At 43.1% G+C, this 144,179-nt stretch overlaps 1 protein-coding gene across 2 annotated transcripts; it reads left to right on the top strand.

Moving 5' to 3' along the window:
- Window positions 1–70,804: 70,804 nt before the first annotated feature.
- Window positions 70,805–138,558, top strand: SPRED2 (sprouty related EVH1 domain containing 2). 2 transcript variants are annotated; one of them, XM_030447625.1, is made up of 6 exons: window positions 70,805–70,946; window positions 109,176–109,353; window positions 110,728–110,896; window positions 113,678–113,742; window positions 134,488–134,637; window positions 135,060–138,558. In XM_030447625.1, the coding sequence occupies exons 1-6, from the start codon at window positions 70,900–70,902 to the stop codon at window positions 135,708–135,710; spliced, it is 1,260 nt and encodes a 419-aa protein (XP_030303485.1). In that variant the 5' UTR covers window positions 70,805–70,899; the 3' UTR covers window positions 135,711–138,558. The 2 variants fall into 2 exon arrangements, with proteins under 2 accessions (XP_030303485.1, XP_008493207.1); XM_008494985.2 differs by lacking the exon at window positions 70,805–70,946 and adding an exon at window positions 99,333–99,662.
- Window positions 138,559–144,179: the final 5,621 nt, after the last annotated feature.

Raw genomic sequence — 144,179 nt, 5'->3', positions numbered from 1 at the left:
CAGCCCTCTGGTCTTGACATAACCACTTGTAGAGTCATCTCGCTCCTCTTCTGCTCTAGAACACTTAAGGACCTCATGGAGATCCCAGTAACTGGGTGTTGTGGAAAGCATTTTGTCCTGGAACACTATATATGCCACGTAATCTTCAGCATAACTCCACAGTGGACTCCAGTGTTCCCAGCATAGGACCCCGAATGGCACTGGGCAGAGTACCTCAAGGTCTAATGCTTTTTAAAGCATAAAAAACTCTAGGGAGAAAATACTGGATTTACTGTGAATAAGCCAAAACAATCGGGGAGTCATGGATAGCTTAGAGTTTTAATACTTGTAGGTAGAAACTGTGGAAATTAACAATGAAGTTGTGGAAATCAGAGGTTATTATTACAAAGCCTCTATTTAAGGGATAATGTTCTTGGCAGAGAAATATATGAGGCAATAAATTGCATTAGTAGGTGATTATATTCCCAAAGCAGAAACTGCAGTGATGGCTGAGTAAGTAACCACAAACACCATTATACAACAAGGGAAAGGATAAAAGCCATAAGACTGTACCTTCTCAAAATATTTCATACACACACATTATTTTCCTCCATTAATAGTGCATTTAGGAGTCTTGTGCTTCATCCTTAGTGTTTCCATATTTGCCTGAGCAGTGCAGATAAAGTCTAAAGGGGCTGAATTCAGAGGTGGCTCTTGAACACCTGACCCACCTGATATCCATTGTCAAGGATTTACAGATGGTTTGTAGATCAAGTCCATGAATAGGGAACATTTTCAGCTTCTCAGAAGCTCTCCAGTATAGTTCTGCACTTCTACAAGCACAAGAGTATAGTAAGAAATCAAGGGTAAAGGACCACCTTCCCATAAATCTGTGTTCCAACACCCTGGGGGCACTTCCACTTGTACAGATACCTCTGTGACACAGCCCTAGGTCAGCTCCTCAGGCTGACTGGAGTATAGAAAGCAAATCACTTGTCCCCACTATGCTCTATGTTCTCAAAAAAAAAAAAAAAAAAAAAAAAACCAAAAAAACAAAAACACCAAACCAAAACACTGCTCCCTCCCACTTATTCAGGGTGAATTTTTTCCAAAATAAATAACTCTTCCAGCACATGGCCCATATGTTTAGCTGAAGCAAAGTGAACTAAAAAATATAGCAAGGGTTGTATCTCCATCTTTCCTGTACTTTGTACTTTGCAGCCTGGGGCTCTGATGGCTCCTCAGCTATTCGAAATTGGTAACAAGGATTCCTTTTTTTCCCCTCATTGTGTACAGCTGAGAAACTGTAAATGTTTCAGAAGCTATGAGCCTCACTGCCATTATTCCTGCCTCCCTCTGGTCACTATAAGCCTGGTCTATGTGTATGGAGCACACAGCAACCCCACACTACACTTAAAATCACTTGGAAATGGGAGCAGAATGCAACATGTTTTGTTATGTGCAAGTTCCCAAGAAAATAATTCCTTTTATACAAGTTACACTGACTGCCAGTAAGCTTCTGTGAAGGGGAGGTGTAATGGAGCTGGTTTTGCCCTATAAACCAGTGCTTAGTCCATATTTGTGGCTATTACTCAGTTTCCAGAAAAGAAGGAGGTGCTGGAGCCCCTGGAAAGACCAATTTCAAGCACAGAAAGACCAGGTTCCCTGGCCAGCTTCTACAGGCAATGAAGGGACACTGATTCATCCAGTTTTCTGAAGTCAGGTGCCTGGAATAAGGGTCTATCCCAGTCTCCAGAATTCAGGTTCCCTACAGTAGGGTTACCATCTGTGAACACATTTCCCAGTCTGAAACAATGGGAGGCTCATGTGCACAAGAGTGCCCTGACACTATCACAGAGCCCTCTCCATCAAGTTTGTGAGAACGCTAGGAAGTCTCTCTCTTCTAGTATGGTTTTATGGATGCATAAAGGTGTTGCAAGTCTGGCACTTCTTACCTCAAATGGCTTGACTGAGGGGAGATCTGTTATAAAGAAACCTTAAGACTCTGTTTTTCAAGAAGTTCCAAGGCTGGGCCCCTGTTTCAGTAAAGGGAAGCTGCAACACTGACTGCAGAGACAGAAGAAACACAGTGCATCAGGTGATGCGACTACCTGTACCAACTAAAAACTGGATTTGAGGGCCTAGACATTCCTCCTCATACTCATGAGGAGATTTTCAGATTTGTGGGTTTGCAGGTGATCTGAAATGTCTTTTAGAGTCCAATTTAGCTTGAGTGCATTTAATTTTTAAGGGCCTGATTCTGCAGAGTTTTACCAAGTCTGCTGCAAACATTTTGGTATGTGAACTCCTTACTTTTGAAAATGTGCTCTTGAAAGGCCTAATTTCTCATCTTTTATTTATCAGGCTGCTTTCTTACTTTTTAAGGTGAAACAGAAACAGCACTGGCTTTTCTTAGCAGACCAGAACACTTATTTATACCCAAGCACACCACAGTAACTGTTGCACAAGAAAAACAGGCTCTGCTGCTAGCTTGGGTTTTATACCTCCTAGTGGTACCCCCAAAACACTCTACACCAAACCAGAAAAGATGTTGCTACAGAAGGTCAATTGAAACTTTACCATCTGTTCCTCTAGGAGCCCTTCATTCTTTGACCACTCTACTTATTAAAGAAACAACATTAATTGATGCAATTCACCCTGCCATGGACAAGAAATCCCAATGGAAGGCAGTTGCCCAGGAGGGATGAGGGCTATTAAGAGGCTGGAATTGAAGCTCTGGAGATCAGCATTTATTTCCTCATACTGCATACATTTCCTGTGCAGTCTTCAGGCAGTCTCTTGGTCCCTATATGACCTGAGTCTATGACTGTTACAGTAAGGTTTGCATTGCTATATTCTTCCACGTAAGATTTCTGGAGGTGGGAAGAGCAGGGATCAGCAGGTTTTTCATGACAGCACAAACTCTATCAGTTTGCAGGAAGCACCCTCTTCTAGAGCTGGCTTTGTCATCTGGTGACATTGTCTGGTGACATCTGTCACTCACACGCTGGAAGTGAGTCCTACCTCTACACACCCACTGGCAAAAAGGCTCATCATGTAAATTCCCCCCAAATATGTGTCCAGCAAGGTCAAAGTTCTCAACTCAAGTAATCATAGTATTTAAGAGAGTAATATTCATTTTGGCTTCCAGTATCTACCAGTGACAATGTCTGAGCCTTGCCTTCCTGGTCCATTGTGAGTTTAAAACAATTATATCCATCTCTGTTCTCCTTCTTTCTTTCCCTAATATGCAGTTTCTCACATCTGCTGCCAAACCCACCTCACCTCCAGACCCTACCCCCAGTATTAGCACAGAAATGTACATTCAGACTACCCTACTCGACAGCTGCCTCATTCTGCAGTACTTCAAGCCCTGAAAAGAGGCAATCTTTAAAAATCCACCTCACTAGCTCTTTGCCACCCAAAGAGTTCCTGGGCAGAAACAGCCATGAAACTTTCCTCGGCACAAAAGGAGTAAAGACATTAACTGCAGACTGTCTCCTTTCCCAAGGTATTTCTGCGTGTCTTCATGAAATTAGATCACCTTGCATGAAAGTGGCCCACTCAGACACTTTCAGAGAAGAGTTCAGCTTCTTTTCAACCACTGTTTGCTAACCCAATGACCAACAAAATGGTCATTGGTTAACAGTTCTGGTTTAAACCAATCCATCTGGCTCTACCTTTAACAGATCAGGGACAAAACATGTGAACCCTTTCACAGGCTGAGTTATAACACTGGGGGAAAAAATCTGGATTGTTTTCAGCTCTCACAGCTGCTTGCAAAGCCTTGGACACGGCAGCAGCAGTATTAAGTGAGTAACACTCTCACTGCAAGGGCTGGAGTTGGTCCCTATGCAATAACCATGCATTTTTACCTATAAATGGGTTTCCAGGCCTTAGCATCTGATTCAGATATGCCTCCGTTACCTGAGAACTGAAAAGAAGCAAAGACACATCCAGAGCAGACATGCTGAGAGGAACACCTACAGAAACACCTCAAGGAAATATAAGGTTTTAGGACAGTTCTTATATCTTTTTCTTTAGATTTCCTATTTACTAGAAGAGCTTTACTACAAAAAGCAATATCCCCTTGAGAGTAAGTCTAATTGAAGACATTTTTTCCCTACCTTTTTTTTTCTAATATCCAGTACAAGAATAGAATTTTTTTTCCAAAGCCTTTTTTTTTCTCTCCCTTAGTAGAGTCTTCTCTCTCTACCTCCTCACACTTCTAAAGGTGCAAGACAAATACCAGCTGCATTGCCAGATATGCTGCCAGGACTGTGTGCAAGAACAAGAGTCTGGGGATTTCTAGCACGTGCATTCGGTGTGTCAGACACTTCATGGAGATCTGCAGACCCCCAGGAAAGGCTGTGGGTTTGTTTATATTTGCCATAAGCAAATACATTTCTTCTGGATTCCTCCATGTTCACAGGGGCCTTGTGCCATTCACATCTCCCTATAAGCTGAACAAACGGGTTTTCATGCATATGCTCCACCAGGTTATATCCTGGCTGAAAGTCACACCAAGGAAAAATAACTGTGTAGATGTAACAGTTCTTTCTCTCTTTTTTTTTTTTTTTTTTTTTTTTCCCATAATCAGATACATTTGGGACACAAAGGAAGCAGCAAAAAAAGACATAAAACCACACATACTACGTTACGTTGCCCTGAGAGTTGTTGGGAGAATTGCTGCAAATGGTTGCCCTGAGATTCAGAGGGGAAAAAAGCCACTACACCACAACTAACAGGTAAGGTTTTCTATTTCTGCACCTTCAGTAGAGCAATTTGTAGCTGACATGATCTGACAAGCATCCCACTAGAAAAAAATTACTTCCACAGATGAGCTTCAAACCCATGGGATCATCAAGGCAGGGGATGGGGAGAAGTGTGGGGGACTGAGGGGACAGCACGAAGTTCTCTGCTCGTTGAAGTGCAGTCAGATGCAGTAAGTATTATCAACAACTGTGAATTGCCAAACCATCCTGCCAAGGTCTGCAGCTAAGACAAAACAGAGATTAAAGTACGATCTTAATTCAGTATATTCTTAAATTCTGCAAGAGAACTGTGGACTGTCCTGTTCCTTGGCTTACCCCAGGCATACAGCAGTGCTACCAGATCCTGCCATTGGAGTAAACTGAGATCTGGTATAAAACTGGGATCCTGAACTCCATCTAACAGGAGAAAAAAATCTTTCTCAAATCAAAAAGATTCTCATTTACTTCTAGAAAAGCAACTTTCCAGAATTTGCCTCAAATCTTTCTCTTCTGTGTCTCCTCCTGTGTAGGAACCAAAGCTTAGGAAGGTGAGGTCCTCGTAGCCAAGAGGTAGGAAAATGGTCATTCAATAGGAAGGAAAACAAAACACAAAGGACAATTATGAAATTATGTTGGATACAAACAATTGAAAGGCACCCAAGGACCCTGAGGCTGAGATGATTTATTCATGGTTCATGCAAGAATCACAAAATTACCCATAATGCCAAAGGAACTGCTTGTACCATCTTGAACTACAGCACAGAAGCATATCCTGAGCACTTCTGTGGATCTAGGAAAATTCAGATTAGCTTTTCACACTCCAGACTCTACTAATTTGGAGCTACCAAAAAATCTCAAGTGCATGGCTCATAACTAACTTCCCTGAGATGCCTTATCTTCTGACAAACTTCTTGCCAAGACCTAGGTGAAAGACCAACAAGGCTGCAGTCTCAGTTAATACATGGAACTGAGTACCTAAGTAAACTGTTCAGTAAAGTTCATTGCAAATTAAAAGGCCAATAGCCCAGTCTCAACTATAAAATGTACCCAATGGTTTGTGCCACTGTTTGAAATGGAAAATGCTGTATCTGCCTGTAGGTGATAGCTTTTCCTTTGTTGAGTTCAAGGGTCATCAAGTCAGAAAAAAGGCAGGACTCTGTTCCTGTATTACATGGCAGGAAATAGCCTTCCATACTCAGTTCAGGAGAAATTTTTAGCTGTAGAGCATTTGTGGGATGAGCTGTCCCTGAGAGATAAGCAAAGCACCAAGTACAGGAAAAACAGAGTGATCTTGCCAGAAAATCCCATTATGCATTGCTTCCAACAAAGACCTGACCTTTTGGGTAGACTACATCTGTACTCAGGCTCAATGAATCATTTAATCACTATTGCTCACTCAGTCTGATATTAAATCTCACTACAACAAATTCAGCAACTACCTGCTAAAACATTACATGGCACATTCAAAGTCAAACATTCTCAAGCTTCCTTAGAAAAGGAAAACAGTAAAGAAAAAGCTGTTTGTCAGTTTCAGTTTCCTAAGCTGTAGGGGGAACCCATCTTTCTCCTGTGCCCTCCTTTTCTGGCTGTGTATCACACATGAGCTCTGTCTGATGCAACAGAGGCTATGGAAAAGGACTCCTGGTATTGTCCCCTTCAGGGGCTCAGGAGGAAATATAACCCAGAGTATCACAGCAGAGAAGGAAAGAGGTAAGTGGGCAAAAGCAATATAGGGGTTAAGGAGCGGGGAGAAAATGCAAAGAAAAATCTTCCTGCCCCCCCTCAGCTGCAGGGAAGAAGCAGCACAATTTAAGTCCTCTTCTATGGCTACATTTATGTAGATACCTTCAAGGCAGATATGGAAATAACAAAAAGGTGTCTCAGTGGTGCTCTATCTCTTTTTAAATGGTTCCTTAATAGTCAGTAGATGTGTAAGAGAGGAGTTGGCTCAGCTGCCTACAGTAGAAATGTTAATGGTTTTGCAGCACAGTAAAACACACATGGAGCTGAAAGTAAGTTGGAAGACAGAAACCAAAATTTGAGTCAGTAAATAAAAGGGCCTCTGTACCTGGCAGGAAGAAGGGAGCATTAAGCTCAGCCAGGAGCTTGGGAACACCATGAGAGAGCCCATGCTAGAAACGGGCTGTTTTACTGGTGAAATTCTCAGTTGAGAGTCTACCTGATGACTCTGCAAACGCATTAATAAACACAAACCGAGACAATTTAATAAGCTCACTCCTGCTGCCAATTCGTTTTCCTCCTTTAAAAGAAATAACCCATCCCTCTGGTTCCAGTCTACTAACCATCTGGCATAAAGCCCAAGTGGGGCTCAGCTCTCCAGCCCTGAAAGGCAAGAGGTGAAATCCAGTCCTCGCTTAATACCAACAGTGTAAAGCCAATTTAAAAGTCTTTAAAAATCTATCTTTGATCGAAAGGAAGATGTTGTTTAATTGAAAAGTCTCCTTTTCTGGAACAGCTGGATTTTCCTCAAGCTGCAGCCACTTCAAAAGGATTCCCAGTAATGTCAGAGCTTCTTAGGTTTAAACTGTCAGCATCGGAAGGGCTGCTGCAGGCTTTCGTCTCCTGCAGGTTCCTAAAGACCTCTAGTGTATAAAGATCCATTTTAAATAATATAAATGCTTTAAAAATACAGAAGGGGGGAAAAGGCTAAGAAAGAAATTCCCTCCAAATATAAAGTTATCATAGTTTCTGCTTAGGACTGATTTCTGCAGCAGTTGGATATTTTTTCAATAGTCAGACCTCTTTTTCCTTAATTTGCATAACATGTAAACAGTAATGAGGTACCCATTGCTGTATACATACAAAAATATGTTTTGGAATTGCTGCTTTACTTCAAATGCATTGCATTTAAATGCAGATGAAAAATGCATTTAGGCAGGCATTATTATTCAATAAAGTGTGCCCTGTCATGTCTCATCATGCTTATCTAAAACTTTGTAACTGGCATAGCTGGCACAAAAATAGGGATGTGCCGGTATCTGGATGGAGACATAACATTCTCCTCCAGGCAGAGCAGACAGCAGCTTAACAAAATTGATGTCATACCCAAACTCCACTAAGCCTCAAAATAAGATAGAATGGCTTTTTGAAAATTTTCAGAACTGCCCTCTGCACCTTAACTTTCATGACCCATGTAGGGGTTTACCATTTCTGTATATAGAGCTCTAAATTCCTGGCACACACTATCTTTATAGCTCGGCAAAAAACCCAAAGGCAACTGGCTTTAAAAAGAATTCCTCCACTCAGACAAAGCTGAAGTCTCTTCAAAATTAAAAGTAGATGAGCAGAAACTCACCTGAATTCTCAAATCCATGAGCTGCTAAGGTTAAACGTCAAAAGATTCGAGATCACTTCACTGTTGGGCTGGGGAGAGCTGTGCTCTGGAGTCTGCAAAACATCAGGCAGGATGAGTGCCCCTGTTCCCTCTGATCTCTTCCTGCATTCACACAGACCATATTCAGCTGACCTGGATTCTACTACATCTCCATGCCTTGCTTTTCCTGCACATTGGCTCTAAGATACTTTCTGTTCAGCAGCTCATGTAAGCTTTGGGACTTTCGCTCCTTGGACTTAAATCTTTAGGGTGAGGTCCTCTGTGAATCTCACCCTCGTGTTTCTTTGTGCTTGAATTCCTCACTCACACAACAAGAAGCACAGGACTTCAAAGGGTATTGGTGAGGGCAAACAGGGCTGACCAGAGACTTCAGGAATGGAAGTCATGAATTGGGACACTGCAAAACACGTGACGAGGACATCTTCTAAAACATATGCACATATTTAATAACAACTGATTTTTGAGTTCCCCATGCATGCAGATCCATAAAGAATCTTCCATCATGCCACGTTGTATTAGTCATAGCCATTCCATTGTATTCCCTTTACAGCAACGGGTATGGTTTTTTTCCTGACTATTTATGCTTGTTATCAGTAAATTTGAGAATGAGGGACAAGGGGTTACATTATGACAATTAAAAGCTTATTCCATTACCAATTACTTATATTGCTATGCTACCCCTATGCTGTCCCTGGTGTAATTCTATTAAGTTTTTGGAATTGCAACAGGGACAAATTTGGCTCAATGTGCTTAAATACTTTTTTGTATTTGATACTCATGGCTGTATTTATATCCAAAGCAATATGTCTCTTATTACAAACATAAGTCATTGTAATGGCATAAGCCCTGAATGCAAAGGACATTTAGACCATAAAAATAACCAAGGTCTGATCCAATGTCCATTGAAATCATCTACAAAAATCCCATAATTTCTACTGGGAACAGAATCAGGCCTCAGCTTTTCTGCCCTTAGAGGGGATAGTTGCATTAAGAGTTAGTAGTAATATTCCCATATTGATGAGTCACTCGCTCTGCAGTACATAAGGTTTTATGAAGCAGAGAATCGCTTTCCCTAAGCAATTACAATTTTGAGGCAGGATCTTGGGCACTGGCAAGTTCCTTTGTTTCACAGTCCACTCCTGTGTGGCACTACAGCCATTCTTAACATCCCTGCCTGGGTATTTGCTAAGGTAAATAACTTTTTAAATGTTGTTTCTGTGATAAGAAGATATCCCAGAGGGATACTGAAGTATGGGTTAAGATTTTAGTGAGTGAGGATTTCCCTTTAAACTTCTCACCCCATTTCTTCAGCTTCTTGATTAGAGACCTGTCAGTAAGAACAAGAACGTCCACCTCTGAAGCATATAATTATCCCAACTGAAAGGAGTCCCCTTTAACCCTTGTCCAGTATTGAGTGTGAACAACAGAAGTCTATTACGTATGTAATAATTCAAACGAGTGCAACTACAACAGAAATCTTTAAAAACCTTTTCGTGTTACCTGAGGACTGACAGAAATGTAGATATATCTTCCATCACATTCTGGGAATTATTGTAGACCAATAGCAAAATCCTCACACCTCTCCATCAATACTGTTACAATCCAGTGCAAGCTCTGCCCACAGGAACAATGAGCTATACTAAAAGCATTGCCAACAGCTGAAATTTACTGCTCTGTCAGAGGGAACAGTGTGTATTGGTACCATTGGTACCATTGCCCGGTTTTGGTGAGTGAAATAGAAAGATTTAATTATCTGGGGTGAAGCTTCCAAGCCACACCTCTGGACTAAGAAATAAAAAGGATGTATAAACGGTCAGGGCATTAAATGGCATTTGATAGATTGGGCCGGGTAGAGGGGGGTGTGCTCTTTTCAATTCAGAAACTCTTAACAGAACTTAGGCAAGATATTACCTTGGCCACTTGCTCTCCCTAGTGGGCAGTATGAAGAATAACCTAAGTCTTCAACAGGACGTTCGAGGTTTCAAAAGTTACTAACGAAGAAACAGTTCTAGAAAAAGAAAAACAAACTACAAGATATAGACAGAGATCATTAACACTTGATCTGCCAACTCGACTTCAGAGGTGAGAGAGGTGTGACTCAGACACTGAATATCCCAGTTCTGCTTTGCTTTTACATGGTACAGAATTGAATCGGCCCAAAATCCAAGAGCAGCAAAAATGATACTTCTAGAAATTAAATTTCTACGGGCTCTGAAAAAAAACCGATTCTTTTTTGAAAGGTAAACACAATTGTTATAACCCAAGACAGTCTTACACTACAATTTCTGCTCTTACAAACTTCAGATTCCCCAGCCACACAGTAAATCCACTTCTAATATTTTCTGTGGGAGGGCTGTGGATGTTTGAATTCTGTTTTACTAGAACTGGACAAGGAAACTGTGAAAATGTAAGGGAGAAATAACAGATGAGAGTCTAAAGTGGAAAATAGATGTAAATTAAAAAACAGCTTACTGCATTAATGGCAATGGGAAAGACAATGCCAAGGCTTTGGGTTTAAATAGAATACCTGCATTCCATGTAACATTTTTAATCCAGAGGTTGAAGTTACAAGGCACTATCTCAGTCTATTGTTTAATGACATTTATAACTCTATAATAGTGTTTTGCAAAAATTGCTGCTCAGGCTTAACATGTCTGATTATGGAATAGACAACACAGTGACATCATAAATGTAAAGTTAGTGAATTACAATCTCTCATTCGGCTTTAAATAAGTGTATTTCTTGAGACAGTAGGCATGATAAATATAAGCACAAATGAACCATGAATCTTTTCAATTATTCTTATTTAGATTCATTTTCCTATGAATTTTCATTTAATTCCAACCACAATCTCTTTACAATAAATCAAAGGCTGCCATATTTGAAGCAACATGTCTACTTAATATAATGAAGAAACACCTACAGTCATTAAAAATAGAATTTCTGTGATCCAAGGTTCTTTCATAGCAGTACAGTCTTGCATTTGATGCTATGTTCTGGTGTCTGCAATATTGTCTCTTCTTCTCTAGCTTCAGATCATTACTATCAACCATAGCTATTACACAGAAATTATATCAAAAGCCTTTTACATTTAATGCTAAACTTGTGGTAAATAGTAGTATTAGAGCCTCAGCTCATCTACCCACCAGCATTCACCTCTTGTCATAATAGCATGGAAAATGAGCTGGTATTACCAAAATAGCCCATGTTGCCTCACTTGGACTCAGGCCCAAGCCCTGAGAGATTCCAGATCCAGCTTTCCAGTTCAGGCACATCCTCAAGGGCGACAGCAGGGGTCCTAATTTCATCAGTACTAATGAAGATACTTAGCTTTAGCTGTGCCACTCAAGTCCACAGCCTCCCTGACCATGGCAAGCAACTGATCCAAAGTCTCCCTGCCAGAATCCTTGTGCTCCACCTTGTTCATGCTGTCTTTTGAACTGAAAACTGCACATCGGTAACAGGATTCCCATGATGCTTGTGACACTCTGAAATGCTCTTTCTGGATGTCATGGCCTCAGCTGAGGTCATGACCCCTTGTGAGAGAAAGCAAATGCATACTAACTCTCCAAGAGGTTCCAAAAGATTCCTGTCATGCCCTCTGTTGGGAACCACTGATTTGAAATCTCACACAAAGATCCAAGGTCGTAGGGTACAAAAACTGTGCCACAATCCTTTGTGTTGCATTCTCTCTGACCTGTTTGTCTCCTAGTACTGTATCAGGTTTTAATCTCCTGTTTTCCAAACCTTTGTGGCATACAGTTGATCAACTTCAGCCCACTTCTCAAGGTGATCCTATACACCCATGAAGCCTCCTGCTCCTCTCTCCTGACACTCTCTTATTGTAAGCTAGCAGAATAGGCAGAAGGCAAGGAGATAATCAGGCAGCCGATGTGGTCTGAATACAAGTCTCGTTATCTCTTTATGCATTCTCCCCTCAAATTGTATGACCTGCATTTCAGGCACCCTTGGGCTTGGGATTTACATTTTTAATATTGGGGGCTTGTGACACCGTCCTCTTGTTGGTTAATTGGTATCAGAGAGCAAGTGTTTTCCCTTCCACTGAAATAAATCTCCCCTAAAGCTGCAATTGCTCATTCTTTTGTTCCATCCTCATTTGAAATGGGTTCTGCAAAGCCTCCACACCATGCTAAATAATCTTCAACTCTCACTTTTTAAAATCTGTTGGTTTATGCCTTAATGGCTTTGATGGGCTTTGCTATTCAGTCTTGTTACTTAAACCACTTTCCTCATATTCCTAAACTCTGTGTTTTCATTCATCCTTACCACAGTGGACTCTTTGAAGCTGAAAGGATTTATTTATTATCCAGAATACTTTCCCCCCCTGATTTTGGAAACATACCTTTTTAAAAGACAATGTGACACAGTTCAGGGTATTTTCTTAGTCTAGAATACTGAGCCTAAAACAAACACATTTTGTGTTCCGATTTGCTGAAAAATCCATCTGTACCTTGCAGGGAATCATTTTTCCAGTGGATCTTTGTCAGCTCCAAACAATAGAAATGTTGCACTCATCATCAGTTTAATGTGATCTGAAATAACATTCTGTTTGAATTCAGTTGTTAGTGGTGTTAATAAAAACTAATCAGTAGTAATGGTGAATTTCTGGAAGATTACTGAATATGAGCTGTAATTCTCTGTCTTCAATATGCATTGCAATTTTAAATTAAACTAATTTGGACACACATTGGAAATGTCAGTCTGGGTAATGCTGTGTAAACAGACTGAAGTATCACAGAGGAGGACCAGGAACAAATAAAATCATCTGTGTGACTTTTTTCTTAAATCAACGTTGACACTTCTGCTGTTCCTACAACCATAATGTTACTTTCAGCTCTTTCTTCATGTGCTGTCCTTATTGTTCAGCCATGGAAATATTGAAAAGTGTAATCATAATTTTGTCAGTCATTTATTTTAATCTTGTTCTCCAAATATTTGAAAATACCTAAAAACAAGGGCAGAATTTCCAAAGCTCACCTATCGGTCAGAGGCAGTCAGCCCCTCTTTCCAACCCCCACGCACAGCTTCTCCAAAAACTGGAAAGATGTTCAGGTATTTCATATATCGCCAGTTACTTCCAGGTCAGACAGCTGATGTACGCAGATTTCTCTTTTCTCTTGGAAGGGGAGGGGGGGGGGAAATTGCAACCAGGATCAGAATGCTACCAGAAACTTTTATTTTTACATTGCCTCCATAAAGAGATGGTGTCACCAAAACACTTCAGCCAAAAAGTGTTTTAGTAAAGGCTGAAGCTGTGATTCAGCCGCAAAAAACACAGACTGAGAGCCAACCTGAAGACTGAGATTTCACTTCAATGGGCTTCTATGGGAAACACTATGAATCCACACCAAGCCCAGAATTCTTTGTGGATATGGAATAGCACTTAGATTACAGCTGGAGACTTATTATACAGCAGAATACAGTGGGCTTTTACTTCTTCAAAGCAGTTAGTCACCCACACAAGCTTGGCTGCAGATCTTTGCTGTCTGTGACATAAGACACGATGGTATTATTTGATGGGACTGTGATTTTCTTTTATATGGCAAAATGGCCCCTGCAGAGCTTTGACCATCCCTGCATGGTCTCTCATGAAGCACTTCCAGGATCCAGGCTGCAGGCTGATAAATCAGTTTTAAGGGTGTGGTCAAAGACAGGAGCCAAAGTTTGTGTCTGCATTGGGTAGCCTAGGGGTTAGCCCACTGAACTACACCAAGGTCATCTCAGTTTCAAGTTGAGAATAATACCACCTCTTTTAGTACCTCACAACAGGGAGGGCTCTACCAGGACTAGTTGGTGCTTGCAAAGTGCTCTTGAGGTTGTAAAGAATTTTAAGTGCTATTTTGTTAAGTTGTGTGTGTGACACATGACATGCACATGTGAACATGATAATGCAGGCCACTCCTTACCAGGTCTGTTGGTCCAGAAGGATTTCTCCAGCATCAGATTTCCAAGTGGTACATTTCCCTGTTCATATTGTAGCTTAGGTTTCACTAGTGAAGAATTTTGAGGGATCTTGCTCTCAGGCAAAAGGGAAAATTGAAATCACATATGAGAAAAGCTTCCAGCAGCCCTCTTTCCAGGTTAGAAGCAGGTTTCTGCATCATTGGATATGCTGGGGCAGGGGGTGGTAGGTAATTACCAGGACTGTTTATACCCTTGCACAGTGAAGTGTTTAACAAGCACAAGAAGAAATACACCCTTGCTCTGCAAAATGCACCATGGACAAGATGTCATTCATGGCCATGTTCCCCATGCTTCCAGTTGGAACTCTAAAGGAACGCAACATGCTATCTCCCCACTCCAGTATCCACTAGGACTACAGCCTGCTGTTCAGCAAAGCAAAAAGACAGCTTGCCTGTCACAGATATTCCCCATTTTTCCATTATGAGAGTCTGACGCCTCAGACACACTTTCAAGACACTGAACATGAGCTAAGTTGTGGAAGTTATCCCCACGCAGACACAGAGTCTAAGGGAGTATTTTGACTCACCTTCACTTTCAACAACAGAAATTAGTGATGTTCAAAGTACATTACCAGCTCAGGGACTAAGTGCTTGTGCATGCATATTTACTACAGCTCAGACAACACGATGAAATATAAATTATTCCCAAAACCAGTTGACGCTTTTTATCCTAGTTTAATTATTTTAAATGTGGAATTTACTTCATAAACTACCAAAAGTAAATCCATGCACACCCTTAATGCTGCCAATTTTATAGAGATGCCATGGTGTAATTTCTAGTGCTTTCATGTATTCTCTTCTGATCACAGAGGACCTATCTCCAACCAGCCTTCCACTTCTGCTAGAAGATAGCAAAAGTTGGGCAGATCATTCAGTTCTTCTCAGGTAAGTCCTAGTCTGAACAAGTCATGCTAAATAAACCAGCAGCAACTTAGTACAAATGGCCCAAGATAAAAGGGGAAGGCTTGTTAACAATTGCTTCAGTGAGCAATGAAGACTAGTTAACTTAAGACTAGTTAACTGCTTAAATGACATTGCTTAAGCAGGCTTGTTTGGACTTAACACCAGTTCAGGGAGTGACCGCACACCATTCAGACAGTAAATAGTAAGGGAAGGAAAGCAATTAGCTACTCTTATCACTGGGCCCATAGATATTAAATTGATGGGAAGCAGAGAGAGGGGACTCCTTCAGCCAGCACATCTACTGTGGAAAGGAACACATGGGATAGCAGCTTTCCTAAATGAGAGCAGCAGTGGCTCTACCTGGAATCTCCACAGGTCACCTCCTGCAGCCACCTCCCTGCAGTGTTAGGAGGCCAAGTATGGGTAACTGGCTCCTGCCCTGGGCTGTTTTGGCTGCTTCAGCTGCTGGCTCTGATTTTGCTTGCAAGCCTCTTCTGTCTGGAAGTATCAGCCCAGAATTTGCTTCAGGCTGTCTGAACTAAGAAACAAATCTGTACCACCTAAGAGACACTCTCTTTTTGCTCACTGATTAGTACTTTTTAACTGCTTTTACTCCCTCTGAAAACTTATAGTTCAAGAAGTGGATAAAAATAACTATTCTCATTAGTAGTAACGATCATGTGAAGAACATACTTGCCTCACTAATCACAGGCATTGTGTTTGCAGTCCATTTGCTCTTGATCACCACTTCTTTTCAGTTAATCCTTGTACTTCTGCTTCATCTTGCAGCACAAGGGGATCCAGTACCTCTTACTGTAGCAAGACGAACCTCTTTCAGGGTACGGCGCTTCAAGGTCCAACCAGGTGTTCCAGCAGAGACTCACGAACAGTGCTCCGAGCCTATAGCCACAGGGTTGACTAGCCTGGATCGGTGCTGTTGCTCTGAGAGCGACTGATCTCTCTGCTGGCTAGCTCAGGAGTGAGCCCCAGCTGTGTCTCAGGCCTCACCTTTTATTGGCCCCCTGGTCCTGCTCATGCGCAGTGGGGGCCCACCCTAATTGGGCACAGGTGGGCTTGACACAAGCTCATGCTCACTCCCTGGCAATTAGTGGCACCTGGTTGCCTCGTTACACTACGTCTTACTGCTCAGCTACTTCTTTTTTTACATAACGTTAGTGAGGCCTTTTCACCTCTCTGTCAGGGGATAATTAGGTACAGTGAGGGGTAATACAGCAAGTCCTGTGTAATGCTATTCTTTACAAACATAGCATTTCCCAAAACAGGTGAATCAGCAGTATTTTTCTGTGGAGCTTTCTCAGTCCCAAAGAAAAAAGAAATAAGCCAGTTAAGTTAAATCTAGCAAGCCACTTAAACTGATATCATTGCCCTGGTCATCAAAACCAGTGAGCCAGGACAAGATACCTCTGTGCTTAAGAAGATGAAGATGAAATGATCTCAGCATCCAAAACTGGAAAGAAAAAGAATGAAAAACTGACAATTCTAAACTGCTTTCTGTTCATCTTGTTTGCAATCAGACAAACCTAATTAGAGCTGAATTTCTGCAGAGCATCATAGTGACATTCAATGGACCACTTTAAAAAGTATACATTCTCTTCAAGCATCCAGAACAAACTATCTGGAGCTGGGGCCAGCTGTTTGTCAGAAAGCCAAGCTTCAGGCAAGACAGCCTTCCAAGCTTCCATGCTAGCTCCAATTTGCCAATAAACATACAAAGCAAATAATGGAGAAGGGGAAGAAAGAGGGGAGGATCACAGTGCTGCCTTGCCAGAAAATGTGAAAACAAGCCAGAGATAGGAGCCAGTAGAGCTACTTATACCACATTATAATATGGAGAGCATTGCCTGCCTCCTGATCCTGATAGTGATTTGTCAGTATACTAAAGCCTCATTGCATTTGCTTCCTTTAAGGGAGCCAGAAGACTCACACACCACCCCTCATCCTTGAGTGAATGTGGCCAGGCTGCCTATCAAGATATTTCAAGGAAAGGCCTTGGAAAGCCAATAGTTTCTCTGCCCGTGCAGAAGCCTAATGGTCACAAACAGTCTGTCCCAGCAAAGGGCTGAACCTTCTCTGAATCTTCACTGGTACTGTCTGAAAGTAGCAAATGCTCTGGAAGCACAGTGAGATATAGCTCTCAACCAACTCAAGCAATAAGTAAGCACTGCAAAGGATGCCTCAGGATGCCTCTCCAAGTTTCAGTAACTGCCTTCTGCTTGCATGCAGAGGCAGATAACCACACAGCAGGCAGACTAAAGACAGGCCTGTGTAAGACCTTCTATATTAGATTCACTTTGACCTCTGATTTTATTTGTGCCCCACAAACACAGCAACTGGGCACCACTCACAAGTACAATGCTGAAATTCTCTCATTTTATCCATCTCTCTGGTGCTCTGAAGGAAGTTTCTGCCTGGGGACTGTGGCTTACCCAGGCTGAGTGTTAAAGCATACTTACCATGATAGCTCAGATCTCTGTGTAAACTAAACTAACCATAAGGAGAACCCAGCTCTGTATCGCCACCAGAGCTGGCCTGAAACAAGGTTGCCTTCCAAAGCCCTCACTCTCTGCTTCCACTTCTAGCAAATAACTTACCCATCTTGAGCCAAGATCCCAGCAATGTGTGGGTTGTGTCTGTATCATATGACTTAAATTACCTGTATCTTTACATGCAGAACTCAACTCTATCAGCAACCGTGTCTTTCCTTTTTTAAGTTCTCACCCATTAAAAGCACCCAAGTCTGGGGGTAAGATTCCAGAGTAGCTCGAGCTCTAGCCTGATTAGGTCTCATCTTCATCTCAGTAACACAAGTCACATAACCCTGCCTCCTTTCTTGCAACGTTCTTAGTGGTCATACATGTAGACCAGCTTAAAGAGCAGGTACAGCTTGAAATAACCCAAACCTAACAGAAAAAAAGAAGTGATTAAGTTTCAGACAGATCAGTCTCCTGGAAAGATTCACTGCATGTGAATTGACAAGGAGGGAAACCTATTTCCATAGGAAAGATGTAACAAAGAAGTATGGAACTAGTGGAGTAAAACTGTCCCCACAGGCAATGGCCAGGTGAAAAGTGAATCTTGCTGAACCCAGGAAGTCTGACTGTGTCTCAACTGATGTGTCAGAGCTTAATAAGATGGGACAGATGGACAGAAGGAAATGAAGAGAGTCCTAGGGTGGTTCCTGCAAGCTGTGTGTACCTAAGGCCAACTCTGAGCTCTGCACTACACTGTAGCTCTGCAGGACAAACATATTCACTGATCTCAGAGATGGAAAGGAAAACCACCAGCAGTGACTCTGAATCATCTGTAATTTCCCTTTCTGGCTCCAAATGTGCCCCGTGAAACTGTTAAAGAGTCCTTCTTTGTATGAATGACAAAATGCACATACTTTGTTTCATTCATATGTTTCTTCAATTACCAGGCACCCACGTCATAGTAAAAAAGCTTCTGATTGCCCCTAAAATATGATTCATATCTACTGTTTACTATAAGACAAGCAGCAGTACTTAGAAAAGACAAATTATTCAGACCCACCATTCTATTTTACACTGTAGCAATAAAAAAATGTCATTGGTGATTTGAACTATTGTTGAATATGCCAATAGGCTTCCTGTGTACTCTAAAAGGGAAATCAGACAATTGCTTTGGCAAGACAGCATATTGCTTATGGTTAATGGGTATTGCAAAACTTCCAGCAAAGATATATTTTTTTTAAAAATGTTTTCAGAGACTCTAAAGCCTTGTCCCCAGTACCTTCTTTTTGTCCCACCCCTAAAATGTCACAGTGTTACTTTATCCCGGCCTGCAAAATCAGTCTAAAAAGTGTAACCTGACAGAAATTTGGGGAGCAGTTTCTAAGTAAAGGTGAAAAATATCTTAAAAGGATTTTGGTGATTTTTAAATATTTAAAGGCTGCAGCCACAAAATCAAATTTTGTTTTTTAAATACTTTTATGTGCTGGTCTAACAGAAAACAATTTTGTATAAAAATACAGTTTTGCAAGTCAGCCCATTTCCATAAAGAGAACTATCCCCTTAAGCTACTGCTAAAAGGTCATTTGGCCTGCAGGGACCTGCCCTCTTCTCTTCTCTTCTCATTAGCAGAATGGGAATGACCCAGAATCCCATAAATCTCTAAGCCCTTGAAATACCAGAGGTACCCAAGTCAAAGAGTAAGAAAAACCATTAATTTGGCATTCATTTCTCTTTTTAGATACTTGGTGTGAGCCATTTCTGGACCTGGATCCTGCAAAAGCTCAAACACAGGTTTAGCTTTACACACTGCATGGGGTTTCTTTCACTTCAACAACTGCAAACACCAGGAGGCCCAGGGACTAAAGGAAAAACTGGAAATCAGCCTCTGCTACCTCTTTAAAAAGGATCCCACCTATCTGAAAAGCCCACTTGCATCTGGGGGGATTGGGGTTGTTAACCTATTACAGTTACATTACACCATGATTAGTCCAACTGAAAAGAAAACAGCAGGAAGAAAAAAAAAATAGTTCCTACTTCCTCTCCACTCCCAAGTTAGTTTATTATGTGTATTTGATGGCCCTTCACAAAAAGGCAGTAAGACCCTGAACCTGCAATGACCCCTGTTCCTACACAGAACATATGGACTTCAATTGTTTGCCTCGATGGGGATTATTGTCAACCGAGACTCAAACATCCCTGAGCAAACATAAAAACAAAAAAATATTTTAATATTCTCCTTAAGAACAAACAAACAAACAAACAAACAAAAATCCAGCAGATTTTGCATATTCCATTTCTATGGGACATTTCCTATCCTGTTGTTTCACAACTGGACACATCCAAGTAGGTGCTGGATGCTCTGCAGGGTCTGCACTCTGTATGTGTAAGGCACCATTCCGCAGCATCTTGTGCTGTGCTACTCAGCACCTTCAACTCTTTCTGAACCTCGAGGGAGTGGAGTACACTCAGCCTCTCTCCGGATGGGACACAAAACTAGTTTACTTTGATCTCACATGTTGGAATTGTTTCTAATTAAATCTAATTTCATCAATTCCTCAAATTCATCCATTCCTCTAACATTTGCAACCTCATTGAAAACAATATCTGTAGAAATCAGTAGCAACGCAGCTCTTACTGAAGATTAGGTTAATTTACAGGATCTAGCCTTTAAAATACAAGGATTTCACAACAAATGTGTTGCTATAGCAACGGAGTAAGCTTATGTGAACTTCAGGCATTCATATTCATAGAAACTCCTGAAGCAAGACTGACTGTTGGCCATAACATCCCTACTCTTGCCAAGTTTCAAATAGTGCATGAATGATGCCAAAAATAAATGGGTGCGACTAATACAAGCACATACAACGAGGGAAAAAGAAACACCGAAGCTTTTACCTTTAAGACAATATTTGTTGATAGAAAAGATGGGCATTTGGAAAGCATGCCTTTTCCTTCTCTCTATCTTTTTCCTTTACTTGCACTTCATAAAAGCCCCACATGTACATTTGCCTCCCATAAACTGTACAACTGCTAATAATTGCACATCTTTGCAGTCTATAGAACAAATCTTTTTTTAAAGACTTGCTCCCTTTGTACTCCCCTGGTATTTAAGGAGCACTTGTGTGCTGGAGGAGGAAAGTCAATCTGTTTTAACTCCTACCCTTCTCTCTGACAGAGCTGCAAGCAATTCTTTTCACAGCCTCTGCAAAAAGCATGTCCAGCCTTAGCCTGTAACAAGCTCTGCGACATCACATCCATTTCTATCACCTCACTTCCTTCCCATCTCATCTCTGCACCCCAGCCCAGCCTGCCCACTCTCATTTACCAAGGTCAGACTTTTCTAAGGGCCAGCCCTGCATTTGAGCTGCTGTGTCCAGATCCAGAAGCATCCTGCTAATTACTGTGGTCACACTTTCTAATCCAACAAGCATCAAACTGCACAGCAGTCTCTCAAGTGGAACAGGTCACCCAGCTATCTGCTGCAGGTCATTCAGCTGGCAGCTTTTTCTTGATGAAAGATAGTTCTGCAAGGTAGCTGTTCCAACACGAACAGTAATCTAGACTAATTACATGTGATACACCCACTCTGACTCATGAGATAGCAGGGAAGGAAAGGGAGGGAGGAAGGGGAAGGAGGTGAAGAAAAATGGGAAGAGTAAGCACAGTAAGTCCTTCACTCATTTAAGGAGCAGAGCAAAGTTTCACGCTTCCCACTGCTTCCTACAGAATAGAAAGCTTCTGCAAATTTTGGCTTCCAATATCATATTCAAACCAAGATGCTACCCCTCTTTCCATATCTGCCCCAGCTCCTCTTTCTGGGCTGTACACCAGCTCCATTTCCCATTACAATTCAAACAAAATCAATATTTCCTTCTCAGAAGCCAGTAACTGCTCTTGGGTTTGGTGGACTGTATAAACACCAAACAACACATTATTCAAAACAAACATGAAAGCAGTGGAAGCCTCTCTCTGACTCTCATTTCACACCATGTTCACACAAATTATTTTACAGCTTTTCATTCTGCCTGAATCTTGATTTTTGCTCAATGGTGCAATTATCCCAAACACATGTTGAGAAAAGAATGTGAAGACTTACGAGTGTTCAGGAGATCAAGGTAAGACCACTGTGAAGCAGAGGTCTTGCAGTAGGAAAGCATAAGGCCAATAATACTAACTTTACAATAGATCTTGAAGTTCAGTGTAGGTAAGTGGAAGAAGGATTACTTCTTTGCATATATTGCCTTAAAATTCTGTCCACCTGCTCAGATCAAGTGTTAGTTCTTGAACCCAAAATCTTTTCCAGTGCGTTTTGGACTGAATGGTGGCCACTGACGTGCCTCCTGTCAGGTATTATGTCAACATGCTTTCAAGACATCCACAAAACTTCAGCTCAGTAATTAAGTTCAATGTGGAAAGGATTTTATCCAGGTTTTAAGATGGTCAGCTCATATTCCTCTTGAGTTTATTAGCATAGTTATTTTTCATTTATCTTGAGAGTAAATGGATTTTGAGTGATTTGCATGGTTGTTTATTCCAGATTCTGTAGAGAAACTGTTTGATAATAGGCATCCAAGTCAACAACTGAATGCAGGAACATACTGTCTCCTCAGGAATAAGAGTTGGCCCAATGGCATAGATTAAGTAAGATGCAACTTGTTTCAACGTGGCTGCTAAAGGACTGATGCCATTTGGCTGGGTTTCCTTGCACAGGTTCTCTTTTTGGTGGAGGTTGTTCTGATCAAGACACTAGGTTGTCTCTATTGTTTGCTGATGCACCAGGGAGAAAAAGAAGGAAGCCACCTATGCATTGCTTGATAATTATAGTACCTTTCATTAGGGTGGCTACAAACATTCAAGAATGAAAAGGTGGCAAATAAAATAGGTCTTTATGAATAGGGAAGATAAAAATATAACTTGCTGATCCATTTTGACAGTCAATTGACAAGTTCACTTGTGCATGATAGGGACAGCTGTTCCCAGTTTCCAAAAGCTAAGCCTGGAAGCTGTGAGAACTTGTGTGAAGTATCTAAACAACAGAAAAATAAGGAGGAGGGGAAGAAGGTGAGAAATCACAAAACCTACTCATGGTCCATGGACTTGAGAATGCTTGTGTTACCTGAACACTTGACCTTGCTTTGCCCTGGATAATTCATAATGCTGGCATCAAGTCACCAATTGCCAGGAAAATTGTACTGGGTTACTCACCATCACATGAGATGGGCCTGGCTCCAACCTGTGCAAATTCAACCAATGCTGAACACTGCACGTATTCCTAAGCCTTTGCCAATTGACTACCATGAGGTTTTTAGTAGTTTGCCTTCCAGCCCTGCTGCTAAGAGCACTCAACTGAACATAACATCTCTTCTGAGCATGCTGGGGCACTAGCAGAGACTGCAAAGCCAGGTTTGCCCCTGAGGGCTTGCTCAGAGCTCTCTGAAAGGCTTACCTTGGCTAAGGTGCACCTTGGGTCAAGCTCTACTCCCTCATATCAGGTTACAACAGCATCCAGTGGGGCAAGGAACAAAGATGTGGGGTTTTACCTCACTGATCACAGTTGGTTTACCCTTTGTTTATGTTAGAGGTCACTCCAATCTAATTAAACCTTGATATGTTGCCTATGGATTCTGTCTTCTTGTTTCGCTACCACATTTTGGTCTCAATTGATAGGTTCTTGAACTCTCATGGAGTGCTTTCACTCCTGTCTGGTCCATGGTCTGTATAGCACCATACCTTATGAATACATTTTTCAGAAGAGTTTTATTAAAGGATTTCTGCAGGATGCAAACCTACACTACCTTGGGCTTTAAACCATCCATTCTTTCATAATGCCAGCAGTCTGGGATCAATATGCACAGTCTCTGGAAAGGACAAGCAAGAGATCTGTAACTTGATTTCACATTTTTGGGAACCCCTACCCTTTGGCAGAAATACTGAACTACTGAAAGACAGAAGCAAATTCCTACAGCTTCATTCTAATAGCAGCCAAGGCTGTGTTGGCAGGCCAAGTAGTGCCTATTGCCTTTAAATCAATAGATTCTGCTGTTGGGAGAAGCACGCCAAGTCAGCTTTGGCAGAATAGGAATTAAGATTTCAGAGTTTGTCCTCTAATAGTAGTTTATCTTTAAGAATTACAAGGATTCCAGGTGTGGAGCACCATGTTCAAACTGGTATTCTTAATACCAGTTCCCAGAACTGCTAGAGAACCGTAGCTTTATTCAAGAGTTGTGATTAGCTGACTCCGCAGGAAACATGAGCTTTTGTCACAGACAAGCTCCCTTTTCTATTTCTTCCCTCTAGAACATATAAATTAATTTCTACCCATTTTAATCTATTGTACTTCCTACTCTTTTCTCCCAGTAAAAGAAAAGTTGGCTGTTTCTAGCCCACAGTTTTTTGGAGGAAAAGAAATATTACTTGCAGGCCAAGAAAAGCGTGTAAGCCTGTCTGTAGCTATTATAGCCAGGAAGCCACTGTTCTTCTGTGAACAATGAAAGGGCAGTCTCCTCAAAAAAGCAGGATGTTCTTGACACTGTCACCAAACTGTATGATGGTGATGTCACCAAACTGTATGATGGTGATGTCACCAAACTGTGGTTGATTGTATTGGTATTGTCACCAATACAGCTGTGTCAGAGGCAGCCTACCTAAATAATCAGAGTAGTCTTGGCCAGGTGGAGTAGCAAACCCAACTATTAGAGGAGACAGGTTTGGTCTTGAGTGCCTCAAAGCTGCCCATTGCTTGCAATACAGGCAATACCCAAAGGTCCTTTGACACTTTGATTCCAGTTACGTACTTCTAGAAATTGAGAAGTCCTCTGCAAACTTGCAATGTCAGAAGAATGAGTGACAAAGGACATGCTATTGCTCAGGGCTTCCTGGTTTCCAGTTCAAAGGATCCAGAATGCCAGGTGTTTTTAGCAGAGACCATGCCCATCTCACCCTGAACTACTTGGGGCCAATGGAAAAGAATTCCACAAATATTCATGGATGTGAAACAGAACCACTGATAAATGTTCATACATGAGTCCTATTACTCCCACTAAAAGACCTTAACTACTTCTAAAAGAGAGGAAAGAAAATGCACTCCTAAATATTATTTTAAATAACACAAACACTAAATATCTAAAGTGTCAGATTCAACATAACTTTGCTCTAGGTAAACTGAGGCTTCAGTTTTCCTGGTAGCAAGATGGATATCTGGTACATAGAGATGAAAAACATTTCTCTCATTAATTTCAATGGGTCTGCCTGGAAACTCAAATCTTAAGCACATGCTTATGTACTTGATTGAACACAGAAAGGACTTAAGCACATGTTTAAGTGTTTTGATGAGTGTTACCATATGAATTTCAACATGGTTTTACAGATCTATGACTTGACTGACAGATTCAACCCTTTCAAACATAGATTATCTAATTAGTGCCTGAAGGGAAAGGCCTAGATATAGAACATTTGTCTCTTAGCATACAATTCACACAGCATTTCATGACGTCTTGACACTTATTAATTGCATTCAGTTTGAATATAAACACTGTCACATGATCCTTAATCTAGAATTGGCTGAAATACCACAAACAAAGGATTACAAGCAGAGAGTGGGGAGGAGGTGTCTCAGGGGATGCCATGGAGAATTTTGGTTGTGTCCAGTCTTGTCCTGAATTGATAAGGAAAATAGAATTAAAAACAAGCCAGAGTCTGCAGATGGTATAAAAGAGACATGAGAGGAGATAGTTAAAAAAAAAAAAAAAAAAAAAAAAAAAGAGCACCTAGAAGTAGTGGAAATTTGGTGGAAAGAAAGGAAAAGTTATCATGGAAAGGAAGAAAGAAATTTGTCTTCTTCCTCTCAACTGGAACAGAGACAATATTCTTGATACCTTCTGTCCAAAGAGTTAAAAAAACTCTGAGATGATCCAAAATACGCACAAAACAATAGCAGAGACAGTATCACAGCATCTCACAGTGAGACACTGTCTCCGAGATGAAAGCAAAGGAAGAAAGCACCTGTAAAACAACCATGTGTTCTAAAAACACCCTAGCATCAGGAATGGTACCAGTATAAATACCCTTCCTGCCCACTCTCTGATTGCCAACTTGGTTCCCCAGGGTTGTTCTAGCTTTGCCATCTCCAGATCATAGAATCACAGAATTGGCTGGGTTGGAAGGGACCTCAGAGATCATCAAGTCCAATCCTTGATCCACTATCACTGCAGTTACTAGACTATGGCACTGAGTGCCACATCCAGTCTCTTTTTAAATATCTCCAGGGATGGAGAATCCACTACTTCCCTGGGCAGCCCATTCCAATGTCTGATCACCCTCTCAGTAAAGAAATTCTTTCTAATGTCCAACCTAAACCTCCCCCAGCACAACTGGAGACCATGTCCTCTTGTCTTGCTGAGAGCTGCCTGGGAAAAGAGACCGACCCGCCCCTGGCTACACCCTCCTTTCAGGGAGTTGTATAGAGTGATGAGGTCTCCTCTGAGCCTCCTCTTCTCCAGGCTGAACACCCCCAGCTCCCTCAGCCTCTCCTCATAGGATCTGTGCTCGAGTCCTTTCACCAGCCTGGTTGCCCTCCTTTGGACCCGCTCCAGGACCTCAATATCCTTCCTAAACTGAAGGGCCCAGAACTGGACACAGTACTCAAGCTGTGGCCTCACCAGCGCTGAGTACAGGGGCAGAACCCCTTCCCTGGACCTGCTGGCCACGCTGTTCCTGATACAGGCCAGGATGCCATTGGCCTTCTTGGCCACCTGGGCACACTGCTTGCTCATGTTGGGCTACAGAGTTCAGTCCTCCCAGCTCTTGTTACAGGCTGGGACTTGTGATGGACTCAAGATAAACTACTTCTCCTAGCTTCTGTCATGACACCTGAGAAACTCTTTCCTTCCTCAAGCAATCAGAGCCCCGGACCAGGATGTGCCTGTCACCAATAGGCAGTGGAAGACATGGATGACACATAAGCACTCCCGGGCTTTAGAGTCTCCTACAGGCATGTTTTACTTTGCATGTGTTCACAAGACCATGGAAGCTCTTATGGGGTTTCAGAGCAAGAGCCTAAACTTGCATTGGAAACTAAGGGAAAGCTGGCAAACTCTGGTAGCCTCTTTCTGGATGAAATATGCTCTACCCTTCAGCTAAGAGGAAGCAAAATTCTACAGCCTGCATTCTGTATTTGTAAAGCTGCAAGTATTTAGCCCAAAGACATTCTTTCACATTAGCTTGGCATTTGCTAAAAGCCAGTCCAGTTGCATTTATAGCATATCATTTTTCAGATGACCAGAAGACTTATTTTCATCTTCTTGTCAATTAATTCATTTATCATTCACACCTTTCCTATAAGTAAAAGTGTTTTCTCATAACTTTCATACCATTGTAAATCTTTACCATGTGGGGGATCAAGTAAAATTCATCAGAGCTTTCAATCAATGTGAGATACAGAGCAATATATATATAGGGAGAGAGATATGAAGGAAGTGCAGCCATGGTATTAAATTTCAGAGAAAAATCATTTATTCTGCCTAACAATGAAGCTGCTATCTAGAAAGAAGACTGATTATTCCAAATACTACCCACTGCTATTACCAGAACTCTTTACAGCCCCCAATAAGCTTTTATCCAGCATGTTTAACATGTCAAAGTCAATTTGCCTTTCCACATGTATATTTCATAGCATTACTTAAGTATACAGCCAGACACCCAAGTATTAAATAGAGTATACAGTTGTTTGTGTTTATTTAATATTGCCCCAGCCCTTGACAACTTTAAAAGGATACACATCTTAGAAATAACTGAGGTTTCTCTAGGAAAAGGTCTGCCATAAAAAGTTATGTTTTTTTCTAAGCAGCCTAATGGTAGAGGGTAACTATTTTAAATTAGGAAGAAAGACTGTAATTGTATATCTCTATAGTTACATATTTCAATGTTCAATATAATTTACATAGCTAGAGTAACAATGGACAAGGATATCTGCCCTAACAAACATCCAGCAATGGTGAATTCCAGAGAACATGAGAAATAAGACATACAGTGGGGAGCACCCAGTAGACAAACTGACCACACAGATTCAGCTCAGATCCATCAGGATTCCTAATCCTTACCAATGGCACCAATCCCGAGCTAACTCCTGGGAGCATTGACAATGCACTGTCCAGGTGTGGCTGCAATAGCTTAAGTGACAGTCTGTAGACATAGATCAGGTCCAGTACAGTCAGTGTTTAATTTGACTGAAAAGTACCACTGAGGCAGGGGCAAGTTGTCTCTGCCTGTGCTCTGACTTCTAGAGGCACCAGATCTATAACTAACTGCACGAGGGCTGCTTAAGAGCAATGCCACCACTACTCCAGAAAGATATTCTCACTTACTCTTGTACCTGAGTCAATACACCCTACATCTCTGCAGAGAGCAAGCTCAGGTAAACCCACATCCATAGCCCAGATATAGCCCACAAGTCAGACAGACACTCACAGAACCCTGACTGCATCCTGCTTCATATGCCCAAGGACCACCACCCCTTCACTTGGAGCACCTGGTGGGTATAAAACCTACTGCTTCCTCCTCACACCTTCCCTTGTGCACCACCAAGCCCATCCTCATGAGCTAGCAGTATGGCCAGTGGAGTTAACAACAGATCATTCACCTTTCAGGGAGCAGCTGCTGCTTGGTAACCTCAGCACCCTGCTGCACCTCAATATTCAGGGCCCCATCTCCATAACCCTTCTTCCTGCAAGGGCACAGCACACCCACTCCATTCCAACCGAGCATCTTTTTATAGCCCAGACTCCCTATGTTGCATAGGACTCCTAAACTGACTGAGCACCTTTTAATGCTCCTATGCCTGGTGAGAGTGAGAATGTGCCTACACACACACACACACACACAAACACTGAACAACTTCCCATAGCCTCTGGAGGACAGAGAAATTGTCTTGTACCCAGTAAGGAAACCCAGGCAAGCAGCTTGAGCATCACACCTGCTGACTACCAGCACCAAACCTCTAACACTGACAGAGTAAGTCAGGAGTAGCTGTGTAGGCCATAAGCAGATCAGCTCCTCACACACAAAAAGCCTGTCTGAAGTGCCCAGCACCAGTAAGCTCTGAAGCTGATTTCCACACGGTATTAGCAGGGGTCCCATCTGGATGAAGCACCTTCACAGCCAAAAATGAAAGCCTGAGGAAAGCTTATTATCCATGAAACGCAGACTTACCAAAAAAATACAAAACCCCTCTGCATTTTGAATTTAGCTTACCTTTGGGCATCCCTGCTAGTTTAATGGAAAGACACATAAGCAGGCAAACACTGAATTACAGGTTTAGAAAAGCTCACTGAAAGCTAGGGCACAGTTTTCTTCCTGTTCACATTTCTGAAATAAGCCCATCTGGGGCCAGGATGTTCCTCTGATTTCATATCACCAAAATCATGAGCAAAATCTAAACTAGTCTTGGTAAAATACTTCTGGAACATTCAGCTTTAAAACACATGCATTCCTCCGTCACACTGTATACTGTATGTGACTGACTTAAAAAGAGAATGGTTTTCTGCGATCACATGTGTTCTTCTGAATAAATACAGAAAATACTGAAGTTTTTCCCCAAAGTTATTTTGGCAAAGCTCCTGCAGTCATTCTTGCAGTGTACTGAGCAATTTCTCTAATAAATGCAACACCCTGAAAGACTGAATTCATGTCACACAGACACATCTTTATAGCTGAGAATCATTTTCAGGCTTTGAATCCAGCTAAAAAGAGATGCATTAACAAACGCAGATGATGCATTACTGTTTCCTTTTAAAAAAGGTCTGACTAGCACACAAGATGAATTTTGAGATTTTTACATGATATAAAAAATAGTCTTTATCATTATTCTCATCATCACAAGGAAAGCTTTTTCACTTTGATATTTAAACAAAAGAGACCACAATTTTTCCCATTTCCAGAGCATACCTTGGACAGCGCTGACAACAATTAAAATGGGGTAAAAAGGCTTCCCAAGTAGCTTGACATTGTCTAGACAACCTCTGAATTTTAATAAAAATGTCAATTAATTAAGACAGGAAAATACCAGAATCATAAAAAGAGTGCAATTTGATTAGCAGCCTATTGGGAAGGGGGAAAAAGAAAATAAAAAAATTTCATCTGTTGGCCAGCAATAAAAATCAAAATAACTGCAGGTAGCCTCGGGGCTAGATTCTTCTCTTATTTACACCATCCAGGTAATCTATTTATTACAGTGGGATTACTCCAGGCAGATATTATGGTCATGCAGCTGTTCAACACCTCATGCAGAATACAGCCCTCCAAGGAGAATGTGGCTCCATGCATTTACACTTTCTATCAGGCACATACCCCAAAGGGGCTATAATGAAATGATAAATAAATAAAGTAAAATAAAAATAGGAGCTTCTGGTTTAGGCTTTAACTCTGCCCTCCTGCACAAGGTTCCAACTTATTTACTAAGTTAGAATAGTGCCTGGGAGGCACAAGAATGTATGAGGGGTAAATAGCTCACTTCTCCATTACTAATTCCTATTAATGTTAGCTGGAGTCAAGAATAAGGTGATTCAGAGTGAAGATGTCAGAAAAAAAGATCAAATAAATTGAACAGTTAATAACAGCACATTGACTAGTTATAGCAGCTGGACTACAGGTGGTAGCTCTTCCTCTCAAAGAATGGCTGGCACAGGCAGCAATTTTCAGGGTGAAACATGGGATGCTGCTGAGGAGAGCAAGAAAAGATACAGCTTTCAATTCAATTCTCCATCTCAGTAACCTAAAAGTCAAATATCTTCCTAGAAGGATATTTTCTATATTTTCACATACTCTCTTATGATTCCTTATTCTTTCTTAAGTTTCTCAGTCACTGTGGAAGAAGTAGGTGTCAGATGACAATGAATACATCACTGCAAGGTAACTGAGTGATATGGCTGGGGATCTATCCCCTGCAAAGGGTCCAGTGCACCAGGAATGCTTGTGCGTGTCAGTAGTTCAAAACAGTGTGACCAGGAATGACAATAGAAGTTCACTCACTAGCTCAAGCAGCAGAGTCTTCATCTAGGTGGCTTTTTTTTCCTGACCTGTGTCTCTTGAGGCCCACTGGTGGAGCCTACTAAAATAGATGTATTGCCTCCCTTCAGCTCCTAAGTAGGTTCTTCTGATCCCATTGCAGCAAACTATGAAACAAATTATCTGCAATAGAAATCTACTTCCAACCAAGCTGATTCAATTTTACAGGTTTTTAAGGACCAAATGCTTAAGGACATTGTTTTCAAGAGAAAGTATGCAGATGCTTTTAATTGGATTCAGAAAAAAGTGCTTTGCTGAATGGAGAAACTAACATGCAGCTGTGAAAGAGAAAGGATGGCTTGTTAAGTGTAAGATTTCTCACATACCTGGGATAACACACCTGATGAAGTTTGAGAACAGTAACTGGTGTGTACCTACACTTCCCACTGGAGGCCAGAGAACCAAGTATGTCTTTTGTCTGCATTGAACTTGCAGAAAAGTCTCAGGCCAGGCAAACAGCAGAGGGAAGTCAGTGTGTTCCATTGCACAACACGGTTGACACTTTTCTTTACAAAACATTGGAGATTGATGGCAGTGTATCGGCACAGAGGAGTTATCTGTACTTGGTGACTAATTCACCTTTGGAAGATATAGTTCCTACAGCTGATAACAGCCTCAGACAGGAGTCCTGCCCCTGAAATAATTTCCCATCAATCTCAATCACTCTGAAAGGCTCAGCCACCAAATGTTCCCAAGTCAGCTGGCACACAAATGTCCAGACCCTGCCAATATTTTGTGATCCACTTACTGTAAACACATGAATGTTCATTCCCTTGATGATTCTTTTGGAAAGGGGAGATATGTCTAAGAGTGGTTAAGAGGTATGGAGTACTCAAAAAAATTGACAAATATTCTGACACATCCTAAAACAGAGGCACCAATGCCTTTAGCCAAATAAGCAAGGCTAATCTTGTGTAAAGACACGATTTATCTCAGGAGCCTCAACGTATTTATTTCATTATCACTGAAAACTGCAGTTGTTATTCTGACCCCATAGCTTGGGGAAGGACACGAACAAGACTAATGCAGAGGAAATCTGTTAGCTGTTATGGAAACCTCTGCATAATTGTTATGGTGGTTTTGTGTCAGTCTGTGGATTACAAATTTCACCCATCAGCAATGGCCATTGATAACCCTTAATGTCCACCTAGAAGGATTTGAAACTGTGCAGCTCTTCCAGTAAACAGGATGCCCCACACAGCTCTGGTTTGAAATGCTGACATGCAAGTCAAAATGAGAGGTGCCAGGGATGCTGTCCACCTTCCCACTGAGCTAAGCCAGAACTCAGCAATGCAGGACCAATAGCCTACAGGAAGACTTGAATCCCCTTTTTTCTTGATGCCCAGAGCAGCTGCTCTTCTAAATAGCTGGGAAAAAGATAAAATTAGTTGTATACATGCACTCATATGCACAAAGATGTGCATACATTCAAGCAGGAAGTTGAAAATTATGTTTTAACAATATTGTGCTGAGAACTGTCAACAAAAAGAATTCTTTGACTTGAGTTTCTTTTTATTCTAAGTCCCCAAAGGCTGATGATGGAACTAATTTAATACAGTAAGAATTTGGTAATATGAAGTAACTTGTAGATGCTGGCACAGACACAGCACTTCTCCTACAAGGCTGTATTCACCGACTGCCATCTTAGGAAGCTTCGAAGCATCAAGGAAGTTGAACGCAATCTTCCGGCCCTCTCAGTCCTCCCACGGAGTGTGTCTTCCAAGAAAGGGAATAGTAAGCCTGACTGCATGTGATCATGTTGCCATCTAGTGACCGCAACTTAGAGAATACTCAAGCCCTAAACACCTACACAAGCAGAGACAATGCTGTGCGTGAAGCAACAGGGTCTTGTATAACTGAGACCTCAGGGGAAGTCTACGTTGTTGCCAAGATATACAAGATTATTTCTTCTAAGTCACGAGTCTCACTTCAGCAGAAACAGCAAGTTCCTTGAGTAGGGTGATAAGGAACTGAAAGCTCATAGATGTAGCTCTTGCAGTATCACTCCTGTGCCACCCTTCAGCTCTGGGGCCAACACATCTACTCCCTTTCCTGAATTCACACAGAGAGTTGGCAAGACCAGCGACAGTCAATCACAGCCAGCTGGCCTCTGCCATTCCTGTGAGGTTTGCCCAATTTTTCCTGTTAAACACAAAGAATAACAAAATATCTCAGCACAGGTACTCAATAGTGCTAGGCCTCCTTGAGTGCTTGCTGGATTCGACAGGAGGTTTATAACTGCAGTTATTTTCTGCAGTCCAAAAGATATAGGTACTCAGCACTCCTTTTTAAGTAACCAAGAGCTGTAGGCAAATAAAAGTGGGGGTTCCATACACAGGCACTTCTGAAATCCAACCCTCACTGCTCTTTAGGCTTCTTTAACCAATCCTGGCCCAAGACACTCAATCTCCAACAAAGCTGTTTGAGTGTTTTTAAAACTTAAAATTACAGTGGCACACTTTTTTTTTTTTAAATTTGAGAAGGAAAGCTTTCTTTCATAAACATGTATGTGCTCAGCCCATTTCTATATAGATAACTGTACATATATGTGCTTGTGTGAGTGTATGTGTTTGTACATAAATCCATATATAAATATAGGATACACATAGAGCATCCTCTCCCAGGTCCAATCTTTTTATTTTCCTATATACACATTGCTACAAAGTCTGCTCTAGACAAATGGACAAAGATACAGTTATGTGACTTTCTGCTGTATCCCTTGCAAGTTTTTCATGCTGTCTAAGCACCAGATATTACCACCCCAAAGTCTCTGTACCCTGAAAATGACATCTCCCCACAGCACCACGTTTTGTGGAATTTGTCTTTGTTTTTGTTGAAAGAATGCCTTCTGCTTCTGCCTTAAGAGACTCACACCTCAATCTGTATCAGTATCATCAAGTTGGTTCTGTCTATAAACAGACAGAGTAACAAAAACAGCTCATGTATTTTCTTCCTATTATTCTGTCTTGTCTCTTTCTTTTGCTTTGGGACCTGAAAAGCCACTGATTAGTTTTTGCTAAAATATAAATAAATTTTTGACCGTATATTCCCTGATCAAATACAGACAACAAAAGGCTAATTTCAGAATACTTTTCTCCTTAAACTGTTATAGAAGTCTCCGTGTGGTTTCCTGAGAGATATGATACACACAAGATTTGCTACCAGATATAATTTACTGGTTCCAATTTATTAGAGATCAAAGAACAGGGAAAATAGGCCTCATCATTCTTGTACTTCTTGGAAGTGGAACTTTTAGAAAACGAAAAGGCAAAAGAAAAAGAAACAATATGAGTTTCCTCACAGTTGCAGTGAGGAAAAATCATGATCACACTGAAATACCTAAGGAACCAAAGGATGATTTCCAAAAACCTTCATAATAATGAAATGAATAAACCAAGTCAGTTGCAGATTACCAAGCACCATGCCTACTATCCTCAATAAATAAAGCCATAAATCAATCTTGATGTAGCTATGATAGTGTGAAATACCTGAGGAGCTTCTTCAGTTATGTGGAATATGGAGGAGAGCATGCAGACACATAAATTCCTGTCTGGGAAATGAGGGAATCAGATTTCTTGAAACCTTTTCCATCAAAATCCACTAGCTGATGAAGCTAACCTCTGCTACTCCTGTGAGATTTGCTCAGCTTTTCCTGTTAAACACATAGAAGAAGAAGAAGAAAAAAACAACAAAAAAACCAAAAAAACCCCATGAAGCAGACTGATGGATGGCCATGTGCAGTATTGCTATTTTTGCTCTATCGTGCTATACATGGTTATTCAGGTAGACAATTTTTCCCAAAAATATCTCACTAGCTGAGACTAGAGACTGAAATTTTGGTTTATTCTCTCCTATGAGACATATTCTCAGGCAGTTCCTTCAAATCAGGTTTTCTTTTAGTCTTTAGCAAAGTGCTTCCTTTCCAGAGACCACCCAGAAGAAAATAGGAAGTTTCATAAGTTTCATAGTCTTCAAGGAGCAGAATGCTGAGCTCAAGACCCATACTTACACAGCCACCAAGGAGTTAATGTGTTGAGCAGCTACTTCATGTTCTGCAGCTATGTATGTACTGATCAGCAGTGGTTAGAAAAAAAGACTACAGCCCAAGGGAGGCGGAGCATTCTCAGAAGGAGCAGTCTGGCGAGAAGCTGTCAAGGGAATAGATCCAGAACCCCCAAGAAGAATGAGACGGACTGACTGCAAACAATTAGGGAAAATTATTCCATTCTCTATAAAGGGGAGAAACAAGCATCTTTCTGAAGTCGTAGTGTCCTTGGAACACCCCATTAAGATAGAACACAGAAGGGACTAAAAGACCATTAGATTGGACCATTTCTCCTCTCTTGGAGAATAACAGCAATACCCCCCACAAGGAGAGTGGAAAGTCTTACTATCAAATGTGTTAATGTTGGCAACAGTGCTCCTAGAGCAGGTTTCACCCTAGTGCAAACAAGCCCCTGGCCCCTTGTTCTGGGAGTCTTTCACAGTAGTTGTCCATTATATTTTCCAGGTTACATAAAATTTCAAACTTGAGCAAAGCTAAAAGCTCCAGTGCTTGTGACTTGTCTCTCCAGTCAACCCTTACCTGAACAGAAGCTGCACCATGGTACTAGAGCAGGCTATCCAAAAGGCAGGTGTTCAGTCCCAGACCCATTAGTTCTTTCATTACTCCGTTGACAGGAACTTCCTTACTGAATGCCAGCTCAGGAAGCACACAGCAGTAGTCATCTCAGAGCAAGACATGACCTGGAAGATCAACAATAATCTGTTCTTTTATTTGGACTTCACCTTGATTCCATCAGGTTTTGTATCTTTTTCAAAAAAACAAACAAACAAACAAAATACAAAAAACCAAACAAAAACAAAAACAAACAAAAAAACCAACCAAACAAACAAAGAAACAACCCATGAGTTTTGGTCCCAATTAATTTAGCAGCAATGAGTTTTAATTTAGCAGCAATGAGTTTCGCAGAATAATTCTGTTATGTGTATGTATCCTTCCTTCCTTTCTCCCTTCCTTCCTCCCTCCCTCCCTCCCTCCCTTCCTCCTTTACTCTCTTCCTCCCTCTCTTTCTTCCCCTCTTTCTTCCTTCTACAGGACCTCAGAAGACAAGGGCATGTTCCTGGCTGGATCTGTGTCACTGGATGATGATCACAATACAAAAACAGTCCCCCTGCAAAACAGTTCATTAAAACTATTGAACTATCAGCAAGGACCAGGTCTCCTTAAAGATCAGAGACCCAAATAGACCTATGTTTCAAGCTGGAGTGAGGGCAGGTTACAGATCAGTCTAATCAGCACTCTCTCCTACGCAACAGGAGTGAATTAACTGAGTCATTAAAGTGTCAGACAGAGATAAAGGAAAGGAGGACAAAATGTACAGGGACACAACAGAGATGAGTCCCATTGCTACTGCAGAGAATGTGACTGCAAGCTATATTCCACAGATGATGGAACAAGGAGAAAATTCCTGCCATCCTTCCTACACTATTCCTTATTTGGGGAACTTTATCACATCTCATCTCCTTGATCCTTGTAAGGCAAACAAATCCTTTCTTACAGCAGTGGACATCCTTCTGGAACATGGGGACTAGATCAGCTGAATGTATTGCCTGACTTCAACCACTTGTGTCAAGTATTTCTTTGCCTTTCTTCCTCTTTTGGGGATGAAGACAGGAGCAAAGCTTGCAACTTGCATCCTGTCAATCAACAGGTATTCCCAAATTCCCCTGAGCATAATATGCCTGGATAAAGCACAAAATACTCTCCTGTTTCCCCAGGCTAATATTCTCAGCCATGGTCTGGAATAGCCAGACAAATCCACGGCTGTCACAAAATTGTATAATGGTTTAGGTTGGAAGGGACTAATAAAGATCATCTTGACCACCCCCCCTGCTCAAGCAGGGTCACCTAGAGCAGGCTGCCCAGGACCACCAGCCTGGCTCCTCTTTTTTTTCAGAAGGAATAGTACGGGTGCTTATACCAGAGAGAACAATCTCTCTTCTTAGACATGGATTTTATTATCTATCAACATACAGATGAGGAAAGGAAGTGGTAATAGTCCACAGGAAGTAGTGCTGTTTGGAATGGAGATGGACTCCAATAAAAAACACCCCTTGTAAAGCAGCTATTTCTACAATCACAAAGAAAAGCAGAAATGATTATAATATTTATGTGCAGGATTAATTCACAGCCTGAAAAATTCTGACTGCAATCTTATATCAGAATGAGCCATCTGCTTCTTTATCCACCTTAGTAAACCAAAAATATATAGAATAGCAAAACTCCACAAACCACCCCCTCCTCTTTCAGAGAATAGATGTTGCTATCTCAACCCTGAAACAAAAAGGAAAGCAATCATCTTTGCAAATTAATTAATTTACTTAAGTTATTAAAGAACCAATTAGACATAGTTGTGAAAAAAATAAGGTTTCTTAGGCTGAGATTATTCAGTAATGAGAAATCCTATTATTCTCTTCGACAGGTCTGGAAGTGCTTTTTAAGAGACTGCTAATAACTTTACAGATGGGAAAGCCAAGGCCTTTCAAGGTTATATGGTTTATCCAAGGTCATTTTACCACTCAGTGTTGGAAAGAGCATTATAAACAAAGTTTCCTAACCCCCAGCCCACTACCAGCTTCCTGTAGCCTTACATCTATCACAGTTGATAATTAATCTATTTACTCATGGGTCCTCACATCGTAGTTTCATCAGAGTCCATGTGTAAACCTGGTGGGATGTAACAACACTGGAATACACTCTACCACAAAACATTTCTTCCTTATGCATCTGAAGACACAAAGAAGCAACAGAGACCCACTTCTGCCCAAAGGAGAGCTGGTGCACTTTGATATCATACTTAACTGAAATTCTCTTCTCCGGAGACATTCAAAACCCACCTGGATGGGATCCTGTGCAGTGTGCTCTAGGTGAACCTACTTAAGCAGGGAAGTTGGACTAGATAATCTCCAGAGGTCCCTCCCAACCCCTAACGTTCTGTGATTCCATGGGACCTTGCACAGGAAATGCTGGGGGAAGGCTTTAAGCAACTTCCCCCCAGTTGAGTCCATTCAGAGCACTGCTTCTCCTTCCCTAAAAGGAGCCTCATTACAGTCACTTGTTAATTTGCCACCTTTCCTCCTCCTGCATCTTCACAAGTGGAACTAGAACATGCCAGGGCTCCCACCCATGAGGTTGTAGTTCTGCATATCCATGCTGCTGTGCCAATCTCTGTCAGATTCTCTTTACTGGTATTTCCATCTTTAGAACCATTAAATGCTGTCCCAGGCCCTGCACAAGGCCCAGTGAAACACACCAGCTTCCTGGGCCTCTCCTGCGGGCAGGACCAGAGAGGGTTTTGGCCAAAGTATGGCCACCCCTCCAAGTGAGGGTGACCCGGATGAGGAAGTCCATTCATACAATCATAGAATCATCTGGGTTGGAAAGGACCTCTGAGATCATCAAGTCCAACCCTTGATCCACTACCACCGTGGTTACCAGACCATGGCACTGAGTGCCACATCACTCTCTTCTTAAAAATCTCCAGGGACAGAGAATCCACCACCTCTCTGGGCAGCCCATTCCAATGCCTGATCACCCTCTCTGTAAAGAGTTTCTTCCTAATATCCAACCTAAACTTCCCTTGGCAGAACTTAAGTCCATGCCCTCTTGTCTTACTGAGAGCTGCCTGGGAGAAGAGACTGACCCCCCCTGGCTCCAACCTCCTTTCATAGAGTTGTAGAGAGTGATGAGGTCTCCCCTGAGCCTCCTCTTCTCCAGGCTGAACACCCCCAGCTCCCTCAGCCCTTCCTCACAGGACTTGTGCTGGATCCCTTCACAGCTTTCTTGCTCTTCTCTGGACCTGCTTCAGCACCTCAATCTCCTTCCTGAACCGAGGGGCCCAGAACTGGACACAGGACTCAAGCTGTAGCCTCACCAGCGCTGAGTACAGGGGCAGAACCCCTTCCCTGGACCTGCTGGCCACGCTGTTCCTGATACAGGCCAGGATGCCATTGGCCTTCTTGGCCACCTGGGCACACTGCTGGCTCATGTTCAGCTTCCTGTCAATCCAGACTCCCAGGTCCCTTTCTGCCTGGCTGCTCTCCAACCACTCTGTCCCCAGCCTGGAGCTCCCCATGGGGTTGTTGTGGCCAAAGCGCAGGACCCGGCACTTGGTTGTGTTGAACCTTATCCCATTGGAATCAGCCCAACTCTCCAGTCTGTCCAGTCCCTCTGCAGAGCCCTCCTGCCTTCCAGCTGATCCACACTCCCTCCCAGCTTAGTGTCATCTCTGAATTTGCTAATGGTGGACTCAATCCCCTCATCTAAATCGTCAGTGAAGATATTAAACAGAACCAGGCCCAGCACTGATCCCTGGGGGACACCACTTGGATGCAGCACGGTCCAGTACCACCCTTTGGGGGCCTCCAGCAGTTCCTAACCCAGCACAGAGTGCTCCTGTCTGAGCCCTGGTCTGACAGCTTTTCCCGGAGAATGCTACGGGAGACGGTGTCAAAGGCTTTGCTGAAGCCCAAGTAGACTCTATCCACAGCCTTCCCCTCATCCACCAGGCGGGTCACCCGATCATAAAAGGAGATCAGGTTGGTCAGACAGGACCTGCCATTCCTAACCCCGTGCTGGCTGGGTCTGATCCCCTGTCCATCCTGTAGGTGCTGTGTGATTGCCCCCAGGATGATCTGCTCCATAACCCTGCCAGGCACTGAGGTCAGGCTGACAGGCCTGGAGTTCCCTGGGTCATCCTTCCATCCCTTTTTGTGGACTGCCGTGACATTCCCCAACTTCCAGTCACCTGGGATCTCCCCAGTGAGACGGGACTGTTGGTAAATGATGGAGAGCGGTGGCTCAGGATTCCCTTTTCCGTAGGAGCGGAGCGGGAAGCCACTGCAGAGAAACCTTCGAGAAGAGGCAGGGGCGGCAAGAGTCGTGAGGACAGACCCGTGAGGACAGACCCGAGCCCACCCCCCCTGCCCCTCAACTCTCACCCTCAGGGACCCCATTTTAGCTCTGCCCCGACGGACGCCCCGCAGCGCTCCTCCGCCCGGCACGTTCCTCACCACAAGATGTCGCCCGCTCCCCAGGCAGGGCTGGAGCTGGCGGGGAGGCGGGGGACCCCCACTTCCTCGGAGCCAACCCCACCACCTACCCGGCGGGAAGGCGGGGGGAGCTGGCCATGCGAGGGGCTGGCTGGGTTATTGGCTCCTCACCGGAGCCGGCCGATACGTGCCGGCCTCCACCTGACGGCAGGGGCTGCCTGGCGCGGACATGCATCGCTGAGCGAGAGGCCGCCATGTCGCGGAGCCGCCCGAGGGCTGCCCCGCCGCCCCCTTCCAAGGACCGGGGGGAGACGGCTTTCGGGGCCCGCTGGAAGCCCGCCCTCTGCCCCGCAGATCTGACGACTCATTTCTGGCGTCTCCCATGCAGATCAAAGGCCTTCAGTCCCGCTCCGCTCTTAAAGGGAGAGTTTAACGCACTTGGTTTGGGGACCAGATGGGCTTCCTGGGGTGCCAGCGGCCTCCCCTCCGCAGCGCTGTGACCTCCTGCAGAGCCGCCGAGAGCAGGCAGCAACGCTCCCGCCTTTGCACCCTGGACACGGGAGGCTCCAGCTCTGGGAGGCTGCTCAGGGGCCTCACTTCTCTGCTTTGCAAAACTTATTTCCATGAACAGTTTGTTCTGTTCTGCTGCTGCGACGCCACTGCCCTTTAGCCCAGCGCATTTTTCACTGTGTCTTTTGAGAAGTGAATTCCCCCCCCCCCAAATGCAGCAGACTTTAAGAGGATGCCTGATACCTCCTGTTTGCTAGGGGCATGCAGCAGCTTCTTATGGTGACTCAGTGTTAAGGTAAAACTACCATCTTTACTAAATCCCCCCCATCTGGATGGAGCATCCCTCCAAAAATTACTGAATGCAACAATTTGATCCTAGAATGGGTCTCTTGCAAGGCTCAGCAGCCTCCACTTCAGTTGACTCCTGGAAGGCAATTACAAGTTAGGACTAAAAGATCTGGCCAGGATGCAACCAGCTGCTGTGCTGGAAGATGTATCCACCTCGCACTTACATGTCAGCTCCTGTCTGCTAGCGGGTTACCACCTTCCTGACTCTGTAGGTGGGATCACCTTATCTAACTGCTGCCTAATCCACTTCAGGCACAATCAGACGGGCTGTCTCAAACAGTCTGAACTGGGGAGTTGAGCTCAGCCAGCAGATTCTCCTTGAAGCCCATAGTGGGTGCTAGGTGGACACCTTTATCAAATGGAGAAGAAAATGAGAGTCCTTCTGGGCTGTGACTTTGGTGGCTTCCCAAGCTGAATGGCCCTTTGATACATTTGAAAAAATGTACCGCTACCTTATCTCTAAAGATGTTTTAGGGATCCCAGAGGAGGTTTTCTATCCCTGCCAGATATAACACCTAGATCCAGTCTAGACCACAGCCATAAGTAGTCTGATACCAAAGCTCTCACACATATGCCCGGGCAGATGGGAGGAAAGAGGTCCCTCCCTGCAGCCACTGAGCAATCCTGTGACGATGGCATGTATGTAAATGATGTAGGAGGGTTGGGAACAGGAATCTGCTCTCAGAAAATATTTGCCCTCTGTGACACAAGAAGTCCTGCTGATGTCAATGAAACAGGAGTGACAAACCCCGGTGCTCAGTAAGGAGTTAGTGTTCCCTTTTTTTCATATATTCACGGGGTTGTTATGAACATCTGGAAAAAAATTCTTTCTTAACGATTGACAAGATTTTGACCATTTCCTTTCAGACAGCTGGCTTAAAGTAGTAAGACACAGACTCTAGGGCTTAGTTCACTCTTTTTTTTTTTTCATGTGCAGCTTCTTCCACACATGAGCCAAGCAAAGTTTCTGTTTACACATAATTGTATTCACCAGCAAACTGCTGGGGGGAAAGTTTTCCCTAAATCAAAGCATCCCCCATTCTTTTCAAGACCGTGCTCTTTATTACAAGACAGATGCAATGGTATAGTTTTGCAAGATCCAGTGATTTTTTTTTGTACCTCTGGAAAAGAAGATATAACAATCCTAAACTCTGTTCTGGAAGTTAGAGAGGAGTTACACAGCAATTCAGTGAAAAACAAGGAGATCATTAAACCTGGCACACAGGAGAATCCTTTCTAATTGACTCCCTGGATCAGATTTAGCTGGCAACCATTGAAAGTGAAGATTAAAAGAGTAATGGCTTCCACTTTCAAAAAGTGATTTTTAGAGAAAAGTATCACACTTCATTAAGAATTTCATTGGAGCTGCCATGAATTACACTTTATAGAAGACATATTTCCTTGCTGTCTTGTCTTAAATTTGTTCTGTAGATTCATGTGCATTCTAGGAGAGATTATTTTTTGTTACCATGGTAAAAATTATTTTAACTGTATATGATCAGCATTGCCCCCTCTGTTTGCTCATGATCTCTTCTACTCCTCCACCTTCCAAATATATTCACATCAAGAATATTTTCTTCTTCCTTTCATTCACATAGGTAACAGAATAATAATCTCTCAAACATATCCAGTGATGACACCTGTTTATTAACTGGTCTGGATAAAAACCAGCTCTCTTTGTACAGCTAAGTATTCAAGACAAATCCAAATATTTTAATAGCTAGAAGTTAAACTCTCTTTTTTTAGCCTGGCTTCCTAATGAAATGAGGCTTATGTGATCCTGCTGGCTGTTTTCCTCCCCTTTCCCACCCTTCTCCCCCATTCAAATGCTTTTAAACCAGTTGGCCAATTCCAGCCAAAGTTGGCAGAGAGGTAGGAAAGTAATATCTTTGCAGCCTCACTGAGCATAATGAAAATGAGCACTGGGCTGAGAATATATACCAAAATGAATGTCCTTGTTTAAGGAAAGACTATGTAGATCCAGTCCCCCATTGGCTCGTGTAGTTACCCAGCAGAGTTCATACACTGGACAGCCTGTATATACAGTGATTACCTGAGCTCTCCCACAGCAAGTGTCTGCTGCTTGCCTAGCTGTTACTATGGCATAGGAAATCAGGTGGGACTGATAGAATGGCTGGGGGAAACTGGAGGCAGTATGTGGCTGTGCAAGTCATTAGGTGAAGCTGTAGTTGTGTGTACATGGGAAAAAGACAGCTAGAAAGCAGCTTTCACTGCATCAGCTGCTCCCAGAACAACTACTCACAGCAACTGGTATTACCCACTTGGTAGCAGCCATCTGCAAATAGCACAGTAATACAAACCAGCACAATTCTTTTCCCATGATATGTTCTACTGTTCTACATAAGCTGTTTGGGTAGGAGACGTACGAGAAGATTTCTCATACAAAATACTGAACAGGAATATTTCTTATCTTCCATAGCCACTGCTTCCAGACAACCTATATTATGCCCTTTGGATCCTGGGTCTGAGCCAGGACTGCTAGAGTGGTGAATCAATAACATCCATAAGGAAAATGAAACGGAGGAGGCTCTTATTCAGTACATTTCTCTTTTGTTAATTGTTGCTATATTTCATTCCAGCCCCCTATCCTTCCATGCAGCTGAGATGGTGACTCAGCTTCAGCAGTTTACATGCTCAGAAGAGAGAGGAGTCACCCTCGATGATTTCGCTATCGCTTCATAAGCTCTGTCACTTGGCAGGTCTGTCCATTATACAGATCCTTGTGTAGGTCTTACCCATCCCACATCCTGTGGCAGATAGCCACAATGGACACAAGACCACAAGGACAGCTATAACATCAGGGGTCAGTAAAATATTCCTGCTACCAGGACAGCTGCATAGAGAAATGCTGCCTTTGCTCACCTGGTATCATTGTCCTGTCCTCATCAGACGCATAACCTAAGGGACAGAGCATGAACTGGAACTAAATAGAATCATAGAATCATCAAGGTTGAAAAAAACCTTCAAGATCATCAAGCCCAGCTGTCAGTCCTACACCACCATAACCAATAAACCATCTCCTGAAGCACCGCATCTGCCTGGTTTTTGAACACCCACCACCTTTCTGGGCAGCCTGTTCCAATGCTTCACCACCACTCTTTTGGTGAAGAAATTTTTCCTGATATCCAGTCTGAACGTCCTCCAAGGCAACCTGAACTGGTTTCCTCTTGTCCCATCACTAGTTACTAGGGAGTAACTTGTAGAGACCAACACACGGCTCACTACCACCTCCTTTCAGGTACCTGTAGAGAGCAATAAGGTCTCCCCTCAGCCTTCTCTTCTTCAGCAAGACAGAGAGAAGCAAATGAGACTCTCCAGCATTGCTGCAGAAATGGCAGCACCTGATGGACAGGCAATACAGACTAAGAAGGGCAATTATTTCTTTGGCTGTGGCACTTAAATCCAGTAGATTCAGTTTGTTGGTCATGAGTCAGCTCTGAAGCAAGCTTGTGCCTTCAAGGTATGGTATAGATGCTTCACAGTTGACGCCTAGTAAGTCACTCTGGCTGTATGGAAAGCTTAACACTACAGTTCCTAGGTTGCAATTACACTAGACAGTAGGTTGGAAGGAGGGGTTCACATAACTGGTAACCAGAAAGAGTCAGAGTTAATGAGATTTCTTAAGATAACGGCTGTGTTCTCCTCAAAACAGATCAAAGCTTCTTACGTGGAAACTGAGGCAAAGGGATAGTGAAAGCAAACCAAAAATGCAATGAATAGCAACAGGAAAATAAACTGGAAACATATGTAAAACAAAGACAGAGGCAAAACAGTCAGGCTTTTGCAAGCCTTACCCTGTAAGCCCCGGTTCGTGGAGCCAGGAGATTGCACACAATCCCCAGTGTCATTAAGGAAAGTTATTTTCACCATCTTGCTACCCCCTGCAAAGAGGATTTTAAAAATGTAGACACCCAGATCTGGCTAGCAAATATTGACTCTTTAAAAACAGAGTGGCCTGGTAATTCTTTGAGATTTGTCCCTCCAAGTTTTCAACAATGAGAAAGTGTTGAAAATGCTGGTAACACTGCATGGGTTGGATGCATTAATAGTTTGGGCCCAGGAAACACTATATAGCTATGCTGTTTTCTGGACATAATGAGACTGTCTTTATTAAAAAAAAAATGTTTATGTGCAAATATGTAGTTTTCAGGTCAAGGAGCAACCTGGTATCAGAAAGTAAACAACAAAGACAGAGATGGCTAGAGACATGCCGAAGCCTGTAAGTACTGTATTACAAGGCTAATGCTTCCAAGTGCATCTGGAGACTGTACATTTATATTCTTAAAAAGACCCAGGTCACACCACAATGACAATGGGACACTATAATGATATTGGCAGCTGACTGCAAGCCTTCTACTGCTAATGTTTTAGAATAGGTCAGACACCACAACCCATATTTAGAGCCTGCTTTTCGGAGACACTGGCCACCCACAATTCCTACAGGGCTGGGCACAGACATCCAGCCAACAGCTGTAAAGCTCTTATTTCTAATGTTGTGTTTCCAGTAAACACACAAAGCTTAGGTAGGGAACATGTTGTCAGGAATGTCTTCTGGGTTTGCTTCTTTTCCCTTTTTTCTTTTTTTTTTTTTTTTTTCCTTCAGCCTGTTTCCCAGCTAGTCTTACTGAGGAGCAAGAAAATCAAATGACTTGCATGGAGGTCACAGAATGAGTCATCAGTTCAGCCCAGTGACGGTCAAATAATGCTTATTTGTAAAACGATAATTTTATAGTGCATAGCTGCATAGCTTTAAAAATGAATGTATGGGAAAAATACACCCACACATGACAAACGTACTTATACGCTCTCTTCTTTGGGTGGACATTCTGTTAGTCACAGGGAAGCATCTGTGCAAAGCTTTTTTTGTTGCTGCTTTTTGCTTCTCTAGACATTTCATCAAATGGTCCCTGAGTCAGAAGAAGTGGGTTTTGCTATTAAAGTCTGTGTGGAGGCTGAATTCCAAAGCTGTTGAAGGATTCAAAGATAAATAGTCGTACTTTGGGGGAAAAGAAAAAGAAAATCAAACATCTTTAATTTAAAAATGAAAAACATCAAAAACAAGCCAAACTGAATGTAATGTTTACAAAGACAGCAAATAACTAATGGTCCTGCCTGCTAGTCACTTTGGAACTGAAACCCAAGAGGACTTTAATGAAAGCGTAAGTTCCTTTAAAATTGCTTTCAATTTTTTCAATTTAAAATAGCATATGCGCCTACCACACTGAAAGAAAAAGGTTTTGATTCATATTAAAACTAATTCCAACAGCTACAAACAATTAGCTGGCATCCTTATACAGCCACTTTGCTATGAACAAAGCTGAGAGCAGAAGTCATCTTTGTTCTGAGAGTTGTATTTTGTGTGGTAAGGGTGGAATGCAAGCCTGTAATAATGTGTCCCAAGAAAATATCGAGGAGTGATATAGGCTACAGCTCCTTTGGCTTGCTATTTTGAAAACCTCATGTATCCTCTCGGATGTGCTGCTTACATCCACAAAATGAGGGAGAGCTGTATGGTGGAAGATGCTGGAATCACCCCCATTCTGTGAAAGCATTTCCCATATACATATATAAAACCAGCAGCCACAGAACACATAAGAGGTGTAATACAAGGAAGATGGACCACAGAATTATAGAATGGTTTGAGTTTGAAGGGACCTTAAAGATAATCTAATTCCAACCCCTCTGCATGGGCAAGGACTCCTCCCACTAGATCAGAATCCTCAAAGCCCCATCCAGCCTGGCCTGGAAGTCTTCCAGGGAGGGAGCATCCACAAACCCTCTGGGAAACCTGTTTCAGTTTCTCACCACCCTCACAGTAAAGAATTTCTTTCTAATATCTAAGATAAATCTACCCTCTTTCAGCTTGAAACCATCCCCTCTCATCCTATGACTCCATGCCCCTGTATAAAGACCCTCTCCAGCTTTTCTGTAGGCCCCCTTCACATGCTGGAAGGCCACTGTAAGGTATCCCTTACCTTAAGCCTTCTATTCTACATGCTGAATTACCTCAACTCTCTCAGCTTGTCTTCACAGAAGAGGTTCTCCAGCCCTATGATCATATTTGCGGCCCTCCTCTGGACTGACTCCAAGCATTCTGTATCCTTATTATTATTATCCTATATTGGGAGCTCCAGAACTGGCCACAGTGCTCCAGACTGGGTGCCTCCTCCTTCACTACCTCCACCTAAGTGGAGGCATCAATCAATCACTGGGCTGGATGATGCAGGCTCCCCAGCCATGGGAGCAGCCTTGGCTCTGCAACAAGTGATTGCCATTTTGCCCTGTGTCTCTCAAGATGCACACCCTTGGCCCTTGCAGATGCCCTCAGAGCTGTACCCTTCAGAAGGGGACCCACCCCACAGGCCCTGCCCACACCAGCTGCTGCGTCCCCCTCGATTTGCCCAATCTGGTCACTGCACTCTCTGGGGCAGCCTTTTGCAGCTTCAAAAAGCTCCCAGGAAAGACTCTAGATCCCCTTCCCCAGGGCAGACTTACCAACACTGGAGCTGGTCTCCTCAGTGAGTGACCATGGGTGCATTTATACCTTGTTCATATCTACCTCCATTGCCACTGGCTCTGCCCACAAGCTGCTGGTCCCCAACACGTACTAGCTGTCTTCCTGGCTTCAAAAAGACCCCCGAAAAGCCTCTTGCTGGCCCTTCTGTCCCCAGTCCCCTCCCCCAGTGCATACTTGCCTACACTGGAGCTCACCTTCAACTTAAACCTCAGTACCTTTCATGAAAATATCATCCCTTTAGTTCAGAGAAGCTGCTCAGCAATACCTCCAGCCCTCCAAGCAAGTTCTCCCTGCTGTGGTCTGACACAGACAGCAGAAATGACAAAATCAGTCTGTGCTCTCTCCACGTTCTGCCATCATTCCTTCCATGGAGGTACCTAAACCTAGATGGGCTTGGAAGGATTTTGCCCTCCCACCTGAGGCAGAAAGAGTGATGTCTCCTTTTTCCCATGGGTGCACTGATGTGCAGAATGGAGGCACCAACTTACACAAGGCGAGGGAAGCCCTCAGCATAGCTGGGCCCAAAGGTTGAATGTAAAGTTGAGTTCTTACATCATTCCATTTTACTTATGTCCAGCCTTATCCGGTGGACAGGATGATCTACTTTACACCAAAAGAGTGTCCTAGATGAGCAGAGGGAGCTTAATAAATTGATCTAGCCTCCCTCACCTAGCTTTCACTCTTTCTTGCCTCACTTAGCAATGAATACCTGAAGAGCTCTGCCTCATCAGCTCTTCAAGGTGGAACTGGACACAAGGGAAAGCAGTGATCCTCTAGAAGTGGATCTTTGCAGAAAGAAAGCTGTTGAGTGAGGCTGCACAGGAAAAGGGGACAATTTTGTTTGAGTTGGCCTGGTCCCAGCCTCCCATTGCCATTGTGATTACAACCTAGAGGAAAAAAGTCCTCAAGCAACATTGATGATACTGGTGCACCTCATCTCTGATAGTCAGATCAGCAGGGTAATTATAGCCTATGCCCAAGAAAAGCTAAGAAGATGAATGAATAAAAATGTTGAAATATTAGATCATCAGTAGAACAATGAAACCCTAAAAAAATTACAAACAATGTTATTGCCTTTTTTCTTTTTTTTTTTTTAACTTCAAGCTGGAAACCTGTTTGAGCCAGAATTCTTTGGAATAGTGCTACTGAACGTGTCTATAGTTAGGAGATTAAAAAAAAAGAGGCATTAAAACTGCTAGGAGATGTGATCATCACAATGAGGGACTGGTTGCAGCCTGCAGGAACCTGAAAAGAAATTGGTGAGTGCAGGAGTTAGAAGGCATTGCTATGACAACAAAGCAAACCACCCCTGAAGAGAATAGAAAGTATGTATAGCCATGCCAAGATCATAAGCAAAGAAATGTATATCCTAAGAGGAGGCAAATGAAACATTAACTTGGAAAACAAAATTATGCCGTTAGCATGTTTTTTAGTTTATACATGGCACCTCTTCAGGAAAAGCATGCGTGTTTAGCAGACAGAAAGAAACTTTCATCAAAGCACCTCTCTGCCCAGTTCTTAGGCTTTGAGGAGGCAGTAGAAAGATCTGTACTCTATGTTTGCACTCTCAGATTTTGGTTAACCATGGTTGTTTAAGCTATCCATAAGACAGTCTACATGCTTTTTTCCAACCAACACTTCCTGTACTTGTGAACAAACAATGCTAACTTTCTTACAGTTTCCATCCCAATAAAATTAATCTCATTTACCAGAAGACAACCTTGTTATTCACATTCAAAATCTAGGACGCTCCATGGAGGGTTAAACCTAGAAATTCCTCCAGAAATTTGGCAGAGAAGGTTTCCATGTTCTTCTACAGCTGCACATAAGTCATTAACAAAATCAGTCCAAGCAATTGTCTGGACCATACCTAGCAGAAATCTCCCTGGTGACACTGATGTTTGATGACAGTCAGCTCTTGAAATCAGAGCCAGCATGGGTGTTGACATAACAGTCCCCACTTTGTGTGCTAAGCCAAAAGGGGGAAAATCCTCTGGTTCACAAAGTGAAGTAGCAAATGAGCAGGCTGGACTGCAATGGACTGTGCTGAAGAGGTGTGGAGAAGCATCTACAGCTTGTCACAGGGAGCAGAGCTGGGCAGCTTTTTGCCATGGCATTGCTCCACAGAGGGTGTTCTGTACTGAGAGCACTGAACAGACAGGGCTGGAGACAGAACAGTACCAGTGCCTACCTGGACAGTCTTATCAGGGCTTTTGAGATTTATCTTCTGATTTAGCTCTAGAATGGTAGTAGAAAGGGTGTCATATACATAGGCTCTATCTCTACAAGGTCTTCATGATGCAGCCAGAGGCTGAACCACAGAGCTCAGCTGATACAGACATACACCCTACACTGTAATACATCTGTAACATTAGCAAACCAGCAGATGAAATGTGTTGTCCCAGGATAGGAAGCATCGTGTAGTAACAACAACAACAAAAAGTGTCATCTCCCTTGCCTGTCCAGCAAGAGCTACTGACACAAAGCAGCATGGGTTGAAACCCCAAGGAGAGGCCCAGCCTGTGCCACCAAAGGCAATTTCAGCCCACGGCAACGCCACCTACATACCCAGACACACTAAACCATCAGAAACACTCATCTGTCAGCATAGCTCTGTCTACACCAGCTCCTTGCCAGCAGTGGGGGAGTTGACTTCTTTCCGCACCCTAGAATTACACTGGCAAACTCTGTAGGTTACACTAAGCCACGGAGTGCAGGCCATATGTGCGTACACTTTATTGGCCTTCGTCTGATCCTGTGCATTAAAGGCAGCTGGGCTTCCACTCTTTGCAGCTAAATAATAATTACACCTATTGTTCCCAGTGGGCAAAGAGACCCTGTATGCACAGATCCAAAAAGACAAGGCGTATAATTAACACCTTGCTGGGATAGAGAGCTTTTGTTCAGGTTAGTTATTACATGTCTTGCAGCCTGCAAACAGTGCTTCTTACATTCATCTCAGCTCTCTCCTTTTCCTCCCTGCCTCAGAGCTCAACTCCCTGCTTCTCCCTAGGTCTTTGTGCATTAAAGTGCCCAGCAGCTACCAGTGTGGTTCATAGGCCAAAGCCAACAGCTTAATCCAAATGTCCAGAGAAGAGGGTCTCTGGTGCTGCCATTGCTGCTGCTAGACCCGTTTGGAAGCAAATGCTGAAGGTGTTCACCAAAGATACAAGGCAGAGGATGGTTCTCACCATGAAACTTGGCCTACAGGAAGATGGTAAAGTTCCACCAAATGGCTGAGTTTAAACAAGCTAGGAGTTCATTGCTCTCCTCTTCATTTGTCCTTTCTCTTGTTGCCCTTATCCCATTCCTATCATCACTGCAGCTCTCATTTTCACCCTGCATTCTGTCCCTTTCCTTCCTATGTACTGGACTCCAGCCTCTGCTGATCAGTGTGGTAAAAAAATCTCTTTTTTGTGTGGGTGGATTTAGGTTTTTACTTATCTACCTTAGGTTTCACTTTTCAAGCCTCTGTTTGAGTGCATTTACCTGTAGGACCCCAAATACCCCAAAAAATGAAGATGGGTGCTAAGTGGGAAGCAGAATAGTTACCTTGAAGGGCAGAAAGCGGGTGGACAGGGAGATGTGTTCCCCTCTCCTAGCAGCAATCTGCCCTTAGATCAGTTCAAATTCTCTTCTGTAACTTTGCCATTTGTTTTACCAACACAGCAATTTGGATTACAGTGCTATGAGGAGATAGGAAGGTTGCACCACATCATTAATGATGTACAACATCAATAATGTTGCCTAGGTACAATCATAGCACCAAAGAATCACCTTATTTCAGGGCCAGAATCCCATATGCAAAAGCATTATATTGCCAGAGTAAGGTCTACACAAGATGAGCTTCTCAGGAAGGCAGCTCTCAAAAACCCTTTTGGACCTGGTGCTCCCCAGCACACTGAAAGGCCCCATGACCCATCCAGTCAGAGCAAGGAAATCCTTCCCACTCCAGTGCCCCTGTATTGCAGTCTCTATACATCAACTGCTGACAAGACCACTGCTTGCACTGAGAGAATACAAAGCTGAGAGCAGGAGCTGAAGAGCAAAAGCTACACTCAAGACCTGAGGAACCAGAGCAGGAGCAGAAACAAAATGATTTGTCACAATCAGTACAGGTTTTGGTCATTGAGTGACAAAGGAGCAGCTGTGGCTACTGCCTTACAGCAATAGGTCCTGCCAAGCAGTGGGGTTACCAACACCCAACCAACAGTTGTTTACATTGCCAACATTTTGTTATTTCATTCCAAGCTCCATCCAGCTGGTACTACCTGATCTGGCATGATCTCTGCAACCCCAGGGCAGTGTTCTGCCCACTGACAGCTTTAGCTATAAATATCAAGAGTGAGAAGGAACACTTCTATCAGCTTAAAGACACCCAAGTACCAAGTACCAAGTTCCTGAGATGGGACCACTCTCTGCTGCCTGTCATCAACATGAAGCTAGAGGTCAGCTCTGTATCAGAGCATTCCCAAATCAGCTGGATTAACTTAAAACCCATTTGTCAGCTCCAGGAACTAACATGGTGCACAGCTGGGTCGGTAGCATATAATATTTTCACTGCCTCCAAACAAATAAAGCAGCATCAGTGCTTGAGGAGAAAAGGTCTAAAAAAGACCATTTCACACTTTTAGTAACTTAATAACAATAATAAGTGTGTTTTGTAAATGGAGAGTGCAGCCACACTCATGACAGACTGAAAACTCTAGCACATAGTTCTGTCTGCTTTTGCAGCCTCTAAATGCAGTGGCATTTGGTGCCTTGGGGTTTCAGCCCTCCCAAATAACTAAGTTTTATCTCCCAGGGGTGCAACTGCAAGGTGATTCTGTGATCTCAGGAAACACTAATTGCTCTTTGTTTTCCCCTGTTCTAATTTAAATATCAACCTGACCCACCCTACAAAATAGCCACTGTAAGGAGCTTTAAAAAAGTCAGCACAAGAAGATAGCAGCAGGCAGGTAAGCAGTTGTGCAAAATAGGCAGCAAGTTCTTGTAATACAATAGCCATGTTCATTTCCTGTGCCAACTACTTTACCTAAATTATGTAGGGTGTTTAAAGGGATTTGACACATAACATTTTCTAATGATCTCTGATTTCAGACTTCAGTGTCACAAGGTAGTGTGAAGGTTCCTTATGTACACACCCCACCAAACAAAGTAGGACCCAGGCAAGCATCTAAAACCATGATGAGAACAATATCTCTAAAACACATGGTGGTATTATTGGACTATGATTTGAAATTTTTTGTTATAATTAGCAGTTTAAAGCCTGATGTAGCAAAAAAAAAAACAAAGCAAAAAAACCAAAACAATCCAGTCCCAGCTTAATTTATTCTTATTTTCCAATTCTACACTCAACAATATTTCAGCAGCTGCCCCTGGAGAGGCTAAAATATCTCTGCAAGAGTCAGACACTGCCAGGAAAAGGACACAGCATGCTGGAGATGGGCACTACTTCCCACATCCCATGAAGCTAGCCCAGAGCAGCAGCCAGAGGAGTGTTATTTCAGATTCTTTTGTAACAACAAGTTGGGAGAGAGGCTGAGACAAAAATTATTTGTCCCAACTCATTTCCTACTTTCCATAGGAGGCCTCTAATCTGCTTTTGCTGCTGGTGGCTGGAGATAATAGTAGCTGTACTGCTCTGGGCATTTTTCTCCAGGATCTCATTCAGTCTCCTCAATGAAGACAGCAGATGCACTACCCTGGGTTCCCAGTCCATTCCCTGGATGAAAAGTTATCTACCATCTCAGTTATCTCAAAAGGGTGGTTCTGGGAAGCATGGCTTAAGCCTGAAAAAGGCCCTGTTGTGAGGAGACAGCAGAAGATTAAAGAGCTAAGCAGCAGCAAAGCCACAACATCTGATTGAAATCTCAGGTTTTACTCATAGTTTACTGAAATTCCCCCCCACTTCCAAATTGTCTTATGACAGAATGAATTGCTCTATCAGCAAGTGTAAAAGGAAATGATTAATTTACCCCTCCCATCCAAAATGGTTATCAAGACTTCCATATCTTCGGGACCTGAGTAATAAATGAGCTTCCTGTGATTATAGCCAGGCACACTAAAGGAGCTCTGGTGTTAGTGTTCACGCCTCTGGGTCAAAAGCTGTAAGGACCACACAGCATATCTGTGCTCATCAGGGAGAGCAGAAACACTTTAGCATGGCAAACAGTAACTCCTGTAGTCTTTGACCTTGTGCACAGTAGAAATCTTGTTAAAAAAAAAAAAAAAAAAAAAAAAAAAAAAGCAGCTCTATTTCACACCACAAGAGAGGGCACATGGAGCACTGGGCTAATGGGAAAATGCTGGAGTCCTGGTTTCCTTGCCAGACCAGAGCAAGGGTAGCATGCCAGCCTGGACTTTCTTTCTGAAATGTGAAGCTGAGCTTGCTGGAAGAAACACAAGGGGAATCAGAAGCTCCTATCTTGCAGAGAGACAAAATCCTGCCAGCAGTTAATGGATGGTATCTTGCTTTCATACATGACAAGCCTTACTCCTGGTGAGACAGGGATTCAGCATGAGCTCAAACCTGCAAATTCTTACAGCTGCCTCTCTTGTGGTGGCATGGTTCCCAGTTGCTGATCCTACCATGTGCCAGTCAAAAATCTGTCCTCCTGCTATCTTTGGCCTCCATGCTATCAAATGCTGACCCTGATTCAGAGCTGCTCTGGTCTGAGTTAAATGGCATAGCAGCAAGACAGTGGGGCTGCTCTGCACTAATTTGCCCCCCATTGCTAACCACGATGGAAAAACCAGGCTGGATGTGATGGTCACCATCCTCCATTCCTTCAGATCAGATGTTGAGCCAAAGCTTCTTCTCCAGATGCTTCCAGGGTAGAAATTACAGACTGTCACTGTCATTCTCAAAAAGAATAAAAAGGGAACCTCAGCCTTAGCACACAGGCCAGCATCTCCCCCTCCCTCTGAAGGAAAAAAATGGTTTCTGTGTTAAACTTTCACAACTAAACCTGAAACCCAGTGATGTTTGTTTTAGGTTTTGTTACAAACTTAGAACATAGTCCAAGTCTGAAAAAAAAAAAAAAAAAAAAAAAAAAAAGAAAGAAAGAAAAAAGAAAAACAACCCTGGGCAAAGTTTCAAGCAAATCAAGACCAGTTTATGGTTTTGAGTGGAAACCATACCCCATTCACTACTTTCACAGGCGTTTGATCTGAAACCAGGCACAATCTGGCAGCTTCAAGCTGACTTTCGTTTCGTGTTGAACTGAAAGCCAAACCTAGCACACCTCCTCAAGTATCCAGGTCTATGGGGTCCATTCAGGAAGGAAGGATTCACAATCACAGATGCTCTAGAGATCCCACAATTGCATGACAGAACCTATGCACCAGTGTAAGTCACTCCAGTTACACATGGGTAACAGATCTGCCTTCAAGACAGTACTGTAATATACACTGAGTGTACTGTAATATACATGGAGAGCCTTCAGTGTGAAATACATCATATAATTCTAATTCCAGCCTGTTATTTTTCATTTGTTGGGTTTTATTTTTTTCCCCGTTTCCTTAAATTGTTTGTTCTGCTTTTAATCTCTTTGCTGCTCTGGTACAGTTGGCTTTTCTATCAGATTGCAGACAAAAATTCTGGTAGTTTTGTATCAAAGGCTGCAAGTTGTTGCAGTAATTGAGGCTGCTGTTGTGGCACTGATAGTGATTCACCAATTTTACTGAGTGGAGAGGAGCGTGCTTTACTGTGTGCATACACTGCATTATCTCTCAGCTTTCTTTCCCTCTGCCTAACACTGATACTTGTGTGCGTTTTAGGCCTGCTTTTGAAATATTAAACAAAAGTATCTGTTTGACAAAAATGATGATGACTACGCCATTGCTAGACAGACTGCACAGGAGTCAGCGTTTCACAGAAGGAAGGCTGAAGTAAATAATGGACAAGCAAAGCCATTATTTAATGATCCTGTGCCTGGCCTCTACCATTATTTCACATGGTTAAATGTAATGTCTTGCCTCTCCCTGCCAGCCCTCCGTTTTCTAAGTCCTACTTAATACCTTGTATATCCAGATAGCGAGGGTTTATGCAACCCTTAGTCTGATGAGACATGCCAGACACACTAACATTTACAATGCAACAGTCCTATGTCAGCACATCAGTCCTAGGGCCGTGCAGTCCATGCCTTATACAGATGTACATGTGTGCCTGACAGTATGCTGGGAGTACGCTTTCGTGGGATTAGCCACTGGGAACATTAAGTTCATGCTTAAGTTTTTGTGGGACTGGCAGACCTATCTGTTAACAAAAGAAGCAGATACATAAATACTACTTTGCACGTATACAGTCCCCCATCCTAATTCTTTGTATTTTAATCAGATTAAACTTTGCAGAAACATATTATTTCATGACAGAAACGCCATGAGGAGCAATCCTTTGTATAAGATATCAAAGAACCATCTTGAGACATAGCTCCAGTCGAGTTGGCACGGAAGAGGTAAATCATCCCTAGCCACAAATCCTCCCCAAGCCAGCAGGAAGCCACAGGGAAGTTTGCTTGCTGGAGCCAGGCTCCTGGAAATGTGCGGCTCTCTGTAGTGGTTTCAACAACAACAACAACAGAAAATCCAATAGCAAGTATGATGGGCTTAACATATGAGCCATTCCTCATGCAGCATGCTTGATGCACTTCAATAGGTGCAGGGGAATTGTTTCCTCACCACCTATTTCTCCAGGTCCTTGCTGAAATGCACTTGCCCCACCCCCGGTGGTCCTTTACCAGCAAGGAGATATGGGTGGAGATACATCTCCCCCTCTAGCTGCAGCTGTGCTGGCCAAGTTGCTCCCACCACCACTATCCACACAGGTCCCTTGACCCACTCCTTTAAAAATCTGTTCTTTGAGCCACTTATCAGGCTGATTTTCACCTTGTTGTGACAAGCAGCTGGAGGCAGGCTGTGAGCAGCAAACATCCGCCTGCACCTTCGCAGGCACATCTCCCACAGGCTTGCAGGCGCCTGCTGGATGCTTTGGCTTCCTTCCTCACAACACCTTGAGAAACAAAAAGCCATGACAGCCACCCCCAGGCACTGGGGGACCAGCCAGTGGGTTGTGCCCACAATTTTTCACCTCTACATGGACTCTGCAGGGAGCTAAACCAAAATAGTAAATGGCCTAGCACTGCCAAGAAATTGGAGTAACCATACTCCTTGCCAGACAGAAGGCAGTTTGGATTGGTATTCCTTTACTTATGCTTCCCAAATTTACCAGGCTCTGTGATCTTTTCAATCATAAATCACCTGAGGTAACTGAGGTTAGGAATTCTAGATATTATTAACAACTACCAAGGATGCCACTCTTCAGCTTGAGCACAGAGGAGCCAAGTGGCAGAGCAAATTCCACCCTAATATAATCTCAGCAAAAGGAAAGTTATTCCAGTAGTAATACATACTTCTTCATGCTAGGCACATGCCACTTCTTAAATCCAGCATTCTATTTCCATTTTAAGTATCCTCAGAAAATAAGTAAATTAGGCAGCTGTGCTGTCTACTGGGGGTGACTGAAAAACTGAAAAGAGAAAACTCTTCCAGCTGAAGTATAGCTGGCCAACTTTCCTTGTTCTTAGTATTTGATGCCCTTCAGGATATAAAGAGAGTCTGTGCTCCATTGTTCCAGTGACAGAATAAGGTCTTCTGAGACCCCCAACACTTCATTACAAAACGTCACATACTAGAGCAACCACAAAAGGTCACAGCTGTCCAGCCCTGGGAAAATTAGAGTAAGATTTTGCTAACTTAAATCAGAAAATGGCTTGAAATCAGAACTTCTGTCCTGTGCTAGTCAGAGCATGCAGCATTATTTGTTGGTCTGGAAGGAAGTGCCCATCACCTAAGATGCCAGTTACTGTACATCTGTTTTCAAAGGGCTGCTGCCCTCACATTAGATGGTATGGCTGGAAAGAGAAGTTCTAGGACTTGACTGTCCACTGGACATTGTAGTGCAGCCACAGCCGCCCCTGGACCAGCTCCCACCTGCCCCTGCCTGAGAGTGCCACCAAGTTAGGCAAACACTCTAGCTGCAAACCACATTTCTGCTTCAGTCGGTTGCTTGGGATGTTTCTCTCATGCCTATCAGCTTCACCTCTCTTATCTGGAGGGAGCACAAGGCATTTTGCTTCTCCATATACCCTTAGCATGCCTGCTGGTAAGCAAGCAAGCCCCCAGCTTTAGTGAGGGGGTAGTTCCAAGTGCACCTCTGCACCCACAGCCCTAATAGGTAGGGTGAACCCACCCAAAGGAGAGAGCCCTGCAGAGTCTCACAAGGGGTGGGATACATACTAATAAAACCAAGTCCCCAGGGCCTCTCATGTGACCCTACACACCCACCTCTATATGACTTACCAGCAAACTGAAAAAACCTGGAGATTATTGGGATGAAAGGCTGGTGCCAGCAATCTGGTTGTTAGAAAACATATTGTCCTGCAGTACAGACATTTAAAACCAAACACAGTAAAGCTGCATGCATTCATCTTTTCTTGCTTCAACACTTTCCCCAATGCTGCTGCTGCTTCAATAGCTTTGCTGTGAAATAATAGAGTGCTGATAATACTCTTGCCTTATCCATGGCCTGGGCTCTGCCCCAGGCACTGTTGTGTGTTGTCTTTTCCTGTTCCCTAAAGACAAAACCTGGGGCCTTTTGCTAAGATCAGCTGTGACCAACACTCCATGACCCTCATTCCCCAGGTTACATGCCTCCCTTTTCTTGTTTCTGCAAAAGCAATTGGTCAGCAGGAATTGAATAAGGCAAAAAACCCCAAAAAATATCTAGGGGAAAAAAGGCAAACTCTAAACATGCAATTTTTGAGCTTCCCAAATGAATGAAACATGGCAAACATTTTAAATTGTACTCAAGATATAGGGGAAAAGGAGATACATATCTGAATTTATTGTAAGAAATTGTTTGCTTTGAAAATGCTAGAACATTTTATTTCAGTGCCTCTTAAACATACCCCTATGATTTGTTATTGTGAAGTGGCATTTTCCACTCAAAAGACCTGAAATAAAAGAAAGTGTGAGAAGCAAGAGGGGTAACTAACCTCAAAATAAAAATTACATTCAAAATGCTATTTGAGTTGACCCAAAATAATATGTTGGGGGTTTTCTCATTTCCCTTGAACAAACAAAAAAGGAAAACCAACAATTTTTTTCACTTTTACCCAGTCCAGGAATACTTTTTTCCTCTGTTTTTCAGCTCAGCCCTTGAACTGAGCCAGCTAATATTTTCCTAGGTCTTTCCATATTCTCTGCTTTGTGCCTCCCTGCCATGCAGGGCATAGGGACACACAGAACAAGCAACAAAGCTCTGCTCCTTTGGGACAAACCAAACCCTCAGATGCATTATTTTTCTCCATCTTAGCTTCTACATAAGAAGTGAGTCCTGGTATTATCCAGGCTGTCTGACTCACAAATTTTAGGAGCATCTAAAGCATTCAATGCAGATAAAATCTTTGCATGAGTTCATGTAGCAGGCAATATGAAGGGAATCTGTTCATCTAACTTTGTCACTCTTACTGTGTGGCTTTACCAAGCTGATCTGCTCCCATGGCTCACTTTTCTCAGCTCCAGAAGAAAAAGGAGTTTTGTCAGAAGAGCAGGCTGCTGTGCCTGCTCATGGGTGCACTCTCTTGAAAACAGCATAGTAATCATTCCACTGGTGTGCAGCAAAGTTTCTTTCCCTCTACTTCAGCACCTACAGAATACAGAAAGATTGCAATGGTCTAAACCTGCCTAACACGTGTCTCTTTTGGGATGTTGCTCTGCTTGCAAGGGCAGCCAAGCTTTGAGAAAAACAGCTTCTTCCCTCCCCCCCCCCTCTTTTCACTATTTTTTTTTTTTTTTTTTTTTTACGTTTTCCTCTGTGGGTTTCCGGCAGCTCCTTACAGCCCCACAGCAGACAGCTGTGCTCACTGTACCTGTGTGTGTGTCTGACTCTTCCTCCCCAGGAGATTTCTCTTGAAGATAAGCACAAGCTTGCGGAAATCCTGTGACACCAACTTTACTTAGGGCAACTCTTTGTTGCAGAGATCCCATTGGCATTTTGTCCTTTCGGAGGTCCTGCTGATAGACACATCCATACATTTTGCACCCCCTGAGAGGATGAAATAAAGCTTTGGGTGCCTTACACCATCTCCCCAAACACACAGGGCTCCAGCACTTCTCTGTGGTTTTGCTGTGACCAAACTCACTTTCATTTTCACGTGGTGGAGGGGAACGCGGTGTCTGGGTTTCAGCTGGGGAATCCTTCATTGAGGTCCTGTGTGTTGCACCCTAAAGACACTGCACACACAAGAATAATCCCTCAGTGTGGGATCAACAGGGAATTTATTCCTCAGGATCAGGGAGAACAGATCAGGGAGACATTAAGAGGTGCTTAGTTGATTGATAACTCTGAAAGGAGAACGGAGAAGTGAAGGGAAGGAAGAGAATTGGGTCAGGCATGTAGCTCCTACACAGAGAATCCTTTCTTCTTGACAAGGAATAAGGTCCATTGCACATTAAGAAGAGCTTGCTGGCAGAAAAAAAAATACAGAAAAGCAAATCAAGACAGAACAATATCCCAAAGATGCTTGTTAGGATGCCAGGACAGACTGGGACCAGGATGCCAGATGCCTTAGGCATCTGGTTGCCTCGAGTCAAAGAGAAGTGGGGTGCAGAGCCCCTGTGGTTTGACTGAGATTACAGAGGAGTTCAAGGGCACCTGAGGGCAGGCAGCCAGATTTGAGCCTTTCCAAAGGAGCCACCTTAGTGCCTGAGACAGCGGCCTTCTCCTCAGCTTTGCAACAAAACTTCCCAAGACAGACCCCACAATATTCATCACAAAAACACACAATACACATAAAAAAGACAAAGCCAGGCTCATCTTTCCCTGAAGCTGGCACTGAGTACAACATATCAGATGTTTCCAGTTTCACACCAATCACAGGGATATACACACGCATATTTTTTTTCTTAGTTTAGAAAAGCAAAAAAAAAATTTATTGGGCTTTTGTTTCATAAATCACTATAGTGTGACATTTGTCAGCAAAATATTTGAATTAGGGTTTATTGTTCTTTTTTTTCATTATTTTTTTCCAGAAGAATAGATTTAGTATCTGGTTCCATAGGCTCAGCAAGAGAGTAAGTCAGAATTTATAGGAACATGGGAAGTCCCAAGTGGACCTAACCGGGTACAGAGCAAAGATTTAAGATTTGTTTGAGGACATGGAAGTAAAAAGAACAACAACATTTCCTTAGGGAGGAACAGCTCTTGTGTTCATGGCTTCCAGTTTAAACAGAAATGTCTTCCCTCAGCAATTGTGCATCACAGAGAACTTGGGAGATGTAGTACAATTGGAAGAGTATGAGAAGGGGAATCCCTATGACTCAACGACAACATTAAATAATTCCAGAGAGTCTCCTGCAGGAAACAAAAATCAAAGGAGGAAAAGGAAAAAGGTCAAAAACACCTTCCAGTTGAAAACTCTATGTAAGCCGTTGTTTTGAAGATGAGAATGTCAGGGGAGGCAACGTCTTCTAGTGGTGAATATTCCCAAATTTCCTTTTTCTTTTGAGCTTGGCTAGAACATTTGTGTCAAACCTGGTAACCCCACTGAATAACATTTACTGCAATGTTTAGACACAGGAGATCACTGCACCTTCTGCACCTCCTGGAGAGTATCCTGGCCCAGGATACTCTGCAACTGCAATACTCTAGGAGAGGGACTGCAAATGTCTGATACTTGAAATGGATTGTCAGATCTTTCCCTCCAACAATGAGTTATGAGTGAAGAATGTCATGGAATAGAGGCAGAAGAGGAAGCTTTGCTTTCCCTGGAGTTTGGGGGGGTACCTTTATGTAATCTCAGGCTGATGGAGACAATGGCTCTCTGAAGTTAACCAGGACCCATGGAGGTGGAGAACAAATTTGGTATCAAGCCCATACAATCTAAGAAAGGAGGATCCTGTTTCTCTGCAGGGATGCAGAAGGATGGCCAGGTTTCCATATCTGTATACTGTCAGGGAGCTATGTTAAAGCCCAGCTGCTGGTCTCACCATGGTATATGTATATGAAAAATAAAGGCACTGGTAGTATTATTCCTGGTCTATACCACCATACTGGAGAGGAAAAATTTTCCCCAGTAGTTTTAATTAAGAGAAAGGCACCTAGAACTAAAGAAATAATTCTTTGCCCGGGACATGATCAGCCCTTCTTAGCCTAAAAACTGCTAAGCAGAAACTTTACACCATGGGCAGCCACCAGACTCTGACCCCTGTGTCTGAAACTCACGCAGAGGAGAAGCTGGGGGGCAGAAGGGGAGGTCCCTGAGTTGTGCGGGTGCCTGGCCACAGGGGTTCCTGCATCCTCCAGGCTGTTGGCCACCCCCCATTCAGCACTGGGATCAATCCTTGCAGTTGCACACGTCTTCAGACCAGTGGGAATTAGAGGCTTTGTGATCTGGCTGCCATGATTCAGAAGCTTGCAATTTTGCGGGATGTGGGTGCTTCCCTTGCGTGGGACATCTGAAGGCCAAGCCTTGCTCATCTCCAAAATTACATATAGTGTTTGGATATCTTTCATGTCACAATGCAATTTCCAGGATGAATGCATATGCTGCACCCCTTTATGGTAAGTGCGTTTTAATTTAGGCCTCTGTGATGTAAGACCCTGAAAAGTGCATTTAAAATTGAAAAGGCAGCTGGTCCTCAACACTGAAGGCACAAGTATGATACCGCAGAGCATTTTCTGAAGGGCGTGCCTTCTCCAAGCACACCTTCATTAGAAAGATTAAAATTCATATTTCATAAGACATAAGGCATTTGTCTTACAGTCATTATTTAAAAAAAAAAAAAAAAAAGTTGGGAGAAGAGTTATAACTAAGAATCTAAGTCTAATTCTTTATCCAAGCTACATGTTAGCACAAGTGCAAAGGAAGGAGCTCTTGTTTAGGCAGCAAAAGGTATTTGCAGGTGAAAATACTTCCTTGGGGGGTGAAAAATACACTTCATTTGTAGAGAGCTGTTTTCAAACTTGGAAAATAGGGTGCAAAGAATTTTCCTTGGGTGGAAAAGCACAATGGAGCTACTCAGGCTACTCTGGGCAAACGATTACAACCATGTTCAGTTGGATGGGGCAGCTTTACAGCAGCATTTCATTTTAATCCATGCTGATATAATCTATCTAAAGAGAACAAGCAATGTGGCATTTAGGCTTGAATCATTTAACCTTACTCCAAAATTTTCTTAAGCTTGGAGTAATACTGGTAGGTCTCACAAACACGTTAGAATTCATTGCTGGTCTTTCTGATAGTAAATTACAGGGGAACAGAGGGGCTTAGGTGGTTTAAATACTACTTACAGCCAAGCAATTAGACACACGTAAATAAGCACAGGGAATTAAGCTCATATGAGTGTTGTTTTCTTTGTCTAGATGACTCCCAAGTGCTATTGGGTCTGAGTTCTCCTCCTGACACCTGGTATCTCCTCAGGCTGTGATTTCTTCTGCTCTAAGGGGGTGACCAATGCTCTTCTCTGCCCATATAAATGACTGTGAAGGATACTAATGAAAACTAGTATATAAGACCAGACATGATTCCTCAGATACACTAACTATACAAAAAGTAGTGATCTATAATTTATTACCTGGGTAATTATCTTTTTTTCAGGATCTCATGTGATTATCTCTCCCCAATAGTTGGAAAATCAATATGAGAACATTCTGTATAATGAAGTACCATTGTTAACAGCCCAACCCCCCTTTTTTTTTGCAATAACAAAGTAAGTTACTGCAGAGCCTTCACCCCTCTCTGGTATATCAGATTTTATTGTCAAGTAAAACTGGTGACTTCCATATAGTAGTAGCACAAAGTTCTTTCCACTGCTAGTGTTGTTCAGAAAGCAGAAGGCAGCAGACTTTGCTGCCCTTTCTCAATAGGTGACTTGCTCATCCCATTACTAGTAGGGGTAAAGTCCACCTGAATAGGGCATAGAGTTGACTTTGACTTGCTACAGGAAGGTGAAAATCACCTCTGCTTTGCACCCTCCTGGGATTTTAAAGCAAGAGAACTATCTATCTTTCTTTCAAGAAGACAAAGACTTATCCTGGTCTGCCTGTGACTCCAAGAGAAGACAAGGACCAAAATTGGGATTGTCTTCTCACAGGCCTTTGATCAAGTCTTGTAGGAAAGCCTTCTGTCACCTCTCAATAAGTTTTGAACTACACTGTATGAGAGGATAAGATCTGGTGGGAGTGAAGGAGCAGAAAGTGAAAAAAAAAAAAAGGAAAAGCCCTGACTCCGTGATAGATCTGAGGAAGACAAAACCGATGGCATTAAAAAATTTATCATCAGTCACCAAATTATCTTGCTCACAAGCTCTCTAGCTTCCTGTTTCTGAAAGAAAAAAAAAAAAAAAAAAAAAAAAATAAAAGAAAGCAAAAGAAGAAAGAAAAAAAAGTGTGTCAAAATCCTTAAAATGCCAGGCAGTGCTACTGAGTTAAAAGCTCGGTGTCTGGGTACTTATTTGTTACCCTAGAAATGCAGGGTAATTGTTACCCCAGAAAGGCAGTTCTGAAGCAAGGTCCACAATTTTTTAGGAGATTCATGCCCACTTTGAACACACGTGACACTGAAGCAGTGCAAAGTCCTAACATGCATTTGTGTTCTCTGTCGTCAATGGGACATCTCCAATGTGTGAAATCAGGAAGCAGGAATTTGCCATAAGCCACTGAAGGTATATTTTGGCTACTTAAAATAAAACATCTGTTCTGGATGGTCTGATCCTGCCTTCAGTGGAGCTGAATCAGGCAGTTATCATCAGTGCTACATAACTGCTCCAGTAAAACCACCCCTCCAGCCATACTTTGTAAAGCTGCAGTTAAACAATTATCACATGTTGAAAGTACCTGCAGGAGAGGATGAGATTCTCTTCCTAAACACAGCTTTCAGCACATCCATTTAAGTCTAAATGCTGGGGTTTATGAAGAGAAAACCAGAATCAAAGGCAGATGTTTACCTGCCATGGCTCTAGGAGGTTTCTTTAACAGTCCCTACAACATAAGTCAAGCACTCCTGACTATGGAGATGAAGCCTATTTTCCAGAATGTCTTCCATTTGCTGTTTCCCAGCATTTCCTAAATAATTCTTTGTCACAATAAACCTTACATTAACCCCCACTCCATCCCGCTTGCAATTTCAGTGCAATGGTATGAACTGTAGAATGAACAAAAAAGCCCTTCAGCTGCCACTTCAGTATGCCCCATATCTTGGATTGTTTTTACTTCCAGCTTTTAAGGTCAGACCATGCACCCAGCAATAACCAACCCTTTTTTTTTTTTTTTTTTCATTTTGCTAAGAGACTGGAGAGGCTCCTATCTGAAACAAGGGAGTTTTGTGAGCTGGCTGCAAGCTCTGGGGAGGCAAACCCATGCTTTAGCTTTTCAGGCATGAAGCTCCTCTCATAACCTGGGCTTGCAGCTCAGGGTTTCAGTAATCCTGGCAGCAAAAGCTGCTGCAGATGCAGCTGGCAGTAAGCATGTGAAAGGCCTTGCACCCAGTTTCTGCAAAAGGAAGCAGCATCTGTTAATAACCATGCACAGAGCAGAGCTGTGCATCTTCATTCCCTTGTAGACAGAACTGGAAAACATACGGGAGTGTATGTACAGTCCCAAAAGATTTGTGTGGGGTGACTAATTATTTTTCTCCTTAGAAGTGGGCAGGGAAGCATAATATGTTCATGATTACAAGGACATAAAAGGACCGTGTGATTATTTTCCATGGGAAACTTTGGGAAAAGCAGTGCAAGCATCTTGGAGTATGGTTGTCTAAGGTGGTGCTCTCTGCAGAACCATTAAACTCTCCTCATAGCTTCTTCATCTTGTGCTACAACTTATCCCTAACAAAGCCACCCAGTGGTGCGTGGGGTTAACCCTGAACTTTCTTTAGCTCTAACTCTCCACCTCTGAGTCTTTTCAGGACACTCATAAACCATGTGCTATTACTTGCCTAGCTGGAGTTGTTAGGAGGACATTGACACAAAATAAAATATCTGCCTGGAGAAGAGGGTGGACCGCTACCCTTTGAAATTAAATATTATTGAGTGTCTGTACAGGACAGCATGGGTCAGCATCACTGAGCAGCCCTGAAGCCGAGGGCTTGGTTAAGGAGGATACAGGCAGGGAGGAGTCCAGAGGCTTGTTCCACTCATTATCCCTGCATACCATCTGCCACTAAACGTGTGACCAAGGTATGTCTGCCAGATTTCATAAGCTTAATTTAACTCCATAAGCCTTTCCTGATCAATACCCATGTGGGAGTTTCTGCCATGGCTGGGCCTGGCCTGGATAAACCTGTTATAACTGCTCAGATACTGAACCAGTACCCTCAACTCACAGCAAGACACTAGGTGAGAAAAGCAGGTCAAGCCACGAAAACTGGTTTTGCCAAAGTATGTAGTCAACATTTCATCCTGTCACCTGCTGAGGCTGACCAAAGAGCTTTGCAATAAAGGAGACAGGATTGTTCAGATGGGATGGTCTCCCATTAGATGTGTGAGAAAGGGAGGAACACCAGTTATTGAGTGAAGTTTGGGTATCCAAGGGCAACTTCCTTAAAATACACTTCTGTGTTCAAGCCTAAATCAAATCATTCCCAAGGATAGTAGGGAAAGGTGTGCACAGCCCCAGTGTTTCTTCCACATGCATCCAATTTTTGCTCCCCGAAGGAAAAACAGATTATTTGGCATTGGTTTGTTCAGCTCCCATGAGGCCCTGGAAACAGCTGTATCATAAATGCAGAAACTTCTCAAGGGTGGAAAGGCATCCTGAGAGGCGAGCTGCCCTTCCCTCATGCCAACTGTAGCCCAACTTTAGGACTAATCTTGAGGTTGTTGCTACATCCAAGACACTGGCAGGGTTTGTGCACTCTTATTTTTTGATCCAATGGACCAGGGCACACTCTGAGCCAGGAACACACAAAAGTGAAGCATTCCTGAGGAACAGATATGTGGAGGTTTTGCAGCAGTTTTTCCTTCCAAGCACTCAGCAAAAAAAGGTATGCAAGAAGTTAAAGAAGCAGCTGTGTACCCATCTCTTCTGGAGTCCATGTTGGGAACTCAGGTCCAGTGGGACTCCCAAAACACATAATTCCGTATCTCTACATCTGAAGGAATTGCCCCCACCAGTGTTGCTGTCTCACTAAACCTGCTAATGCCACCCTGTGACAGAGGTGAAATTTGGGGGCTTGGATGGAGACTGAAGCACTGAACTCAAGATTACAGCATTTTCCTACTATCTACACCATAAAGACTGTGTCATGTCCTTGTGAGATTACAAATTGGGTTTGTTATCATCACTTTATATCAAAAGGAAGTTATGCACACAAAGGAAACACCAAACCATTGTGTCAGGAGGGCTATAAATCACTTACTGCTGAATATTAAGAGGACATCAGAGCACCCAGTAGGAAAGCAAGGGTTCTGAAAAGCCTGGTTTTCTGCACAATCCCGTCCTTTCAATAAAACTTGCTTTTATTTTGGGAGAGGGTGAAGGAGAGTACATGGTTTTGTGAATACATCTATGAATGAAACCAGGTTTGTCCCCTATATACGACTCATGTCTGACTCCAAGCACTTATCAATGACTTCCCAGCCTCTGGGACATTGCTGTTGCCCATGTGGATCCCATGGTGTCCAGAAAGGGACACCTTTCAACTCCTGCTCCACCTCTGTTTTCAAGTGAAAGCACTCAGCATTTTTTTTTTTTTTTTTTTTTTTTTGTACCAGTGAGCACTGGGTTATTTTGGAGATCTCTACTCTCCTTTCTCACCTAAGTAAAATACATGGTTACCAGAACTAAGAAATGGAGAAAACAGTGGGACAGTCAGGTTCTAGGCAAAGCAGCTCCTCTATCAGTGACGTTCCCTCTCTGCTTTCCTGCTCTAGTCTTACCACCCTTCAAAAAGACATCCTGGAACAATTGCAAGGAGCCCTCCACCTCTTCTTCCTGTAGCAGGTGCCCAAATTCCTCCCAACATTTCTCCAAATCGCATGCTGAAACCCCATTCCTGTTGAAAAAGAGCTTTGTATTTCCAAACTCTGTGACCTCCTGAAATGTGTCAACTCTGAAAGCTTTCAAGATGATTGCAAATGTTTCAGATTGTTTCTGTATAGCTCTTACATTCTGAGCGACCATAATGGGGAAAAACATGGGTGTAATAATTGCTTTTAAAATATGATTGCTGATCCAAGGAATTATCGGAGAGGAGGGTAATTGTCTGGAGGATGGTGTGATTCAGGGCTGCTGACTTGTACTCCTCACTCATTCAAAGTCACCGTGTGAGTCAGTGGAAAAGTCATTGAAACCAGCACAGTCAGTAAGGTACTGACATTCATATTTAGGTTCCTAAATCAACTGTGGGGAAGATTTCAGCTCAAAGATTTTAAAAGCAAGAGTGGGTGAAGGGAGCAAGCTATGTTGCAAGCCTGCAGCAAATGCCATCCTGAACTCCGCTACTTCAAATTCCGGTGCTTTTCACCCCAAAAAGGTTCTGGCTAAAAGCGTAACGGCACTTTGGGGAAGTCAATTTTCAGTCCAAGAAGAAACAAGGTCCATATTCCAGGTTTCTGCAATGACTAAAATATTATGCTGCAAAATAGATGTTCCTTTTGAATATAAACCACAGAACAGTCATAGCACGCAAGTCGTTAGTATGCAGAAGCTGCTGTATTGAAGCTCTGCCACCAATGGCTAATTAATTCTAGGTACCGTAACGATCGCATCACGGGGAAGTGCTATTCTGTGTGCAAGCAGAAGCTTTGTATACAAACAGTACAATGCACAAACAGAAATAGCACCTCTGAGAGCCTTTTCATTCAGAAAAGTCAGTCATCTTGAAAGCACTACTCGCAAGAACCGGTGCGGTAACCTGAATATTAGAAAAATAAAATTCAATATTTATCGTTAGGGAAGTAACACTGAGAGGGTTGTGCAGTGAGAGAAATCATTCAGAGAGTAAATAGCTTAGCAGCTTCCAAATTAGTTGGGCAGTGAAAGCAGAGATCAAATGTGAGATCTTGCAAATCCACAGGAAATTACTCAAGAAATTAGATCGAGTAAAACTTCAGCTTCCGACCCTTGGACGTGGTTGCTTCTCACCATCTGGGCAAATGTACACATGCAAAACACAAGTATGCAAAAATCCATCCGGATCATGTAGTCAGGTGCTTAAGCATTAATCAGACAGTGATTAATACCCAGTCTTCCTCAGAGGTATATGCATTATAATGGCCTTTTAATTACATTATTGCACCCCAGTTGACATGGCCATAACTCTCCCCTTATTCTGGTTCCTTAGTAGCCAACTGCTAAATTCCATGCTCCCCACTTCGTGTACATCAATACTTCTGCTGACCACGAAAATTTTTGGCACGAAACAGTTTAAGGATGTTGAATGTCTGTGCGGTCTCAGCATCGTTTGGAGAAAATTAAAAAAGGCATAGGATGGGTGCAAGTGTGTCAAATCATTACATCTGGTCTTTTATGTAAAAAAAGCAGCTGAAGACGCTCTTGCCATTTCCTTGCCCCCAACTGCTTACTCCTGCCCTGACACTTCCTTTCACTTCCAGCTCAGCTTTGCCAAGATGTTTATCATGCCATTCTGCAAGCTGGATCCTTGAATAACTTTCCAAAAAAAAAGAGGTATTGGGGGGTATTATTAGCTGGGACCATTTAGCCGATCCAGCAGTATAACTCCCCAACATTAGATGTGTCAAACTGTGTCAAAGGGGGTGTCAAACTGTGCTTTGCAGAGGAAAGAATGGGTGGGAAGGGGGTGGGGAGAGGCAGCATTGCCATTCAATTGTGCACGCCACAGGCTGTCAAGAGGAGGGAAGCAGGCTTGCACTCTTACACGTTATCTGATGTTATGGCTGATCCTCTAGCAATGACAAATGCGTTACTATAATGTTGGAATGCCACCAAAGCTGTGGATTTTGGTACCATCTCCAAAGGACATGCTGCTTCTCCCTGAGGGTAACCTCATAAAGAAGACCTTAAAGCTTTCAGCAGCTCTTGCCTTCAATGCATTACTAGCAGTCCACAGATTTTCCTCCAAGTTTCCACTTCTGTTCCTGAAAAGAAAATTTACAGCACTTAGAAACTGGAACCCAACAGAGCAGAAACACGATTTCCACCCCAAAATCTGAATGTTCTGTCAAGAATAAATCCCATAGATTAGACTTGAAAGATAAATCCATAAGTGGCTTCCTTAGGAACTGCAGCTATACAGAGTGTGAATAACCCTACATAGAGAGAGCAGAGAAAAGACATCTCCCTGCCTTCAATGGGAAACAGATGATGCAGCAGAGAAGCCTAAGGAGACCACAAGGGCAAGGTGATGTGCTTGTGTGGGACAGACTGATTTCTTGTCTTAGGATTGCCCAGTAACTGAGGTCCTGATGGGGGAAGCAAAACCAAAACTTGGAACTAGTTAAACAACTCGATGGGCCAAACTTTCAAGTTGGTTCTTGTCACCCCTTGCTCTGGGGACCAAGTAAGTTTCTGAGGGAAGAAGAAGGTGTCATGGTGTAGCTGTGGACACACTGCAAGCTGGGAGAGTGTTTATGGTTAAAGCCCTGTTCATTATAGGAAAAAGAAAAAAAAAAAAACCCACAACATTTTAACTGACCGACCAAAAAAGCTGTGCAATACTACCACCATGCCTGTGCTCCCCCATAGCATTGCTGATCATGGCTCCAAGTGCTGATTTGAGCAAGCTGGTAGAGGGCAAGATGGGGTGGGAAGAACACAAGGGTGGTGAGAAACCCAGAAGAGCCCCGTCACCTTGGGATATGTCCCTATGGGGGACACACTGCTTCTCCCAACTCTTTTTCTAGCAGCAGGTCGTTAGCCCCCATCACTCCACACACTGGTGCCAATCACCAACAAGAAAATGAATCCCTCCTAGGGGACCTTGGCAGCCTCAAGGACCTGCACCAAGCCAGGCTGGCCAGGTTGGGTCGAACCGAACCGAACTTATCTGGGCTGGGTAGGGCTGAACTCTGACAAGGCCAAGCTGAAGCGAGCTAGGCCTGGCTGAGCTCAGGTGGGCGACATCGGGCTGAGCCGGGACTGACGAGGTCAGGCTGCACAGGGCTGAGCAGAGTTGGGTGAGAAGCGCCCGGTCAGCCGAGCAAAAGAAGGTGAGTCCACAGCTGAGCCGGACCGAACCGAGTGGCGGGCGGGGCGCGGGGGCTGCGGCGCGGGGGGCGGTGCCGGCGGGAGGAGGCGAGCGCGGCGGCGGCCGCACCCCGGGCGCTGCGCCGCGGGGGCTCGGTGGGCCGGGCCGGGGCGGGCCGCGCCGCCGCGGGGGAGGTGCCACTGGCAGGCGCGTCTCCTCCTTCCTCGCCGCCACCGCCGCGGCTCCCTCCCTCCCTCCCGCCCGCCTGGGTCCGGCGCTGCCCTGCCCGCTCCCGGCGGCCGTGGCCGCTCGGCAGCGCCGCCGCTTCCTGCCGGGGCTCCCCGCCTCCCTCCTCTCGCTCCGCCGCCATCCGCGGCGCCCCGCCATGGCGTGAGCGCGGCCATGGGGCTGGCCCGGCGCCGCCGCCTGCCCCCGGGCGCTGCGCCGCTCCCCCGGGCCCGGACCCCGCGCCGCCGTCGCCGCCGCCGCGCCCCTCCGCGCCCCCGCGGCGCGCTGACCGCCGCCTGTCCTCTGCCCCCGGCCGCCGCCGCCGCCCGGCGACGAGCGCGGCCGTAGCCCCCCCTCACCCCCCCACACTCCACCCCTCATTCCCCCCCTCCCCGCCGCCGCCCGCGCTCCCGCGTCGTCGGGCCCGGCGCGGCCGCCAGCCCCGGCCCGCCGCGGCGCGGCCTCCCCCGCCATGTGAAGCGCAGGAAGATGCGGAGGCGCAGCCCGGCCGCCCGCGGCGAGGGATGAGCCTAGACGGGGAGAAGATGACCGAGGAAGCCTACCCTGACGAGTGAGTGGGGCCGGGAGCGGCGGGAGGGCCGGCGGGGGCCACCCTTTGTTGCCCCGGCGGGGGGTGGTGCGATCCCTCACCTTTATACCCCACTTTCCCCCCAGGACATACAGACAGACCCCAGGTGGACAGAGGGACACGGACACGCGCGTACGTGTGCGCGCTGCCCTCCCGCGCATCCGCCATTTCGCGCTCCCCCCCGGGCCGCGCTCATTTGCATACCCGCCTTTTCATTCATAAAAACCCCCGGGAGGCGCGGGGAGGCTGGGGTGCATGATGAGGGTGTGGGGGAGGAAGAGTGGGACACGACCCTCCCCGGACAACCCTCCACCGCCACCTCTGTTCCCCCTGTTGGGGAGGGGGGGCGGGAGGTGGGTAGGTCGGGGCTCCCGGTGGGGGCGGCCTGCGGTGGAAGCCGGAGGAGGAGGTGGGTGGGAGGCGGTGCGGCGGTGCGCTCCCCTTCCCCGTATCCCCGGGGTTTGGGGAGGGGGGAGAAATCGGGAAGCGCGGGGGGGCGACGGGGGACGTCGCGGATCCCCGCCCCGGCCGCCGCCGTTTTGTGAATAGGAGGGCGGCCGCCGCCGCCGTCACATGACGCCGCATTCATAAACCCGGTCACCGGCGGCCTTCCCATTCACCGCCACCCCCTATGCCCCCCCCCACCCCCGTCTGGGGGGGCTGCGGGTGCCTGCTGCACCCTCCCGCTGCCCCCCTATCAACTCGGCAACATTTCCCCAACCTCCCCACAAATCTTCCGAGAGGCCCCACCAAGGCTTTCAAAATGCCTGACGGGTCTCTCTTTTCCTTTTATTTATTTTTTTTTTCTTCTTGTTCTTTTTTTTAAATGAATTTTTTTCTTCTCCAAAATAAAACTTAAAAACTTAAAAGGTACTGCAGCGCAATTTTAGCACAGGCTTTTTACAAGCCGCGCTGGCCCAAACGTTGTTCCTGGCTGTCTCTTTCTGGGTATTGACAGTCAAGAGAAATGACTCACTTGCATGCAGGGCTGGTTCCGTGCCAAGCGCCATAGGATGCACCGCGTTTTAAAATGACTTCTCCCAGGGCTTATAAAGCGGCGTCAAAATTGTGCAACCTTTTCGGCTTGGTTTTTGGAATCTGGAAAAAAAAAAAAATCATAATTGACGGCGTGTGGTACCCTTATACCTTCTTATCATCAAACTTATTTTAAGGTGATTTAGTGAAGAAATGTGTGCGGTGAAGGAAATGGCTTCTGCCTGCAACGTGTGTGTTAAGAGGAATTGTTATTTTGGCACTTCTTAATGAAGAGACTATAAATACATGTTTATATGTAGCTTCTGAAATTGTGGTTATTTTGAAGTTGGTATGGTTCCTACACGCACACACAAAAAAAGCTGAGTTTCTCTCCTGCAGATTGCCATGATCTAGCAGGCTGGAAACATGTGGCTAACTCATTTCCAATAAAAGCCCGCTGGTCCTTGGTTGAGTGTTTTTTGTTTAATTTCTCAAATTGGACAAGAGGAGGAGAAGTGGGTCCTTGTGGCTTGTGTCTGAGAGCAGAGAGACAAATCTAACCTGATTCAGTGGACAAAAGCTGTTGCTCGCTAACCTTCATCTTGTGGGAAGTCTTTGCTCCCAATGTGTTTTCCTGCAGGGCTTGGTGTGGAGGTGTGTGTGGGTGTAAAACAGTGAGTGTTTGGCTCTGATGCTTGTTGGTTTTTTTCATTAATTGTAGGCTGCAGTTTGTTTTGGAGCAAATTCTTCCTCCACGTGCTGCCATGCCGAGGGAGATTTCGGCTAAGGTACTTCATCTGTGTCCTACCTGGGCTGGGGGGATAGGCCCTTGGATCATGCCGCTGCTTCTGGGGCCACCAGCCATCCCAGTGGGGTTGTGCTTTGGTCCCCAAGAGATGGGCAGCACTGGTGGCCAGAAGGAGCTGGTACCCAGCCCACTGCCCAGGCCAGCATTAGCTGTTCTCTTGGCAGCTGGATGCGTTGGCTTTCAGGATGAGTGATGCAGCGTGGTCCTCAGCCCTATGCACGTCCCAAGCAGCTGCTCTGGAGGCTGCGGTTGGGCTTGTCACAGTTTTGTCTGGGCCTTTGCCTTGCAGGGCACACAGTAAGGTGTTTTAGGTAAGCCATGGTTTCCTCCATAAGCTCCTCACTTCCAGCCTTGCATTGATTGATGGCGTCGCTGAAGCCGGTGACTCATGGGTTGTTTTTCATTTCGGTGGTGGGTGAAGTGATTTAATTTTTTTTTTTCCCCCAATATATATGGTGTTAAAGAAATAAGGACAGGCTCCTCCTGATAAGTTTTCTCAAGCTGTCAGAACAATGGTAGTATAGCGTGCTATTTGCCCTAGATATCTGGCTTTAATTTGCATAGCTATTCTCATTTCACTGAGTGCACTGTGAGCAAATGTAACAGCCAGATTACAAAAAAAAAAAAAAAAAAAAAAAAAAAGACTGCTGTCAGGATGCATTTTAAAATAACTTCAAGTAAATAAGACGACTTTTTTCCACCATCTTTTTTTTTTTTTTAATTGTTTGAGAACAGCTCAATGTGATTTTTAGTTTTGAAACAATTTATAAAACCGAGGAGGGAAAAAATAGGGCTTAGGATGCTGGAAACTCATTGGTCCCTTCATGACTGCACCATTTCAGATCGATACTTAGAGGTCAATTTGTCATTGCAAAGTGAGCGCCTCTTTCTGCATCTCAGCCTTTATTTCTGCTTCCCTCCTTCATCCCCCCCCCGCCTCCATCACCACTGCACTTCTCCTTTGCAGGTGTCAGGAGGGGGAGGGAAGTGGAGATGCCCAATAATAAATCAGAGACATGAAGCTTCTTAAGTGATGGGAGAGTTTTGGGCAGTGTTGCCCACACCTGGGTGAGGAGGGGCAGCTTCCTGACCCTCTCCACAGCTGCCAGCTCCTGGGGTGGGCTGCTGGCATTTTTCCACTTCATCCTCCTACTTAGAAACTGCACCCTTAAAGCGATTCTCTTACACCCGGAGGCTGCTGCCTTGCTCGTTCCAATGCACGGTTTCCAAGAAAGTCACAGGAAGTAATTAAATGGAAAAGGTCAGAGAACGAGGAAGTGTTGGTCCACAGCCTTCTGCTGTTTGGGATGGAGCCGCAATGCCTGCCCCAGCCAGGCAGTGGCTGTGTCCCCGGGGTGTCCCGGCCGCTTGGTGAACGTGTGCTTGATTTATTCCAGCGAGCCTGGAGCGTGTGTGTCAAGTGTTTGCAAGTGGGACGGGTCCTGTAGAGGATTTTAACGAGCTGGATTAAGTGGGATATGTCTCGGGTGGTACACGGGGTTGCTGTAGTCTTGTCTGGGATGCCAAAATGCAGCTTGAGGCTTTGGGGTGATGCATTTTTCCCAGTCCAGGGAAAGAAAATTAAACCTAACACGCACTCATTAGTCCTTTCGCTGGTCCCAATATCCCACTTCCCTCCATTGCTGAGCAGGGACCAGCGGTGGTTGCTCTGAATGGTGAGTGTGTCAGTATTGCAGTTTGACCTTTCCACCAAAAAAACCCACTTTTTTTCTGTCTTTCATTTTTCACCACACTTTTGCCCAATACCAATGATTTTTCTGGCGGTGTCATAAGCTTCTCATTCAGCTAAATTTTTCTGCTGCAAGCTTAAGCTGGGGAGTAAGGCATGGGACATGCTCTGTGTCATGACATTATTGCTCATAAATAGGACAGGAAATGAAGGATTGCCAAAATATAACTGTTTACTTCTTGGCTTGAAAACACGCCTGTTTAAAATATGACATGTAAGTAGCTGCCTTGTTCAGTTACTGGGAGAAGTTGCTGTTTACAAGAGAATAATAGCTCTGTGGGATGACGGATGGAAAAAAAGGGATTTACCCTTTCTACTTCTGTCCTGGAATTGCCTTGGAAAGGAGCTGTATGTGGAAGATGTATGGAGAGGGTGTTTGGTCACACAGCTGGAAGGGAGGTCTGTGGGAAGAAGGTTGCCACAAGTAGGATGGGGCTGGACTTTGATTTCTTGGCGTGTTAGTCTGCACTACAGCAACCAGTAGCCCTTGAATAACCCTGATTCTGTATTGAAGAGAAAAAAAATGAAACAACCCAACTTTGGGCCAGAAAGTGAGGTTTTTTAGCACAACTCCTCTCAGGAAGAAGTATGGTGGGATGGTGTTAGTGGATGGTATCTGAATGTGGCAGCTGCTGCACCAGCGACGGAAGCATCTTTGACCTGCTTTTGCAGCCTGTTTTTTCATCTCACTGGGGCACACCCTCAAGCATGGATTAAAAGGTAGGCTTTATCTGCCTATTTAATTAAATCCCAAGGCTGTAAACAAAAGAACGTTGTGCAGCGAGGCTCTCTCTTAACGTGGACTCAGTTCACTGGTAGCTGGATTTAAACCACAAAATTGTTTCCTGTTGGTCATCATACCACAGGGAGATGATGGTAATTGTCCTCCCTTCTGGACCAGGATGGAAAACAAGACCTGAGGACTGAGAGACAACTTAACTGTTGATTGCAATCCTTTCTTACAGTCTGCCATGCTTGAGGAACGGGTAAACTTATTTCCTTTTCTCCTGCAGAATATCAATAAATGATAGTTTGGAGGTACTAAACTTGAGAGGGAAGTACTTGGAAAGTTTGAATACCAAAGTTGTGCAGGTGGTCTGCTGCATTCTGACACAAGTAGGGTTGTACATTGATCCAGCCCCTTGAATGGCAGAAGTCAAGATCTGGTGGCTTGCTGGCAGAGGTGCACCTCTCTCTCTCTCTGCTGTTCATACCAGCTTTGGCTGTAGGAACTACTCCCTTCAACAAATTTATTGAAAATGTGTTTTTGTTTATTTTCCTTTTTTTCTTTTCCTTTTTTTATGACAGTAGAGGATAATCCTTCTTACAAGAAACGTGCAGGAGTGAAGAGGGCGCAGAGATTAATAAAACTAAAAGTACAGCTGTGCAGACTATGTTTTTTGAGATATGCCCTTTTTCCTAGAAGTGGAACACTTGATTTTTGGCGGACTTAAACTTTCTGAAGCAGAGCAGAAATTTAAAAAGAAATAAAATATAAAAGGTCAGTTGACTGAAAAAGGCACAAATAGACTATGGAGCTGATAGACAGAAAATACAAGCTGCAGCAGTCTGTTTCTGTGGAGTACAGTAAGCAAGTGAGAGGCTGTAAATCCCTGCACTGGTTAGAGAGGTGTTCTCCACACCTGCCAGCAAGGAGAGTGGTGCAGCATCTCTCAGCACCTTGCTTGAACTGACCTTTTCTTCCCATCGTAGACACAGGTAGATTCAGCTGATGGTTTCTAGTGTTCCTTTTTTTCCTTTCTTTTCCTACATATTGATATTCTGCCAAGATTTTCTGAGTTTTCTTCCTTTCCTACCTATTTCCACCCTCTTCCCTTGTCAAATTTCCTTTAATCATTTATTCTTCTGGTTCTTCCTCAGTGCTGAAAACCTGACCCTCTGAAGCTGCAGAGTAATGCGTCTAAGCTACACCAGCTGCCCTCTTCATGCCTTCCCTTTGCACCTAACCCTCACTTTTGGTATTGCATCAGCTTTTCTGAACAAAGATTGAGTGCCTGTGTAGAATCTCATGTTGGGTTTCCTCGCGTGGCAAGGCTGCCTGTCTGCTGGTCCCCTCTAGTTGGCAAACTGAGGGTGCCGGGATGCAGAAGCACATCTAGGGCATGGGAACAAGCCCTACTAATGCAGCAGGAATAGCAAAGCAATCCCCAAATGCTGAGCTTCTGCCTCCTGGCACCATCAGATATGGGCATTCTACCATACTGATGTGGCCGTTGGTGTTGGTACCCATAGATATCACAGTGATGCTGTTGACCTCTTTTCCTAGTCCTGCTCAATGTCAACCAAATGCTGAGTGGTCAGAGGAAGATCATCTTTAAGTCCCAGAGTATGTCTTAACTCCATCTCATTACTTTATCTTCTGTGGCAAAGTCACTGGTGGTTCTTCCCTCCCCTGTATTCATTGCATCCAGGGAAGTGAGCTTGCTTGGCTAGCTTTCCAGCATGAGAACCATAGCTTTGTCTCCATCAGAGGCTGGAGCAGCTCTCTGTGCTGAGCCAATGTGGGGCTGTTCCCTCCTTCAGCTGTGTTTCAGCACTTTCCTGCCTGCTTTCTCCTCTTTGTGTCTTCTTTTGTGTTCTTTTGTTTCCTTTCCCCTATGCTCTTGGGGCCTGTTTTTTATTATTATTATTATTTGCCTCTTACGTGTTTTATTTCTGCTCTTTCATTTGTCACTCTGGTCTGGAAGCAGGACTTCTACCATTGCCACAACTCCTGCTGGGAACGAAACCCGTCTGGCAATATTTTCTCCCTGCCATCAGGGGAAGGTGGTCTCCCACAGTGTGTACCTGATGTAGCCACTGAAGTGACATGCTCTGTACATCATGCAGTACAAGTAGATGCTTCACTTTAAAAGTAATCTATGTTTTATGAAAAGCAGCATTACAAAATACACTTTATCAAGGTTGTTACAGACCTTTCTGCCAGCAGCTGGCAGGTTCTACCTGTTGCAGTAGGTCTAAGTGAGATTTAACCCAAATTATTATTTTTGTCTCCAGTCTGCTTGTTCTTAGGCTCTTTGAATAACTTTCTTCTTTGACTTTCTTTGCTTGCAACTCACACTTCAAGGGCTGTGTTTGGTTTTGTTGTTTTGTTTTGGTTTTTTTCTCCTCCCCTTTGTTCTCAACTCCTACTGTCTGCTGTAATCTCTGCTGTAATCAGAGGAGAGATCTTGAGTCTATCAGCTGAGCCCCTATGGCTGATGGCTGTTGCAGCTAGGGAGGAAGCTTCTTACTGACAGGTGTGGGCATGAGAGGTTACAGGGCTTTCTAAAAAAATTACTTAATTTCTTTGTCCGTGGTGGTGTTAAAAGTGAGATGGTAGAGTTGTCCACCTCCAGAAAGTACTTGAACCTCGACGGTGGTACTTAGCAAGGAGAAAAGTGTTTTGTGGCCTGAAGACTCCTGTGGTGTTGGAACTTGTTCCTTGCTAGCTAGTGCTTTTTGTCCAAGGTGCTACAGAAACTAGGGAAAATGAAAGCAGAAAATAGTGTCTTTATTGAACTACCTAAACAATAAATGTAGGGGTTTTTTTGTGCATATATTGAGTGACCTTTCAAAGGTAACTGTAGGACTTGTGTACATCTCTCTAGGAACAAAAGTGTCTTTTGTTGAATGCAATCCCCCCACACCTTCACCCCTGTTTTTAGTAGGGAAGTCGAGTTGATTGCTGTTAGACCTCTGCTGTTGATGTTTGTGAGGCTCCCATTGATGGTTCTGGGAGATGTGTTGTAAAACCTGATAGTGTCTTTTGATCTAGTTTATGGAAAACATGTCTCTCTGCTTGTAAGGACCTGTGCTGCCGTGCAAGGACAGGAGTGTGTTCTGCACATGCACTTAAGTCCCGAGGAGGTCTGGAAACGCTTAGATTGTTTTTTTAATTGCATTATACATATGTCCTGTTTGGATAGTCCCATTACTTCATTTATTGCTAGTTAAATGTGGGTCTGAAGATTAGGCAGCTTCCCTCCTTGTGCTGTGCATTAAAATGTTAAGCATTACTTGCCTGTTTGGTGAGTACTTAGGAGCAGGATTAGATTCCTTTGTGATAGCTGAAATGCATTGAAGGTGTTTGCACAGCAGTCAGTTTCAAAATGCTGTGGGAAATCAAGGAGCTTCTTCCCTAAACACTGGAGCCTGTTGTAGCACTGCTGTCTTGCCTGCCAACTCCTTCCTTGTCCTCCCCTTTGCCTGCAGAAAGACAACGTTTTTTAAATGATGTGGTTTTATAGGAATTAAGTCCATGCTTAGGATTAGTTGATGCCACTAGTAGCAATTAGTACCTGAGCTAAAACACATTTTTGTAATAGTTCTTTTTTCTTTTTGAGTCTCTAGACTACACTTCTTGTTTATTAATTCACATACTGGTGGTGAAAATAATTTTTTGACATGGAGAATGGACAGACAGGGCATGACGTGAAAGCAAGCTCTTCCATAGCCATGGATATATATGTTTTTATGTGGCTTCCTTCCTTTAAAATAAGAGCAACATTTTTCTGCAGCTGAAATTACTCCTCCCCTGTATCACCTTAAGCATCCCCATGGTGAGGAGGATGCTGCCCAAGAAGATGCCCATCATGCTTGTCCTCCTTTTTGTCATGTGCTTGCACTTGCTGAAAGCCAAGAGCTCAGCTCACCTCTGCTGGCTCCATTTCTTATGCTGACATGTCCAAACACCCCTGCCTGGGTTGTTCAGTGCTTGGAAGGCAGGTTGGCTGTTTACGTGGTTTAAGAAGTGGAAAGGTATGCCCCCAAGCTGATGTAAGGTTACTAATGCTTCAAACATATAGAGAAGCGTGTGCTTTGCCTTGAGTTGGGATGAGATAAAGTGAGGTTGAGGATGGTTTGGGGTATAATTGGGTTCATGGCCCAGTAGTGAGCATCAGCCCTGGTGGCTTGACACCACTCCTACCCTGCAGCCCCTCACCCCACTTCTGGGCTGTGGTGCCAGGAGGATACAACTGGGATGGTTGTTTGTGGGGTCTTTGAACCTTGGAAGATCTCTGAGGGATGAGAAATATCTAGGTGTTAATATTGGGGAGCTCCTCTCTTTTTTTGTTTTCCAGAAATCAAAAGGGGTGCTGTGAAGGGCTGCTGGAAGGCATCAGCAGAGCTGGCATGTAGAGTCAGCCACTGCTGCAGGGCTTCTGGGTCTAGGGTTGCAGGTTATTTACAAACACTCTGGTTCTTAAAAATTACATAGAGATCTGAAACTATCAGCCAGGCTAATTCAAAGCATGCTCAGTTTTTTCAGCTGTTGAACTTAATTTTTTGCTTAACAGCACCATTCCTGTAGCACTTGGACCTTTGCATCCTTCCATTGTTTGTCTGTACTGCATGGGTGAGAATGCAAGGACAGAAGTCCAGTAGTGCAATGGGGAGCTGAATGCCTAATTTTACTTTTTGGTGCCAAATACAGTGTGTCCTGGTGGTGCCAGCAAGCAGAGAAATTCACCCTCCTCTGCTTGACAGAAGAACAGAAAAGCATGGAAGAGCATGCTTAACCTTGCTGAAATCAGGAGCTAGACCTGCCCTCTACCATATTCACCACAGTTTTGGCAATACAGCTGCCTTATTTGATCACATTTCCTAAACCCCAAAATGCGTGATTCCTTGGCATAGATTTTTTTTAAAATTTTTTTAAGCTTTGTTTTCATTTTTTACTTTTATTAACATCCCCACTGCTTCAGTGGGGATGGAGAGCCAGAGTATAGTCATCCTTGTTAAACCACAGCATAAATCCCTTTATTTCAGAGCTTGTTGCACTCTATGTATTTAAAGCGTGTATTACAGAAAAGCCACTGATACTTTAGTGGACTATGCATGAGCATTTTTTTAAAGATACTGGTGAAATGACAGCAAAAACTTTATTGTTGGAGATTTATAGTGCTGCCAACATAATTCATCCTTGACTGAAACTTGGCATGAGAGGTATTAAGCTGGTTGCAGCTTGTCATTGCTTTATATGTTGTTACTGGGTGCCTGTAATTTGGTGGCTGTAAAGATAGCAAGGTTAGAAAATGGTATAGAGTTTTGTAAAACAGTAATTGCCATACTTGCATTGCTCAGATGACCTTGTGCTTTTAAAAAGGCAGCTGATGTTTAGTTGAGCTGGATGAAAAACCTAGTGCAGAGCTTGCTTTCTGCATTTAAAAACAAGAATAAAAGGCTGTACTAAAATTAAACTACTAGAGCTGCTTAAGAGAAAAAAAATCCTGTGTTTTTTTCCTTTTTTCTCTGCAAGTATTTAGCAGTTCAGTATTGTAATACTGCATGAAAGTCCAAATGTTGGATGGCTTAAAAGTTATTAAATAATGCTGAAGATGAGCTTCTGCTTTTTGTCCAAAGGGAGTCAAATGTTGAGTTAGCTAGCTTGGTTAAAAGCAGTATCTAAAACAGTGAAGAGAGATTGATAGCAGAGAGGGAGAAAGGGGACTCAGTGCATTCATTGCAAGTTGTAGAGACAAGGATAACAAGTGGATTTTTCTAGGAAAAAAACACATCAAGAAGAACTGTAATTTTACTGTACTTGAAGCTTGGTGCTTCTAAGCTGCATGACTTCTCTCAAAGCATCAGCAGCTTCTGTACTCCAAAGGCTTTGGGTGTATAAATCCTGTGGACAGGCAGGCTGGTGTGGAGGGGAGCTGGACACGTACGTAGAGCTCTCTCTCACAAATGCAGTCAGGAAGTTCTAGAAATACCCTTTATAAACACTGCATCCTACAGGAAGAACCTTAAAGCCCAAATAAACCATTTCCCCTTATGCCTATGTATACAGAAACTCTTTGGAAGATCTTATCTGGTCAGCAATGTGCCTTTTTACAGTAGCTCCTGAAGCAAGTTATGATAAATATCAACTTTTTTTTTTTTTTTTTTTTTTTTAATCTGTTCATTCTGTCTGTCTGCTTTTATCAATTATTTAAAAGGCTCTGTCTCCCCTGCCATTATGCAGAAGATGTAAAACTTCTCAGGTCAGTTTGTCTGAATAAGTGATGATTTTTTGTTAAAAGTGCAGGTTGGTGGGGGTGAACATAGAATTACAGAATTTTCAGGGTTGGAAGGACCTTTAAGATCATCTAGTTCCACCCCCCTGCTATGGGCAGGGACACCTCCCACTAGATCAAGTTGCTCAGAGCCCCATCCAGACTGGCCTTAAAAACTTCCATGAGGCTTTCACCACCTCACTGGGCAACCTGTTCCAGTGTCTCACCACCCTCATGGTGAAGAACTTCTTCCTAATATCTAATCTAAATCTACCCTCCTCTAGTTTGAATCCATTCTCCCTAGTCCTAACACTACCTGACATCCTAAAAAGTCCCTCACCAGCTTTTTTCTAGGCCCCTTCAGATACTGGAAGGCTACAAGAAGGTCTCCTCAGAGCCGCCTTCTCTCCAGACTGAATAACCCCAACTCTTTCAGTCTGTCCTCATAGGAGAGGTGCTCCAGCCCTCTGATCATCCTCATGGCCCTTCTCTGGACACGCTCCAGCACCCTCCTGGACACACATCCATGTCCCTTCTGTAAAAGGGGCTCCAGAACTGGATGCAGTTCTCCAGGTGGGGTCTCACAAGAGCAGCGTAGAGGGGGAGAATCACTTCCCTCAACCTGCTGGCCACAATTGTCTTGATGAAGCCAAGGATCCCATTGGCTTTCTGGGCTGCAAGTGTACCCTGAGCAGTGGCAGAAGGAATGGTGGTGGGTGTTTTTATCCATTTGACTTGATGTGTGCATGTGGGGTTAGGGATCCTCCCCCACCTAAAAGTTGTTTTCACATGTGTGTAGTATGTGTAGAAATTATTACCAGACAGCAGGTAAAGGGGAGGTAGAAACAGGCTTATTTTGATGCCTTGGATTGAACTCCAAAGGAGTTTGTTGGCCCGGGGATTGCCATGGCTGTCTTGCATGATGCTGTCCTGGACAATGTTCAAATACATGTGCTTGTGGTGCAGTGATGTTTTTACTCAACTTCTTTTGCATGTAAAAAATCTTCTTGCTTCTCTCCAAGTTTTATTATTAGGCCCCAGAAATGCTTGTATACCCAGAGGACAAGATCTAGCTGTGCTCTTCTGCTTTTTGGGTGTGAAGCTAGCAGTTGGTGTGCCTGCTTGACCTCAGCCGTGCCAGTCCTCCCCCAGCAAGCTGTTAAGAGCCTTTTGAAATCACAGCCTATGAATGAAAAAAATTACAGCCTAATGAGGTCTGCCACCAACCACTCATTTTGTTTGGTTCTGCGTGCATGCCGTTAAATAAGATCCCTGAAATAATTTCCAGGGCCTGCAGAGAAGTGTCCACACACACATACTCTCCACCTCAATCCCCATATGCAACCAAATGATTGTTTCCTAAAGTTTGCAGCTGCATGGATTATTTTAGAAATGGTGATTAGAAAGTTCTACGAGTTGCAATGCAAAATCCCTACCTGAGGCGTTTTTGTCTTGGATGTGCTTTGGCTATGGAGTGTTGCATGTACCTTTATATTTTCTCATACAGGAAGCTATTAGGTGAATAGTAAACAGGGTTATTTTGTTGATATAACTTGCTGTTCTGCAAAAAAGTCATTAATACCATTTCTAGTGGCCTTATTGCTGGTGAGGGTGTTTGGGTAGGCTTTTTTTTCCACTCCTTCCCTTTACTATATCTCATAGGAAGTGTGGGCTACCTTTATCAGCGTATTAGTGGAATAGCTTTCCCAGCCTTTCATTGGGTTGAATAAAATAAACAAACACTCCTCCTTATGAGAAGGAAGGGAAAGGGAAAGAAGGGTGTTTTTGTGTACATTTCCCCTTTTACCTTTCACAAAAACCAAACCCATAAACTTCCGAAGTTGGTGCCGTCTAACTTGTGATTGTAGGAGTTGAGAGTCAGAGGCTTAATTTACTTTCTCAGTGCTGACTTAGCATTAACAAAGGCAAATGGCAGTGAGCAAGAGAGCAGACTTGCTGCTTTGGTTTTGCCTCTGTTGGACAAAACACACTCTGAGTTCTGCAGTGATTCAAATGACAAAATCACAGGGTGCTTTTGTAAATCGGGTTGTCTTGGATTACAAACCTATGTTGGTTTGGGGCAAGGTGGTTCAGAGGAAAATGTGTCCTATGTTCCAGCACTTAAATTTTGAGATTGCACAAACACATACCTTTTGTGCAACTCGGTATCAAAGAAAAAGCAGTTAAATACTACTAGGCTACTTCCCTCTTCTCCTTCCTCATTGAAGGAGGGATAAGAGGAATAATTTTTCACAAGACCATTTATCAGGTTGTGGTTCTACGTGAGTCTGGTATGCTTCTGAGAATACTTGGCTGCAAGTAGTACTTCCCTATATGTATTTTAAGAAGGAAAAAGTTACTAAAATATACATACCAAAAGATATCTATATATTGAGTACTCTTTTATTTCTGCACTTGGAGTCTGAATAGTTGTGGCCTGGATAGTAGAGGCAAGGCTAGAAATCAAAAAAATCCCCAGTTGGGCCTTCTTCCAGATGATCATCCACCTTGAATCACCGCTTCTGAGTCCTGGCTGCCTACTCATGGTATGGCCATGGTGCCACCTTTGTCAGGCAGGAAATCAACCCCTGCCTGGTAGGCAAGAGTAGAAAAATTCAGCTGACTCAGAAGGGGCTTCTGGATCTGTTGTCACTGACCAGTCATCTGGACAACATGTAACATCTACTGTTTGTTGTAATTAATGCTATAAAGAAGTTGCACAGTGGACTTGGAAGGAATATAATGCTGCTGGTAGTTGAAGGGAACATGATTGTGCCTGGGAGACATCTCTTCCAATGGTTAAAGTTAGGGGGTCTTCAGCTGTGAGCTGAGCATCAAGGATCTTTCATATCCTCTCATCTTCTTATGAATGCAACAGTCCAAATATTAGGGTGCATTAAAAAATACCTGGTAAACAGCTACCAATGATGCTTTTGAGTATGGTTAGTACTGGATTTTTTTGCAGTGTATATGGAAGCTAACATCCTTGCACATAATGAGAGCGGTGTGGAGTGAAGGGATGGGATGTATGACAGGGAAATTTCTTGACTTAATTGGTGATGGCTCTGCAGGAAAAGTGCTAATGCTTCTTGTACTGATGTGTTCCAGTTTGTGGTTTTTAAAACTGCCACGATGTGGACCTTGGACAGTTGGGTCACCACTTGCTCCAATGAAGGGGCATGAGAAGGTAGTGTCTGTATTTTCTTTAGACCAGTAGAAGTTAATCTTCTTTGTGTCTGCAGACAGTGTCTTCTCTTGTCAGATGGTGTGTGTCTTTGGCTTATCATTCAGAGATGTATTTCTTAGCAGGTACAGAGCAACTGGCTGGTTTTCTCACCCATTAAGCTTCTAAGCCTAGTATCATGCCTTGCTTTCTGGCCGATTCTGGCAGAGCATGGGTGCCCAGCAGCATGGCAGGGGAGCAGGGGATGGTCTTTTGACCTCAGCCTGAGCATTCAAGCATGTGTGTTGTATGTTCCTCCTCCATGCCTTCCTTGCTTGATGTCATCCAGGTGGATGATGGCAGTGCAGCTTCAGGTAACTCCAGAACTACCATGACAGCAGTTGTATGCATTTGCCTGGCAGCACTGAGATGCTGTGATGTTTGCAAAGGAAAACCCAATTCTGCTTTCTTCCATGAAATGGTGGGGTGCACAAGGTCCTACCAGGTCCCTGTTTGGAAAATAGCCTGTGAGAGAGGGATGCTTTGGCTTTTGCAAGTTTTAATTGGAAGTGTGTCCCAGCAACTAATAGCCAACTGGTCTTCTAAGCTGATGTTTCCTTAGGTGGATGGAATAAATGCTCAGCCCCTTTCCTCTACTTCTGTGTATGACTTTTTCCAGCAAGAAACTTCTGCTGCTCCCTGAACTTCTGAGTAAAACCAGGTCCCCAGGACAGAAGAGGGAAACTCCTTGAGAGTGCTCTTTGGTGTCGAAACACGCTGGATAAAAGCACGTTTGTACATTTTGTTACGCGAAGGAATTCCTGGCCGTACCCAGCCTTAAGTAAATAGCCAGGGAGAGGCGACTGAAGCATGACGGGCTGGTTGTGGTTGGTGTGGAAGTCCACAGTGCAAAGCAAACGATAAAGGGAGCTGTGCCCTGTTTTACAGAAGTGCTGTTGTGTTAGGAGAAAACTGCCCGATGCCTAAAGCTGTGCTCGGGGTCTTTTGCAGCAAGTACGGAAAATGCAGAAAGGTTCTCCTCAATCCATAGGTAAATTTTCCTGTCACGTTGTGCATCTCAAGACACTTGAAAATGGTGAGTTTGTATTAATTGAAAGGAAGTAATCCCACTGGGGCGTTTTGCTGATTTGATGTTTAGCTTCAAATTCTGGATAGGAAAAAACCTCTAAGTTAAAACTGGTTTTCTAGGAGATGCATAACATAAGGCCCAGAAAGGTCCAACTTAGAGATTGCCTGAGCTGCCCTTGCAGCTCCTTCGGTTGGTTGAGATGGCAGAAAACCAAGCAGGGTTTTCCTTGGATGGCCCCCATAGGAATGTGCCTGGTTGAGCCACCTGATTTTGGACATCTCTTGCTGTATAATTCATAAAGGGGGTTTAGAAACTCCTTTGACAGCAAAGGTAAATTTTTAAAACCTGGAGAAAACTTCAGACTGGAGAGAGGGGAAAATGTGACTTGTTGGAAGGTGCTGCATTTCAGGGAAGGTTAACTTTGCTGTGCAAGAGTTTCTTCATTGAATAAAAGAAGGTAAAAGGGTTATGCCTGTTTGCAACTTGTGCATGTTCTTGATATTTTATATTTAACTTCTGAAAGCTGTGGACCTTACATATGGGGAAGGAAATACCTAAAAGGCTTAATTCAAGTCTCTGTATATTAATTTTATTTTGGAACAACAAATTTAGGAACTTTTTTGCAGGAATGTGGCTAGGTAATTCATGATCTAGTTAAAATATTAAATATACTAACCTCTTTGTGGTTTAAGAAAGATATTTACTTCTGTATGTGGTAACTTCTCTCTCCAGTATAGACTTAATTTTGTCAAGAGTGCCTTGTTGTAAAGGTCAGAAGAGGGTTACCATTTTCCGTTCAATCAAATATGTGCAGACAAATGTGGAAAAAGTCTCTCTGAGATTGGTCATTGTGGTTTTTCCATACAAAAACATAAAACAACCTGGCACGGGGAAACGTAAGCATGCAAGAAACCTCTATAGAAGAAGGTATTTCCCCTGTGTTTGATTTCCAAAATGTAGCTTCAAGATACACTGCTTCCTGAGCATGGCCAGAAGCCTCTGTGAGGTCACGCCATCACTCGTGTTGCGTCAAGGATGAAGTTTGCGATGGTCTCCCTCAACATGTCTGTCCATATACGTATGGTGGCTTCAGGGCTTTTGTACCTTCAGAAGCTGTGCAGTCTCTTCACATGTTGGGGTAGCATAGCTCCTTTGGCTTATGTTGCGTATGGCTGTAGCTCTAATGTTGTGAACACTTTTTGCCACTTAGTGCTCCTTCTGCATTATAGAACATGGGTAAGTTAGCCCAGCAGCATCTTGGAGCCAGGCTTGTGGTAGAGTGGATTTTTATTTTATATTTCTTTAACCAGGCAGTGTGGTGAATGTGTTTTCTCTTTTTGCTAAAATTAAAACTTCTTCCCACCCTCGGACTTCCACCACACAAAGCATGAGAGGCATACAGGGCACACCGTAGGTTGGTGCGATGTTTCCATTGATTATTGAAGTCTTCAGCCTGGGATATGACCTAATTAAATTTGAAGAGTGCTCTTGCCCTAGGTGAATAGAAAGCCTGCCCAAACAAGCACTGGGACCCAAAGCAAGAATTACTGTGTATCACATGAAAAGCTTAGTTTTAGCTTTATAAGTGGATAGAAATAGGATGTAGCACCATCAGCAGCCCATGGGGGCAGGTTATTGTGTTGCCAACTGTTAGCAGGTTAAAGTTATTAAAATCGTCTGTGACTGTTCCTAAAACCTGTCTGTGCCCATTTCACACTAGCATTTCAGGACCACAAATGAGGAGCCACTTCTCACAATGCCACTTGCTTGGCAGAAGGTCACAAGGAAGTCCTGAGCACTATCCAGGAATTGGGATTTTGGCGTAATCCCTTTAGGATCCTCCATACAGCTGGTCATCATAGGCATGATGGGAGTCCCCAGACTTCCCGGTTGCTACCTTGGTTGGTTGGAGAAACCACAGTCAGTAAGTGCCATGGAAACTTTTAAAGCTGCTTGATTTTGTTTTGATTACAATTTTTTATTTTATTTCCTGATGTCAACTGGCATCTCTGACTTGCTGAAGTACCTATGGGCATTAAACACCAGTTGATCTAATGGATAATTCAAAACCACCCCATTCACCCAGGGGGCTTTGCAAAGCCAAGAAATCGTAAGATATCCCAGAAGAGATGTCCAACCCTTTCATCATCAGCTGGGTTACAACTGTCCTCTTGCACTGCGTGCTCTGTAACAAGGGCTGCCAAAGCTTGGAAGGCTGCTTTAGACAAGGCATCCATCATTTTAGTGTGCTTTGTTTGTTTCTTCAATAGTACTTTTACATGCTTTGAAGAAAGGGATTGGAAAAGCCAATCTGTGACTTCTGAAAGTATCTCTTGGGTATTGGCAGATGAAGAAAAACAGACTGGTATTTTGAGAGTTGTCTCACACCTGACGAACTGCTTTCGTGGCAGAAGTAAAAGGTATTTTTTGTGGAAATAATTGTCCATTTTTTTCATAGGTCATCCTTTTATCTCCCTCCAGAGCAAAGAAAGGGTGGACCCAGAATATTTGGGTGTCAGTTCAGGGTTGAAATGGCATTTCTGGCTGACATTTCAGGGTGTGAAGCACAGGGAACCTTGGCGAGTGCTGTACACGGGTGCAGCTTCTCACTGCTGCCTCAAATACTTAATTAGCCAGAGAGCGTGAACTTTAACAGTGCTCTTGGTAGTGATTTCCTGGAAGCCAGCACTTAACGGCTCTGTCTGCCACTGTTGTTATTTCAATTTCTGCTTGTAATTGATGGGAGTTGTTTAATTACCGATGCCATTGGTTAACGTGAGGAGCTACGAACTCGTCAGGCATAAACCCTGGAACACTGACACGTGGGAGACAAAAACAAAAAATAGAAAAGAGAAACATCTGGTCTGCTTGCCTCTGCAGTGATTCGGCAGGATTTTAACTTAAGTAATGACTTGAAAAGGGCATGTGAATTGGCATAAGGCAGGTACCCAATAGCTAGTCTGGCATGTTGGTGTGCTCTGTGCCACTCTGGCAGCATCAGTGTTTCTCTAGACAGGAATTTTTGTGTGAACTGAAATTTTAAAATTGTTTCAAAGTCTGAACTTTGGTTCTCTGATTTTAATGCAGTTTATCTGCCTATAGTGTTGGTATAGTCAGTCACTCCCCTGGTTGATACATACAAAACCAGAAACATGTAGCTGGGTATATTCTGGGTCAGGCAGATAGCAAATGCATAATATTTGATACAATATACAGTTATTTATATATTCATACAAATGTAGCATGCAGTAAGCATACAAATAGCATCTAGGTCTTCACTGCAGTTGTGGTAGAGGTCAGATCCAAGTGGAAAGCTCCACTTGGATTGATTGTATTGCAGTTGCTTTTTTTTATATCTACGTAGTTTTCGCCACATAGTTAAGTAACATCTGCTAATGTAGAAATGCAATTCAAAGGGATTGCTTCCATTGGACAAAAATAATTCGACTATATATGGTACGAAAGAGCAAAGTGACAAGAACGTATTAGAAGTATAAATATTTAAACTCTTTTTCAGATTGAGTTAAACTTAGTTTCTGTACTGATGGCTTTCCATGTTCTGAGAATTATGCAGGCAAGATGTGAGCTTAATTCAGCTCTTAAGGTGTCATTCAGTATGTGTGTGTAGAATTATTTGCAATGGGAACTAGCTAAATTTCTTTCAGGCTTTTACAAGAAGAAGGTGGAGAAGTTACTTTAAAAAGTTTCTGAATGAGGGAATATTGATGTGGTGTCTTATTCCCTCTTCTCCTCACCTCCTTTAATAGCAGAAGACCTGCTTTGGCAGCCTTAGCAGTGCTCACTTAAGTAAGATAACTTATGTATAAGGCATGAATCACAAGATGTTTGAAATGGAAGAAAAGGTTAGTGCCTCTGGACAAAATGGTTGTATTGATTCAGCTTAGGTGACTTGCAACTGTCCAAAAATGTTGTGCCAGCAAGTCACTGCAGAAGTGGTGTTTGGCCTCAGCACATCCAAGCTTCTTCCTTGGGAGGGACTGTAATTCATGCTGGTGGTGGTTTTATTTTCATTTGAAAAAAAAACAAGGCAAGAGAATCCAGGACAGCTTTTTTTGGTAATTTCTGTTTGAGGCAAACTCCTTAATTTCCAATAAGCACTGCCTTGATATCAAATATTACAGTAAATATACTGAAATACATGTCTGGAGGGAGCACTTTCATCCGGTGGTTGTGGGAAGGAAACGCAACAGCAAAATAACTTGATTTATTGTTATCACCTACAGAAAAAATGAACACACAGTGACAGACCTTTCAGTGACTTGCAATGACTTTAAATGAGGTGAAAACCAAATAACAATGTTGGCTAGGGAGGCAGCTAATCCGTAATGTGCAGGATGGCCTCCCTGGGCTGACAGCTCTGGGGACCTGGATGAGGAAACTCTCTGCAGCTGCTTTTGTATAGAGAATAGTGTGACCTACAGATGGAGGCTTTTTTGGTATCTTAAGCTTCAGAAAAACAAATATTCCCTCAAAATAACATAAAAAAAATAAACTTCCACTTCTTCCTGTTTTTATAGTTTGCTTATTTCCTCAGTGTCATGGTTTTGTCTCCACTACTGTAGATTATTAATCTTCAGAGGATCAGGACCTTCATAGAAGTATTTCCTGTACATGTTTATCTGTCTTTTTAACAAATTAGTATCAACTTGTTCTCTTCTGAATTTTCCTGCAAATAATTGGAAACTCTCAGTAATAAGGGTTTTTGCTAGGAAAAATATCTAGATTAATCAGTGCCAGGGGTTAAAGTACCTTTTGTATGACTTAGTCAATGGCATCCTTTAGGACATCTGCAAGCAGCCCTGAATTCCAGAGGTCACTGTCTTTGTGTTGGTTTTGGCACAGGATTGTTACAGCTAAACTTCATATATTTGATTGAAAGTGCATCTTGACGTCTTCTGTCCAAGGTTTACCTAGACTCCTATAAGAGGGATGCTGCTACATCTCGACCCTGTTTAGAGACAGCCATCCCACCTAATTTATTAGCAAGGTGAGCATTTGCTGGTACTCAGCTAGAGGAATGGACATTTTCTACCACTCAACTCATGTTGCCTTGTTAATGGAATGGAGGCAATTTGTTCAGCCACCGTGCAAGTAACTTTTGTTACTTTTAGCTAATATCAGCTCATTTTAAAAATACATACATTGATACCTGCTTTTAAATCCATGTGTCCTAAAATGAGCAGGCATGTGGGTGGTGGATGGGGATTCAACTCCCAAGTTCTCTGTGGACTCATTACAGCCTGAGCATATCTGGACAGGCTGAAGCGAGGATGTGGTTTCTCCTTTTTACCTCAAAATTGATGGTATGCATCGTCTATGCATTTCTGAGGGAGAGCACTGGATTGGGATGAGTAGCTGGCTTTCCACCTCAGCTTTCTATTTTGGGTGGAGTGGGGTCTGTTACATTGCCAGTAACTAAACACTCATGGTGGCACTGCCTTGAGTTTCCACAGTACACGAAGTACTGCATCGATATATAGAACATCTTCATATCCTTGAACTGGTGGGGCTATCCCCATGGTGGGGAAAACATGAGTTGGTTGGGCTGCTGCCTCATCACAGTGCTGTAATTAATAAAAAGCATTCCCTGGATGAAGAAGCAGCTTTTGCAGGTTCTTCAAGGCATAACCTTTTGACTTGGCCCTTGCTCCACCTTGCAGGTTAATATTGGAAATAACACTTGATCAGACTCAAAGGCTTGGGGGGGGGGTTGTTTTGTTTGGTGGTTAGGTTGTTGTGGGTTTTTTGGTGGTTTGGGGGTTTTTTTTGTGGTGTTTGTTGTTTTGTGTTTTTTTTTTCAGACAACTTGACAATTTCTCATCTCCCACCACAGTGTGAATTGTTTTGCGAAGCTCATATTCAACTTGCTTTTGGGCAACGTGTGCATTTTCTTTCCCTTCAAACGCTGAAACGCATTGCTGTTTTCTCTGAATATTAATTTCTGTCAGACAACAAGGCCTTGCAGGGCAGTCTTGGCACGTCACGCTTCCGCTGCTTGTCTGGGAGCCAAAACATCCCGCTGAAGTGCTGGGTGTGGAGCTACCATCCCTTTCCACAATGCAGGGAGACCCATCTTCAGGCCAAGGGTCTGTCTTTCTGTCTTTCCACTTGCTCCAATATACTAATGGGTGTAGTGGCATAGGCAGGTAAATCCTAAGCAAGGAAGCCAGATACTTGTCATATAACTGGATGAATCAGAATTATTGGGGCTGGAAAAGACCTCTGAGATCATCAAGTCCAACCTATGGCTTAACACCACCGCAATGGCTCGATCGTGCTGCTAAGTGCCACATCCAGCCTTTCCTTAAACACCTCCAGGGATGGACAGTGACTCCACCACTTCCCTGGGCAGTCCATTCTAATGCCTGATCACCCTCTCCGTGAGGAAGTGCTTCCTGATATCCAACCTAAACCTTCCGTGGCTCAGCTTCAGGCCGTGCCCTCTCATCCTGTCACTGTTTGCCTGAGAGAAGAGCCCGATCCCCACCTGGCTACAGCCTCCCTTGAGGTAGTTGTACCTCAAGTGAAAAGGTCCCCCCTGAGTCTCCTCCAGGCTAAATGACCTCAGCTGCCACAGCTTCTTCTTAAAAGACTTTCCCCCTAGTACCTTCACAGCCTCCTTGCTCTCTGGACCTGCTCCAGCACCTCAATATCTTTCTTGAAGTAAGGGACCAAGAGCTGTACACAGTACTCAGAACTGCCTTAAGGAAAAAGATAACCAACTTCATAGATGGTGCACTGAAGGTTAAATGTGCACTTCCTGTCAATTTTGTGTCCCTGGTTAACAGGAGTTGAAGCCAAAGTGAAATCTTAGTTTAAGGGGTTGAATAATAATAATAATAATAATAATAATAATAATAATAATTAAAAAAAAGCTGTATCGAGATAAATGCTTATCATCTGCTGAATGTGCTTAGAGTAGTTATAACAGCTGGAGATAGTGAAAAACAAATTAAAAGTTGGAAAAAAATCCCCAAATCGGTGGTTATCTTCTTCCTCCCTTCTAGATATTACCTTAATAATTTATTGAGCGTGGGCAAGGTATAGGCTTTATCTAAAGATGAGAGGTAAATATTTTCTTTTTGCAGATATTCAGCAAGAAGATAATGTTGCTTTTCTTCAGTATTCATTTTTTAAAATGTTCTTTGACTTGCGTAAACTGTTCATAGATACTTTTTAAGCTTAGCAGTTTTTTTGGTCTTCTGTGGGCCACTGATGTTCTCATATTCTGTAATGACACTCCAAAGATTTGAGACTGCAGCTACCAGCTCATGCTGAGTGCACCAAAAACCTTGATGGGAACAGGATGAGAACCTCCTTTGCTGTTTATGCTTTCAAAGGAAAGACCATGGGAGGCTTCAGTCACCTTCAGATATGCCAGAGGATGCTGACTGTCCCTAGGTGGATGTAATTAAAATCTAAATGTTTTTGGAAAAGGAATTAACATGAAAACACAAATGTGCAGCACATGGGAACTTCTCCTTACCTGCCGGAATAAGAACATGGGATGACCCTGAGGTCATCTCTACTGATGGACTTCTCTGCTGGATGCAAACAAAACTGCTCTTGCCAGTCACAAGTTCAGTGGGTGCTTCACCCCACCCCACCCTATCTTCTGCCATTTAAAGGTTCTGCCTATTAAAAGAGCCCACAGGAAACGTACGTCATTAAATACAAGTGACACTTGTGACCGGGTGAAGGAAGGTGGTAGGAGAAGAGGCACACAACTGCCTGCAGCTTGAGGAAACGCTTGTTTGTTTGTGCTTTTTCCAAAGCCTTTCTGCTTTGGGAGGGAAGCCGCCGCAGTGATGTAAACAGGAAAGTGAGCTGCAGGGAGAACTTAAATAGATGCTGGGAGATGTGCAGAGTTGGCTGCAGGAAACCAAAGGTATTGGTGAGAAATCTATTTGCTGTAGGATTTAAGTATAATAACATCAGAAAGCTGTGCAATAGTTAATGCCAAAAGGCCCAATACAGGGCAGGCATACTCTGCAGGAGGGGAAAACCTGCCTCCTATTATTTCTGTCTTCCAAAAGAGCCAAACTGCAAGCATGGGTGCACTAATTTAACAATGGAATAACTCCCACGCTACTTAAAATCAAGGCAAAGTTATAAGCATTAAACAACTTCCTTAAAGGTTATAAAGTAACAACTTATTCCCAAGAACAATGGGAAGACCTGGACAAGCTATGTTTTAAGAGCAAGATAGTGTTTTACTGACTTGGAGGACTCTAAGGCAGAATGGTCTTGAAAATTTAAGCCAGCCAGATTAAGTCTATCCTCTGCAAAACGGGGAGCTGACTGAGAGGAGGTGCTGTCAACATCAGCTCAGGTGTGTGAGAGCTTGGAGAAGGTCAGCACAGTTTCGTGAAAGTTTTCAGTGGATTTAGAAACATGGATGGATAAAAGTCACGGTATTGTGGTGCTTCCTTTCTGGGCTGATGTCTTGCTGCTGTTGCAGGTGATTTTAGCATGAAGTATTGAGTTCTGGCATGAGAGCTTTGCTAAAGATAGCTCCAACCTTCAGAAAGAGCTGCAAGAGTAATTTGAAATCTAGAAAGAAGAAATTAGAGAAGAGAAGAAACTGGACATATACAGTCTGTTCACATAATTAGCCTGGGACTACTTACATGGAAGAAGTTTCTATCCTACAGGAAGGGAAAGTGAAGATGTAGAGGTTGGAAGTTAGAAGATTCGCACTTCAAAAAATTTTTTTTTTTAGGGATGTTGTCGGTTCTTCATCTCTTGAGATCTTTTGCAGATAAGCTGGAGTAAAGTATATGTTAGATTAGAAAGTCTAGATTAAAGTTGAAATGAAACAAAAGTTTGATTTAGGAACAACCAGCCAAGTCAAACTCTTCAAGCTGTGTTATGAGTGATCAGTTTTTCTCAAGGGGTCAGCAGTATGAATCCATCCATGGCAGCAACTGCTATTGCTCATGGAGGCAAGGAGCTCTTGAGGTGGATGAGCTCTGTCCTTTGACCAATCTAGGAGATGTTAGTACCTGTGCAAGAAAAATGCAAATTCAGGTATAAACCATAGACAGGCAGGGTTTACATGCAAAAGCACCTCTTCTCTGACCTAAGTATGTATGTGTGGAAAGGGAAATAGAAGAGTCTTGGGGTTTTACTGAGGCTTTTTATGCCAAGTTTTTATCAAGAAAATCAAAATTTGAAGCCTGCTCTGTGATGATTGAGTCTGTGTTACATGAGTACAAAGTACAGGGTTAGATTTCCTGGAGTGTATTACAGCTCTTCGTCAAGGTATCAATTAGCTGTGGAGGAAGGGTTTAATTAGAAGAAAAACACATGAGGCTTTTCCGGTGCAGAGGAACTCAGCGCATGTCATTTGTGTAACCTCTTTTCTGGTCATGGATGTTTACTTGGAGTCGAGTAAGACATTCTCAGCAGCTTTTCTTTGATGTGTTTGCAGGAAAATTAAATCCACATGGCCTCCACCCAGAACCTTTCTGCATCCTGGATGGAAATACCCATTTATGCTGGAGTTCATTTTCATTGTCATCCATATTTACAAAGGTCCATTCATCTGTGACAATGACGTGTCTGTCAAAGGCCTAAGCTTTAAAACACATGGAAGAGAAATGATTGTTGCAAGCCATGAGTCACCTGAAGGTGGCTTTTTAACACCAATATATAAAGTGTTCCCTTGGTTTGCAGTTTGAAGTGACAAAGAAGTGCAACCTCCAACTTGCCATGCTCGTTTGTCATCTCTGTAATTTATAAACAGGCTCTGCCTCTGGTAGGACCTAGGACTGTACTCTGTGTAATGATCAGGTGCCAAAGGGATGCCTGCACTGGGACAGTGGTCTCCCAGCTTGGGCCCTGAGCTGCAAAGCAATTGCTACTGGGCATTAAAGGGCAAGATGCTCTGACCGTGCTGGTGGCTTTCAGCTTGCTAGAGACACCTGCAAAAATAAAGGATGGATACTCAGTTTCAGATCAGATGGTGTCTACAAGAGATGAAATACTTCTTCCTTGAGTTTCACTGGAGTACTTAGGGGAGTGCATTTGTGTTAGGGAAAGCGTTGTGCTCAGTGATGCTTAACATCTGGGTGAAGTCTACTGAGAAATGCAGAAGCAGAATCAAGCTGTGCCATGACCAGAACTGCTCCTATATGGGCTTTTATGGACCACCTGTCCCCCAGCAGGCTCCTTAGCTGCTGAAGGCATTGTTCAGTTGGACTTCTGATAACTTGCTTTTGTATTGGCAGAGATATACAGCATGAGAGAGGAGAGCCTTACTTCAGTTTCATGGAATAAAGGGAAAGCATGGTAATGTTAGGTAAGGAGGAGCATATCAGTGCTCCTGAATGTTCAGCAGTCTTAAGAACATCATGGAAAGTTTGAAGTCATTCCAAAAGTTGAGTTTTTCCTGCCTTTTTCATATTTCTGCTATACTCTCAGCTCTTCACTACAATGGAATTTGAATAAATCCTGTATTCAAGAAAACTTTGTGGGCAACAAGGACAGCAATGGATGAAATGCATATATCAAGTGCTAGACAGAAAGCTACATCATCTATATCTAAAGTCCTCTGTTTGTATTTGTTGTTGGGTTTTGTGCTTTTTCAAATTTTGACAAAAATAGAGAAAAGCCACCTTCTTTATATCCTCACAAGGCACAGTAAAGAATGTTCAGGTGCTATTGCTGTATCAAATCTTAAATGCTGTACCAGTTAGGTTGCCTGGTGTTCCCAAAGTATAAGCAAGTTTAAGAGTATCCTTTACAAATCAGGGGTTGCAGGTATTCAGAAGCCTACACTGCACCAAAATTGTGCTGAAACATCTTTCTCCCTTGTTCACATGCTTTCAGGGCTTGGTTCTGTGCACTGGGTCAGTGTTGTGCTGCAGAAGTTCAGTACCTGTTAATACAACTGGCATTAAGGAGGTGACTGAATTTTATTCTCTTAATTAGAAATGTTCCAGCAGCTACAGTGAAAATGGGCTCCTCTTGCTCTGACTGCAGTCTCAGCTCTTTGAACCATGGTTGTAGTTGGCTGGCAGGCAGTGGAAAGCAAATCCACTGGCTTGTTGGCTCTCCAGTTCAATGTTTACTTTAGATTTCTAATAGCAAAACCCTGTAGCAGCATGCATCCCATCCTGCTGGAAGCTGGGGAAAATGTTCATGTATTAGAGCAGCCATGCACCAATCCAAGCTTGGAAAATGCTTTGGAGAATGCTTTTGGGATTTATCACCAAGCTAGTTGGGATGGATGTGCTAAGGTGTTTCCAGACAGGGCAGTATTTAAGGGGGAAAATGACAATAAAAAGTGCAGCAGCTTTGCCAACTCTGGAGCTGAGGTTCGTTAGCTTAGCCTTAAGTTCAAAGAACACTTGGAAAAGTGGGATCCCAACCAGTGATTCAGTTGATGCTCACAGCTATCTGGTGACTTGATATCCACTTCCCTTTGGAGAAAACCCTTGGGAACAGGGCTTGAAGCCAGCTGAATTAGGTGGTGGTTCTTCTTACTGACTGATGCAGCAGATCCTCAGAACGGAAGGTGAAGGCATTATTTTTCATACAGATTGAGCACATAAGAGAGCTTTTCTGTGTCTCCCATTTTCAAGCACAGTGTTTCTCCCTACCTGATCCTGCCACGCACCAGCAAACAGGCGACTGTGTGGAACAACCCAAGCTGTGGCTCAGCCCAGCCACGTGAGCTGAGAGCTACCCTGCGGCAGCTGCTAAATTGTGGGAGCTTTACAGCACGATGGCTTTTCCACATAAACCCATCTTTTGATGTGTAGTACCAGGATTGTGTTTATTACTGCTGCTCCTCTGTAAGCCACGGCTCAGTCAGGACTCCCACTGTGTCCTGCACTTTTAGTTTCTAAGCGGACCACTCAGGCTGTCATTTCAAAAAATACAATTACAACACAGCTTATTCAAAGATAGTTTTGTCTTACACTGGGAGGCTAATTTCATCTTCCTCCGTCCCATGGGACAAAAACTTTAGAAACTGGACTGGCAACAAAAAGGGCCAGGCATCTTTCTTTAATTTTTCTGGCTGGTGCTGCTTTGGGCTTGTGTGGCGAATTCTTGCTGGAGATGACTGAGGACAGAGCTGATGGGGGCTGCGTTAAACATTTGATGGTAAGAGCACTCCTGCTGCAAATTGAAGAGGATATCAAGGCAGAAAAGCCTGGCTTGTATGGGCAGGACAGGTTGTAGACTGGGATGTACAATTAATTATGTGTTTTTAAATACAGTACTTTTTTTTTTTTTTTTTTTAATTACTTGGTTAGCACAATGCTCTGATGGGGAAATGAGTTACCAAGTGGTCACAAATGCAGTCCTACCAGAACACAATGCCCATTACATTTAAGGACCTTTTTATGCTTACTGAAGAAAGGTAAATGCAGCTGTCATTTCATCCCACTATAACAAACTTAAAATGCTGCCTCTTGCCTTCAGTATGGCTTTGTACTGTAGCTTAATTCCATTGTTGTGACAAAATCCCAGCCACAGGGAGATTAAGTGCCCACAACTACACCTGTACATGTGCTCGCTGGGTGCTGGAGCACAGCAGCAAACAAGTGCTTCTGTCTTGGAAACTTGGGATGTCTGAAGCATCCTCTGTGTAGCCTTGTGGTTCAAGCTTGATGTTTCCATGGTCCCAGCTTGAAGTTTTCAAGAGTGTGTGTGATTTTTAGGTTGGTTTATCTGTGCAATGGGGAAAGCGGCTTTTCCTAAAAGATGTTTTCAGGCAGCATCACCTTGGCCACTGTTCTCCATCCTGGAAAAAAGGGATTTTTGCCTCAGATAAAAGCTAAAACACTTTGGGTTTAAGGAAGGCAGAAGCAGCTGAGCCTGTAAACACTTAAGTGAGCTTTCTTCCTCCTCCTTCTGCCCAGCTATCAGAGTGTATTACTTTAGAATTTGGGCAAATTTTTTTTAAGATGCTGCTTTCAGGGCCCAGATGTCACCATTTTTATTCTTGTTATTGGTACTGAGGCAGTTCTTGACTGAGCAATGTCTCTCCTTAAAAAAAAGTGAGAGGGCATTTAAGGATGATCTTATAACTTGAGGGGTGGGAGACACATTGGGTGACCGAGGAGTTGAAAGGGTTATGGAAGTTTCTGAGCAGCAGGGGAATGCTTGGATCCAGCTGCCCAAAATGGAAGCTTTTGTGTAGGGATGTAGCTGTGTTGGTGCTTTAGTTGCATGGACTCCCTCCATAGGTATGGTACAAAAGGACCCACAGTTGATAAAATTACCAACTTGTTGGCAAGCTGGAAATATTAAAATCCCATTAAAGCTGTGATGGAGAGAGGCACGTCAGGAGGCTGAGTGCTTCCCCCCCCAAGCCTGTTTGAGTCGTTTGGACCCTTGGTCCCAGCGCTGCGTTTGCAGCTTTTGGGGAATAAAGTGCAGCTGGGGTTAGCGGAGATGACGCTTTTCAACTTTGGACCTGTTTGCAGTCCTGAGTGACGTGCCTGCTGGTCTGGTGCAACCTCTAAAGCAGCACGTTTGCTCTGTCAGCCAAACACCCCCATTATTAGTTTATGGCAGTTGTATTGTAATTAATTTTTTTTTTTTTTCCAGCTTATAACTGGGGTGGGGAAAGCAAGGATCTTTGGCCAGTGCGTGTACTGGTGCTCTCAGAGCCGGGAGGATGCTGGGAGTGAGTAATGGTCCAACCAGGGCTGTAATATGCAGAATACCTCTGGGATGACTCACCCAGTACAATGCAGCACATCCCTCAAGGAGACTGAATCACGAATGGGGGAGAAGCCACTCACTCCCTCGGAAGCAGCCGCCAGCTGGGACCTGGGGCAGCCAGCACCGATCAGGAGGCTGGAAGTGGCAATGATGGTAAAACAGAGCAATTGGTGTGTAAAATGTAGAGGAAATGGCATCCCCCAGCAGGTATGGTGAGTGTGTTCTTGCTGTGGTATAATTTCATTTTTATTTTATTTTTTTTCCCCCTCTGCTCTCCCACATCTGCCCCCACAGTGCCTCTGAATCTTTTCTAAATCAGCATATGATTTATCAGTGACTATGTATGGGTTCTATGAAACACAGACTTTCATATATGGTAATGGTTTAACATGCGCCCTTCCCCTTAAATCCCGAGAGGAAAATAGGTACTGCCTGGAAAGCTGAGTCCTTTGATGTCCCTCTCCATCTCAGTATTTCATGGGGTTGCATGGTTAACGAGGGATGGAGGGGAAAATCAACATGCATGCTGGTTTTGATGTAGTTAAGAATGTTGTCTTTTATTTTTTTTAATGCATTTACCTGGCAAAAGATAAAACCCCTTTAGATTTAGACTGCAATTATCCTGCTTACTCCCTCTTCCCCGTCTCTGATATAGATTCAGCTGGAACTGAGTCACAGAAATTGTTTTTATATTTGCAAAATATTGTCTATCCTTTGTAGTTGTATCATACGTGTCATGGAGGATGTTTACAAGGGGATAAATATAGTTGCATTGTGCACTCATCAAAATGGAGGAGAGTGGAGGAAAATGCAGATTACTTAGGTTGAGCCATTTCTGGTTTGTGTTTTTTTTTCTTTGTAAACTTTGATTTTTTTTAGAAGTACTGCATACATATGTGTGTACATACATGTTCCGGAGTATCACTGATTCTGTAGCTGAAGGTAACTACCCCTTGCTTACACTGTAATACAGCTGCATTAGGACTGGTAGCACTTAATCTGTAAAACATTATGTTATACAGGAATAATGGGATGCCTTGTCTGGCCAGCAGGATTGGTGGCATCGTGGGCATCCTGGAAGTTTGTGGCATGACAGCAAAAATTCACTGGATGGGAAGAGGGTCATGAGGAAATAGTGTCATCTTGTGAATTGAGCAGATCTCTCTGTTACACTCCTCTCTAATTTTTGGCAAGTGGTATCAAATCTCTAGTCACATTTTATAAAATAAGGATGGCAATAAAACATCTAAAGCTGGAACACAGTTGCTGTGCTTATTAGGTTTCTTTCTTATTTTCACTAGATAAGTCCGTTTATTAGCTAACATAAGATAACACTAACAGTGTTTATGGTCAGTATATGTCGGAAAAAAACTAGGATACAACTTGGTTGTGGCTTTTTTCAGAGGTGGGGGTGAAATCAGGATGCAGATCTCATGCAACTACCTGTTTGGCTGGCTAAGCTTTTATGTACTTTTTGCTTATCTTGCATGTGGTATAAAATAAATGCAGTCATGCATTAACAGCTTCCTTTCTTATTACAATAAATGATAATATTAATTAGCTTTCCTTGAAATGGATTAATATTTTGTACTCTTGCATGAAACTAGTGGGACGTGAGTGTGCAACTCATGCTCGCGCTGCATGCTGGCTTGATGACCTGCAGGACAAATTATTAAATTGCATTATGTTATTTAACTGCTGATTATTTATTTATTTATTTATTGTTCTCCTGTTCCTGACAACTTTCTAAAGCATACCACTGGGTGCAGCAGTAAGGATTTATTGCAAAACTGATCCCTTAAACTTGAGGAACTTTTTTCGATAACCCCCAGTCCTGTGATTTGCAATCAGTGACAAAGCAGCTGTCCACAAAGCTGTGATGAGGTCCTGAGGTAACTCAATTCTCCACTGAGAGACATTCACTGTGATTTTTTTTTTTTTTTTTAGAGGTTGCTCATTAAAAGTTTTGTCAGTATGTGTCCCAGTGGTGTCATGCCTGTCTTTTAGAAAAAAATGCACAACTTTTTGGGTATTCTTCTACCAAGATTTGCCATGGGTTTCAATAACTTCAACCATATGTATGCTATATAGATGTTTCAGCAGAGCTTTGAGTAGTAAATCTACCCTTGTTGCAGTTAGACTTCCATTTTAATTCCTTACTGCTTGCAAAGTAAGCTCATTTCTGGGAAAAGCCTTTAAAGTCCGTGTGCTCGAGCTGCATCAGTAGATCTTCACTTGCTTGTCAGCATGTTTGCAAGCCTGCTTTTTGTCCCTAAAAAGCCACTTGGCTGGTTCATTTAAGGCTTTGCCCATGGGTATGGCATTCTGTGGGGATTGCCTTGTGGCAGAAGGGGAGGGGACAAAAAATGGGATTTAGTCCATGGAGGGCTAAGAGACCCAACCCTGCAGCTGTGTGAATAGTTGGTGTGCTGCCCTGCCTGTGCACAACACAGATGATTTTTAACACCAGATCAGTAAGGGTCAAGGGCCCTGTCTGCAGTGGAAAATTGCTCTTGTCTGCTAGTTTTGTGCATCCAAATTAGTTGGGACATTGCATTGTAAAAATACCCTGTGAGAGTTACTCTTCTGGCAGAAGCTGATGCCTTTGTATGTGTTATTTGTAAAATTATTATTGTTTATATTTTTTGTGTGTATAAGAAATCAATCTATACAAATCTTCACATCTAGCTTATCTATATTATGTATGCGTAATTTATAAATATATAAACATTTTTTAAATGAGTTTCCTGTGTACTTCCAGGAAGGATCTTAAGGAATTATGGGATATGAAATCTCATTCAAGCAAGTAGGGTAGAGCTGTTTCTGGTAAACTCAGTAAAATCAGCCTCAAATGTTTTTAACAAACCCTTTTGGTGAAAGGATTCCTTTGTTTGGCATTGCTTCAGTGTAAAAAGGAGATGTGGAGGTGGGCAGCCAGATTGTTGCAGGTGTCTTGCTTTTTTGAGCAGTCCTCTTCCTTCTGAAAAAAAACAAAACCAAAGGCAAACAAACAAAACCCCAAACAAGCAAAACTGCTATTAATCTTTCTTATGGAGGCTTTTTGGGTGGGCTGCAGTGCTTGAAGCCAACCCAGGCCTGCTGGGCACTGGCCATGGAGGACCTGACTCCACTTTATTCTGCCTTTGGGGCTGCTCTGGACCCAGAAGAGGCATCAAGGAATGAAAAGTAAAATTAAAAGGTACTTCTTTGGGTTTGCTCCAGCCTTCTGGAGTTGTGTTCCTTGCACGAAGCCATGTGTCATGTGGGAAGAACAAAATTTTAATGGTGCTTGAGCCTCCAAGCATCCCTGCTGCATCCAAGTCCATCACAGTCCATCAGAGTGATCACCCTGCTGTGTTCGATTTTTTTTTTTTCTTTTTGCTGCACACAAGATTTTGGGCACCATTCAGCCAGCTGCAAAACCCCCACCAGTGAATAATCTTTATGGTGCCAGTCGGACTGTGAGTGTGTTACAGCTTACTGGCAGTGATTTCGGAATCCTGCATAAGTGCTTCATTTCGGGCAGGGCTCCTGTGCTGCTGCAGCTATCAGTGTTCTTGGAGTTAATATATTAGCTTTTTCCTTTTTTTTCCCATGAAATGGTCAGTGTTGTCAAACTCGGTACAGTAGCCGGGGCAAATTATGTAGCTAGAAGAGAAAACTCTGCTCCATTTTCTGAAGTAAGTTGGGAGAAAATGTTAAATGCCAACAAAGCTTCCTCATTTTGCTTAGAGCGAAAGAAATGTCCTGAGTCTGAGCTTGCAAGGTTAGTATTGGTTTAAGGTAAAGTGCCCCAGGACAAACGTACCACAGGACACAGCCAGCATCACGGGATCAAGGCTCATAGAGATTGAACTGTCTTGTATTTTACTCTGACCTTGTGGAAAAGAAAATTTCATAGGTACCCTTCTATTGTGGCAGCTACTAGATTTGAAAGACATAAAAATATAGTTTGCAAATTTGTTATACTAGAGATAGGTTAACAGGAGTGGTGGCTTTGTGTTCCTGGTGTAATGCAAAGGTCAGGGCAAGGAAAACTTTTAGGAGGTTTTCCATGGTTTTCTGCAGGCACCATTTTAATGTTGGGTCTGACCTGAGAGGTCCAGGTGGCTTTTATTCTTGCTGATATTTCATGAAAAAGCTTCAGACTTGCTGGGAATCTTCAATGGTATCAAAATCAAACTGTATTTCACCCTGGCTCCATGTGCTCAGAAGTTTTCCCTCTAACAAAGTGATGTTAGGGTTTTGAAGAAGAAAATGCTGTCTGTAATCTGCAGATAATTCACACTTGCTAGTAGGTTCATGAACCAAGCATCAGATCCAGAAAGTAGAACTCCAGAAATAGCAGTCATTCATTACTTCCATCAAAATACCTCTGCTTTCTGGCTATAGGATGAACTCCAGAGAGGATCCTGTGATACAACTTCTAGAGATCACCAGGACAGAACTGGATGGCTTTAGCTCCAGCTGTCATTTGCTGGGGCAGGGATGGAGAGCAAAGAGCACTGTGACATACAGCCAGCTGAGCCAGAAGCAGGGTATGCCCCAGTAGTCAGAAAGTTAAATTTGCATGGATACAAGTAGTTTTAAATTGTGTTTAAGTGCCTGGTGTTCAGCTGAATGGCCAGACCTCTGTTGCTGTTGCCCTTGCAGCCTCCTGCAGTCCTTCTGGCTCTCTGGTGAAATCTGGGAATGTAGATGAGTTGAAGATAACAGTCCATATTTCTGAAACCCATTAAATGCAATTACCTTTCTGTATGAGATTTGAATTTCTCTTGGCCTTGTAAGCTGGAAAGTTGAGAAAGGAGGAAACTACTGAAGTGCCATATGGCAGCATTAGCACAGCAGCTTTGTAAGGTTTGTATTTTGGTCGACCAGCCTGGCTAGAGAGGAAAAAAAAACCAAAACTGAATTATGGACCATGTTCAGGAAGTGTTTCAGGTGCTAAGAGTGTGACTGTGATAGAAATGAAGTGGAAAAGAAGAGTGGCTTGTCGAAGGGAGCTGTGTACTTCAACCCTCCTTTTACAAAGATGCTGGCAAAATTAAAACCTTGGCTCACAGAGGAATCATTTGCCATTTAGTCCTGGATGCAGGATTGCAGCCGTAAGCTCACAGCAGGCCTACAACAAGGCTTTGTTTTTCAGCAGTTTTCCCTGGAGTTGCTGTAAGTGATGGGGTTTGTGTCGGGAACTGCTGCATGGTGTCAGCTCTGTTTTACAGTGTGGCTTTGCACTTCTATCCACCTTAAATGTCACCTTTCTCTTGGGCACACAGGTGCCTTGTGAAAGGTAAACTACAGTTCAGTTATCAGAAAAGTAATCATTCTGTCACTTCTTGGGTAGGAAAAATACTCAGTATCCTTCAGAGTAGCAATTATACATGCACGCACTCTTTTTTTTTTTTTTTAATATATATATATATATATATATGCACACCCACAAGCTATAACTTTTAAAGGGCTCTCTTTTCTTTCCAATAAAAACAACACATGGTTTTCTGTGCTACCTTTACTCCCCAAGTTCATTATGGTTTTTTGCTTTGGGTGGGGCAGGCAAACAACCTGAAGCAGCTCTGGAACACGCTGGCCGGCTGCCATGCAGCTGGGAATCCCTGCAGATACTTTTCTTCCCAAGCTTTTTAAGGATGTTGAAGACAAATCTGTGGGGTTAAGATACCAAAGTATTCCATTTAAGAGCATAATTAAGAATAGTTTGCATGAAATGCATAGTGTGTAGGCCGTTAACCTGACAATTAGAGCTGTCTTAAAGTTTAAGAAGCCAATAAAAATAAAGGGAACTAAGGCTACTGCGGGTTGCTTTTTGTTTGTTTGTTTCATTTTTAACTATATGAAAGGCTTGTGTTATCTGATCTCGGCAGCAATCAGTATCTCATTAATGGGAATGGACCAAATATATTTGTGTACCTCGTTAACTGTTTCTTTTGGACTGCACTGTTGCTGTGATAAAGTACAGAGGGCTGACTTGAATATGGTTGTTTCACTCCTGAAATCTTGTTTCACCAAAGTAATGGCACAGGTGAGGTTTTCAGGTCACTCCTTTGCACTGCAAGATTTTGAGCACTTGCAACAATACAGAGCCTCAGTGCAATCGCATAGAATTAAATACCAAGGAAAATAAACAGCTTTTATGCTGAGGAAGCAAGGTCCTTATATGGACCTGAAATATTTGAGTACCTCCCAAGTATTTATCAACACTGACATGAGGGAAAGAAGCATTGCCTATTCTAGGCTTGTGGATGGAAACAGCAGGCAAGATTTTGACACATAAAACTGAAGGAAGAAGTGTATGTCCTTGGAAACTCAATGTGCAGCTTCTGAGTCCTGTTCCAGTGACTAAACCAAGACTTAAAGCCCTAAAAAGCCTTAAACACACCATCTTTCCCTCTTTATTTTCTTTCTTTTTTTCTAAATCCCTCAGAGTAAGTTGCATGTGATTCCTGAAGGCAGTGGGGACAGGGCTGAGCAAGAACCACAGTGTCACCTGGGACTTCTGAATCTGCAGGAAAGTCTGCCAATGGATTGCATTAATGGAGCCAGAGTTCTGCTGACCTTTCCAAAGGTGAACCCTTTTCTGCAGGACAAGGTTCTCTTCTAACAGGGAGGCTGAGGTCTTCCTGCTGTGGTCAGGGGATGGAAATGAGATTTTCTGATTTGATGTATCTAAGGAGGCTGGAAGAAATGCAATTTGTTTTGTGCTCTGCATAGTATTTGGGAGTGACAGATAAATGCAGCAAATTATTAGGAAAGGAGTAGAACTTTAACATCTTCTACTTTACGCTCAGGTTTCCTTAAGTGAGTCACCCACCACATTTTTCAAAAGCTGTCATTCTACTTTTCATGCAAATTACCTTGCCCTCTTTGGGTCAAAAAATTGCAATTCCAGTTTGTTTCTCCATCCCCTTGCCTCCCAGTCCTCTGCTGTCACAGGAACATCTCTGCTGTAGGCAGATACTAGGTGCCAAATTTAGTCCAAAACTTGTCCGTCTTCTTACTGGTCTCCTGAACCAGTAGCAATTATAGATGCTACTATAGATGCTAATTATAGATGCTACATATAGATGCTATATACAGATGCATGACACATCCCTGGATGAGGATGCTGACTTCCAAAAAATACCACTCAAAACCAGAACCATCAGTTGGAGTTAACAAAGTGCCCATCTTTTCCTCTGATATTTGTTGCATCTAATCACAGAGCTGGTGGGCACATGGGTGAAATGGATGGCCTTGGTGGCAGAGTTTGTAAGAGCCATTGGTTATAGGTTCAGCACAGATATACAAATGAAAATGATGTCTGTGTCCCACCAGACTGCCATTTTAACGGGCAGGGATAGTAGTCAGAGGATCTAAATTTGACTTGTAGGCATCTAGTTGTATTCATACATAATTACTGGCCTAGAGAAGTGATGGAAACATGCAGATAATTGGTGGAAATCACAAAGTACCAAGTTGTTGCTGCTTTCTTAATTTTCCTTCAAATGGATCATTCCTGCAGCAAAATAACTGAAGATGATGTTACTTTTGGGATAGCCAGAGGCTCTGGCTGCTGCCATAACTGCATTGCCAGTGGCAATTTCAAGTGTAGAGGAATAAGCAGCAGTTTGAGTGGATGACTTGTGGGAGGATGGGAAGGAAGATCATATTGGGCAACTCAAACTTCAGGAGAGAGTTTGAAATTTAATGGGAATTCCCCAGAAGTGAGAAGACTTAAAAATAAGTCCAGAAAGGATCCTTGGGGAGCAGAACTATATAACATGTAGCTAGCTTTCTTTTTTTTTCTCTATCTGTTAATTGCTAATCTCTATAGACCATATGGGAAGGTACAGAGAAGAAAACATAAATTGGCTTGGATGGAAGCAGCTGAATTTTTGTACAGTAGGAAATGAACTGAAGTATTCAGTTTAATTTTGAGTATCAGTACGACGAGATTGAAGTTGCAGTCACTAAAATCTAGAAATGTGTTTTCATTAGCCAATAAAAAGGTAACTGGATCTGTTTATAGATGTGCTTGCCCTGTTTCCTGTACCAGGATGCAGCCTTAAGGACTCAGAGCGAAAAAATATTAAAAACCTTGCTTCTCAGTTCTGTGAATACTCTGCATGTTTCAGCTGTGGTACAGGCAATGTATCTGAGCATGCTTTTATCAGACAGTGTCAAGTCTTCAGAGCAAGAGGGGACAGACCTGAAGCATCTGTGTTCTGCCTTCATTGTGTAGGTCCAGTGAAAAAGTTGGTGTATCATAAAGTAAAGGCACATATTTTGTGAGTCTCCAGCTGCAGAGGGGCTTAGCAGGTCCCAAATGCCTCTGCCCAGAAGGTGCTCGCTGCTTCCCTTGGTCTGGTGTCAAAACTGCCTTCAAGTAGGATTTGTGAGGCTGCTTGCTAAAGTATTAAAAAAACTCTGGTCATATTAGAGAAAGGGAAAGTCAGACTTCAAATTATTAGCACTTGGATTTACAAAAGTGATGCAAAAATAATGTCTGAAAACAAAAGGCAATTTTACCTAGTTCAGGAGATAGAAAACTACCTTTGCTTTTAATTTTGGATAGAAAGGACCCTTTCTGTTGCTATGTTGCTTAGGATTCTGGGAAAATCAGAGCTTTCCTCAAGGAGGAATTTCTTCTTTTAAAGGATGATACCTGTTTTGAAAGACCTCCTCTTGGAGCCCTCTACAGGTTGAGCTTTCTTCTGGAGAGCTCAGCTGGTGTGCTGGTTATACCAAGCCAGGACTCAGCAACAGCATGAGGATGGAAAAGCTAATTTTGGTATTTCCCAGTAGCTCTGGCATGGGAACAACCTGTTCTGGCTTAAAGTCTATTGTGTGCCCAATGCAAGGGCATTTTAACGGGCAGGGATTTTTGCTTACACAGGTTTTGCTTACAACCTGAAGTAGGTTTTCTGCTCCCAAATGACAGATGCTGGAGCAGCTGCTCTGTGGAAAGGTTATTGGAGGGAGCCTGGGGGAGTGGAGTCCCCCACTATGGGAGCTCTATTGACTTCTTGCAACATGCACCTGGTTTATCCCCAGATCTCTCAGGTGTTTCCAGAGTAGCTTCTTACTCAGTTATGAGGTGGTGCTGCCTTTGGAAGCCCTTTGAAATGCTGGTGGAGCTGTTTTAGGGATATTGTGTGGTCATGATGACCTGAACTGAAAGTGGTTCCTGTCTCCTTTCATCTGAAGTACAGCTGGAGCCACATTTGTGGGGTTTTTTCCCATAAGGCTGTCCTAATAGCAGAAGAATTTGAGTGTCATCTTCTCACTTCACTAATTTTATCACAAAAGGCTTCAAACACTTTGTTCGTGGGTTATTTGAGCTTCACATGTTACATTCACATGTTCTTTGGAGACCTGATGCCTGAGTGCATCCATCCCTTATGGGTGGTGGCCTTGGGGTGCTGCCTGGCTTACTCTGCTCTCTACTCACTGTCCCAACTACACAAGGGATAGGAGTGTCTGGGGTGATGAGTTGTCTGATCTGTGTGTTTGTGTTTGGAAACCCAAGGCATTCCTTGCTGTTTGATGTGTCTCTTTCCTCTGGTGGCTCGCATCAGGCAAGCCCATCCACCACAGAGGTGGATTTCCATCCTGGGCAGAAAAATCTGTGTTCGGACTGGATCAGCCCTCACGAAAAACACCCCGAGGAGACCGTATGATGCTCACAAAAGGTTTTGTTTTGTTTTTGTTTTGTTACCATTGCAGTGACAGCTATATTGTGCGAGTCAAAGCTGTGGTTATGACCCGAGATGACTCCAGTGGGGGATGGTTGCCACAAGAAGGAGGCGGTCTCAGTAGAGTTGGTGTCTGCAAGGTCACGTACCCGGAGGGCAATGGAAGAAGTGGATTTCTAATCCATGGTGAAAGGCAGAAAGACAAATTGGTAATAGAACCTAATTCAACTTTTGTCTGTTCTTATAATGAGAATTATCCCAGATCTATTGCTATTGTATTCTTGTGCAAGTTTTTTTTAAAAAATTAAAACCAAGCGTGTGCAGATAGATTGGACAAAACTAACCCATCCTCATCTTGAATTGCCATTTTTTTGCTATCTAGGTTATTGTGCTGCCACCTGCAAGGAGCAGGTAAATTTTCAACATTCATGTGCAAAGACGTCCTTTGATGACTGAAAAAGGGCCTGGGTTGTTTGTTTTTCCTAAGACCTAGCAGAGGTACATGAGAAGTGAATCGAAGTGTAAAAAACCCATGAAACCAGTCACATTGCACTGAGTAATTCAGTGGAAGCCTTTAAAACGGCCATGAATTATTTATGCTGTGCATGATGTTCAAGGTTTGAACGAGCAGAGTGAGAATATCACAGAATCACACAGGATCACAGAATGTTGGGGGTTGGAAAGGGACCTCGAAAGATCATGGAGTCCAAACCCCTGCCTGAGCAGGATCACCTAAGGGATGTGTCCAGACAGTTTTTTAATGTTTCTAGAGAAGGAGATTCCATAACCTCACTGGACTGCCTGTTACAGTGTTCTGTCACCCTCACAGTGAAAAAGCTGTTGTAATTTGTTATGGCCTTTCTGTATATTCATTCCTGTGAAAAGATAGGCTAGCTTAAAAATATGCTCCCTGCACAGGCTCTGTCAACTCAGTTTTTGAACAAAAAAAGACCCATATCATTTGAGTCAGAAATTATCTTTCTTTCAGACTGCTGTTTTAAAGTTGTGTCAAGCAGTTTATTTTTTGCAATACGATTTTACTGAGGATGCTTTTTTGGACACTATTTTGGAGCCATGCTTATGGTTTTTGGGGGATGGGGTAAGACTTAGGAGCCATTTCTGTATTCCCTGAGCATGCTGGTTTCTTGGTACAGAGAAGCTTGAGATGAGTGCCTGGCCGGAAGTGAGGGAGGAATATTACAGCACCTCCTGAAATCTGAAGCTGATGGATAAAATTTCTGTTAAGCAAAGATTCTGTTAAACCTCTTTCAAAGGAAGAGGTTCTCCCTCCAGCTGAGCACGTGCAGGCTGTAAGCTGTGCCATGTTGGGTCCAGGTGCAAAATAGGCTTTTGGGGTAGGAAGCAAGCACCCACCCAGAGCATGAGCAAAAGATAAATGTGCAATGGCTATGAGAATAATTACTGTGTCTGGTGTTGATTAGCCGTGGTTTGGTAGGGAATGATGTTCCTCTATGTGAGGCATGACTTGGCTGGCTTTTAGGTTGGGGCTGAGACTGTGCCGGCTCTGTCCTTGGGGTGGGAGAAGTGACTTTGCTCCTCTTTTGGGACTTATTCCCTCCCAGGTGGTGTTGGAGTGCTTTGTGAAGAAGGACCTGGTGTACACCAAGGCAAACCCCACCTTCCACCACTGGAAAGTTGACAACAGAAAGTTTGGGCTAACTTTTCAAAGCCCTGCTGACGCTCGAGCCTTCGACAGAGGAGTGAGGAAAGCCATCGAGGACCTCATTGAAGGTAACATGGGGGTGGCCACCTCCACCCTTGGAACAGTGGGGAAGGTGTTGAGTCACAGAGCTGGGAAGAGGGATGAGTTTAAGATCCTCTGAAACTGGACATCTCTTGTGCACATATCTGAGCATAGCTGGGCACTTACTCTGTGCTGAGCAAGCCCCAGCTTACTTAGAATCACTTAGGAAATCCCTTAAGGAGAAGGGATTTCTGTCCAAGTACTTTCCCATCCTATCTGGCCTAGTCTGTCTAGACTTGCCCTTTAGTTGTCATCAAGTCTGTCATTACTGCTTTTCTGATAGGCTTTTTTTTCACACTAGCAATGGCAACTCACGTAGTCCAGGCTCATCTTTATATGCAGCGGATTCTCATCTTGCAGAGGCTTTGTTAAGCCAGGGTATGAATTCCTGCCTGGAGTTGAATAAAACTTTGTTGTTTCTCACTAATTAGTTTTGTCTGCATCCGCTTATTTGGATGGTAGTTCTTGAAGACTTTGTTGTGTTTTTGTTTTGTTGTTTTAATTCTGTAAAAATGCATTTGAATTGCCTGTGCTTTGAAGCTGTCATAATTTTTTCCTTTCCACATTTCATTGCAATCAGGCAATCTTAATACAGTTACAATTCAGGAGTATTTTAATGAAATTTGATTCTTCATTCTTTTGCTTGATTTTTTTTTTCTTTTTTGTTTTTTTAATCCTGCCACTTTATGTAGGGACTTTGTGGTCCAAAGCCTTTCTCCTCATGAGGTGTGACCAGTGTATTTTATATACAGATGATAATAGTTTTGAGGATATTATCTAAAATATATATATACAAGTGTGTTTCTTTTTGAGGACATAGACTCCATGAGACAGCTTAGTGTTCTGGATTCCCTGTCCTTGCTATAACATGGAAATGGTAGATACTGGGAGAGAATTAAATCCCCCAGGTCTCTTTCCTGCTCAATACCTCATCAGTTAGAGGAAGAATCTTCTCAAGTATTAATCAATTCACTTTTTCCTGTGCTGTTAACATGAACAACTTGCAGTTAGGTTTTCCACTTTATTCTCTTTTCTCGCTCAAACTGGGAAGCATTTTCAGTCATAAAAGTGATGTTTTATGTAAGTGGCACAAGATTGTGCAAAGTTTCAAGATGAGTAGTGTAGTGATGTTGGCACATGGCAACTCCTGTTTGGCTCTTTCTTATCCATTTTACAATTAAAATCAAGTTCTGCTATACCTCAGATACTTCAAAATCAGCAAATCTATATTTACCCCATTAATAACACAGACTGATCCTCATGAATGTATTCCTAACTTCCAAATAAGGCTTTCTGAATGAAAAACAACATCTGGCTTGTGCACACATAACCTCAGGCAGCGGATTTCATTTCTTGTTCTTTTTTTTATTTATTTATTTTTCATGTAGTTGATCAAATTTAGCAGGTAATATTAAGCACAAAAAGCTATGAGCACTTGAAACTTCAATCCCTGCTTTATTGTTAATATTTAATCAATAGTTCTCTGTAGCATCAGAAACATAGAAGCTTCATGTACAAGTGCAGGAAGCCTATGCAGCTCTGTAAAGGGTTTGGATTTTTTACTTCTTAAGCTAATGTAGCAAATGGCATAAATGTTTTCACGTTACTTAGTGTTTTAAGTGGGCTTTTGCACTTCACTCTGCAGATCTTTGTGGTGATGCAACTGAGAGCAGCCAAGGCTGGTGCAGATAGCATTAGATAAATCACGATATTTTTTAAAATGTCCAGAATTAAGGTGGTACAAACCATTCAACTATTTCAGTTAGGAATGTGATGTGGCCCTAATTCAGTATAACAGTGGGCTTACATAAAAAAAATCAACAGAAAAATGCCATTGACTTGGGATTTCTCCCCACATCGGAGCATCTCACTGCACTCACCCTCCTTGGCAGCCTCATTGGGGTGAGGCTGGCTGGAAAGGGGATACAGGACTCTTAGCCCACGTGTGGGGACCAGGCTCACCCCATATTTGCCACAGTCAAGTCCAGCAATGGCATGTGCCACCCTCCCTGGGTGTCTGTGGTGTGGGTGCTGACCAGGCTCTCAAGTGACTCTGGGGAAGGAGGACACCCATGGAATGGGGAAACAGGTTGGAAGAATGTTTTTTTTTAATGTGATTCCCCACTTTCCCAGACAATTGCCATGTAATTAATGAGAACTGCACCCCAGTAGTATTTTGCTCTTGTCTGTGGTATTTACACATTTCAGCTAGTTTCAATTACTTTGCTTAGGTGAGGCAAGGTGGTTCTCCAAGAAAAAGCTGATAATAGAGAAGACCTTTATTATATATAATAAATTGTGAAATCAGAAGAAGAAAAAAACCCAATCTAATGCTTCGTTGTCAAAGTGAAGTTTGTTGTTTTTTAAATAAAAAGTAATTTTCCCCTTAGATTTAGGAGATACGTAAAAAATAACTTGTAAATGGTTTCTTGATGGCTGAGGATCTGGTCTTGAGTATGTAGTTTTACCATTCTTCAGAAATTAAAATCTTCTGTAATTGGAAGTGCTAACTGCTATTTTAATTAGCATTGGCAGCCATGCAGTTGCATGTCAAGAAATACTTTCAAATTTTACCTTTCCAACCCAGCTACCAAGAGATGGCTTTTTCTACAATAATTTGAGGCATTCTTTAACACATCTGCAGCATACCAAGTTGTGAGAATTCTGATGTTTACCAGCCTAATAAAAAATTAATAATTTTTAAAAGTTGAGCAGAAATGTTGTTTGTTTAAAAAGCTGTTGTTTTGTGTTTGTTTGTTTTTTTCTAGGGTCTACCACTTCCTCATCCACACTTCACAATGAGGCTGAGGTCGGTGATGATGATGTCTTCACAGTAAGTATATGTCACCCAAAGTCGTTCTTCTTTATGGTCTGGTTTACATGGAGAAGTTGGAAAGGGTTTTTCTCTCTGTGCTTTGGCCTTGGCTCCCAGCAGCCATTGTGTTTGGCCAATGGGTGTGTTTTATTTGATGGAAGTAAATCCTTTACAGAATATAAAGCATTTAGTTTCTGTTGGCTTCCTGTAGCCACGTGAAAAGCAAAGCATGGCAGAGCAGAAGTTGTCAGGGCTAGAAGTGAGGAAATCATCACCCTCAAATTTCCTAGGCTTAGTCTGAGTAGTGCACACATCTTTTCTACCTTTCTGTCCATCCTTGAGAAGTCTCCCACAAACTCAAGTAGGTCGCTGCTACTCAGGTATATACTCAAAGAAATAAGGTTTTGTTTTGCAGTTATTAACAAAAGCCAATTTTGAAGGTGTTTCACCTATGCATGAAATGTAGGAAGTTCAAGCAGGTGTTTCTCAGCTGGATGAAAGCACTGTGGCATGCCATCTACCTAGCCAACAGTGACTTAAATATTACTGTAATGTCTAAAATGTATTTGAGAGTCTTCCTGAGACAGAAGAACCTCTTGTCCTTGCTTCACTTGTGTACTTTAAAAGGAAAAAAAACCCAAATTCTGTCAGATGAAATTGTATTCTGATCACAGATATTCCATGGGACTGAAAACAAGATACTCACAACAAATACTTTGTGTTATTAAATATATTTGCTCAACTCCAATTGCAACCTCACCCCTGCACACATATACGTGTGTTAGTTATATTATAACATATAATATTCCTTTGTGGAGGTGGGGTATCCTCAGAGCAGCAGGAGCCAACTCTATCAGAGGTGTCTTTGGGATAGAAGAGGTGTCTTCCCAACATCTTTAGGGTGAAGAAGATACAAATGAGGACAGGCAGCAAGCCTGTTTGAAAATGGGCACTGTGAAGCACCCCAAGCCAAAATATGGCTTTGAGGGTGATTATAGGACCAGGGCAGCTTCCCTACTGTGTTTTGACCAGATCCTCCTGATGCCTGGCATGTTGTCTGCATCTGCCCTTTTGTCACAGCTCTGGGAGACAAACAACAGCAGGCAGGGTTAAAAGGTGACTTCCTGCACTCCACAGCAAAACTATCATTTGCAGCTGCTTCCCAATTACCTGCCAGAAGTGATTTATAGGTGTTGGGACTGGATGGACCTGGGGGAGGCCCTGCTGGAGCCAGAGCAGTTTACTGATTTGTGCTGGTTTGTCCCCTGATTCCCTGGGTGAGCTGTGACGCCGTGCTGGACTTGTGTGTGGTTCTTCTGTGCTTGACAGAAAGGGAACCACTGTCAAAATGTGCCCTGGGCAGACATGGGCCAGCTCTTGCTGGGTTAGACAAGGAAATGCACAGTATTAAAGCTGTGAAAAGTAACCTGTGGAAGCAGAAAAGGATTGGTTTTGCTAAAATACTACCAGCTGATGTTTAGGGACCTGGGAGTGCTCCTGAATTTCTCCACAAGCTTGTGGTTGAGTGTTGATTTTTCAGCTCGTAGGGTGCTTTTTACTGGAGGAAGAAGTTACTGCCTTTAAGTAGATGTTGCTTTACATTAGGAAAGCTGGATGGATGGTGTTCCAGCTGCATCAGAGTCACCAAGAGATGTTTTCCCCCTTTCTTGACCCTAGGAAGGTGACAGATAACCCCCTACTGTGCAGGTTATTTATGGGTAGGATGCTCAGTCAGAAAAGGAGGAAGAAGCTGCTTGATTAGCAAGGAGGGAAACATCAGCTGCTGCACTTTATTGGGATCCAGGGTGACATTCACACCCAGGATTGTCCCCTGCCTGACCGTGCTCTCTGCATGTTGTGTGATCTCCAGAGGGGTGAGAAGGACTACACTGATATGTAGTGCTGTTGGTCAGGCTGTCACATCAGAGTGTGTGTGGTGTTGTATTCCAAACACAAAGCTTTAGGAACATCTTTTTGCTCAGTATTTCTTTGCTTTCTCTGAATAAACTCTTTCCTTTCACTGCAGTCCTTAAGCTCCTTGAAGTTCTTAACTTCCCTTTATCTGGGAATCCTAGTAGGTGATGGTGGAGTATGAAGTCTGCATAAGACAGAAATAACAGACTGAAATGTGGAGGGCTTTTAGACTGGGAGAAATTGATAGGGCTGTGATGTATTTTATTTTTATCCTTGTGTTTCATTCTTTCTCTGTACTCTACTTTTCAACTTGTTGATTGTAGTCCATTTGGTCATCATTACACAAAAATCTTCACTCTAACTTTCCTATGAACTCCTTTGTCCAGCCACAGCAATAAATTTTTAAGTTTTGGTTTTTTTTTTTTTTTGCTCTGTTTTGAAGAGAAAGCACAGTTGTTCTTTTTTATTTCCTAAGGTAGTTATTAAAATCTTCACAGTCCTCCCCCTCTCCCACACATGCATGAATAAACTTAACTGCGTGCGGCAGAGTTCTCGAAAGCATCTGCATGATTGAGTCATTTAATCAGTCATTTACCCGTCTCTGAAAATCCCAGCCGTCGCTGATGCTGCTGATGCTGCCTCAAATATTTGGCCCAAGGTCCTGCCCCTCCTTGAAGATGTTTCAATCTGTTGAGCCACAGCAGTCCAAAACTTTACTTTTTCTTGTGCTACTTTACAGATGGCCACCCCAGCTTTATCTTGCACGTCAGATAAAGCGTTTGCACTGCATGTTGTGTAATGGTACCAGCAGTGTAATGGTACCGGCTCTAAAACAACCACCCTCATTCCATACAAGCACTGCCCCCGATACAGCTGTTGGATATTGACTGACAAAGGGCTTTTATACCATCCCTGATCCTCTTCACTTCAATACCACGACGTGGGATGATGACTTTGTGCATATAATTGTGCATGCAACTCGTACACCAGACAGTGTGCAATCCTCCCAGGCACCCAGCAGGTTATTTTCACAAGGAGGAGAAAGATTGCCCTAGAGGCAGAGCTCTCCCCCAGGCTATGATTTTGTGTGGTTTAGTGGAGGATAATTTTCTTATTCCAGAAGGTGGGGTGAGGGTTTTTTGTTTTTAAGGGGGTGAATTATCTGCAGCTGTGGATATTTGAGCATTTGCTTGGGGGGCATTGCCAGTGTTGATAGCCTAACCTCCTCCCATCACTGAAACTTGCAGCACCAAGACTATAACTTGGGCAGCAGCACCTTGCCCCATACCTACCATGTATGCTCTCCATCCCTCATTCTGAAGCATGAGCTATATTTGTAAAAACAGGACTTTCTGATGTGATGGTTTTGGCTGTGGATTAAACCTACAGCAATTTGATGAATTGATACAAATCTCTGTTCTGAAATTCATACCTAGCAGGGCAGAAAGCAAAAGTGTATAGAAATAAATGCCACTGACTTGAGGGAAAAACACCTATTTCTAAAATGAAATCTCCGTTTAGAAGTTTTAACAATATGTAGTTGTGTTGCTTTAATTCCAGATCCTCAGTAGAGCCTATGAATGTTTTCCATATGTTAGCAAATAAATTTCTCCTGTCTTGTACGTTATAAATCGTCCTCTCAAGAGATGCAATCTGAGTAAGACTGGCCATCCGTTCTGTCTCCATTGGGGGAAACACTGTCTTTGCAACAGTCTGAGATTGTTGTTTGTCTTCAGCCAGTCAGCCTGCATCTTCAACCTTCTTTAATTAACATACATTTCAGAAATAACATTTAATAAGGACTGAATGTGTTCTGTAATTCCTTAGCCACAGAATTGGCCATACAATTGAGTTCCTTGCGCAAAAATATTTTCCTTAATCTACACTTTTACTTTCAATTACAGATAATAATCCCACAAGACCATGAAGTGAAAAATGTGAATTGAGTCCAAGGAAGGAAAGGTCAATGTCTTCCAGAATCTGCAGAGTGCCTGCAATGGTCTCTTTTAGCAATCCATCTGAAAAAGAAGAGGTGTTCATTCTGAAACCTTATGACCAGTACAGCTGAAACACTGCTTATGTGTTTTTCAGATAAATCTACAGCCTTGTGTCTGCTTTAGTGCTAAAGAAAAGACACCCACTGGCAGGAGGAGTAACAGCTCCCACATCAGTTTTCATTTGTGAACCTAAAAATGACTGCAGGCTTCTTCTGGGTTAACAGGAATGCAAAGGAAAAAACAAAACACCTAGCCTTACTAAGTTTGATAAGCATGTTACAATCATAGCCATTTCATGTAATCAATAATTCTTTTTAAATCTTAGTTTTGGTTCAAAATGAGACGTGCAGAATTTTGCAGGTAGAGCAGGCATGATCTAAAGGTGCATGGTGAGCTTCAGGGTTGTGTTTCAAGTCACCTGGACTCATTCTATCTCTTGCAGATTCCTGGCCTTAAAAAACCCAAAAGAGAGCCTGTTTGCCTTGAGTCCTCAACTACAAGACAGGGAAAATACTCTCCTGTTTCACCAAGGTGGTGAGGACAGATCTTGCTGTCACCACTTCGCTTCATTCAGGGTCATGGTGCTGTCATTCTCACTGGGTTTCAAGAACAAGTCTTCATACTCACATTCACCATGAAGTTGTGTGTATAGAGTAACCCTGAGCTCCTCCTGTCTTTTTCTCAGCATGAACGTGTACTTCTGTGTTTGGGGGATGTTCAAGTTTGGAAGTTTGTCATGTGGCTTGGATGCTGCTAGCAGTCATTTAGGAGACAGGCACAATTACCCATTCTCCACCATAGTGATGCAGATTGTGGCAGATGCTAACATTGCAGTCCTTCATTGCAAATCATCTAGCTGCCTAATTAAAAAACCAGATTTCTTCATGCTGCCTTTTCATGAAACCTTTTCCCTACTTTCATCTCCCATGTGTGAGCCTCAAGTGTGTTAAAGCTTCACTATTAAAATTTATAAGATTTATGTTAGTTAGATAAACACGAAATCTATTTTTTTCTTGCTGGCTTGGTAGTTTCATGTTCAGCTGGTTCTTTTAAAGAACCACTCTAACTCTTTAATGTACATATATAGAAACGCAGTCCAGTTCCTTTGGAATAAATTTGTATATATTGCCCCATGCTGGAATATCTCTCATCCCACCTCTCTGTGGAAAGCAATGTTGCTGGACGTAGAGAAGCACTGGCTTGCAAAATTTGTTTCTTTCACGGGTCTTACTCAGGGACTGAGGAACAGCAATAGCCTGCAATTTCCTTTTTCCTGAGGCTAAGAACAGAAAGAAAAAATGCCTTTTGGAGGAGCAGAACTCTGTACTGGGGTGGTAGGGTGTGGTGCATAGGTCATCACCACAAGCAAATCCACCTTGTTTGCTGTGTAAGGCTGAGCAAAGGGAGGATTGTCACAGTGATAGGACTGTGGCCTTACCTATGTCACTGCTCAGCAGCCAGCTCTGCTGTGTGTGTGCGGCCAAAGGGTTGATTGCTGCTGTCCACATCCTCTGATGTCTGGATTTTGGGTTTGCATTGTAAACCACAGCTATTTTAATTCAGATTTTAAGAGGAAAAAAAGGGCTTGCCAAGAAGAGCAAAATTCGCACACAGAAAGCAGCAGGCTTGAATCCCTCCCTCAAGAAAAAATTTAAAAGCCTTTCCTGGCTTTGAGCAATGGACTGGACTGAGATTTATTCATCTTTTTTTTATGGTTGGGTTTCTTAAGTTATACACAGTGCTCTGGGCATCCCCATTCTACACTTGGACAGTCAATGCAGCATCACTTGTCATGTCTGAATATGGTTTTTCACTCTTCAGTGCTGTGAAATCTGCCTTGACTCCTTCCAGCAGACCAATTACTGAGAAAGTCCCAGAGTCTGAAGTCACTGCTTTATCCATACTTTAATTATTATTTCTATTGCTTCTGTTAATACCATGGTGTATCAGCTTCTTAGTAGAATTCTTCCTGCTTTTATGACAGAGATCAGGAGGTATGAGAGATGCCACTGAAACAGTGAAAAGGTACTGAATACCTAGTTAATTTCAAGGCTAGCTTCTTTTTATTCTTTTTTCCCTGCCTTTCTTCCCATCAGCTTTGCCCACACAAATTTCATGTCACTCAATGGGAATGGAAAACAATGCTCAAAAAGATCTTTCAATTGGGAAAGTCAAGTGGAAAGGTTTTCTCTGGCTGTCAGGTTTTGTATAGTGTAGTGTTGTTTCTCCCTTTCCTTTAGGACCCCCTCTTCCTTTTAAGTGATGTTGGAAGTTAACCTATTTATTTGTGTACTCTTGCAACCAGTACAAGCTATACTCACTCTGATAATCAATACTGATTGTCACTGAGATGGGGGTGTTACTGCTGTGATCTGCTCTTTTTTTCTGTTTTTCAAAACTGCTTCTGCTTTAGCCTGTGGATTGTCCTTGCTCACTCAGAGCTTGTCTGGACACAAAAAAATATAAAAATTACTGTGGTGTGGATGTATAGAGTACATAAAATCTATTTTTTCTCATGTAAATAACAGTTTAATGAGATGTAAATCAGGTGAAGACCTAAAGGGAATTGAGAGAGAACTGTGTGGTAGATTGGAAGATACACTTTCTTTAAAGAAAGGAGAGGGAAGTAGAGGTCTTATGCAATTTAAGTATTTCTCTGTTGTATTTATCATACTAATTTTTTTTGCTTTCAGGTGGGCAAAGCAGACTTTCCTTTCTACAGATCAGGAATATGCAGTTTAATGCAATTCCCAAATGCATTGAACTTTAATTGCTTTGGCACTCTTTCGGCCTAAGACTTTATAATACAGTAAAACCAATTTTTTTACTTTTTGTTTTGTTTTCCGTTTTTCAACCAAACTATTAATCTGGTTGTTTTACCACATGCATTCTTCAAACTCTGGAGTCCCTGGCAAGGGTGAGATCACCCAACCAGTACTGCAGTGCTTCCCAGAGTCTGGCGGTCACAGGCATGTCAGCAGGGACATGATGGGAGGGCAGTCAGGAAATCAGTGAGCACTTTGTAGAGGAGGCAGGAAAGAGTTTTCTGTCATTAAACCAGACCCAAAACAAAGGCTGTGATTTTAATTTTTTTTTTAGGGTTTGTTGTTGTTTTCTTTAACATTAGCTCAACTATGGGAAGCAGTTCTTTTCTGAAAATACCAACCTACTGAGAGCTTGGGGTGTCCATGTGACAAGGTGAGGAGCAGCTGTCATTCAGTATCAAATTTATAAGTAGAAAATATCTGTATTGCTAGCTGATATTCCTGTTCTCACTGTCATGTAGTTTTTATGTAGCTGTGAGTTGGATGTGGATATTATAGCAGTGAGTTGGATGTGTCAAACTACCTTGCTGAGAGTAAGCAATTTCTCTTGTCACACTTCTTCCTCTGAAGACCAGTTTTGTAGTGAATTTTCTGGCTCTGTACTGCTTCCACATACAAACACAATTGGTCCTGGGCTGGGATTGGGTTATGTCCTGCAGGAAACTGAAATATGATCTTCTGCTGTGATGGAAGTTTCCCTATAGCTGTATGTTTCCAGAATTTGTAAATGTTGTAAGTTGTACACCAGTTAAGTATTGGGTTTTGCTCAGTTTGCACAGTTCAAGGGAGATCTTTGTCAATTTTTTTTTCTTTGTCTTTATAGCACCTATTTTCCCCTCCCCCAGTACTTAAATGATGATCTAGTGGCATATTTGTAGTGTGCCAGCTCTTTCAGTTTTACACTCTTAATTATTTTCATAGGTATAGCCAGGCTTGCATTCATTCAAGTAATCTTCAGATTACCAAAAGCCAGTTTTCTGGTAATATGTAGTCACCTGAGTATTCAGGACAAGAAGGGTCACCAGCAAAGCTGCCTGTAAGATTCCTTGTCCTAAGGTGAATTGAGTGGTGCCATCCTAGCTGTAGTTTTTAGCTGATGAATTTGTGATCCGCATGCATTGTAACATAACACCATTTCACACTTGCAGTCAGCTAGCTGCCTGTTTATCTTCTGAGAAAAATAATTTGGCTGTGTAGTAATGTACTTAAACTATGTGATGAGTTAAGGTGTGAAGCTGTTTATGAGTGTGTGCCTTTGTAATTCATCTGGAGCTGAATGCTTTAGTGCATCTGTGTGCTTAAGGCACAAATATGACAAGCAGAACACAGGCAAGATAAAATTGCCCTTTCTTAGTGTACAGTACAATAGAGGTGGAGGCATTATTTGGGTTTTTTTTTAACTTTCTTTTTAAAGGATTATTTTTTAATGTGGGTCAACTTACAACAGCTCAATGTCAAAATAGAGACCAGTGACAAGTGACGTCCCTCAGGGGTCACTACTGGGACCAGTGCTGTTTATCATCTTTTGTCTGTGACATGGGCAGTAGAACTGCATGCACTCTCAGCAAGTTTGCCAGCTACACCAAGCTGAGTGGCATGGTCAGCATGCTGGAGGGAAGGGATGATCCAGAGGGATCTTGATAGGCTTGAGAGGTGGGACCATGCCAACCTCAGGAGGTTCATTGTGGCCAAGTGCAAGATCCTGGCCCAAGTGCACCTGGGCCAGGGCAATCCCAGTCATAGATACAGGCTGGGTGGAGAGTGGGTTGAGAACAACCCTGAGGAGAAGGATTTGGGGTGCTGGTTGATGGGAAGGTCAGCATCAGCCAGCAATGTATGCTTGCAGCCCAGAAAACCAGCCATATCCTGGGCTGCATCAAAAGAAGTGTGGCCAGCAGGTCAAGGGTGATTATTCTCCCCCTCTATTTTGCTCTTGTGAGACTCTGTCTGGAGCACTGTGTCCAGTTCTGGAGCCCCCAACACAAGGACATGGAGCTGTTGGAGCAAGTCCAGAGGAGAGCCACGAAGGTGATCAGAGAGGGCTGGAGCACCTCTCCTACAAAGACAGGCTGAGAGACCTTAGAGCAGCCTTCCAGTACATGAAGGGGGCCTACAGAAAAGCTGGGGAGGGACTTTTTACAAGGTCACATAGAGATAAGACAAGGAATAATGGCTTTAAACTGGAAGAGGAGAGATGTAAATTGGATATTAGGAATACATTTTTTAGTGTGAGGGTGATGAGACAGTGGCACAGGTTGCCCAGGAAAGGTGTGGGTACCCACTCACTGGAATTTTTCAAGGTAAGGTTGCATGAGATTTACAGCAACTTGGTCTAGTGGCAGGGGAGTTCGAATTACATGATCTTGAAGGTCCCTTCCAACCCAAACCATTCTGTGATTCTCTGACTTAGCACATGGCCCCACAGGCAGCACTAGCAGCCTAGATAAAGGGGAATGCAGGGGGATGAGCATCCAGAGGTAAAGCCTCAATTGCTTGCTGCTAAAAAAGCCATTACTGGGACCCCTTTCTTTAGGTTGGCTTAGCTATTCCACCCCAAAGGCTTCCACAGTGGCCTTTGCTGTTTCCCTTGCATAGCTCTGATCCTTCATCCTCAGCCAGGAGGAGCATTTGCAAGTGAAGTTCATCTTTTCTGTGTTTGTGGCATGGTGGTTTTGCCTACCTGGGTTTGGGGTTTGTCAAAGGAGCTTTGTAGAGACTGGGTTCTTGGCCTTTTTTTTTTTTTTTTTTTTTTGGCCTTGCTTTTGTTCTGCTGCAGTTCTCCATGATTTTCTTCAGCATTATGTGAGGGGGATCTGATTTGAGGCAAGGCACCTAGGAAAAGCAAGTTATTTTCCAACCAGCTTGTTTACCCCCTACCTTGTTTTTTTATCCCAGCTGTGCCAAGAGTGGAGCTGGCATGAGGGAGCAGGAATGAGATTGCAGGGGTTATCTTAGCTCTGTATGTGAAACCACAGCCAAGGGATGTGATTTGACTGGTGCATCCTTTGCCTCAGTGCTGCTAAGAGCCAGCGGAGTGGAGAGGGGGCTCCTGCCATCTCCTTTTTACCAGCACAGCTGACTCCCACACCGAGTCAGCCCTTGGGAAGTGAACCCAAAACCAGCCCTACAAAAGAAAGTGAATGCCTTTCCTGTGATTAAGCTCTTTGAGCCAGCTTGTTGTAGGGCTGGAGAAGCAGAAGTTCTGGCTCAATGGAAACCGTAAGAGTGATCTCCTAAGAAAGCTGCAAAAATTCTCTGCCACCCTATTGATAGTCATAGTACCACCTGAGGTTCACTGCATACTTGTCAACAGTGGATGCTCAGCCTTCTGTGAGACAGCTTCACTGCAGACCCTTACTGTGCTTGTGCCAGTAAAGGGGGTTCATACACTCGTGGCTAAGCCTACCTTAGTATTTGTGGCCTTTTCCTTCTTCATGTTACTACTGTGAGATTCATCCTTTGATTGAGACAAGGAGATAACAGGATAGCTGAGGAAGTGTTGATGGGGGGGATGTGTTATGGCCAAATGTTACCCTTTTACCTTGAAAATACACGGCTGATATTCCTGTTGTTTTCCATTAGGTTCCTTCTTTAATCCGGGCCAGGCAGTAAGCTTTTGAAGTGGATAGTCCTTGTCTGACTGCAGGGTGCTGGAAAAATTCTGCAGAGGTAGAAAATGGCCTTTTCCAATTTTTTAGTATACAGCCTAAGGAAGTGGATCTCAGCAAGCAACTGTATTTGCAAGCTGTAATCTCTCCGGCTGCTGTGTTTGAACAAAACACTTTTGTCCCAGGGCGCTTGCAGGAGGAGGCACCAGGGATGCCATCTGGATTTGGGATGTCATTGCCCAGCCCCAGGTGCCACCTCCAAAGGTGACAGGCAGAGTGGTCCCCACATGGGGTGTAAACAGGGTTGGAAAGAGACAGAAGAGACAGGGGACAGAGTGATGATTGACAGCTTCCTGTGCCACGGCAGAAAGGATTGAGGAAACCCCACGGTGCTGGTGGGACCAGAGGGATTGCAGGTCTGGAGCGAGCAGGCAAAGCCATACTCATCCCTGGCATCCCAGCCTCTCTGCATAATTTAGAGGGGAAAAGAAGCCTTTGGCTCCTGGTGCCAAGCTTGAGTATCCGTCTTGGCAGTGATATGAAGGGGGCTGAGTCAGAACTGTGGGGCAAATGACTTTGTTGCCCTGCTCTTCATGATAGAGCTAATAGTTTCTATGTGGTGTTTAAACACTGGCAAATCTGGTTTGAATCTACAGTCGCATGTAACAGGTAGAAAATAAAAAGAAAACACAAGCAGTTCAGGTCTCTTGCACACCAGAGTTTTGTTAGTCTAAATTTAATTTTGTTGCATCCTCTCAAATGTTTTGGGTTGTTTGTTCTTTGTTGGTTTGTTGGTTTGTTTTTTTTTCTTGTTTGGGGTTTCTTTTTTTGGAGAGTTTAGAAAGGAAGAGGAGGAGTCTGGTAAAGCTAAACAATGAAATGTGCTTTTTTACTTGGGGCTTCAGGAATGGTTTTCCTTTAAAGTGGCAGGCTCCCTTGTTTGCCTCTTTAAAGGAAAGAGAAAAAAATCAACATTCTGAGTGAAAAAATACTGCAGAATGGTGTTCCCTCTACCTCTAGGCATGTGTTTGGTAGTAACTGAGGATGAGTGACAGAGCAAGAGAGTCCAGGGAGCTCAAAATGGACCTCTGCCCAGTACAGAAATGCATTATAAACAACTGCATCTAAATAGCCCTGTTTCCTTCCCTCACCTGCTTAATGTGTTTTACCAAGGGTCTGTTCGCCCTGTATCTCGTAAATATTTTACGAAAATTAAATCAGAAGTGATTATGGGAAGCAGTTATCTGGCTCTGGCTTGGTAGGCAAAAGGAGAGGGAAAGGCAGAAGTAAATAAGTACCACTGCATTTTTAAGCAGAGCCTGAAATATTTGCAATGCATGCGAAGAGGGTATTTTAAAAGTTTGCATCAGCTGTTGGGTTCTATTTTAGTGATGAATTCCAGCTAAAATAATGTGGATGCTCAGAACTGTGAGAATAAATGACCCCTAACTGACTTCTTAAAATATCCTATCAAGTCTGCTGTGGAAAGTTTGCATTTAACTGTTTTTTCTCCTCTGTTTGTGACCTGGTGCATTATATAGGAGAAGCGTGCCGCTGAACTGGGAGGCTGAAGTGTTGAACTTGTACATGGCAAAGACATTAATGGTGCATTATGTGCACTGATTCTTTTAGCTTAGCTAATCTAATTGTCATGAGCATTTTTCTTCCCCCTACCAGTCTTATTCTTTCTCCCCCTCCTGCCTTCCATCTCCCCAGCTGTGCTGAGCAACAGTGCAGGCTCTTGCCATCCCCTGCTCACGTGCAAGGTTTTAACACCCCCTTGGCTGAGCTTTATTCCTTTCTTTCCTAGCACCCCTACACATGTTCTGAAAGGAAAGTTTTTCAGCAGTGTTTGCTATGCTGAGTTTCCTGTTAGCACGTTGAAATTAGGAGGTATTGCTTTTCAAATTACTTGCAGCTATGCTGATGGCAAGGAGGTCAAAGATGGAAGACTTCAAAAAGGAGCAGGCACCCACCACCCTCTCTGCCCCTCCTTCTCCCCCTCATCTCTGCCCCCTACTTTGCCTGGAGACCCTCCTGTACCAGCAGGGCAAAAGCCTATCCTGGTGGTCAACTGGGGCGAGGCAGCTGAAACAGAAAACATTTTGGGCTGGATTCCTGTGGTTCTCCACCCAGGCATGCACACAGAGCAGGTGATGGGACCGGTGGGAGGGAGAAGCAAGGACCATAACGTCCTTAACGTGGTATGGACCTCTGTGGCCATCTCCCATGGCCTTAGTGGAGGACAGCTGTGGTAATGTGGCTAATGTTACTTGTTAGAGGAGTGAGGCCTTGCTGATCTTTGCAGAGCTGTAGAAACTCAGATATCGGGCTGCTGATCATCCTGACAATGCTGTAGGCTGCACCAAGATGTCATTTCCAAGGCATAAACACATTAGTGGAGCCTTTTATGAAAAATGGAAGAGCATGCCTCTGTCCCGAGATGGTTTTAAGTAATTAGTTGGTTTAAACAGTTCCCAGATGTAGGTAGAAAGATGGTGCTGAAGCAATGTAGTTCTCAGCTCTCCAGATTTCCAAGGACAAAAGTGTCTCTGTAGGTAGGCAGAGCCATCCCACCCTCACCACTGTGCCCTGAAATTTCTGTGCTGCCTGGGGAGCAGCCATAGCAGCTGGGGCCTGTGGTTTGGGGTTTTTTTTCCCCTTTAACAGCATTCTGGTTTTCCCTTGTAAGTACCTGATGCACAGACTTTTCCTTCCATAGAAGCAGTGCTCTGGCCCAGTGGTGCAGTAAGGACAGGGCATCATCTGGGAAGAAACTGGTGTTTGGATCTGCTAATAGCCTCTGGTCCTGGGCAGAGTCTGAGCAAAATGGGTACCGTCTTCAGGCCTTCCTTTTCTGACTTTTGCAGGCATTTTCCTTTGTATCTCTTCAAAAGCCTGCTTTTGCAGACATGTGTCTGACACCTTGTATCACTGGCAGTAGCAAAACAGCAAAATCTTGCTGAGGTTTTCCCCCTTACCACATCTGAGGGTTTGCTGCATCATTAGACCATATCTGATTCTTATATATTCTTTTTACTCCTCAAAATTGAGCTGTTAAGACACATCTGTTGTCCATGCAGATCTGAACCATAATGCCAGAATCAGGTTTAGCGTTAGCTTAGTGGAGATTATATTGTGCACCAAATCCTTGTAAATGTTCCTTAAGTTGTGCTGACTTAAGACAGCATGGCCACTAGCATCTTCCTAGAGCTAAAACTATAACCACAAAATTTAAAAATAAAAAAGGTAGTGGTAAAACTAGTCAGCTTTCTGTGCTTTACATTGGTATTTGTGTAAGTGGTGACTAGGAAACAGTCCAAACATTTCCGAAATTATAGTCCTGTTGTGGTTTTAGAAAAGTCTGAATCCGTGCTTATTGTAATGGTTGTGTACAGCCAATTCATCTTTGAACTATACTGAAGTACGATCCAACATAAAGCTTTTCCTTCAGACTCTCTGTGAAGGAGTAGAACTAGATTCAGCTTCAATGGTCTTCAGTGGATGAGAGTGTCAAAAGGTTTCCAAAATGTTTGGAAGTGATTTCTTCAATACAATGTTTATCTTCAGCGATAGGAAACAAACAAATATGAGAAAAGCATTTTCTTCTGTGGCTTTATCTTGCTTTGACAAATTAAAAGCTTGTACTTAGTAGACAGGAGTCTCAAATCATAAGTTTTTTCACGTTGAACCTTTTTCTTAATACTTTGATAATCTAAGCATCCTTTGATGTGGGCTTTCCTGAGTATATGGGGCACACTTAAGAGGGTGGAATGAGAGTGTCAACTGTTCCTTTTCTCGTTTTCTTGAATGGAGAGAAAAGGTGTTTTGAAAAAAACAAAATAATTATTTTTGCTCTATCCCCTCTGCAAAGTTCAAAAGTGGTAAACCAAATTTCTTTAGACCTTTTTTTTTTTTTTTTAAATAATAACTTTTTTAAAAGCTGGAGGGGAAAGGAAGAACTTGTTCTGGCAAGATTAAGCTGAGAGAGTTCTGGAAGAACTTAAATAAATCTTAATTTTTCTGGAAAAGTGGAATTTTGTTTGCCACGCATCCAGAATAACTCCCAAACTTCTTCTTTGTGTAGTTCATAAACAGCAGAGGCTCTGCAGATAGGTGCTTTCTCAGTACTGCTTGCTGGCTGTACCATTTTGTCAACTTTATCATTTTGCCTTTCTGTATAGATAGCACAGCTACTTTTTCCCTTATTCTAGCAAAAGAAAAGGGCCAAGTGAAGAAGAGCTGGGGCTCCCACAGGATGGCACATGGGCAGAGCATAAAAACAAATGGTTCTGGTTGCTTCTGGGTAGCTTGTCATGTGGGTCTCAGCCAGAGGTGGCCAGAGTATGGCCAGGAGGAGTATGCAGTTTCCCAGCTGTCATTTTTCCAGGCTCATCCTCAAGCCATGAATTGGTGAGGGAGATGGGTTTCTTGTCCTGGGTATGACGAGATGGTGATGGGCTCCTCTTTAACAAGTCCAGGCTTCCCAAAGGAACACAGGTGCTGCTTTGAGGAGGTTTGGTTGTTGCAGAAGGCTGTCTTGGTAAAGGTGAGACCTTGAGCCCCCACCAGGTTTTGGATTTCCATTCTGCATGTTGACAGTCTGTCTCAGATACAGGTGATGCACTGAGCAGGCTTGCACAGCAGTGAGAGATGGACCAAAGCAGAGCATGGCAACAGGGAGCAGGTCAGCTTGTCAGGGGGCTTATTATTTGCAGAGGTCATACTCTGGGTTTTATTCCTTAGGGACCATTTCTTCTGAAATTACTTGTTGAACATCAGGATACTTCTTTTCCCCCTTGTCTTCTCCACCTCATGTAACCAGTAAAATCCTAGAGGGAAAATAAATCATCTAGTCTTGCTTGACCCGCAGTGATTGTTGACAGCAAGCTTGCAAATGCCTTAGCTGGCTGAGAGTACTTCTGGAAGTTAGAAGTGACAGAGCTCCATAATTTCCCTCTGGCAACCAATTTCTGACAAGCTGCTACAGGCTGGATTACTTAATATATTATTTCGAGATTAATCTTTCTTCTTTGTTATGGTCACCTTTGCATGTTGCATCACACAGAGTGAACCTATTCTGTAACAGACATTAAAGACAAGATGATCAGTCTGGAGCAGTAGAAGGCTTCTTTTTGTCACTTTTTCACAGTAGATGCTTATCTCAGCATATTACTTAGGCATCTGATTAGCCAGCCAATCTTGTGTAACAAATCCATTTCAATGAGAAGTAAACTGCAGTAAATCACTAATGTAATCTTCTTTACTAATGACTAGGGTTTGGTTTTTCTTTTTTAATCTAACAAGTCACTTCTGAAAGTCTGAGGGGGAAACAGAGGCTTTTTTTTATTATTATTATTAGTTTTGTTTTATTTTTATATGATCACAGTGCAGTGACTTGTGTGTAGGAGCCTGGTGTAGTTTCTCAAAGCAGCCATATCAAACATGCAGTATGTGTGCTTGCTCAGATACATACAACTCAAAATGCTAAAGGAAATATGTTGCATGGGTTTTATAAAATTACTGTTATAGTCGTGATTAATGATTTTGTTATCCAAGCAGTGAAACCACAAGACTTCAAGACCTCCATAGCAATCACAAAGCTCCAGTACGTGCAGCATAAATTTTTGATTGAGCATCTTAGGGCGTGTTGAAGCAGAGTTTCTTACTGGACTCCCTGTTCTAACAACTTAGTTTTGGGTTCATTTCTCTTATGTGGCTACTGGGCATGTTTTCAATAGTTTCCCCCTGAAAAACAAATACTGGAGCTGGACTGGTTTCAACAGGCTTTAGAGGAAGACAGTGTTTCTAGTGGCTCAGTGGTTTGGGACATGTTTTTCTGTGGCTCTGGAGACCGTGTCCTTTCTAGATGTGTTCCTGTTATACAAGTGTGTTGTATTTGGGTGACTTGCAACAAACCTCTTATGTCTTCCCTCCCTACCATCCTCAGAATTTTCACTGCTAATTCTGGTGGTAGAAAATCACATCCAAAACCCAGTCTTGTTGTGGGGACAGAACTGGTTTTCTGCTTCCATAACTGACCAAGTCCTCACAATTATTTTTGATAGTGGCACTTGTCTAAAGATGATAGCACTTTTTCTTTGAGAATATGCCTGATTTTTGCCAGTCACAAAGTCCAGGTACAGTCCCAGTGGGGTGGCACTGAGACAACAGTATGCTTTTGAAGGCCTGAGCATCATCATGTCTTCTATTCTCAGGAACTTACTTTTTTTTTTCTGTGGGTTTCCGTATATCTTCTTGAGCCATGTTTTAACTATGGGATCTGTCAGAAGTACCTCCTTCTGTTAGAACCTTATCTAAGCACATTCCAACGAATGCTTCATAATCTTATTTTCTGAAGGATACCAGAAGAGTAATCTCCTGCTACTTATATTCCCATGGGACTCATGATTCAGTAGGCTTTTCTTCCTATCTCCACGGTTCTTTCCATCATCTCTTTTCCATGCTGGGCAGACCCAAACTATTTAGTTAGTGGTTGTTGAGAAGCTATTCCATGTCCTCAATTTTTCTGACCATGGCTCTGTCAGCTTGCCGTGGTGGAAATATCTTAATGGCACAGGGTGGAGGGGAAGCAAGAACTACAAACAGATTGGGGTTTACTGCTGCTTTTTCTTTTTTTTTTTATCCTCTGGTGTTGAGCCACCGATCTGACAATGTCACAGGACTGTCTGTGTTTGCCCAAATACCTCTTTCCTAAGCAGCAGTGGCTGGCTCAGAGTGCATCATTGTACATGTCAGATTAAGATGTTTCCATCCCTTTGCATTTTGGAGGTACTTATGGTGAGGTTGTTTAACATGTATTCTCACAGTGTTACGAGATTCTTAAGTTTTCAGGGTCAGCTTTCATTGGCATGCCCTTGAATAAATTAAGATTCATCAGAAAACTTTGTGATGTTGTTGACATCATTGGTGAGTATGCTCACCAGCATAGGGGAGGAGCATGTGGGGTTTCACTGATGACCTTCTGCTTCTGAGGGGGGTGTTTTCTACTTGTTCCGAATCTTGAAACCATTCATTCCTGTGTTTCAAGAGCCTTCTCTCTTCTCCTACAGAAGATTAAGCTTCGATGGGGGATCTTGTCAGAAAGAAACAGTGCTTATCCCAGCCGATGGTCAGCAAGGAAACCCTGCAGGCAACATTTGTCAGCCGGTTGCCTTTAGTGTCACCAACCAGGAGGCAGCTGTAACTTTTTTACAGATGAGTGAGCAGAGAGCTAGTCTTGGATAGCTTACTTTCTCACTTTCTGGGCACTCTAGAGTAAGTGTTTGTGTTGGCAAACTGCCCTTCTAATCTGAGGACACTGAACATGGAAATGCAGCAATTTTTAATAAGGTGAAAGCAGAGACCAGAACCACAGCCTCTGTGGTATGCTGCAAACAGGATTTTTAGCCATGTCAACACGTATAGAAGAGAGGCTCGGTTGCCCTGCTGGGTCTGAAGGAGAATAAGGTGTGGAGCAAGGCCAGGTTAGGTAAGAATCAGGCAAAATAAATATCCTACAGCCTCTTTTCCAGTTGCCCATTGCAGAAATAGTGCCTTGCCCAAGAGGCAACCAATAGCACGCTGCTTGGAGGGTTGGTTATAGCTCCCAGCTGCCCCATTGAGATTATCTAGCAGTTATATCCAGTTTGGGATTTTTATTTTCATCTAGGAGGGTGAGGGTGTTGCAGGCCAGTGTGTCCAACCTCCTCCAGTTGCATCATTTTCCCAGGCTTCACTACTCTGACAATAAGCACCCATGATGATTTCAGAGCTTATCCACGAAGGGCTTGTCCCAGCAGGGCTCAGACGTGGTTCCTGTGAAGGTGAAGGGTCCAGCTGGCTGGCACAGGACCACATTAAAGCCCTGCCTACTTTTTGATTCATGCAAGTCAAAGTTTAACTTTGAGAGCATGCTGCAGGCTGAGGCTGCCTAGGCCGTGGGATGTGTGCCTTTCTGTTGTTGTTCTGAGAAGCTTAAATTACAGCTCTGCATCTGGGTCTGCACCTCATGCAACACTGCAAAAAGGTGCTTGCATGAGGCAGGTGTTATAACTAAATTTTACCTCCTCTCAGGTTTTCCAGATAAGTTGGAAGCTTAAGGTTATTATGAGGTACTTGCTTGTAGAAGCTGCTCTTTTTGCTTTTGAAATGACCCCAAAATATGCTAGATATTTTTTGACCTAAAGTTACAGGCATTATGAATTAGCTGTGGTGAGTTTAAAGCCCAGATTTTGAAGTGCCTTTGTTTAGTAAGTTATGAAGACAGGGCTGCTAAAACAGCTTTTTAAAAATAGCTCAAATATCAGACCAGATGCACATTAGAGGAATTGTTAACTCTCCTAAGAGTTGTTCCGCTTCTAGGTACTTGTTTAAAAAACAAAACAACCAAAATGAGCACATGCATTGAAAGTCTGTTCCTAAATGAGTGGGTCTGGGTCAGCCATTCAAAACTCATCCTGCTGGTTGTACCTCTCAGTTAACCCAGCCTAGCTTTACATCACATTGCAAACAGATCTGTATATTTGCTTTCAACAAAGTAAGTTGGGAGTGCACAGCTTTTAAGTGCTATACCAGTTAAAGAAGATCAACATCTATTTTGTGTTGTAATGCCTTTAGGTGTGCTCACCTTTGGACAGAGTCTTGCAGAGTGTTGTTTTCAGAACAAACAAATATGCACAATGAGTGTTCTTGTGTTCCTGGAGTAAGAGACATGTGTAGTACATTCATTGGAAAATATTATTTAGAGAGTGCATTCTTGACAAGGAGGAAGGTTTTTCAAGTAGAACCAGTCTTCTCCCACTACTGGTGCCACTTTTCTCCACTCTTGAGGTTGTGTCTCTAGCTAACTGTTGGGGCAAATGAAAACGTTTCCCTTGGACTTGTAGCTGCAGGACAGCTTGTTAGTTGGAGGAGGACCACAAAGATGAGGAGGAGGCTGGATTACCTCTCCTGTGCAGACAGGCTGAGAGTGTTTGGGTTGTTCAGCCTGGAGAAGGATCCAAGGAGACCTTAGAACAGCCTTCAGGTACCTGAAGGGGCTACAGGAAAGCTAGGGAGAGTCTTTTTACAAGGTCTTTTAGCATCAAGATGAGGAGTAATGGCTTTAACCAGAAGAGGGTAGATTTATCTTAGATGCTACGCAGAAATTCTTTCCTGTGAGAGTGATAAGACTCTAGGACAGGTTACCCAGAGAAGCTGTGGGTGCCCCATCCCTGGGAGTGTCCAAGCCCAGCTTGTATGGAGCTGTGAGCAACCTGGTCTAGAGGAAGCTGTCCCTGTCCATGTCAGGGAGGTTGGAATGAGCTGGTTTTTGAAGGTCCCTTCCAAGCCAAACCATTTTCTGATTTTTTTCTAAGTTTAAAGCACCAACATTTTACATGCAGTGTTACATGCTCTTCTGATTGTTTTGCATGGAAGCCCTTTTTCCTTCTCCTGGTCTGTTAATGTATTTAATGTATTTTAATGTATTTAACAGCTGTCCTCTGATGTTCATATGAAAAAGTCCAACCAATCTATGGAGAGAATGAAAGGGCAAAATCTTGAATGTCTAGAACACTGTATTGGAACTGGTTTAACCTAGGAAGGGCTATGGAGGAGAGGATGGCTAAGACTGGTACCTCACTGTATATTTTTCCAGGAAGAGAAATATGTGTATTAAGAGTTTGTGTGTATTGGCAAGACCATGTTATTGTGTGATATTTCACCCTTTCATGATCGTTGTTGTGTAATGATGTAATTAATTAACCTAAAGAAAGTACTCACCATCAGTCAGGAATGTATGTAAACACAAGTAGCATTCATTGCACTTGAGAGACCAGTGACAAAGCATGGAAAAAAAAGCCTGAAGTTTTTAAAGGAAGGCTGAGCATTCAAGTATCCTGGGATGAACTGGAATTCAGTGAGTGCTTGGAGAAGAACGTGTAAAGGATTTCTTGGCTTAATGGCATGCCTGCGGGTTAACAAAATTGCCAGCATTTTTGTAGCCTGGGTAACTAGTGGGGTACAGCCTGGGCACACTCTGTCTGAGTCTGCCCACAGGATTTCCAGGATTGCATCATTTGACAGAGTTTAACATTGCTCTTCAGGGTGAGCTTCTGACACAAACACTGATTATCCTGCAATGCCCAGTGTAACAAATAACATGGCAAGCGAATATGAGTGGTGTTGGTAGATATGTCATGGGTAGGCTATGGCATATTATTTTTCCATGTGTGTGGCGACAGCTTTTATGGCCTGGCAACAGATCTGCTGCTTTCAAATATTTTATGTGAAACTTTATGAAGCTGCCTGCTGTCAAGTGTTGCCAATATCGCAGGTGTGCACGAAGTCAGTGAGTGGCAAAACATCTCTTTTAATACCACTTGCAGTAACAGCTGATGGTGTGACAATCTTTTTCCCCCTTTCCATTTTAACCAGAACGCTACAGATAGCTCCTCTAACTCCTCTCAAAAAAGGGAACAGCCTGTGAGAACTCTGGCTTCTCCTGCATCCTGCGAGCATCGAAGAATTTGCACTCGTGGACACCTTCATGACCATTACAGCTCTGATCACTACCATCTAGAACAAGTAAGGTTTCTTTCCAGCGTTGCCACCTGAAGGTTCCTGTCTGCCTTAGCTAAGATGGGTGTTTGGTTTTCCCCCCACATCACGCCCCACCTTCCCTTCCTCCCCTTTCTCAGCTTTAAATGCCTTCAAATGTTTTGGGTTTGGGTTATTTTTGTTTTGTTTTTTTTTTAAAAAGGGTTACACTGTGATTGAATATATTACATTGTACCTTTTGCACACATAGAGCATTGCAGGTCTGTGACAGTTGTTTTCAGTCCTGAGCCAAAGGCTGGAACTCATGAGATGGGTCATGGTGAAGGGTGTACTGAGAAGGAGAGACAAAACTGTTAAATGTTGGCTTTCCACTAAGCAAGCAGACAGTGATGGCTGATAGTGAAGCAAGCTGATTTATCTTTTCTCCCTCTTCATCCCCTCTTCCACAGTCAGTACCACGTTCCTACCGGCACGTCAACTTTCCAGATGATGATGAGGAGATAGTGCGCATCAATCCTCGGGAAAAGATTTGGATGACTGGATACGAGGACTATCGCCATGCCCCAGCACGAGGAAAGAACTTTGATCCTGATGACATGGATTCCTACGTACGTTTTGCCAAAAGCGAGGCCTCAAAACACGAATACACTTATCCTTATGTAGACAACTCGGACTTTGACCTGGGTGAAGATATCAAGGGTGCTGTGATAAAGACTCAACCTGTCAAATTCAAGCCCAGGAGGAAGGAAGATGGTGAGAGGTCACGGTGCGTGTACTGCAGGGACATGTTCAACCACGAGGAGAACAAACGGGGTCAATGCCAGGATGCTCCAGACCGCGTCAAGACTTGCATCCATCGAGTGAGCTGTATGTGGTGTGCAGACACTATGCTCTATCACTGTATGTCCGATCCAGAAGGAGACTATACAGATCCTTGCTCCTGTGACACCAGTGATGAAATGTTTTGCCTCCGGTGGATGGCTCTTATCGCCTTGTCTTTCATTGCTCCATGTATGTGCTGTTACTTGCCGCTTCGGGCTTGTTACCACTGTGGGGTCATGTGCAGGTGCTGTGGTGGAAAACACAAAGCTGCTGGATGACTACAGAGGGATTCGAAGTGTTACATTTTTTCTGTAGTTCAAGGAACACGTTGGTTTTGGAGCATTGAGATCACTCATTTTGATGCAGCCCACTGTGCCCAGCAGCATCCAGAAACCACCAGTTTGGATCACTTTACGTTCGGTCGTTTGGGGCTCACACTGCATTGATTTGCTCATCAAGTGTTCTAACTAACTAACCTACCGCATAGACTTTTGTATTATTAATCTGTAATCAAAACAGACTGTCTTGTACATGTTTATATTATTTTTTTTTTTCAGTTTAAATGAGTTTGAGAAAAGAACTGCTTAAATGGTGGTGGATTGTAGAACATCTCCAGGTTGTGCCCGTCTTGCCTCCACTTGTGCGGTACCACCAGCACGTTAGCAAGCTTTGGCATTTTTAGAAACAGGGTGGTGCAGTGAATGAAATCTCACTTGGAAGATATTTTAACTTGCCATCAAGTTATTGTGTGTGTATAGAAGGTGTGCTAGTAACAAACTTGTACCAGAACACAGTATTTCTGTCACTAGTTTTCTTGGGTTTTTTGTTCTGTTTTCCGAAGCCAGAATAGCCATCTAAGCTGCAGTTTGTCTTCTAGAGTCCATCGTCATTTCCTTCAGCAAATACCTTAAATGATTTCTCTGTTCATAAAGCTCTGTGAACAGAAGACAAGGCTCAGTTACCATAGTCACATAACCATTGAGAATCTGGTAGTTCTCCTTACCTGTAATCATTTCAGACCACTACTTGAAAGGGAAACTTAAATTTTAGGGTTTTCTTTTTTCCTTAAATAACATTGGAAAAATAAAACTGTGTTTTCAGAGTTCTGCCCAAAAGAAAGGGAAGCTTTTTCATTAGCCAGCCATGTAATCATCTGTGAATAAAACACTATGGTTCCAGATGAGGAAAATTGTTGTTATGCAAAGAATTACTAACAATGCAATGTCAAAAGCACTATTATGGCAGTTCTGGGGAAATGCTGCATTAAGTGGTGGATTATATGGAAAATAGTATTTGTTTGTTTGTTTTCTGTATAATACGTGAGCATGAGAACACAAGTGTCCACGGTAGAAACTGCATTTAGTAATCTAAACAGATATTTAAAATCAAAAGCCAGGATGTTAACCACCACTTCCATCCCCTGACCTCCAGATGCTTACACATGGCTCGACCTATTGTGCGTGCAGCCGGCATGTCCGTGAGTCCCTGTGCAGGATTAAGCGTGTGAGTCTTTAAAGGGGCCAGACTGAAGCATCTCCCTGGTTTTCCCCTCCCCAGTTCACCACCCAGATTTATCAAGTGGATGCATAAGGTGCATACAGCAGGATAAGATTACTTTAAATTTTTTTTTTTAATATTTTTTTCTTTAATGTCATGTTGTCTTGTGTACAAGGCTTGTAATTAGCTTGGAAAAAGAGTATTTTTCTAATATATTACAAGGAATAGCCAAATAATTTTTATTAAAAAATAAAATGATTTAGTGCAGTGAGCTCTAACTAGCATAGTACAATCTGAATACTTTGAGGCAGCTAGGGATTGGCTTGTCAAAGCTGGCACTGCTGTTCCTGCCATAATTTCTTTCTGCAGTAAATTGCCAGTGGTCGCATGTCCTTTCCCTCCCTCTATTGCACATTGACATCAGTCTTAAAAGAGAGGATTTTTTTTTTTTTTAATTAATTTGCCAAATAAATGTAAAAGGAACGCTTGCCATTCTTTCTTGGTGGAATGTCCCAACGATTCCTCTGAGAGTTAATCACAGCTTTTTAGTCAACCATGAATTAAGTATGCAATGTGCTTATACACTGTAGAGTTTGGTAGGCTTAATTCGTAGCAGTTGCTGGGGATTTTTTCGGTTGGGAAAAGAAAAAAAAAAAGGAATGATAGTGGAAAAGGGATGGAGTGTTACACTCTGGGTGATATGTCTGGGTTTGCTGAATGAAATATAAATATTTTGTGCCTAATAGCAGTTGACAAATCTCTCAATGGTGTCTAGTAAACATCAAGCCAGCCTCGAGAAAAAAAAAATAATGGAACAACCTTCTCCTTTTATTTCTGTTCTCAAAGTTGTTTCATGTATACAAACATCTGTAAGATCTTCTCTCTATAAAGCACAACACTACAAAAAGATCTTACAGCTTTTTGTCCGGTCTTGAAGTGCCCCTATTTATTTAAGTAAAGTAGACATGCTCCAAGCCTTTCTGTATGTCTGGAAATAAAAGTTTGGAAAAAAAAAATCCCTCTTTTTTATTTTTATTTTTATTTTTTCTTCCCCTCCTTCTTCCTCCCTCTTGAGTTTTTGTAATACTTGTAGATTTTGCTGCGTGTGTTATTTGGTTTGTGAAGGCAGTGGTGTAAGGGCACAATGATAGAAATGGGTGGGTTTTTTGTAAATATTTCTCCTTAATTTCCACACTGCTGCTGAACAGTGTGTAGCATTCTCCCAGTCAGCTTTGCAATACTGACATCAATCATTTTGAGAGAAATTATTCAGATTTTATTTTTGTATCTGTGGTAACAAAACATTAACCAATTTTTTTTTCTGTTGTGGAAAGGTTTTTGTTGGTTTTTTTTTTTTCGTTTTTTTTTCCAAGCTATCGCTCACGTTAACAAATTAAAGTGCCTGAAGCCTCATCATTATTGTATCTATATACTAAAAGTTAAAACCCTGTTGTATTGATTTTTATAAGCCTTTTTACCTCTGTGTAAAAAAAAATATATATACAAGTGTATGATGTACATTTTAGTTCTTAACTTCTTTTTTTATTGTTTCTAATATGTATGATCAGTGTAGCTATTGCTTTAAAATGTACCATGTAAATATAAATACATCATATCAAAATGACACTGTTTATTGTTATTTGGCTGGCTGGAAAATGAGGGGAAACAAAATGGTGCCAAGAAGTGGGGACTTCCCAAGGACCTTGGAGTTTCTGAGGAAAAAATGGATTTTTTTTATTTTATTTTTACGATTTTCAGTGGTGAATGATAACCACACATGCCCAAATGTATCAGAGGGAATGGGGGCAGGTATTTTTTCAACTGTTTTTCGGGTGATTTTTTCAGATGTTTCACAGATATTGGGGGAGGAATGTCACTGGGGGATCGGCCGGGCCTTGGGGCACGGCAGAGGCCCTGGTGCCCATGAGGGCAGATGAGATTTCCTGCCCCCCTGTGCTCCCTTCTTTTCTCAGCCTTCATCCCATGTGCTGCTTTGGGCTGGGTGAAGTACACCATAGGGATTGGTTTTTGTTTTATTTGGCTTCACCAAAGCAGGGATGGGTCCCAAAGAAACAGGGCTGGCTGACATGGCTGCCGAGCGAGGGCCACCTTGGTTCATAGAGGGTAGGAGTCTGCAGGGCTGGTGAGATGCTGCCACTGAGGAGAGGCATCTGGAGCTGCTGGCACTGCTGTCCCCACTCTGAGAGGTTTATTGTAGAAGATGGAAGAGGAATAACCCAGTTAAAACAGGCACCAGGCTGGAGCAAATTGACTGAAGAAACCAAAGGAAAACCAGTGAGTACATCTGAATTTTTAATTATTTCCAATGGGACCAATCATAGATTCATCTGGGTTGGAAAGGACCCCTGAGATCATCAAGTCCAACCCTTAATCCACTGCCACTGTGGTTACCAGAGCGTGGCACTGAGTGCCACATCCAGTCTCTTTTTAAATATCTCCGGGAACAGAGAATCCATCACCTCCCTGGGCAGCCCATTCCAATGCCTGATCACCCTCTCTGTAAAGAATTTCTTCCTAATATCCAACCTAAATCTCCTGTGACAGAGCTTAAGTCCATGCCCTCTTGCCTTACTGAGAGCTGCCTGGGAGCAGAGGCTGACCACCCCCTGGCTACCCCCTCCTTTCAGGCCAACACCACAAGTTTCTGAAAAGCCCAGCTGTGTTTGTAGGTAACTGATAACCAAGCCATGCTTTCTTTTGTTCCATATGCTGCTGCTGAATGACAAAGCAGCTTCAAGTAAGGGGAGGCAAAGAGCACGGGCACCAAACTACCTGCTCTTCTCAGATAAAAGGTTTACTTCTTGCAGTGGCAGTGCTCTGCCTCACCTGCACCTACCCAGCAGACAGAATGAAGTGCCTGTTGCATAAGTATCCTTGACAGTGGAATGTGTCTGCATTTGCTTTTTAGTGGTTTATATTTGTATTCACATGTTTCTAGATTTAATATATGTTCATATAATGGTGTAGTGAAATGAGGCAACCAGGTGCCACTAATTATAGGTAGTGAGCATGAGCTTGTGTTAAGCCCACCTGTGCCTGATTAAGGCAGGCCCCAACTGTGCATGAGCAGCATTAGGGGGCCAATAAAAGGTGAGGCCTGAGGCACAGGCTCAGCTCACTCCTGAGCAAGCCAGCAGAGAGATCAGTTGAATCCAGAGCAGTAGCACTGAGCTGGGCTAACCAGTCCTGAGGGCAACAGACTCAGAGGCACTCTTTGTGCCCTTCTGCTGGAACACCTGTTGGACCTCAGAGCGCCCTGCCCCAAGAGAGGTTTGTTGTGCAACATAATGGTGCTGGAGTCCAGAGAAGGGCAATGAAGGTGGTGAGAGGTCTGGAGAACAAGTCTTGCAAGGAGTATCTGAGGGAGCTGGGGTTGTTTAGCCTGGAGAAAACGAGGCTGAGGGGAGAGATTGCCACTCTCTACACCTCCCTGAATGGAGGTTGCAGCAAGGGGGAGGTTTGTCTCATCTTACATGTAACAAGTGATAGAACAAGAGGAAATGGTCTCAAGTTGTGCCAGGGGAGGCTGAGATTGTATATTAGAAGAGCTTTCTTCCCTGAAAGTGTTATCAAAGACTGGAACAGGCTGCCCAGGGAGGTGGTTGAGTCACCATCCCTGGAAATGTTTAAAAAACGTAGATGTGATGCTAGCACAGACCTGGTAGAGTTAGTGGTTGGACTTGATCTTAAGAGGTCTTTTTCAATCAAAACAATTCTACAATATAAACATATATTCCTTAGATTTATGGTATAAGTGTATATTTTTTACAAATTTAAAGAAAAAAAAAAAAGGCTTTGGAGGCTTTGTGAAGGCTGTGCACCATAGGTCAGGTGGTGTGTTCAGGAGGACACTTGTTGCACCCAAAATCGCTTAGTCTGCACTGGTATTCACTCCATCCATGGCTAAACTGAGGGCAAAGGGACTGCAGCAGCCTGTTGTCTCCTGTTCATCTTACTCTCTTGACTAATCATGGCAGGAAGACATCAGTGCCCTTCTGTGAATCAAAGGAGTTGCTTATGCCTGGAGGTTTCTAAACTGAACCAGTAAATAGTGTGTTTGGACTCTAGTAGATCTGTGAAAAATGCAACCACCAATGAAATGTGAGGTACTGTGAAAGGCAATCTACCTTCTACAGCCTAATCCATGCTGAGATGCCACGCTTACATCTGCTGATCATCTGGCACAGGCACACTTCTCTTGGAAAGATGGAGATTTAGTTTGGAGAGGACACAGGTATTGTAAGCATTATAGTAGTAAATGTATGAATTGCTAATGAATGTGAATTGCTAATATGAATTGCTTTGTAGAACAAAGTCCTTTCACCCAACCTTGAGTTTTAGGCACTGACAAATGCAGCTTGGTGTTTTATAGCAGAGACCTGACAACAAATGGGCTACTACCATTGCCTGGGGCAGAATGGTTCTCCTGGCTTCTCTTTCTCTTGTTATGGCAGCAGGAGCAATGCAGACCCAGTTCACCCCCAGGCCATTCTCCTGGGGAGGCATCCTCGGGTTCAGACAAATGTTAATGCAGCAGTCTCTCAGCTGTGTGAATTTTCTCCTTTTAGCCTGTAAAACAGAGACAGAGGGCAAGGAGAGGATTTTCTTGGCTAGGCTCACCAGGAAACCTGCATATGCTTCCAACAAGCCTTTCCTCATTAAAGCAGTTATCAGGTCAGCAATTGCAGGGGGGATGGAGGGCAACTGTGAGCGATACCCAGTGTGGATCTCTCCAGCTACAACCACTCTGCTTTCCTGCAAGGCACCAGGGCAGAGCAGTGTGAAGCATTTCTCATGATTGACTGCAGCTGCCCAGCATTAGCTGCAGGGGAAGAATTTTTGCATGAGGAGGGTTCACCCAGACTCAGTAACAGAATGTTTTTCTCACTCTGGTCAGAGAGCTGTCCTTTAAATAGGCAAAACTGACTTAGAATTTGTGGCGTGAGTATCCTGAGCACAAGTCCACCACCACCTTCATCCAAAGGTTGTCTTTCCTGTCAGTCTGAAGATTAAATGGGAGGTTTGGGCTTCTACAGTAACCTCACAGCCATGGAGCAGAAATCAAACCAGGAGGCCCAATAACAGGGAATGTGTAAATCTCCTTTCTCAGCTAATTCCACTTGGAAATGCAAATTGGAAGTAGTTGTCAGGACTCCTGGAAACAAGAGGTATCATTGCATGTGCTCCCTATGCTTGTCACAGGCAGAACTTGGCTTCTTATACAGACCAAATGCGGCCTTTTCACAACTCATTGCAGAGTGAGCTAACAGGACACGCAACCGGAAACATTTTCCTTTCTTCGGCAAGCGATTACAGATGAGTTAACATCCTCCTAGCACCTTGTCCTTTTCCAGGATGTTCAGCCTTCTGGTATTTTCTTAACATTTTGAATTGGGCAATTAAAATCCTGACTATCTTTGTGTCATACATGGAAATAAATAGAAAAGTGTTTGGCTTCCACCCAGAGACAAGATATTTAAATGGTGGAAAGTATGTGTGTATTTCTGGGTGGTGTACTTGGATCTCTACAAATATTTTTAGTTGCTTTTCTGCACTCATGTGCAACCACCCCATGCCATTCATCTCATTCCCCCCTTCCCCACTTGTAAATTCAGTTAGGAAGATTTGACAGACTTGTTTGGCTTCTGCTAGATTTCAAGCCTGCTGCCTAATGTCGTGTGAGACAGCATCTCACAGCAGCACTCTGGGTGGTTGTAAAGAGAAAGGTTTCCATTTGAGGATAGTGACACGCCCCAGCTCTCTGTATGCTCTATCCCAGCTCTGTGCTCTGAAGTAGTAAGGAAAGTACAAAGTCGTTTCCAATCTTAATATAATTCATGTAATGACCTAAGGAGTCACTGATGTTAAGAATACACATCAGTGCATGGGGGCGATAGAATTAATGCATACTTTGGGGCAGCTAAGGGATTACAAACTCTTACAATGCCTTTTTTAGAATTCTTAATTACTCTTAATTATATGGAGAGTGTAATACAAACTGACATTTCTTTTTCTGCATTTTCTACGGTTATGTCATGAAGAGCTGCAGAATTGGCCAATGTCTGTTTTAAGGGAAGTGTCAAGACTACTATCAGACTTACCACTGAGCAAGCATTTTTCTTTCACACTCCTAGTTTCTCTGTTTCATTGTTCTGCCAGTGTTGGCTTATTAACTGTTAAAGTTGTTGATGTGGCAGTTCAATCTTACGAAAAAATAATGGGGATAGGGAACTTTCCAGTGCAGCCAGTGAGATCCTTGACGGTGAAGTTATCAAGTCTGGTATGTTCTCAGATGTGCCCTATGTTCTAATCTGAGATTTCTGGTATTCTGATTATGTTTAACTCTGACCTGATTCAGAACCTAAAAGCTCAGTGGCTTCTAAAATTTGAAGCATTAGTGTCCTTGTGCCTTGGAGGGCTATTCCCAACCTTAAAAGCCCAATTACAGAGCTACTGAACTCAAGTGATTTCACTTTAGAAGGCTTACACTTTACAACTTCCTGAGAACAATGATGAAAGCCTGGTTAGAAAGCATAACTTCCAACCACATTGTGCAGAAGTGCTGGCCACATCTTAAAACAAAGAGCATTTTGATGTGGGCAGCCAAAAGAAGCAGCACTCTGCTGGTTTTGTTTGTGAGTATGAACATTGCAAAATTCAAATTCCAGTAAATTTGTTTTAGAGAACTGAACGGTTAAAAAGACAGAGTGGGAGCTAGTACTGGATGCAGGTGCAAGATACACAGTTGATCCTAGATCTGGGATATGAGAAGAAATATATTTGTTTGTTTGTTTGTTTGTTTGAGGGGTTCTTAAAATGAAGTTCCCAGCGTCCCCAGTATTGACCTGATGTTGAAACTGAAGTACCCCAGCAGCTGCCTTGTATTCCTGCCAGGAAGGGCAAATGGTTTGTGCCTCTGAGATGAGTGCTCAGACCAATGCTGTGGCTCAGGCTGCCAAGCAGGTAATGTATATACACAAGTACATGTAATATATGCATGTGTGTGCATCCTCTTGGAGCAGAAATCCGAAATTACCAAGACAAGCGAAAAGCTCAAGTGATAGTTACCCTTTAAATAAATTAATAAACAGGTAAAACTCCAGCTGTGTGGCTGACCCTGGTGGCTTGGCAACAATGTCTGGGGTTTTCTCTGCAGTGGCCCCAAGTATTGGGTATTGCTGCAGGATTTCTCCATTCACTAAGTGAATAGAGTTCAGTGAACATCCTCA

The sequence above is a fragment of the Calypte anna genome, chromosome 3 (genome assembly GCF_003957555.1).
Source record: "Calypte anna isolate BGI_N300 chromosome 3, bCalAnn1_v1.p, whole genome shotgun sequence".
NCBI lineage: Eukaryota > Metazoa > Chordata > Aves > Apodiformes > Trochilidae > Calypte > Calypte anna.
Note: the sequence above shows the minus strand (reverse complement) of the source record. Positions and strands in the feature narration are given on the sequence as shown.

Bases quoted from the DNA above. Each gene is read 5' to 3' on its own strand.
- SPRED2 (XM_030447625.1), top strand. From the start codon at position 70,900: ATGAGCCTAGACGGGGAGAAGATGACCGAGGAAGCCTACCCTGACGA. The intron at 110,897-113,677 runs GTAACATGGGGG...GTTTTTTTCTAG, and splicing joins CATCGAGGACCTCATTGAAG to GGTCTACCACTTCCTCATCC. The intron at 134,638-135,059 runs GTAAGGTTTCTT...CCTCTTCCACAG, and splicing joins ATCACTACCATCTAGAACAA to TCAGTACCACGTTCCTACCG.